The following is a 130,578-nucleotide window of genomic DNA, read 5'->3' as shown; positions in this document are numbered from 1 at the left end:
TATTACTGCAATATGTTATATAAATAATATTGTTAAAATATTAAAATAAAAAATAAATCATTACATAACCTTACCGTTTGTTTTAAGTTCGCATTTATAGACTGGGAGAAAAAAAAGACAGATGTATATCACGGCCTGCTGGAGTATAGTAAACACAGAAAACATTTTATAGCAACAATGTTGAAGAAAGATATTTTGGTTTTCCGAAGTTGCCGTCATTAAACAGAAACCAAGATGGAGATTTCATTGCAACTAATTAGAAATTCGTCTTTCAGGTATGTAATAAATGATCTTCGCAGAAAATAATGTACGATACATGAGCGGTATGTTTGTTTTCATGTTCTCGGAAATTAAAAAAGCTCAACTACGTTTCACTTTTTCAATCTTTTCCTCGAACATGAAAACGTCAACATACCGCTCTTGTAACGTATATTACTATTTATTACCACACAGGCTCCCTTAATGTTTTCTGGAAAGTAACCATTGACAGTGACTATGACAACTACGACAATGGTGATATGTAGACATCTGATTTATATGCACTAAAAATATATAAAATACGCATGCATCTATGCTGTCAATCTTTAAAATATGCTCTAAATTTCGAAAATAATGAAGGGCTCAGGCATTAATATACCAGGATATTCTTTAATGCTTATACAGTATATTCCTAAGCATATATTTCTATGATTTACAAAGTTAATTTTATGATATACATGACTATAAAAATAATTTTTAATTTGTGCCTCAGTGATGATTATCACAATGTTTTACACATTCAAATTTCTGAGAGGCTGTAACATGGATCTAATTGTTATCGTTTCTAGTTAAGTCAATCTATTAAAGCAGTAGTGTCAGAGTTGTATGCTCCAAAACCGGTTGTGGAGCTAGATCGGAGCGTGAACTTGCTTATGTCTGTGGAAACACCGGAGCACGCAACGAGTCTAGTGGAGCACTCCGCTCCATTTAGTCTCTGTCTGACAACGCTGTATTAAAGTAACATTATGATCAAAACACAATGTACTCTTTATACTTAATGTGAATTAACTTAAAATTTAGTTTTTATATAGTTTTTTCTGTTCCATATATCCTGGCGATGTTAGGTAATTCCATGAAGCATTTTTAATTCGCCATACTTCACAATTATTTAAATGGGCAAATGTTACGAGAACTTCTTTTAAAAATGACTGACTAATTATTGAAAAATGATGGAAAAGGTTCCAAGATTTTAGACTAGTGTAATAAATATAGTGACATAGAAGTGTTTCGTAAACTATGTGTTAATGATATTAATATTGAGAAAAAGATATTTTAAGCGTTGTTTCAATGTGTAAGTTCATTTAAACATCAACAAGCATGTTGTATTGAACTAGAACCTAGGTAACTTCATTTAACATGTGTAAACAAGTCACCTTCAACTTCTGTTATACATAACCAGACTTCTGGATTTTCTTTGCCAACTATTAAATTGTATAGTATAAAAGATAGTGTTACTACTTTAGAATTAATTTGAATTTTGAAAGGCATTGAATGCAACTTTTCTGTTTTGTTTGTAGAATGTATTGGTGGTGTATTTGAAGCTATGTTCCCGGATCTGTTTCTCGTGGGTTTTCTCTCAGACGAACTAAAGTAAATTATGTTTCAACAGAAATTCTTTTCCCATCTCAAACAGGAACTTTGTAATGGTATGAGAAATAATTTTTATACTCTCTGTTACGACGAAATCACAAATTCAAGTGGTCATAAAGAACTTCAGATTACCATATGCGACTGGTCTAATAAATAGAATATCATCACTTACAAACCTACAATATTTCATGGGGAAAACCAGAGATGTCAATATTTTTTTTAGAAAAATAAGAAATGTTATTGATAATTCATATGTTCCACTGTCAAAGTTATTCATATTTGATCCAGATGTTTCCAATGTGAATACCTAAGACTGTTAGGAGGCTAATGAATGAGGAAATGTTGATGTTGCGTAATCAGAAGCTTATTGATCTGGGATTTTTCTAATATTCAAATTTGCACAATAATTTCATGAAAGCTTTTTACAATTAGAATCAGATGCTTATGAATTGGTTGTTGCTTTATGTAATTTCTTTGTTGGTTAGCTTTCAAGGTGGGAGGATTTCACACTTTACAAGGTGAGGTTGGTGTTCCAAACCTTCACTTCCTAAAATATTGTTCATCCAGATGTTTTACAATGAATTTTTTTTAGTAGGTTATTTTACGATGCTTTATCAATATCTTCGGTTATTTAGCGTCTGAATGAGATGAAGGTGATAATGCCGGTGAAATGAATCTGGGGTCCAGCACCAAAAGTTACCCAGCATTTACTCAGTTGGGTTGAGGGAAAACCCCGGAAAAACTTCAACCATGTAACTTGCCCCGACCGGGAATTGAACCCGGGCCACCTGGTTTTGCGGCAGACACGCTGACTGTTACTCCACACGTGTGGACGAAAAATTCTTCCCCAAGAGTACTCGAGCAGTAGAATGCTATTAATAAGTATTCTTCAAAATTGATTCTTTTAAAAGACTCAAAACTAATATCAACTTATACTTAACAACATATTACTAGACTACTAAAAATACCAACTACCGGTTGTTCTGTATGGTTGTGAAACTTGGACTCTCACTCTGAGAGAGGAACATAGGTTCAGGGTGTTTGAGAATAAGGTGCTAAGGAAAATATTTGGGGCTAAGCGGGATGAAGTTACAGGAGAATGGAGAAAGTTACACAACACAGAACTGCATGCATTGTATTCTTCACCTGACATAATTAGGAACATAAAATCGAGACGTTTGAGATGGGCAGGGCATGTAGCACGTATGGGCGAATCCAGAAATGCATATAGAGTGTTAGTTGGGAGACCGGAGGGAAAAAGACCTTTAGGGAGGCCGAGACGTAGATGGGAGGATAATATTAAAATGGATTTGAGGGAGGTGGGGTATGATGATAGAGACTGGATTAATCTTGCACAGGATAGGGACCGCTGGCGGGCTTATGTGAGGGCGGCAATGAACCTTCGGGTTCCTTAAAAGCCATTTGTAAGTAAGTAAGTATGAAAGTGGAACACCTATTTGTTTGCTCAAGTGTACTTTTATTTTATCACTTCACAGATCTCTTTCAGAAAGATGAGTCACTTGTTCATCTGCTGTATGCAGTAGCTGAAAGCATTGTCCAGGCCCTGATTGGAAATGTGTGTACAGCAACAAATTGAAAAAGGTGCAGAGATACACTTTCTGAAAGCAAAACTTCCATTATCAGAGACAGTTATGAGTGATGAGGTAAAAATTACTTTGAAAACAGGATGTGAAGAAGACTCATATTCTTAAAGAGTGCGCAAAACCATTACATTGAAGCATTCTAACATATTATACACAAAGGCCCCATGGCTGACCACTTGGTAACACATTTTAGATTTTTGAAACTAAGTGAGATAATATCAAAAAATTATACAGCAGACGTTTTAGCTATTCCCAGAGTGCTTCCATTCATTGTACCTTCTTATAAGTTAATTGATGAGTGGAAATTTTTTCAACTTGAAGATCATCTTAAAGCTGAGGTTGTTTTCGTGTAGACAGGTATTTGAGCCTTTTTTTTTAAGCAAGATGCAACTGGTTGGATGAAATACCCAAACTTAAGTAAAATTATTAAATGTTAATTGTGTCTTTGTCATGGAAGGACCTACATAGAGTGGGGGGTTCTAACTGAAGAACATTCTAAAATATCAGAACGTATTCTGAATGCTTATTTGGCTAATAAAAATGCTCTCAAGTTGTGTAATAATAAGCCTGAACTTGTACCAATTAACAGACAGCTGGTACCAAAGTACCCACAAAAACTACTTAAACTTTTGGAAGAAAGAAAAACTGGAAGACGACAAAAAAGAAAAGAAAACGAAACAAATAAAAAAACAACACTGAAATTTTAATAGAATTAGAAGAAGGAAAGAAATTGTTACAAGTTCAAGAAAAAGAACTGAAACAAAAAATGAAAGTGGAAGAAGAAAAGCATAAAACTTCTGAAAGAGTATTTGAAGACGTCAACATTAAATTGCAAAAGGTTTCGCAAAGAAAGACTTTGAAGAAATAAACATAGGAACTGCAATGCTTGAACGTTATCCAAAATGCAAAAAGGAGAGACTATAAGGAAAGCTATCAAACACTTCAGCGAAGGTATTTGAAAAAGAGGAAAACTACTATAGGCAAGAGGAAGTCATCACTGGTAATTTAATGTTTTAATGAACCAAAATTGTAATTTTAAATTTTGTGATGTATAGGTGAAATAAAGTTTTGTAAATGCCATACCCCATCCAGGGGCAAACCTCAGTGTCTATAATTAACTATATTTTTATTAACATCTTTCTTGCATTAGAAATTTGAAACCTCTTAAATGTTGTATGTTGAATGCAATTATAATGATTGACTTTTTGTAAGCTGTCAATTAGAAATCATGCTTGAGATTATATGTAATAAAATGAGTAAACATTGAGGTTTGATCTTATCCGGCATTTTGGTAGGGGTTTTTCATATAAAAAGGCAAAGTGTTATTATTTATATAGTTTACTTTTACATGTCGACTGAAAATATATTAAATAGGACAAAATCCCTGTACCATGTACCATCCATGTCATTTTTTATTACCTTTTTGTGTGTCACTTTTCTCACTTTTTTGAAAGTATTATTACAGTTGCATGCATGTTTACTCTATCATGGGTGACAGCAACAATGAAAGTCTTCAAATTTGACCCAATAGCAGAATCACGTGGTACATCATAGAATTAAAATTCCAATTGAAAATAAATATATGAATTTCCAGAAAAAGTGAAAGAAATGATTATGGCAATGTGAGTGCTACTGCTGTTATTGTGGACTTTAGTCTCGTAGTTCAGACTGGCGTTATTAGAATAATTTCGGTATACAATGAGAAATGTTGTTTGTTGCGTTGCATTGTTCTTTCATTTCCATGATCTTGTAAAATGTTAAATAACATGTAGGCATAATATTCCACTGACACAGTTCCACATAATCTATTGTACAATTTTTTGTGAAACTGCTTCTCATTTTTCTGATCGATGTTGAAATGGCAGCTACCTTCATTTTTACACACGTTAATGAACGAATTTAAAAATCTTGGAGTTGCGTTGCACTGCATTGTAAGTTTATTATTTTGGCATAATACTTCTTCCTGATTGAAAAATCTAATTGTTTCCTGACGTACAAGAACGTGATTGCAGAACAGTAGTGTTGGAATTGAAAAAAAAATGTGTGTGTGTGTGGGGGGGGGGAATTTCTGGTTGACATACAAATTTTTATTTCTTTGTTTTTAGTAATTATGTCAATTATAAAATATTCTGCTTTAATATTTATTATACCGGTATATTTAAAGTTATGCATTATTATTTTTATGTATTATTATATATTATTATTCCTTTTAATTACTGTGAGACCTAACATGGTATTTTGACTTTCTGGTAGCATGACAACTTTTTCCATCCTACGATATCTGACGTAATAGGTATCAGATAATTCACAAATCCGTTGCAAAATCATATCTTGAAATCAATAATTGCAGTAAATGTTTATTAGAACAACAAAGAGTTCTTTTATGTGTCGTAACTCTCTAATACGGAACCAACAGCTTTACTTCCTGCCCAGAGCAAGCTATGCTGAGGATTTTAACTTCCTTAAAAGTTCATCACTCTTGATTATTCGCGCAGTTTTTTTTTTTTTTTTTTAACTTCAGTGAAGGTGTTCGAAAGATTGAAGCAAGAAATTTTGAATACATGTGAATTGAGCTCGCACAACTAGCAGCGCGTGTCATAAACAGCAACAATCAACACACATTGTAGTATAAACACAGTACAGTATAGTACGTACCACAGTCTAATACATTAGTCACAAAGCTTGAGGTGATATCTCTCTCTCTTCCCCCCTCCCCCCTCTCGCGATACAGCGCTCCAAGCGGTTAGCAACTGAGCGTATTAGGAACAATAGACTGTGCCGGTAGTGTTTCACATTGTCTGTGATGAGGGGATAGTAGCGATCCTAATGGCTAGCAACTAAAGTTCAACTGTCATTGGATGTATATTCCCTACGTATTGACCTTCGTGACTATATGCACTAGATAAGCGAACCGAGCTGGAAAAAGCTAAATCTAACAGCGTATTATACAGTAATGTAATTTCCGTTACAGTAATATATTTAGTACTGTAATTAGAAGCAATAGAATATACATGGTATCGTATTTTGAGTGTCTAATTTGTTAGCGTTAAAGAAACAAAACACGTTTTGTCTTTGTAATTACGATTTAATTAACTTTTATTGTGTTTTTTTTGTCGAATGTTGGCGACAGTTATTTTAAAAATAAACACGTCGCGATTATTGTAGATCATCGTGTTGATACTTTGCTCTAGTGTATGGGGCAGTGGATTATGATTACATATGTAATTGCCATTCGGAGTAGGAGTATTCGTTCGGTTATAAGAAAAAAAATTAAATGCATCTAAAAGACAGAGAAACATTACTGATTACTTTCATCCAGAAAACAAACCGTGAAAATTCTGCGGCAGCAGTGACAATTCCAGGGGACGACCAGTGCGGTAAGTTCAATGATTAAACTGCAGCCTGATATTATCTTCACATAGTAAAATCTGTGTAATAGCTGTTTTTTTTTTCCAAAACTGGTGGAAAATTAAGTAATAATGTACACTTCACGTCCACACCTGTGGAGTAAGGCTAGCGCGTCTGGCCGCGAAACCAGGTGGCCTGCGTTCGATTCCCGGTCGGCGCAAGTTACCTGGTTGAGATTTTTTCCGTGGTTTTCCCTCAACCCAATATGAGCAGCAAATACTGGGTAACTTTCGGTGCTGGTCCCCGGACTCATTTCACCGACATTATCACCATCTCATTCAGACGCTAAATAACCTAAGATGTTGATAAAGCGTCGTAAACTAACCTACTAAAATAAAAATGTACACTTCACTAGGCACACGTTACTTCTCACAAATATTAAAGCCTTATGCCATGTTTTGTTAAAAATGGTTCTTGGATCATATCGCTTAATTATTAAACTTAGGCGACTGTTACTTATGTCCCGCACCTATAGGAGACATAGGCCAGTTTTACACTAATCCTAAACATTTAGTATGACTTGTTGCTTGTGTAGGCAGTCTTTTACATTAGATTTGCGAAAATTGGTTAATAGCGCAACATTGGCAGTGATAAAAGTGTGAAATATTCGGGTGAAACGAGCGTTGAGCGACTTCCGCCGATTTTTGAATAGACACCGACGCACTTGAACTGCCAACATAGAAAACAAAAAATCACACTCAATCGCTTTCACCTTCATCTTGACGGGATAATAAAAGCCTAAACTAACCTAATCTAAGTGCGTCAATGTTTTTTCCAAAATCAGCGGAAGTCGCTCAACGTTCGTTTAACCAATATTTGTTCAGTGGGCGGTGGATACTCTACATTGACCGCATCACTGGGAATCAAAAATGCAATATAGATATTAGATCTTCAAGCTTCTGTCTACATATGACTTTTCCTTGAGGCCAAAGTGGTTCAAAGAATCCATACAAATTTGAGTTAGAAGACATTCCTCGCTGTTTTTTCTGGAGGTTCCACAGTGACACAGTCCTTTTCATTATGATCTGTTTTTCATGTATAATTTTAATGGACCTTCCTTTTTCAACATTATTTCGCGAATTTGCATCCATTTAATTTTGTTTCCTGTGGTGTCAACCTTATGGTTAACAATTCCATTCTCCATTTTAGAATATCCAACAAAATCACTGGGCTCCAATAGTGTTACAAGAGGATTTTTTTTTCTACACGTCCTCATAACATTAATGTAGTCTTCTTGCAGGTACATGCATTGTTGCATTTTCAAAGCCTGTTCAACATCACTGTTATTGCCATCATTCTGCAGAAATGTTTGCCCTGGAATGAGAAATTCTAAAGAAACTGAAGTAAGAGGTGGGTGGTTTTCCATAATAGCCTTCAGTATCAAGGTTAGTTTGATATTTCGGTTTTGGACACTGCATGAATCTGCCCACAGAACTAGTTCAGTTAATGCCTTCCTTCACATTGTTCTCAATGTACTTCTTGAGGCATGAACTAACTCCTTGGGCATCCCGGCCTGTGGTGCCTCCGACCCAGACAAAGCAAAACCTGCTTTCAGTTGTTCCAGAGTGAATTCCACAGTTATACACACATAACTGCCGTTTATAGAATACATTATTGATCGGGATCCTCAGCAATGGCAATGTTTTCTCAAGGTCAAACATGATCATTTCAAATTCTTCAACTTCTTTTGCTCTTTTCATGTCTTACTTCATCTTTACTTCAGCATCGCTTTATACCTGTAGGTGATTTTCATGTTCTAAACGCAATGCTTCTTTGTTGGTTTCATCATTTTCTGATTGCATTTTTGCATGGAGCGAATCACAATGTTTACAAGTATCCTTTTTCGTAGCTTTTCTTTTGATGTTGCAGTACTTGTAGTTACGTGGCTTTCAAAAAATTCCTTGTCCATTACATTTCGACAATAGTGATATTTGTATCTTGGAATTTTGTGTATTTGGTTTACTCCTTTCCTCTGCAACTGCATTTCTTGCAAGTTCCATAATTCATAATATATTGTTCGAGATTAACACAATGTCCACATACCAAGAGACTACAAAATAATTTAAATTACTGTCAAAGATGTAATTTGGATCACTACCGGTATTGTAAAACAGATGGTGCTTGGATCACATTTGCTAAAATGGAAATGTGAGATATGGACTTTGGTGCTTGGATCACTAATTGTCCAATTGAGATTTTGCTGTATTCCCTCCATTCCATTTTCATAGTCATAAAAAAAATGTGGATCTTCATAATTTTTAGTATCACGTTGGGTTAAGAATGACAAGTAAAAAAGTCTTATTTTTTTAACACTTTAAGCCCAGATGTATTTAAATATCCAGCATACTCCAGTACAGACACCTTTAAATGCTCTGCTACGAAAAATGTTCGTGAGTTGGCAGCATTTAATATAAGGACTTCTATTTTTTTTACCACGAATATTAGATGAAATGGAATATCGAGTGGTTAAGAATCCACATCGATACCACAGTTCAATTTCTCCATATAAATCGTAAATTTGAACAAGCATGTGGAACATAGGCATACTAGTATTACTGCCAGGTTTTTGGCAATTTAAATGCATGGTGTAGTAGTACTACCACCAGGTTTAAAGTGTTAAAAGCGGGATATCAAGTATCCCAAACACGTACGTTATATTATTATTTCATAAACCGTGAATTGTATACCATAATTCAATTTGATTGCCAAGAATGTCAACTTTTAATTCCAATATTTAACCATATTTCACATTTTAAAACTTACATAAAACTTTCCATATAGAGGAAAGACTGATTTAATATTCGCATTGATTTAAATCTATTTTCTCATCTCATTTTACAATAGAATATACAGCCTCCTTAACATAAATAGTAACTCTGTTTACATACTATGGACATTATTTAAATACAACAGTGACACAAAAGTGCACATCAACAGATAAAAATATATTCAAATCATTCACTTTATAACTCAATACTAAGTTACAATTATTATGCACACTTAGGAACAACTTCAATAACTTAAGTATAGTTCTGAAAGTGTTTAAATAACTCTTGAAATATTTGCAGTTTGACTCTAAATGGTAACAATGTTCTCAATGAAATCACAGGAAAATCACTGGAGAATGCATTGAATGCTCAGCAACACTTTCGACAAACGTGTTCTTAGAAACTACACAAATATTTCGTGATCTGATGTATGAATTCCTGAGTCATAAGAATCTTGGCAACCATGTTGAGGACTATAGGCTTTTATTCGCCGTGAACGGTTGCGAGCTATTGGTGGGTATGATACTTGTTGGCGCACAAAACTTGCTGATCGCTGAAAACAGAACAACTTCATTATTTTTATGCTAAAATTCTTGATAGTTTATATGAAGCAAGTAGTTAAAAAAAAATTCGGACAATTTTAGTTGGTTATGAGATAAGCCTCTCACCACATACCATTTTCTACTCTTGATGAATTCATTAAAATTTGTTTCACATTTGATCAGAAAAATAAGCAGCTAAGTCTTAAAACTGATGTCAGTTTCAAAATCCTACATTATCGTCAAATGATTTTACACCATGCTTAATAAAATATTAACTGAAATTGTCCAGGTTTGAGAATACATGTGAATATTATATGAAGAGTCCACTGCAAGAATGATGGATGTCATTTGGAATACATTTTTCAGGAGAAGCAATTGAAAGTTTGAAATGCTTAGCGCTTAAAGCTTAACTGTGATTTTCCGATCATTACTGGACAATGACTATCAGTGTTAATGCCATGTAACTCTCTATGTACATTATATATGTCTTAAGCTATACATTGACAGTCTTGGTTCATTTTCGACAAGAAAGTGACATCCATCATTCTTGCAGTGGACGCCTCATATACATCAGTCTGTGTGTATGCAGATTTAAAAGAAAGGGCAGAAAACAGGATATTTGAGCTTTTATTACCTTTTTTTTAAAGACAGACCTGTTCTTTCCAAGAAACAATAAGATATTTGGTAGATATAGTGTTTCAGTTTAGAGAAAAGACTTGCACAAATTTTATTAAAGGGGAGGGGGTATACACTCCTTCAGTTCTCTCAATATGTCCTTCCATATATGCACATATCTCATTAGGTCATTATGTTAAGTGAATAGTAGTCTCTTGCTATTATATGGAGGATTATCTTGCCAATTGTGGCTGTCTAGATTGCATCCCATTGGTGATTAGGGAGCAGTCTGTGTTATCTGATGTCCGTTAGGGACTTGCCTGTGTTGTCTTTGCAGTCATCTCCAGGGCTAGAAAGCCATTCATAGGGTAACTAATTTCATCCTTACCTTCTGGGGAATGTACCTGTACTCCATAGGCAGAGAGAGAATCTTTTCCTTGGGGGGGCAAAGCAAAACCATAGAATCCCCATATAACGGGGTTATGGGGGAGATCATTTACCTTCTCCCCCCGTTATAGCTTGACTGTGGTACAGTACAATATATCGGAATATGATCATTTAATAAAGGTATTTTCGGGGGGAGGGGCATGTTTCTTACAGTGTTACATCCATATCCACGATATTTCGGACCGAATTGTATAGGGTTTCAACTGTAGATCTACAAATTATAATAGGGCATAATTTAAAACAATCCCTCTCTTTTCCTCTTTTGTACAGACTAGTTTAATAGTTTATATTACATGTCTAAGAACAATATGTATAGACAAGGTCAGATAAGCCAAGAACAATTACAAAGAGACTGTACGTTCAAAAAATTCGTCAGCACATAAATATACTGTACATTAATAAAACTACTTAACAGTGCTAACAGAAACTTTTTTTATATTAAGCTTTCCTGAAGATATCATATGAAATGTAAACAATAATTATTTTATCTAATCTCGTCTTTAAGTTTACACATTACACCAGGATCACTTTTCTTTTTTCTGCATTGTTCTGCAGTATGTTATTCATATTTCTCTAAGTGGTGGCCTGAACACCTGAGACTTCTAACATATGAATACAGGCTGTTACAAAAGAAAAATTACAGTGCTTCCATTCTTCAAATGAGGTATAGAAATTCTTATTCATTCAAAAGTTTAAAATAAATATTGTAGTCCAGACACATGATCTGAAGACATTAATTCGTCAATTTAAGCACAGAAACTTCATAAAAAAAAACTTTTGAATTCAATGTTTTCTAACTTTTATAAAATAAGAGTTCAGATAAGTTTGGGGGGGCAGTGACCCCCCCCCCATAACTCCGCCTATGCTGTACTCTTAATTAACCTGTCTGTATGGTCTTCATGCAGAAAGGATTCATCTGTGCACTCTACACTCACTCAGTCATACAATACTAGGCTACAATAAAATTATTATGGGTGTATGTATATGCGATCTTTTATGGTATGCTTTTTATACTGAAGGAATTATCCTGCCAAGAGTTTTAAACCTGTTGCATTAGCAAGGACAATGACAGGGGTTGCAGGTAGTAGGAGGAAGGACTAGGGTTGCCAGACGTCCTGGATTGGATTCCCAGGATTGTTATGGATTTTAATGGTGTCCTGTGACGAGTTACATTTGTTCCAGAATGTCAAAAGAATTAGAAAAATATAATCTTTTTGCTCAGTTTTGTAAAATTAATTTTACTCTAAAATTCCTTCATTTTTTCAAGACCCTGTCCAACCTATGTTTAACGTTGTCGTCAGTGCTGCCTGGTGCCTCCTATCGAGTTGTATTGAAATAAAAACTATAATTTCAAAGGGATATTGGTTCCGTTAAGTTCAATGTTAATTGAAAAATGAGTTCTATTCAGTCAATGCTTAACATAAACACAATAAAACATGTTATAATAACATTTACACAGATTTTAAAAACAACGTTTTCGCCAATTTTGATTGGCATCTTCAGGTCGTGTAGGTCGAATGGAACATGTTATAAAAAGTGAACACTTGGTATATGACGTTAAAAACCAAAGTTACAACTGTAATATCACTTAAAAGCAGAGAATAGAATATCGTATAGCAAAAAGCCTCCACGATGTGTGTAGAATCACTGTGTTGAAAGAGGCGTGTGTGAACCAAGGAAACAGCAAAACTCTTCTGTCATTGCAGATACAGTTTTCAAGATAGATTTGAAGATGCTACGAACAGGTCGGTCGTGTGGCCGTTATGGAGAGCAGGAAAAATCCTGTAAATTGTAAGGTTAGAATGAAAGAATATTTAGAACCATTTTTTCCAATTTTTGTAAGTATTGTTTTAGAAGATTTAAATAATACTTAAATGCTTCTAAATATTCTTTCATTCTAACCTTACAATTTACAGGATTTTTCCTGCTCTCCATAACGGCCACACGACCAACCTGTTCGTAGCATCTTCAAATCTATTTTGAAAACTGTATCTGCAATGACAGAAGAGTTTTGCTGTTTCCTTGGTTCACACACGCCTCTTTCAACACAATGATTCTACACACATCGTGGAGGCTTTTTGCTATATTCTATTCCCTGTTTTTAAGTGATATTACAGTTGTAACTTTGGTTTTTAACGTCATATACCAAGTGTTCACTTTTTATAACATGTTCCATTCGACCTACACGACCTGAAGATGCCAATCAAAATTGGCGAAAACGTTTGTTTTTAAAATCTGTGTAAATGTTATTATAACATGTTTTATTGTGTTTATGTTAAGTATTGACTGAATAGAACTCATTTTTCAAAAACTATAATGCTATGGTATGTACTAGATAGTATACAGTACCGGTATCTTTATTCTTCATTCTCTTTCAAAGTTCATTTATTACTAATAAGATTTCAACACCATATCATGTATTTTTTATGTATTGATCAGGCTGTAATATGACATTATTTTTCCAGGCTTCATCATAATTCAAAGGAAATTTCATAATCTAGCAAAAACGTAACAAAATTAAAAGTTTAGGCCTTATATAATTAGTTGAAACACATGAAACGAATAAAATCAATTATATAGCTAACTGAATTAATTTAATTCACAGTAAGGTAGGAATGCAGTATCATCACCTGTCCTGGATTCCTGATGAGAGAATCTGGCAACCCTGGGAAGGACACAAGCACCCCTTAATGTCATTGGTCTGCTATTCCGATAGGTTTAAAACTCTTGGCAGGATGGTTCCTTCTGTATAGAAATATACTGTGGTACATTATTACACATCATTTTCATGAATCTCAGCAACTGAGTTTTTTTTAAGTTTACCGTATGTTACAAAAATAATGTTGTATTGTTTGTAAGAGAGACATTGTTAATGTAAATTTAGTTTTTAATATAGGTTGAACTCTGTGTTTGTTTGGTATTTAGACTTACTTGAAAATAATTTAGTCACGTAAGTAAAATAATAATTAAGTACGGTCCTTCCAAATTTAAACTGTTGTGCTGTGCAGAAATTGTATGGGAACCTGCATTTTTGTAATGGGTACTAACCTTAGTGCACTTGCTTACACTTTCACTTGAGCTCAGGCTTGATAGAGTGGAACACGGTGAATCATATGGTGATGATTCATTAGAGCTTGGACAATATTCAAGCTGCTCTTTCAGTTCCAAGATAGCCTCCTGAAGAGCAAATAGTTGTTGAAAAAGGGCCATGTCTTGAGCAATAAGGCTTACCTGAAATAAAGTAGTATTATCATTATTTCACACAAGGTAATATAATTACTGCTGGAAACAGAGTAGGTAGGGGAGACTGTTGTACCTTTAGCATAGTGTACCTTTGAACATTTTTTGTTTTTTAATTTTTGCTGCTACCTAGATGACTCAAAATGAAGTAGATTGTAGAGAAAGCCGCTAAGTAGCTCTGGTCATAGTTTCAGTTTGATTTATTGCAAAGTGTGAGTTCCGTGGACAAAAGAAGTTTTTTTAGTACCAAAAGTAATCATTTCGTTCATTGATGTATGTTTTCTAACACAGAACCAGATTGCATTTGTTAATATCTTTCAAGTACGGTGTGTTCCCTGTCATCTGATGAGTAATAACATATTTTAATTTCCATGATTTATTTGACTCTCTTATTTTTCGGAGCCATATTTGTTTAAACGTGCACCCTCTTGTACCTTTGAACACAAAACATCTTGTACCATGGAACATGTTCCAAATTACACGATACTATCGGTTTTTGTTTTTCTTTAATTTTAAGGTCATGTCACGAAGTAAGTCTGGAATTAAAGAGGTCGCCAATTGATTCGGATGCCTTGAAGAAAGCTGTTGAAGCAGTTATTGCTTCTCCAGGAAATAAAATCTAAATCAGAGAAGTCTGCTCTGGTTTATGATTATAAATACATTTTAAATATGATGGTCAGTTTTTACAGCTATATTCCATGTGTTCCAACTTACAAGAGTGTATGTTCCAAGGTACATGATCCTGTTGTACCTTTGAACACATTACATATCCCTTCATTTTATTTTTTCCATCCATAATAGATCTGTAAAACAGGAAAATACATACAGGAAGTTGTAAAGGAATCTTCAATAATTATTTCAAGCATTTTTTCATTTAAAAAATTTCATCTCCCAAAGTTAAAAAAAAAAAAAAATAAAGTATGAAAAGTGTTTAAAGGTACAACACTCTCCCCTACTTTCAGGTTACCGATACACTAATGATATTCTATTTAAATGCTGTGTTGAGGCGAAATCTGCAGTGACTTGAGTTATTAGTGCCCCTTCTGGTGTATGAATTCGTAAAATTGTTAGTAAATATGTAATTTCTTTAAGTTTAAATTCGCTTTTAACAATCTGCATTAGTCCTACCTAATCCGTCTGATGTTGACAATATACCGATAGTCTACAGTATATAAAGTTTAAAATGTTTTTCTAATGTTTCCTGAGAAGAAAGACGCTTCTTTGCTAAATGTTCTGCGGGATTGCACAGAAACAACTACGGTACTGTATCTTCTTTTTGTATCTGGAACCTGTAATGTTTAGTTCAGTGTTGTTACGAAGTGGAAAATGCTCAAGGCTGAGAAATCAATTGTGGCGTTGGGCCTAAAATGCCTAAAGCCTTGGTTTTTCTGAACCGACGCATGCGAGTTGCGAGGTGCAAGGCCCGCCTCGCACAAATCCGGACTATGCGAGAGACTGTGAGTGGTTTCTATAACTGCGAGGTACGCAGATCTCGCACGTCGCAGTTATAGAAACCACTCCTCTCTCTCGTGTAGTCCGGATTTGTGCGAGGCGGGCCTCGCACCTCGCATGCGTCGGTTCAGAAAAACCAAGGCTTAAAGGAATTTTGTTCATTTTGTTAGCCAATGCATTGAAAGCAAAGTGACACAAAAGACAACAGGGAATTTGTGGTATTTCCGTTCGTGTGTTTTGTTGCCCATGGTGGCCGATTAGCTACCTTCATTCATAAAAAGGAACATATTGGTTCAATTTCGGCTATGATACGAAGTAAGAAAATGAAAATGTTACTAGCAAAGTATTTTCAGGTGGGATACGTGAAACTAGCGTCCGAGGAAAGTAGGTTTAATTATCATGCTATGTTACAGTTTAATATCATATAACAAAAAGTGAACACCAAATTAATACTTACAAATGGCTTTTAAGGAACCCGAAGGCTCATTGCCGCCCTCACATAAGCCCGCCATCGGTCCCTATCCTGTGCAAGATTAATCCAGTCTCTATCATCACACCCCACCTCCCTCAAATTCATTTTAATATTATCCTCCCATCTACGTCTCGGCCTCCCTAAAGGTATTTTTCCCTCCGGTCTCGCAACTAACACTCTATATGCATTTCTGGATTCGCCCATACGTGCTACATGCCCTGCCCATCTCAAACGTCTGGATTTTAAGTTCCTAATTATGTTAGGTGAAGAATACAATGCGTGCAGTTCTGTGTTGTGTAACTTTCTCCATTCTCCTGTAACTTCATCCCGCTTAGCCCCAAATATTTTCCTAAGCACCTTATTCTCAAACACCCTTAACCTATGTTCCTCTCTCAGAGTGAGAGTCCAAGTTTCACAACCATACAGAACAACCGGTAATATAACTGTTTTATAAATTCTAACTTTCAGATTTTTGGACAGCAGACTGGATGATAAGAGCTTCTCAACCGAATAATAACACGCATTTCCCATGTTTATTCTGCGTTTAATTTCCTCCCAAGTGTCATTTATATTTGTTACTGTTGCTCCAAGATATTTGAATTTTTCCACCTCTTCGAAGGATAAATCTCCAATTTTTATGTTTCCATTTCGTACAATATTCTGGTCACGAGACATAACATATACTTCGTCTTTTCGGGATTTACTTCCAAACCGATCGCTTTACTTGCTTCAAGTAAAATTTCCGTGTTTTCCCTAATCGTTTGTGTATTTTCTCCTAACATATTCACGTCATCTGCATAGACAAGAAGCTGATGTAACCCGTTCAATTCCAAACCCTGCCTGTTATCCTGAACTTTCCTAATGGCATATTCTAGAGCGAAGTTAAAAAGTAAAGGTGATAGTGCATCTCCCTGCTTTAGCCCGCAGTGAATTGGAAAAGCATCAGATAGAAACTGACCTATACGGACTCTGCTGTATGTTTCACTGAGACACATTTTAATTAATCGAACTAGTTTCTTGGGAATACCAAATTCAATAAGAATATCATATAATACTTCCCTTTTAACCGAGTCATATGCCTTTTTAAAATCTATGAATAACTGATGTACTGTACCCTTATACTCCCATTTTTTCTCCATTATCTGTCGAATACAAAAAATCTTATCAATAGTATGGAAAGTAAAATAATAAAGTAAGTGAATACCGGCAAAATTGTATTGATCACATGTTTAGAAAGGGTAAATTAGATGTATTCAAAGACAACCCTCAACTGTAGGCCGAATGGAAGAAAAGGGCAAAGAACGACCCAGAAAATGCTAGAGGGATCTGTGAAACCGGAACAGGCAAAATGTGCGTAAACTTGAAGTGGAGAAGATGATAATAATAATAATAATAATAATAATAATAATAATAATAATAATAATAATAATAATAATAATAATATTTTAAAGTAACTGGTTTTTACGCAAGCTTGCATCCTGGCCACAAACTGCCTCTGTCATCGTCAGTAGAGGTTTTCATTACCTCATAAGGCTAAGAGAGAAAATGTACTTTACAATTAGAACAGCATGATAAATGCTCCACACTCGAGCAGGGCTGCTACATTCACACCCAATAATATTTTTAATGAGAAAATAGAATCACACAATGGGTAAGGGATTTGCGTGTCTACGTAAGTCATTCCATTTAATGAAATGCGAGTTAAATGAAATTTTTTCTGTTGTAAACGTAGATCTCAACGGTATCCACACAATTCGTGCTACACGAATTTGTACCGGGTCATCATTTTGTTTTACTAACATTTCTAATATTAACCTGGCTATACCTTTGGATTAAGGTTGAGAACCGCAAACACTATGTTACTCCCTTCCACGACCGGAGTTTGATGATAGGCCTACTAGTGTAAAATACAAACAAATCACTTTACTAGGTATAGGAGGGAAGAAAAGTATTGCATCCATTTACGTAAACTAGGAACTATTACGATTTTCAGTTTGATAATTTTCGTTGGGTTTTTATTTACTCAAAATACAGTACAGTATTAACAATAAGTGTTTTTACTCACTAATTGAACTATCCAGGTGGACGTATTCATTATGCACATTAGCATACAATATGGATAGTGCATTTAAATAGAAAAATAATCAAAATCTGGATATTTAAACAAATTGTTGAAAATGATGGCCGTTCATTTCTATATGGGCTTCAGTTCTTTTGTGTGCATATTATCGAAAAAAGTTTTAAGCATATCTTCTGAAATTGAATGTATTGTTTCTGGATTGAAATTCTTTAATTGAAGCGTCGGCTGGAACAACGTAAGTTACAAAATTTTCATTCGGCGTGTTTCCGTGTAATAATGTTGTATGTCATGTTACTTTGCTATACTCCTTGGCTTGCAACTGTCCATCAATGCAGTACGTGAAATTTGTCCACTCAAAAGTTTGCTACCCTCATAAGAACAACGTTGTACGCGTACACATTTTTGCAGCTCCTGTAAATTTTACCAAATGTAACTTATAACGTTGTTCCAGCCGACGCTTCAATTATTCTGTTGTACGATGTTTAACAAACACAACTGTTTTACAGTAACACCAAAAGAAATAGTGCAAAGCATCAGTCGACATGGGAGGCCATAATCCTGTGCCTCTTGAAATAATAATTCTGTACCTACTCCATAACAGAGTAGGCCTACCATACTTACGTATTGTAATCACTTTACTTCTACCCGATTCGCACAGATAAATTTACTCAGATTGCTTCTACTGTCTGTCCAAGAAGTCATGTCGCAGGGTCGTAGAAAGGGGGAAATCACGTGACAGTTAACGAGGCTCTTTTATTTAAATCATTTTGTATAATATTACGTAGACATCCAATTCCTGACAGCAAATGTTTCCAGAAAAGAGCTAAGACAGCCCAGCCACTAGCCTTTACAGAGGGGCCAATAGAAACGGATGTTGGAAACAGGGAAGCGACGTAACCAAACGGATATAGAACCTGTGCGAAAATATGATTCAATAATGAAGGCACTTTATTCACTGGAAAATACGACCATATTTTTTAAACGTTCTATACTCACTTACTTAATACTATATACCGTGACCGTAAGACGACTTTAACTGCATATGCGGCCTTGGGTGGAACTTCACTAGTAGAAGGGGTGGGAGTGAAGTACATTAAAAAAAGTCAGGTACAATAAAAATTGAAATAAAAATAAAATGATGTCCCTGTATAACAGATCTATACATTCAACTATTTCTAGGTAAATACAAAGATGAAGTATGTGCAGTTAAATTTGTTGAACTTTCACTGAGAGTGGTAGGAAATTACAGTTATAGTTTTCATGAAACGTACATTTTTTAAATTATCTTTTAATATTAAAATATAAGACTTTAGACATATAGAAATATAATATGTCGAAATAACTGATCGTTTTAACCAAAAATTGGCTGACGTTATGTAAAATAACTTCGTCAAAATATGTTCAATGGGAATTAAGGTACTTCATGGGTATACGCATACACACGAATAAAATTAATGAGCACTCGAACGGACAAACTAAACCGACATGTACATGAGTGAACTCAACTCAGAAGCCAATAGAAATGAAGCACAGTGAATTTTGAGTTCATAAAAGTTGGTGTACCTATACCTAGTTGTAAGTCTCGAATGTTTTTCACTTATGAAACAGGTTGACAGCGGTGATAAAATCCCTCAAGTGTAACGCAAGATTTTATGAACATTAAATTATCAGGTTTCATGAAGAACCGCTGATCTTAATAACCTGGATACCCTTGGACTGCGCAACATCGTCATGTCATATGTAGGCCTACAAGTAGACAACAATGTAATGAGATGGGAAAGTGTAGTCTGCGCCTAATAAAATGAAGCAGTAACACGCAATATAATGATGTCAAAATGTAATATTAGTTCCTTAAATGTCTGGTAATACCTTTAGAACAGCACATGTATTAGGTAGAATATTATTCATGATATTGAAGCATTATTATTATTATTATTATTATTATTATTATTATTATTATTATTATTATTATTATTATTATTTTTGTTTTTTTTTTGTTTTTAATGGTTTATAAATTAAAAAAAAAGTAAACTTTAACTTCTATGTAAAGAAGATATTTTATTTTGCGTAGTTTTCAATACCACAGTTATAAGCAACCTTTAGTAATAGTGTTGGTAATCAAATCATTATCGGTCGTGATATGAACATCATTAAAGCACGTCAGCCCAAGTAGGCTGTCTCTGCTCCCTTTATGGAATAAATAGCGTGCTGATAATACTGCACGTTTCAGCCAGTCAGAGAGATATACGTACACATTTTGATGTCGGTCTCATCCATATTTCTAAAGTTCCCTTTGCAAAATTTTTCCTAATGCAATCGATGATTAGTTATTTCGTTAATGCAGAATGAGGTAACATGTCTGAGTACGTTATTCTTCTCTGTACGTGATTTTTTATCAACAGTAATTTCACTAGACGTTTTGATTTATCTAGAGAAAATCAAAACTCGAGTAGGATTTAATTGACTATTACACGATTAGAAAAAAGTATACAAAGATTAGAAGTAACGAAGTACTCCAATACAATAAAATATTAATTGACTTACGAAAATACAACTGTCTTCAAATGTATTATTGTACCATCTCAACATTACAAATATTACGCTAGATGACAGTAGTGAGTTACAGTTGCATTCCACTTCAATTATCCGAATCCCAGTAATCAACGTCACTTGACAGATGATTTTCAATAAATCTTAATATTAAACAATCTCTGATACGTGACTATCCATAATATCATATAGAAGAAGCTATAACATAACCTAACTAATATACACAAGTGTTAGAAAAGTTTTAATTAACGACGATGACATAAAAAATGAACATGAATAATTTTAAAAGGAATAATTATTGAATGTACAATTTTCAAATTTGAATGTGGTTGGTGGTTCAATTGATGTTATATTGGACGTGTACGTAATAGAAGTGGAACTTGTTGATTTAGGCCTACATGGTGTATTCAACTTATTCAGGATTTCCGAATGGTGCTCTTCATTTATTTGTAAATCGGATTTCAGAAGATGCATAGGTATGATCAGTGATTTTTATTAATTCTTGTTCTTGAATGCCAATGCGAGTCATATTTGAAACTGCTGTGCATCGACTGGAGTGGTTTTTAATTATATAGTGTATAAATATATATATATATATATTTTGACGTCCAGACCAGCGCAGTTTCAAATGTTGGCAAACAAAGAAACAAATGCTAGGGACGCGATAAAATTAAACAAATGCTAGGGACGCGATAAAATTGTGCGATAAGCAGCCATGATTGGTTGAAATACGTTCTTTCATACCGTTTTATTGGTCAAACGTAGTATGACGTAGTAAGAGTGTAATAGTCTGGAGAAAAATATAGTGTAGTTTATTATAACGGAGACAAAGGAACTATTCTGAATCAATTTTGCTCCACTTCATACTGACTTTATGTTTGGAAGGTTCTAGGTTCGATATTCGAATTCTGCTATCACGACCGATGCCTTTCATAGCTTTCGCAGACCCTTAGTAGTGAACAATAATACAAAATTATCTCTGCAGAATTATTGTTTCGTGCAGTCGCCGGAATAAAAGTATGATCTGTAGGCCTACATCGTGTTGAGAAACAAGTGGTATTTTATATTGATGTAATCTCTTTTGTAATAAAAACTTTTAATTAACTGTATGTCACAATTGAGAGCACATCAATTTATATAACTGATGAGAATTTTGAAAATATTACGTAAAAGTAACTTTAACTGAAAGCAATACTGCTGAAACTCTCGAAATAAAGTTTTAATTAACTACGTATTTCATCACCTTCCATTGAATATGGTTTGTGCTTTGATGTGAAAGATATAAGGTGGTATCACACATTTAAATTGAAATTGAGTCGTAATTCCTTGTTTGTGAGCAGTCGCACTGAAAACTAGAGGATTATTATTACAATATTTTGAACGAAATTTCTCAGGCACCTGTACGATTAAAAATCACATTTTTTCTTTACTATTGCCCGGAAATATAAATTTATAACACTAAATGATCTTTGGATTTAACATTCAAGACTAATCTTAGATACAGACGTGGAAAAATTATTAGCAAAATTTAAGATTTTTATTATATATTTTTACAAAATATGATTCTTCAATTTAGACTACAGTTGACATTTTTGTGTATTTCCAAATTATTAGCAAAATTGAAGATTTGTATTGTATATTTTTCAAAATTTAACTCCTCAATTTGGACTACAGTTGATATTTTTGCATATTTACAAATTATTAGCAAAACTGAAGGTTTTTGTTGTATATTTTTACAAAATTCGAATCTTCAATTTGTACTACAGTTGACATTTTGGGTATTTCGAAATTATTAGCAAAACTGAAGATTTTTGTTTTATAATTTTACAAAATTTGACTCTTCAATGCAGTTGACAATTTTGCTAATTTACAAATTATTATCAAAATTGAAGACTTTTATTACATATTTTTATAAAAATTGACTCTTCAATTTAAACTACAGTTGACAGTTTTGCATATTTCTGTCTACTGTAATGGTGGAAATATCCAAAATTGTCAAATGTAGTCTAAATTGAAAAGTCAAATTTTGTAAACAGAATTATCATAAAAATCGTCCATTTTGTTAATAATTTGTCCACGTCTGTATATCTCGATGAGCAAATATGTTATATGGAGAAAATGTGAAGCTGATTTTGAGCAAATATGCATTTAGTGTTAATTTTGTCCAACGAATTAAAATGGAATACTCCTATTACACAAGAAAAAATTACGTATCATATAAAAACCAAGAAATAAAAATTGACCGATGTTTATAGGTTGAAACAGGCCGTCAAATGATTAAGTTTTCATTAGAATTTTACCATTATAAGTACCTACATTTATTTCTCACCATTCCAGCTTCCTTCAAATAGGTTACAAAATTAAAAAAAAAATATATGTTTATATATATGGACATTACGACGAAGTGAAGAAAAGCGAATAGAAGTATTTGGAATGTTGATATGGAGAAGAATGAAACGTGTGAAGTGGACGGATAGAATAAGAAATGAAGCTGTGTTGGATAGAGTGGGTGAAGAAAGAATGATGCTGAAACTGATCAGGAAGAGGAAAAGGAATTGATTGGGTCACTGGCTGAGAAGAAACTGCCTACTGAAGGATGCACTGGAAGGAATGGTGAACGAGAGAAGAGTTCGGAGCAGAAGAAGATGCCAAATGATACACGACATTAAGATATATGGATCATATGAGACAAAGAGGAATGCAGAAAATAGGAAAGATTGGAGAATATATATAATGTAACGTATTCTGCGTTATTCTTGCTATATACTTACAGTGCAGTAATTTACCTTTGTTTGTTCTCAATATGTAAGGTGTAACGAAATATGTGAGATGCACTTCAATAAAATCAATATGTATACCATGGTGAACCAAAAAACCAAAAAGATCGCCCGCGTTGAAATTTATGACGTCTTAACGCACGGTTCACAAGATTTACGGCAAATTACATGTCAAATAACGGTAGCTTAACCTTTCTTAGTTTCTAACTACAATATTTCATCAACAATGAAGAGTGTACTACGTATTAATTCCGTGGTAGAGAGGTGAAATGTCAAACAATACATTAACAGCTGCATTTAGTTTTCTGTGTAGTCCTTACTTTTTTCTAGCGACGAGCTACTGAGTTTTGTAATTCCTACAGTTTTCATTATATTCTCTTGAGACTTTTACGACAGTTAGATATTGCTAAAATGCACGTGCACAATTGTTTTTTCTCAAAGTTTTATTTTTAAATATGCCCAGAATTTGTTTTTATTTGTTTATCTAAAAATAATTCATCTGGACCTCACATAAAGATAATCAATTTCATAGAAGTTTAAAATGAAGCTACGACTCCCTATAATGAAGTGAATTAGTTCTACTTCAGTAGTAAAACATGTTATTCTGAACATTAGATTTTTTTTTTACTTTTCAACTTCTCCGTCCGACATAAAAATTCACAGCTTAATAATAATCATCATATGAAGAGCACGGGAAAGTGTGATAAGTCCAAAATGATCGATTTTCTGTTCTAGATGTCATGTAATAGTTCAGATAATGTAGATTTATGTAGTTTAACTGTAAAGAATAACAACCTCATTAGTCCAAAAAAATTTGAAGAACGACAAACCAAAGACAATAGAATATAATGGGTCTTGAAACTTTTACATTGCTCTCCTGTAAAAACAGTAAAACGTTACTCATTAGGTTTTCCCCTGTACTCTTCATGTGTAAATGAATGCCGCATTTAATTCACAGACTTGTTCTAATATGCGTGCAAATTTTCATTAATCTAGGTGTAGCCATTTAGGGGATATTTTATTTCTAATAAGTTAAAATGCAAAAATTCCGATTTGCGGTAAAGTTTACAATATGCAGTCTGAATATAGTAACCACTTGTATGGAACAAAATGCATTTCTAACTTAGAATAAAGATATCGCGATGAAATCTTCACTGCAGTATTCCTCAAGAAGCCGTAGAATTTTTGGCACAATATTTAAAAAGTGAAGGAAATAACCAAAATTTACCAAAAGTCAGTAGTTCGTCCCGTTAAATCATGTATTTATTGATCATTTTAATGTATTATTTTAGCTATGCATTTTTTTTATCTTCGATAACAAAGTTTATCTATCTTTCCTGTAACTTATGTAGGAGTAAATATTAAATTCGGGAGCCGGATGAATGTTTTTGCCTACCTTGAAATAAATAAATAAATAAATAAATAAATAAATAAATAAATAAATAAATAAATAAATAAATAAATAAATAAATAAATAAATAAATAAATACGTAGATAGATAGATAGATAGATAGATAGATAGATAGATAGATAGATAGATAGATAGATAGATAGATAGATAGATAGATAGATAGATAGATAGATAGATAGATAGATAGATAAGTAAATAAGTACATAATGAAAAATAAGGAAATGATAAATAAATAAATAGATAATGAATAATTAATTAAAAATTGGTGGTATGGCATCAGTACATCGTCCTCACGCTATTCGCTCATTACATTGACATCTGTCAGACAACCTTGTCCTAGGAGGGGTTCAAATCCACGAGTGTCTAACGTAATATTAAAACTGAACGGTTTGCCCCTTGGATACACTGAAGTTGGGGCACACAGAATAGTGCTGTTGAATGAAGGTTCAACATAGATAATTCGACAGGCAGCTGCTCTCTTTTAAATGAAATAATGGTGACGAATGACCAACTTAGCAACTTGGTGAAGGGTACTTTTAGTGTGGAACACCTTCCTTTATGTTGCTCACGAGGTAATATTAGTTCTTGAGTCAGAGTATCCGTCAAGGCCGTAATTAATAACTATGGATTGACTCTTAACTGCACATACCTTGACATATCCTTGAAACATATATATGCACGAATGGAATACTCAACATAAATGTCACTGATACAGGGAAACAGCGAGCTAGCGGCTGGCGAGCGGCGGAACTGCGTCTGACGCAAGATACAGTTTCATCATTCAGATGAGAGTTCCTCAACAATATTTCTCTTGCTGGGTCACTTATTCTCGGACGATAATTTGTTGTACTCATTATTCGCTTATTTCCTCAGAGTCTTCGCGGGACAAATGAATAATACACGGGTTTGTTTGCTTGCTTCTTATTCAGGAAGTGCGAAGTTCGATCTCCAAGTTGGATTACCAAGCCTGTTATTTTTCACTTTTATTTGTTCCTTCAGAGAAAATGGACCTCTGCATATAACAGCCCACTTCATCTTCTGACTCCTGTGAGTTCAACAGATTCGAAACACAGAGGCAGAGATTCATATTATATCTGGATAGATATTCAGGCATGTCAATTGATGCCCACAGGAGCAAGCGCGCGATTTAGAGCCCAGGAGAGCCTGAGCGCTTCACAGCGGAAAGCAAAGAGACAGACGAAAGAGGTGGTATATGCCGCTTGGTCGAGCTATATTCAAGGATGGCCAGCACTGATTCAATAGATAAAGGGAAGAGAACTTATTAAAACTGTATCCGTGTTAATTTTTAGATTTGCCTGAGAAGTATAAGTGCATTATAAGAATGTAAGTTTTAATTTTAATGCTCATTTTTCACAAGTTTGATTTTTTTATTCAAAAGAAATATTTTCTCACTTTTCTTATAGAAAAGTGAAATTTTCAGGTATAGGCCTATTTATTTAGTAGCCTTACAGAATGTTTTCGTAAATCTAATATACCGTATATACGTATTACTGAAGACAGTGTATTGAAAATTTTGAAAAAATTCGCATGGAAATTGTTTGTAAGGAAATGAATTAACAAAGCAACTACTGTTACATCATAAGCAAAAGATACGTGCCTATGTGTTGTTAAATGTCAGCTCTACAGCTTCAGCAGATTTCGAGAAAATAATTTAATATTCTGATGATAGGAAGTTGCTCACAAATGTCACCTTAAAAGCATAATGCGATAAGAGTTTTGTTATGTAATATTTGTTACACTTAAAACAGATACAGTACCTAGGTAACATTGCTTTGTACTGTAATATTGTTTAGATTAGTTTATTGATTACTTTTGTAAGGCTAAAGATACTATCAATATAAATTCCAACTTATCATGTCATACTCAATCTCTTTCTTTGGAATATCACTTTCTTTATGAATGATGTGTTTCATCCACTTAATACAGTATAATATTATACTACTATGGAATTTAAGTGAATATTCCTTCTTAACTCTCTATTATGTTATTAAGATTTAAAACACAAGTGCAATATTAAGAAATCAGTGTTAGTACTTTTGTTTTACAGACAATATAGATAATATTAAACAGAAAGAAGCCATATAAAATAACGACATAAAATTTCACGTTCCGTTTGAAGTTTGTGCACCACTGTTTTCTGAATCCAACAGGTTGCTTATTCACATACACAACCCTTCCTCTTTCCATACTTAGCGCTTGCTGCCCGCGCACGACGTCATGGTCAGAAAAATGCGCTTGCTTTGACATCACTGGGATAGATAGACACACAGGTAGACAGATGGATATATACACAGACAGGGACAGATAGGTAGGTGGGTGAGCGAGTACGTAGGTGAGTAGGTAAGTAGGTGCTTGGGTGGATAGGTAGTAGGCATGTTATAGGTAGATAGGTGAATGAATAGGTTGTGGATAGATAACTTATTAGCCGGATGGATAGGTAGGTAGGTACTAAGTAGGAAGATGAGTAGACGGTAAATGGGTGGCAGATAGATGATGATTAGGAAGGTAGGTGGTATACAGGGTGGAAGTGAAATAACCCTGCAGAATTTCAGAGTGAATAGCTCATGTTGTATGTACCATATCGGTGGAAAGTTCATAGTTTTCCCCCAAATGTTTAACGCCCTCTTATTCGGTAACTGTTGCGAGTAGGATCGTGATTCTTGCCCATATCGATAGAAAATCTAATAAAGAATGATTAATCCCTCTGGCGTATTTCAATAGCGTGGACGGTTTTCATGTAAATTTAATTAAGGAAAAACTACTAATTTCAAGCCAATGAACGATGTGAGCAGATTGAAACGTCGTAGCGAGAAGGGAGGTTCGCTTAGAGAAACATTGACCTCTTATACTGCGTGTTCAGTTCAAAGTGTGTCATGGCTCGCTGTATGGCGTCATGTGGCTAGCCGATGAGGCTAGAGAATTCAATCTTCCTACACTTCCGCAAAGGCGTATTACCTATGTGCCAGAGAAGTTGCCTAGCAAATACGGCGTTCATTCTGAAGAGTACGTACCGATACGTACGGTAACGCCGGTATTGGCAGGAATGTGAACTGTTTGGAAACACGTACTGAGGTGAGTTTTTTTCTTACTGTCGGGATATGTGGAGAGGGTTAAGACGATTACTTACGTATTTGTTGACATTAACTTGGACGGTCAACATGGACACGGAGCATTTGATTTGTGCTTTGGAATGTTGCCGTACGCAACCTATGATAAATACCCTGCGTACGACTTGCCCGCGCAAAACACAGCTCGAAAGAGGTTATGGTAGCACACAGACCGTACAGACCGCCATCTGTTGCTACAACGCCCAAGTTATACCGTACACGTTCTCAAGTTCAGATTGAACGCCTCGAATAATAGGCAGCTTCTCTGACATAAAAGCTGAAACTAGCTTCAGATCGCTGACTCATAGCAGTGACGTCATGACACACTTTGAAATGAACACCCAGTATATCTGTAATATCAGAAGAAAGAAGACTGTTAGCGGCGATGTTGCCAGGCTGCTGAAACTTCCGACTTAATTTTCTAATTAACCGTGCATTTAATCACGAAACGTAATATAAGTTTTCTATTCCTTTAAGTGTACCCTATTGTCCCTTTCAATTTGCAGGATTATTTAACTTTCACTCAGTATATATAAATGGATGGATAGATAGGTACGTAAATAGATGTATGGGTAGTTAACTAGGTATCGGAACGTAAGAAAATGAGTGCATAGGTAGGTAGTAGATATGTAGGAGGTAGGTAGGTGCATGGATAGTTAGATATTTTTTAAGTAGATTTATGGATAAGTGGATAGGTGAATGTGTGGATAGAGACCTATTATGGATTGAAGAGGTACACTACCATTTCCACAGCATATACAGAGTGGAAGTAATATAACTGTGCAGATTTGAACAGCTTATTCCTCGGATAGAGTACAATAAACATTTTGATACCATATATCTGCATAGTGAATATGCAGACGTGCTTTCTGTTTATGGGTTTTGTGATGATAATGCATTGACTGCTGTTAAGGAATAGAGAACGTTTTCACAATCCATCTAGCTATGTGATTTCCCGTGTTTTCCGGATGTTATCTGAAACTGGCAGTAGGCCTATTCCAAGTGTTTCATTGAGATCTGTAAGAGAACCGGTATCTGTACCTGATATGAACTTATAGTTCATGGAATCCATAAGAAGGGCAACCTTAGTAATTTGTCTTGTATAATTATTTTATTTTCTTACTGAGTTTGTATTAATTATGAAGTAAACTTATTGGAACAGCACAAGGTGCAGCATTTTCAATAATGTATCATACAGTAGCGTGCAAATTAATCCGAACATGACATATTTTTACATTTTCTGTCATTGTTGGCCTCACAGCTGCTTATACCGCTTTAATTGACATCTGTAGTACGTGTAATTCCATTGTTGAAGATCTGTCATTATTTTTTTATAATATGTGACATTTTGCCTGTCGTTTTGTACTTATAAGCATTTCAGTTGTGTTGAAGACTTAATACTGCAATCCTGTGTACATTCTGTCGTCTTCACAAATGGATACAACTCCACGAAAACGGTCTAAAATTATAACATTAGCAGAGCATTCTTCTATGACACAGAGGCAAATTGCTGCAGAATGTCACATCGGTTTGGCTACTGTTAATTCGATCATAAAACGATACAGGGAGACTGGATCCATCACACCCCAGAAAAAAGGAAACTGTGGCCGGAAAAGGAAGACTTCACCTGCAGAAGATCGTTTAATTGTCAGGAAAAGTAAATTAAATCCTAGACTAACTGCTGTCGACTTAACCCGCGAGTTAATGGCTACCACTGGGGCGAATATTCACGTCACAACAGTGCGGCGTAGGCTTTTGGAAGCTGGACGAAGGGCTCGTAAGCCTATTAAGAAGCAACTGCTAACCCCTGTTATGTGCAAAAAAACGCTTAATGTGGGCAAAATTACATCAATACTGGACAGTGAATGACTGGAAGAATGTACTTTTTTCCGATGAGTCTCATTTCGAGGTCCACGGTCACCGTGTTTCTTACGTATGGAAAGGATCCGAAAAAGTAACAGCAGCTCATCTCCAACAAGCACCCAAATACCCCCCTAAAGTAATGTTTTGGATTTGTTTTACACATGAAGGGCCTGGAGCATTAATACCTATGAAGGGAATGATGAATTCTGACAAATATATTCACTTATTGGAAACCAGAATCGTAACCCAGCTGCAAATATCATTTCCGGATGGCAGATGTTTATTCCAACAAGACCTGGCACCATGCCATACGTCTCGAAAAACTACAGAATTCTTCAACAAGAAGAATATTCAGGTACTCCCCTGGCCAGGAAACTCACCCAACATCAACCCCATTGAGAACTTGTGGTCAATTTGCAAAAGAAGAATGCAAAAAATGGATTGTTCTACAAAGGAGAAGATGATTTCTGCCCTCATTGGTGTATGGTTTCGTGATGAAGAAATGAAGAATATTTGTGGGAAATTAGTGGAATCCATGCCAAATCGTCTCAGAGCTGTTATTAGGAACAAGGGAGGCCACATAGATTACTGAGGTATGTCTTAGATCCTTTTTTTTATCCCGTTTGATTGTTTTTGCATAAGTAATTACGTTGTTCGGATTAATTTGCACGCTACTGTACATATCACAATGTTCTAAAACATAATGCCTCTCTTCATTTAGAAGTTCGCTCATCAATAACTTCCGAGCTTTTACATTTTGAATACAGATATATTTGGTTAAATCGATGTAGATTAACCTAAACTACATTATCTTGAAGTATTTCGCATTCCTCCTGAGACATCCTGTATATATTTTTTTGCGAACATGATCACTTTTCAAGAGTATGGATCTTTACATCTATACATATAGCTTTAATTTGATTTCTTAAAAGCAAAATGTGTAGAGTAGCAAGAGTAATATATCTTGCAGCTGTCACGTTGTGCTCTTACTCTTCCACATGCAGTAGACTAGCATCTACTGTACTTGGCCTCTTCTAAGCTAGCTATGTGAAGGAAAGGTCTGAAAGAAAGAATTAATACTCTCAGTGATAACATGGCAGGAAATTGAGCGTTTTCTCTACGCTAAATTTACTTCCAAACGTCACTCGTGTTTGAAGTCTACTTAAAAGTAAGCGTGACGAACCTGGCGCATATTTTTCATTATGTTTCACGTATTATGTATTTCCTTCACAATGTGATATTACTTTTTATTTTTATCTTTTTACACTATTGCTTGGACATTTACTGCTCTATATTTATCCCTCACGTAATCTGATATTTTAGATGCTTTAGTTGCTTGTATCCTTAATATCGTTATTTTTGTTTCTATTCGCAGTAATATTTGCTACTAACTAATTGAACAGCATTATTGTTGTATTTATATTTTAGTATTAATTTGCATCTTAAGGGGTATCTACATACTGTAAATGATTTCACATTTCCAGTTGAGTTCTTCATATTAGGCTAGCAAGCAAACATCATGGGGCCAGATAAAAGAGTTATTTTTTTCTTCCACCATGTTAATAATGTCCAAACAAATGCTTATACACATTTTGGCCAATCGAGCGCAATTATGAGGGCCGTCCAGAAAGTAAGTTTCTCTGACGCCGTTTACAGGAAGAAAACAATTTCATTGAAAGTTTTATTGGAATAGATACAGATATTGTTGAAATATTTTTCAATATATTCTTCACCGGAAATGAGACATTTGTCATACCGTGGGATCAACTTTTATATCCCTGTGTCGTAGAAGTCTGCCGTCTGGAATCGGAACCAGTGTGACAGCCGTCTGCACTTCTCTGTTGAGTTAAAGTTATGTTTTATTTAACGACGCTCGCAACTGCAGAGGTTATATCAGCGTCGCCGGATGTGCCGGAATTTTGTCCCGCAGGAGTTCTTTTACATGCCAGTAAATCTACTGACATGAGCCTGTCGCATTTAAGCACACTTAAATGCCATCGACCTGGCCCGGGATCGAACCCGCAACCTTGGGCATAGAAGGCCAGCGCTATACTAACTTGCCAACCAGGTCGACCGGTCTCTGTTGATCCCACGATGTGAGAAGTGTCTCAATTCGGGTGGGAATTATGTTGAAAAATAGCTCAACAATTGCTGTATCTGTTCCAATAAATCTTTCCATGAAGTCCACACCTGTGGAGTAACGGTCAGCGCGTCTGGCTGCGAAACCAGGTGGCCCGGGTTCGATTCCCGGTCGGGGCAAGTTACCTGGTTGAGGTTTTTTCCGGGGTTTTCTCTCAACCCAATATGAACAAATGCTGGGTAACTTTCGGTGCTGGACCCCGGACCCATTTCACCGGCATTATCATCTTCATCTCATTCAGACGCTAAATAACCTAAGATGTTGATAAAGCGTCGTAAAATAACCTACTTTCCATGAAACTGTGTTTTCATCCTGTAAACGGCCCCAGGGAAACTTACTTTCTGAGGGGTCCTCGTGTGGCCAACATTTTTATAAACACTTGTTTTGACATTTTAATATGGCAGAAGAAAAAAAAAATAAATTTTTTATCAGCCCTCATGAGAATGTTTGCTTGTACCTAAGTTGTTTGGCAGTTAATTCAAATGTGCATGTCAGACAATGGAGATAATTCACGTTCACCTAAAAATCGCTATACCATTTGTATATACAAATAGTTTGATTTCTAGTTTCCCTAATTTATATCTCTTATCTGCCTTTTTATTCAATTTGTTGTCCTACCCATGGCGACATTGAAGAGAATAGGACTGTGGAATATTATACTTCTGTCGTATTCTCATCTCTACTGGTATATTCTCAGAAAATGATTATCAATTGTATTCTGTTTGTATTGTTTATATTAAGCGTTTTACAACTCTTATTTTACGAGGATCAATATGTCTCGCCTCCAGTATTCTCTGACGTCATTAATTTCATTTCTATCAGATGCTTCTATTTATTCAGTAAAACATATTAGCCTATATCAAAGTATTAAGAGTAAAGTTCGCAAATATGTATAAAACATGCATATGGACAGTAAACACATATGCGGCTGGAAGAAAAAATACTTAGAACAATATGGCAACAACTACACTGAAAATACGAGCCATTACAGGGTATACATCATCATCATCATCATCATCATCATCATCATCATCATCATCATCATCGTCATATAGAAAATCTTTGGACGTATTAATACGTTGTGATCTCAATAGATTCATGCCATCTCTTCAGAGATCTTCCCAGTGATCTCTTTCCTGTTCCGTAATTAAGGACTTGTTTTTGCCATCTGGAGTCAGACATTCTATCAATGTGGATCCTCAATTTTCTGTATAATATTCTTCTATAAAAGTGTGTATTGGACTTACTCTTAATTCCGCTGAAAAAAATTAACTTCATTTCTCGTCCAAAAGTGTTAATTTGCATCTTTGCGCAAGAATCTCATGATGTGTGTGCGTGCGTGCGTGCGTGCGGAGGAGGAGAAGGTCTGCTAACTTTATCTCTGCCAGAATAAATACAATTTATTACTATTATTAATATTACGGTACTATTAAATACGTACGTACGTATACTTACGCACGCACGCACGCACGTATGTATGTATGTATGTATGTATGTATGTATGTATGTATGTATGTATGTATGTATGTATGTATGTATGTATATATGTATGTATGTATGTATGTATGTGTATGTATGTATGTAATGATTTTCCTCTGCGTCTTTTCATCAGTTCATTCTTATGCGATTTTCCCAACTTTAGGATCATCAGTCAATCCCTGACAGATCTTCAACTATAGCAAGTACAGCACCATACGCGAAGGTCTTTTATTTATTCGTAACCCGTGGACGCGCCTTCTACTGGCAACGAAAATCGCCAGACCGAATAGAAAGGTACTTCAGCTTAAAATAATCGGCATATTGGATACGGATTAAGCCAAGTATCGAAGCGCATGTCAAGAGCACAGACGCTGCATATGGATCACAAGTATCTATATGTGCTGGGCATTGCCGAAATCCGATGAACTCTTCAGTTGAAACAAAATGATTGGCGTTCAAAAGTTGACCGTTTGGAGCGCGCGGGACAGTTAATTCTTAATAATCCATTGAAATCGGGTTATGATAGCCTGTAAAGGGATTGAATTGGCAATTGTTGACCTGTGTTTTATCTACGAGGACGAGACTTTTCTGTTCTCTGCCATACTGGAACAGAGATGGTGTCCACAAATTCACCATGTCTTCGAAATTAATTCCTCTGGGATAGCACTGAGATAGGGAGCACCACTATGTAAATTGTCTAGTCCAGAAAGAGTGGCTAACAGTTTGCATTGCAACATCTACACATTTGAACCAAAACGGAAATTATTGCTCAACTTGGACAAATTTTTTTAAGCCTGGGATCTTAGTTGTGGTAGGTAGCATAGTAATGTTGATGATGGTGCTGATGGTGGTGAAAATAATAATTCATGAATATTTTGAAGGAATTTTTATATTTCATTGTAGTCTTGACTCTGTGGTTAGCGTATTCATTTTTCATCCAAGCGGTCCGTGGTTGTATTTCCGGTGTACGTAAATTGTCCTTTGTCTATAGGAATGGGTTTTTGTCCCTCGTCATGATTCTATTATTTGTCTCCCGCCTGTATAACAATTCAGTCCTCTTAATTTTTAATTTTCAATATCACATTATTTTAAGTTTTAGTTTTGGCTAAGAATCTATTTTTAAAATTCAATGATTTGATTGATATAGTTTTAGAAATAACATCAAAAACACAATATCAGTAATTCACACCTCATTAAAAATAATTACATGTCTATCTAATTGGGAGACAATATAATATAGCACTACCTATGGTAAGATAAGATCGTACATCAGCGTCCCAGTTAAGATAGGCCTATTTAAAAGCCGGAAGATTGCGGATACTATTGCCGATGAGGTCATGGATTTTCTCCAATGATCTACTCCAAACCATGGCCCTGGTGTTTATTCATTCTCGAAGAAGTGAGTACCAGGGACATTTTCTTGGAAGGTAAAGGCGACCATCATGTAAGACTGATCCCTACTGCTTTTCAGTGCCAAATTTTTTAGACTATGCTAAAGTCGCGTATCCACGAAGCGAGGCATCCACGCGCAGCCACCTTTCGCGGTAGCCTCCCGTGTTATTTACTTCGCAGTTTTGTTCTTTTGGTAGCGAGGCAAGAACACGAGGCAACGTGAACAACAATTTAGTGCGCGGCAATTGAGGCAGTTAACGTCAGGTTGCGTGTCGACATCTTAACCAACGAACAGTCCACACGGAGCGAGTTAATCACTGCGAGGCACCTTTGATCGCATCCGAAAACGGACTGGAAATAACTCACGGATGAGGTCGTCGAGCACTACTGCGAGGCAAGGTATTCACTGAGCGAAGCAAGCTTCATGAGGCAGCTCCGCCAAGGTGCCTCGTTCTTTGGATAGGCTGCTTAAAGTCTTACAGAGCCTGCAATATGATAGCTCTGCTCCAGGTATGTTCATTCTCTGACTCCCGATTACGTTCTGTAATCGCAACCTTCGAATGTAGAGCGAGCTGTTCCTCGTTCGAAGCTCGACGGATGACTGCGGAAGGCAATTCAAGTACTTAGTAAACGCACGAACAGTGCGGGACAATGACAGTCAAAAGCTTCTGTAAGCAAACGATCATTCCGTACAGTGTGGGAGGAAGACTGTTTTTGTTGTGAAAACGTAATGTGTTTACTATGTTGTAAAGTATTGTCAGGAATACTACTGAGCAACATAAAACATACGCTCTGCCATCCAGAACATGCCGAAATGACAGGCAAGCTGTTTTCTGTAATATGTATTCATATATCAACTTTATTATGATGATGATGATGATGATGATGATTATTATTATTATTATTATTATTATTAGTACAATTATTGTTATTGTGGTGATTTTATTCGAACAAAAATACATGTTATGATAAAATAATTTTTCAGGAGTGCAACGTGCACTACAGTTTCAAGAATTGAAAGCAGTTCATGAAAGGCCAAACATTGAAGACAGTCGAACAATTCAGAGTCTACGTTTAGGAGCAAGTTGTGTAGTATGTTGGGAATTAGCTAAGGCACTAAAAACCCTTCACGGATGGTGAACTTATAAAGAAATCTACGGTGCCTGAACAAAATATAGTTAATTACATCTCCGTACTAGAACAGCTCAAATGTGAATTCACAGAACATAGATTTAAAGATTTTAGACGTATGGAAAGTGATATTAATCTTTTTGTTAATCATTTCATAGAAAATTTAGTACAATCCGTGAGAGTGCAGTTCCAGGACGAGTTAATTGATTTACAAAGTCATGTAGAATTTAGAACTAAATGCGGAGAATATGACTTGCCAGGCATAGAAGTATTAAAAAATGAACAAAACGCAATATCCCAAGATGAGCTTATTCGTTGTCACTCGAAATATGTGTGCAAACAATTAGTTTCGAGAATGAAGATTGCTAAATTCATAAATCCAAACATAGATCCCGATTAAGAGATGAGAATATTCTGTGCATTGCAGTAAATTCGTTGGAAATAGATTTCCGATTACTTGCAGAAAAGAATAGGCCTATACATGTTGAATGTGGAATATGAAAATAACATTATCTATGATATAATAGTATCATAACTGTATAAAATATAACAAATAATGTAATAAATGAATATTTCCTTTTTCAAATTCAGTTAATTATCCGTATTTAAGACAGTGAGAGCGATGCCACGGGCGGTGCTCTAATGTAGTTGCGGAGCCCAGTTCCAATACTGTTTGTGTTATGCAGTGCAGTATCATCCGTGTAATCGGCGCTTTTACAATTTTGAGCATACCTGCTCTGCTCTTTCAAGATAATAAGATAATATCAACCCGGACACGTAACAAGATTAACAGAACAGCCCGTGATGTGTTAAAGTAATTGTGGTAAACAAATAAAGAATAATGAATATTATTGCTATTGGCGGGGGAATATTTTGAATTGTTGCCCCGACCACATCACAGTATGTTGGATGATCATTTTATTGAGCTGACTGGCGGTCGAGTACCTCATGGAGTGATGTAAATGCGGCAATAGGGAAGAATCTTTGGAAATTAGGAATCGGAAATAATCTATACCGACATTGTGTTTGTTCATCAGAAATTGCAATTGGACTTGCCGGGAATTGAACGTCGTTCTTCGACATGGACAACACTTGTTATAGTTATTTGAATTTTGAAAAATAAATAAATTAAATAATGAAAAATGATGATTATAGAATATGGAAGATTACTATTGTTAGTACATCGAATGCAACTATTGATATAAATTAGTATTCTGGCTATTGCAGGACCAACAAAAGAAAATCATATCAAGCCCATTCATAACCAGATGTAAATGAAGCTACCAAGTTCCAATGTCGTCTTTTACTCGGTAGAACTTCATGTAATAAAAATAGAAACCCATAAGAAATGAATATTACTATTATTTGTGGTTCAGTTTTCACAGAATTTAAGAACTATCACGTGTCCTGATGGATCTGAATTTCGCAAACAGTTAGATTTGATCTATGATACAGTTCTAAATATTACTTTTACTAATATTAAATTCAGGTCTTGAGAGTTTTTGCTGGGAGGGATTATCGTGCTAACCACACGATACCTCCATTCTAGTTGGATGGTCGTTCACCTCTGTTTCGGCATGTGGACGTGAGGTCAGCAGCCGACTGGTCGGTCTTGGCCCTTCATGTGCTGTAGCGCCATGGATTTACTTTACTTTGCTCTTGATAGTTTGGTCTAATGAAAAACATACTTACTTACTTACTTACTGGCTTTTAAGGAACCCGGAGGTTCATTGCCGCCCTCACATAAGCCCGCCATTGGTCCCTATCCTGAGCAAAATTCATCCATTCTCTATCATCATATCCCACCTCCCTTAAATCCATTTTAATATTATCTTCCCATCTACGTCTCGGCCTCCCTAAAGGTCTTTTTCCCTCCGGCCTCCCAACTAACACTCTATATGCATTTCTGGATTCGCCCATACGTACTACATGCCCTGCCCATCTCAAACTTCTGGATTTAATGTTCTTAATTATGTCAGGTGAAGAATACAATGCGTGCAGTTCTGTGTTGTGTAACTTTCTCCATTCTCCTGTAACTTCATCCCTCTTAGCCCCAGATATTTTCCTAAGCACCTTATTCTCAAACACCCTTAACCTATGTTCCTCTCTCAAAGTGAGAGTCCAAGTTTCACAACCATACAGAACAACCGGTAATATAACTGTTTTATAAATTCTGACTTTCAGATTTTTCGACAGCAGACTGGATGATAAAATTTTCTCAACCGAATAATAACAGGCATTTCCCATATTTATTCTGTGTTTAATTTCCTCCCGAGTATCATTTATATTTGTTACTGTTGCTCCCACATATTTGAACTTCTCCACCTCTTCAAAAGATAAATCTCCAATTTTTATATTTCCATTTCGTACAATATTCTCGTCACGAGACATAATCATATACTTTGTAATGAAAAACATACAGTAGTAATTTACGTATGTAGTTAAAGCGTTGTTTATATAAACATTTAAATAAATAAATGAAAAACATACATTATTTATTTATTTAAATGTTTATATAAACAACGCTTTAACTACATACGTAAATTACTACTCGTGGCATGTTAATGTGGCAGTAATGTAGATGGTGGTGATGAAAAGGACTGGAATGAGGATGAGGGCGAGGACAACGATGGCGATGATAAAGGGGAAATTACCTTAATAATAATATATTTAAAACAAGAGAGTCTGTGGTACAACAGCCCATGAATATTAAAAACTACCATCCGATCAGGCGACTGCTGACCTCGCATGCACATGCTTCAGCAGAGGTGAACGATCATCCAAACAGTGCACGGATAAAGTGTAATCAGGAAGATGATTTCCCTCAGCCGTTGTAACTGGTTTTCGAAACCGGATTACCTAGCTAGTGTGACTTGGCCGCTCAAATTCATCATAATGCTGGGTCCCATACACTGGCCGAAATTTCATGAGAAAATTCCTTCCCCGTGAGAGCCTGAATCAGCGCGCATTCCGTAACGCGAGTTCAGGCATGATGCCTTAGATTAAGTATTAGACCACGACGCTACAGTGCGGGAGAAGACAATAGAGTCGCGAGTTATTTTATGGTCATATATCGTACTGTTTGGAAATGAAATGAAGCAACAGAATTTCGTAATATATGTATAGGTCTATGTAATTTAAGACGCAGAAAGTATGCATTCTTGATGACATGGAAGAAAATAAATAAAGATTCGGTCTTGTTCTATTCCTCACAGAATGTTCATAAAGGAAAGTAACGAGAAACTTAGGTACCGTGTAGTTTAAATTAATTATATATTTAATGTCTCTTTTCACTGTGAAAGTCCTGGAGAGAAGTGAAGAGGCTGGCCAGAAACCGTACAAAGTGGAAGCGTTTCATCAAAGCACTATGCTCCAGAGCAGTGGTTCCCAAAGTGGGGGTCGCTACCCTCTGTGGGGTCGTGTAAAGATCTGAGGGGGTCACGAGATGATTTACAAAATAAAAAAAAAGTATAGAAGTGTAGGTGAATGAAATCTGGACCCAAAGGATATGCTGGAGAGAAAGGAAGAGGAATTAGAAGGCAGAATAGGATAGATTAAGTCTGTTGTAACAGGACGTGTCGGGAAAGAAGAGGAATTCAGACGAAGAGCGAGAAGAAAGAAAAGGAGAACAAAAATTACACCTCAGTTCTCACAGAATCTGGCATAAAAGAAGAAGAGAATGTAGATGTCTAATTGCATTATAATTTCAATATTAGGGAATCAAGATGCAAATTGTGAATCCTCAAACGTAAATGAAGTAACCATTTTACATACCAGTTGTACACGGAAGAAATAGAAGTTTTTTAAAGCCATTACCGCCAGGCTTCCGTCCTGCATAACCACGTACCGGTTATAAAGGAGGAAATGATGCATTGCTGAACCCTCGCTTAGATGAAGGAACGTCAGAAAAAGTGGAGTAATTACATGATCAAATGCGGTCTGTTTCTTCACGAAGTTAGCTGATTACAAGGGAATGATGCCTAGGAGTGCAAACGTATTGGGGTTACAATCTCAACTTCCTGTCGGAGTGAATATGACAAACAAGGTGTCACTTCCGGTAACTGACCTCGTTTACTTTTACTTTCTTATTCAACAGTATATTCCGTCGCTGTGGATCAAGTGGTGGCGTTGCTGGATATAAGATCTTTATTCTGTTAGCGAGAGAGAATTGGTGTTTTATGTCCTTCACATGGACTAAGTAGTCGCATCTTTGTCTCAGACTAGGACGCTGGTCTTTCATTCAGAGATTCCCAGACTGATTATCCAGTGAAATTTTGTTCACAATATTTACGTCCACTAGTCTATAAATTTTCGTCCAGTTGAGATTTTAGTCCACACTAATTTTATATTCATAGCAATTTTGTCCACCTATTTATATTACTGCGATGTACCGAAGTATATTATGATATTTCCGTGCATGAATTTTTCTCTACTCCACCGATCCTGCACCACCTATTGATGTCAGCTTATGTCGTTCGTTGTTCGTTCGCTACATATGTACGCACCTTAATAGAGAAGGTGGTTTAAGACATATGTTAATATACTGGGTGTTCATTTCAAAGTGTATCATGACGTCACTGTTGTTGGGTCACCGATTTGAAGCGAGTTTCAGCTTATATGTCAGAGAAGTTGCCTATTATTTAAGGCGTTCTTCAATCTGAACTTGAGAACGTGTACGGTATAACTTGAATGTTGTATTTATTTTTTTTATTGGGTTATTTTACGACGCTGTATCAACATCTAGGTTATTTAACGTCTGAATGATATGAAGGTGATAATGCCGGTGAAATGAGTCCGGGGTCCAGCACCGAAAGTTATCTAGCATTTGCTCGTATTGGGTTGAGGGAAAATCCCGGAAAAAACCTCAACCAGGTAACTTTCCCCGACCGGGATTCGAACCCGGGCCACCTGGTTTCGCAGCCAGACGCGCTGACCGTTACTCCACAGGTGTGGACTTGAATGTTGTAGCAACAGATGGCGGTCTGTACGGTCTGTGTGCTACCATAACCTCTTTCGAACTGTGTTTTGCGCCGGCAAGTCGTACGCAGGGTATTTGTTATCATCGGTTGCGTACGGTAACATTCCACAACACATATCAAATGCTCCGTGTCCATGTTGACCGTCGAAGTTAATGTCAACAAATACGTAAGTAATCGTCTTAACCCTCTCCCCATATCCCGACAGTACGTATTTCCAAACAGTTCACATTCCTTCCACTACCGGCGTTACAGTACGTATCGGTACGTACTTTTCAGAATGAACGCCGTACTTGCTAGGCAACTTCTCTGACTCATAGGTTATACACCTCTGCGGAAGTGTAGGAAGATTGAATTCTCTAGGCTCATCGGCTAGCCACATGACTGCATACAGCGAGCCATGACTCACTTTGAACTGAACACCCAGTGCGGTCGTCCTTGCACTGCGCTAAATGAAAGTGGACAGTCCTTGCGGCTATGTTTGTTGAGATGTTTAAGAAGGATTGCAAATATTCGAACACATTATTTAACATGAAACTGCAAGAATCCATAACTTAATTGTCAAGAGAATGAAGTGTAAAATGACGACGGACTGTCTTGACACGAAGTAGGAGAATAAAAGCCTGAACTACGGTATGAATTATGCTAATTTTCACCGCTAGATTTTATTTCTGATTACTCTCGTACGGTTGTGATGAACATACTTACGATCTCCGACTTGAGGTGCTGGATCTTGCTGTGCAGAGAATCGAAGTGGAGTTGTGACGGTGTGGGGGCGAGGACCGGGGCAGATTCCTGGCTCCAGCGGGCCTGGCGGGATGCGTTGCGGAGTTGCCACTCGACGAAGAAGTGACGTGACTGAGGGACCGAGGAGCTTGCCATCGGCAGTGGCCATTCTATTCTACAAGCGCCGCCGCACCTGTTTGGACATAGAAGCACAAGCGCATTGCTTAGCGTAGGAGACGACGAGCTTTTGGTATCACCGATTTTGCTGATACTTGCTGGGATGCAAGTTAATGACGTAAAACAAAATACAGCAAAGCCAAATTATACAAAATTCATCCCCTTGCCCCCCCGGAGTAAACCCAAATCTTAATTCAACAAATCTTGATGTCCTTTCTGATATTTGGCAAGGCAATTTCCGCCAAAAACAGCAATGAATCCAGGGTTTTCTAGTCCTTAGAGCTGCAGACAGTTGCTCTACTGTACTAACTGAGCTTCCTGCTGTTATTGAGCTGTTATTTCACAAGTGTTCTTGGCTTATGGCATGAATATAATCTGAAACTCCGACATTTCCCCTAATTAACAAATTGACTAGGAGTCTTCTCACTATTAATCAATACCTACATCTAATCAGCTAATTGGTCTATTTACTATTCTGTTATCAGTACGACTTGAATTGTGGTCGGTGCGAGTTGGATCCAAACCGATATATCTTACAAGAAAAAACCTGCCACATCAAAGCGAAATACCACTTCAAAGTTCTTATGCGGTTAAATACTGCAAAATACAAGCGATTTGCATAAATTCATCTGACGCTACAAAATAGTTATTTTACGGTGCAAGTAGGCCTATTAAAAGTTACATCTTATTTTGTGAGTAAAGGAACGAGGTCGTGGGCCGGGTGTAGCAATCCTGTGAGAAAAATAAAACCATTTATAACATGTGTATTGTACACTGTTTTTTAGACAGCAGTTGGTCCGCCGTGGTATAGGGACAATATCACCGACCCCTCCGCTGCTGTATTGGCCCTCATTGTAACAGTAAATCATTATCGCAAGCAGTTTTATTAGTCAGTGGTAGAGATTGCACAGATTGAAATCCGAGTGATCCTAAAGGCTGGTCCACAATAAACCAGGAACGGAAACTACAACGAGAACGAGAACGGAAATAATGTTAAAATAAATGTATTTAAATGTGAGCATTCACAATAGTTCATTGTGAATGTTCAGATTTAAATATATGTATTTTAACAATTTTTCCGTTCTCGTTCTCGTTGTCGTTTCCGTTCCCGGTTTATTGTGAACCAGCCTTAATGCTTTATAGTTACATTTATTTCTTAATTGCTTCATATACTTACCAATGACTGTTATTTAAGAAATTTATTCAATTTGTGTACGTTTCTTAACCAAAAACAATATATTTTTTAAAAGTAGACCTGACATTGTTTCAGCCGCGTTATTGATCGGTTGCGATCGTTGTCATGGGAAGATACAGTAGTATTAACAAAATTTGAGACCGAATGAGCAGCGCTCGTGCTCGGTCGCAGTTCAGATATAATATTAAAATAAAAAATAATAATATAAATAAATAAGTAAAATAAAATAGGAACTAAAATATAATTACAGCGGCAATGGAATTATATAATATAATATTAACACTACAGAAGAATAATATCGCACGTGAAAAGTAGGACTAATATATATTTCAAAATTATAGAATACAAATATAATATAGGTTGATTAATTCATACACATGGGCTATACATTTATTTAATCAAATTGAAGATATTAACACATTTCTAATTTTCTTGTTATATGTTAGTGGGTTACATGTTAGAAGTTCTGGGTGTAATTTAGTTAAAGCATTGTACAACCGAGGGCCAAAATTTATGCTATGCTTTAGACCAGCAGATGTGAGACATTTAGGTTCTACTAATGTTGAATTAATATTTCGTCTTGTGTCATAATTGTGTGTCTGTAATACAAACTTATTACGATTTTTATGATAAAATTTTAACAGCGTATACTTATAAATTTGTTCAATATTAAATACATTAAATTCAGAATAAATTAATTTAGTTGGATAATCGAAACAATTAACATTCCGCGCAAACACTTCAAGGTCAGCGTTACAAATTCTTTTCGGACTAGTGCTAAAAACACTTTTCGCACGTTAATCTAAAGTTGTTATGTTTTAACACGGTTGTCTAGCGTTAAAAAATCTAGTTTTAAGAATGATTCTCTAAAAATGAATTATAAATGTTGAGTAAAATTGACCGATTTTCTGAGCACTTGAGTAGAATATTTATACTTGTATCAAATGCAAGTCTAATAATAATAATAATAATAATAATAATAATAATAATAATAATAATAGGTTGGCAAATTATAAAATACATTTTTCCTAGATTATTTTTCGACAAGAAATAGGACTGTTGGCCTGTGCCATCAACATGTGAACACGTCTTGCTATTTTGCTCCGGGTGTGCTGTATTTCTGTGGTCTCTAGTTTACATTTAATAGTGGTCTTCATCCATTCTTAGTGTAATATAATTTCATTACTCTTTACGGACATCTATACTGTACTTCTCTTCGTTCTCCGTATCTAAGAAGTTATATTCAACTTCTAATATTAAGGGGGGAGGGTGGCAACTTTGTTCATTTTTGATCAAAATCGCATTTTCGTTTTTATTTCCTGACAAGTGAATCAGCATTCTCTTATTTACATGCTGCTCTGCGGCGCTTGGAAGCACATAAAGTAGGCCTATGTCATAATTAAATGGCTGCATACTTGAATTTGAATTCCATGCAAACTTAGAAGCTGAGAAGCTGTTTTCTCATACTTTTTTTTAGCACATTTTGTTATGTTCAAAGTGTAAAGACTCTTACAATTTTGGTGCTCTTTTACTTGGTTATTTTATGACGCTGTATCAACTACTGGGTTATTTAGCGTCATGGAATTGGTGATAGCGAGATGATATTTGGCGAGATGAGCCCGAGGATTCGTCACACATTACCTGACATTCGCCTAACGGTTGGGGAAAACCTCGGAAAAATCCAACCAGGTAATGAGCCCAAGCGAGAATCGAACCCGCGCCCAAGCGCAGCTCCGGATCAGGAGGCAAGCGCCTCTGCCGACTGAGCTACGCCGGTGGCTCTGTGATCATGTGTAACGCAAGCAAAAAATGTAACTGCTAACATGAGAAACTAAATTGTTCGAAAGACAGATAATGTATAATAAGGAAGTGTGTGTCACCTTTGATGACACTGTGTATTGTATTTTGCTTTGTTGGACTGATGATAGACAGACATGCGACGAACTCCCGTGACGTTGCATCAGCCATGCTGATGAATTGCCCAATTCATTGTTGTTGTCGTATGTAATAGAAATTATTCTCAAGGTTTGGTCTGTGAAAGAGAGTATGTTCCTAAATTTACGTAATACCAAAGTTGTAACATTATTACTATTTTTTTTCCTACTAGCCACTGTCATAAATCTTATATTACTTTCTTAATCAACCTGAAATTAGGGAGGTTAAACAATATGTAATTGTTTGTAAGGAGAATAAAATAAGCATGCACGCATATTGGTGTTTCACAAAGGACAAATGTAGGATATATTTTTTTTCTGTTAATATAAATTACTTATTGAAATTTAAATTAGAAAACAACTTCTGGAGCTATTTATTCATATGCTGTTGATACAGTTCTGATTCTTTTTGTAGTTCAAATTGGAATGACACGTACGAAAAAGCCGTTAATTGTATGAAAATTGTTAAAGAAATAGTTAGACTCCAAGTTACTGTCTTTAAATATCTCTAAAACATCCCTAATAAATTTTTCATTGACCATAACTGGTATTCAAAATTTAAATTCTTAAGGTAATAACTCAATTGAAGTGCAAAACCCAGGTTGTTCACATATTTAGCAACGTTCATATCCCTCTTTGAATGTTTTTACAGAGGCGAAATAGTTAGGAACAATTACTTACTAGCATTTAAAATGGGATAAACACACTACATATTTGTGTAATAGATTACGATTCGTTCTTATTTGCCAATAAATGCATTGCATTCTGTTTATTTAGCTCTGATACAATCTGTAATTGAGTAAGGCATAATTATTTGGGGAGGCATTTCAAAGTCTAATTTCATTCCATTGTTTTAGTTCAAAAATGTATTATTAAGATTTGCTTAAATAAACATATGAATTCTCCAACTAAACATTTTTTTTTATTTTATGCTCGACCATGCCGAAATGTAATAATTATACACCTGGTAGTAGCCCTTTAATGCACCTCATTAAAGTACACCTATTCATTATAATTCAGTTGTTCAGCCAATGAGAAATCATCATTGTACCATTATAAAACCGCAAGTATCGATTATTCTCGGATATGCAATCGAAAGACAATTAGCGAAAAGTCACGGAGGCTGGAAATCCAATACTGTCGCAGAAGGTTATGTTCTGTTACTATAATAATTAGCGTTAATTGTAAATAATATTGAAATAAATTCAATTTGTCATCTCGTTTTTCAATGTCTAAATCAATTTCAAGGTTATATCAATAGACTATTAATGTTTATTTTACTCTCTAGATTATATCAAGGTCAATGGCATTTGTTCATCGGAAAAAATCAATACTTTCGCGTCTGCGCACATCTCACAATTCAGGTCAGTTCCGCTCCTCACTTACATAACCATAACATGAATACTTATGAATAATTTCAAGTTAGAAATATGGTCGAGCATAAAAAGTCGTATGATACATGCCTATAATGGTAATTAAGACGCTCGCATGAAAATTATGAAACTCGCTTGCGCTCTTTTCATAAACAAACATACTCGCGTCTTAATTACTACCATTAGGCTCGTTGCATAATGTACTATTAATGTATTAGAACTTGTGGAATTATATAAATGAATTTATTAGCTATTTTCTTTCACAAACATCAATTTATTTATGTGGCTCGTCCTTACCCTTATAAGCTACTCCCCTTTACAAGAAACAAAGTGTTACACAACGTCTGGTTGCAATCAGTTTTTGTTATGGTTGAAGCCTGTACCATATTTTATTTAAAATATTCCCTGCCACTTGTGAACTGAATATAGGCCTACGAGTGCTTAGGTTTAAGAAAGAAGCAATATATTTTATAGAAGATTTGACTAATTTATTTTTATTGTTATTCTTTACTAATTATAAAGTCCACCGCTTTGGAGTAACGGTTAGCATGTCTAAATATGATACGTGCGGGCCTGAGTTCAAATCCTGGTTGGGACATGTTACCTTGTTGAGGTTTTCTCCGAGTTTTTCCCTTAGCCCATAAAGAGCAAATGCTGGATAATTTTCGGCGCTGGACCCTCGATTCATTTCTCTGGCATTATCACCTTCATCTCACCCATACGCTAGATAAACATTGCACTCGAAAAAGCATCGTAAATTAAACCAATCAAAATTACAAATTATAACTAATAATTACTAAATTGTTCTACTGCATTTTACTGCATTTTGTTCATTATTTTATCCTTTACTAAGTAATTATAATTAATAATTAATCAAATGGTTCTACATTTTGTCTTTACAACTTTATCTTCAAGACAAATATTTATTTATGTTTTTGCTTTCGTAAATGTTTGCATCTATAGAACGGACTCCAGAGCACTAGCAATGTTTTTTCGGGATCCACTGTATTTTAAGGGAACGCACAGGTGAAATTACTAAATCTTACAGTTTTCATTTTTTTTCTCAAAAACCAAGGACACCAGAATAAAATTATGTGACACGTTTCCTTATTAAGATGCAATAAAGGGCAGGAATTTTTTTCAACGTGATTTTCTTTAATTTTCGACGTGTGGAACTATTTATATATAAATTAATTAAATTAATATATAAATGGTTCCACACGTCGAAAATTAAAGAAAATCACGTTGAAAAAAATTCCTGCCATTTATTTCATCTTTATAAGGAAACGTGTCACATAATTTTATTCTAGTGTCCTTGGTCTTTGAGAAAAAAAAAAATGAAAACTGTAAGATTTAGTAATTTCACCTGTGCGTTCCCTTAATGTGTGCATTTCTATGTGAACAAATTGTTATTATATAATTTTCAGTTTAAGCATTCAGTTGTATGAATTGTCAAATTTGTGTAAATTCGTCGACCGACATAATATTATATTATAATTTTCAAGATCATTCAATTTTGCATATAAATCCTATTAAAATGATGACACTTCAAACGAATATCTTCAAAGATATAATGGATGGGAAAGTATCACACAAGCAATAATTTCATACAGACTTACAGAATACAAATCAGTGCACAGTGGCTCGAAACGCAAATCTAACGGGATAAAACTAAATTTGATCACGCTCCTGAAAGTGCATTTTATTGATGAGATAGTATTGTAACTATACTAAACCTTCATAAACCATAATCTAAATTACAATATACAGCGTTATATCAGCACAACGTTATCTTGAAGTTGAACCTGCAGGCAGCTGACCTTGCATGTGTTGAGACAGTGTGAAAGAAAGAGGGGGGGGGGTGTTCCCAGAATGTGAAGAGCTAAATATTAAATTTCTATTGCAAGTTTTAGCTTGAGGTATGTGGCACGTTTTAACGTAACAGAAACTCGTGTGTGCATGTTGATGACCGACAATCATTAAAGAAAATGTAATAATTTTGTGTTTATTATGAATATTGATGCAGACATTAAAAAAAAACGGATCGGAACAAATCGACGAAACTTTTTTATGCCTTATAAGAACCCTTGAACTTCAAAACATTTAAGATGCGGTAACCAGCTGGTTTAAAAATGATAGTTTATTTAACGACGCTCGCAACTGCAGAGGTTATATCAGCGTCTGCATTGTGCCGGAATTTTGTACTTCACCAGTTCTGATAAGAAAAACACTAAAGTTTGCAGTAATATACTGAATTAGATGATGATATCACCCTTAAGAGAATGGTGACTTTGATTGATTTTCCCGTGAACTCTTCATATGTATTCATTTTGAATGGGACTTGTACACATAGCCTGAGATGCGAGTATGCATTTTTCTTAACGAATAATAACTATAAATCTTTTATATAGAACTCAAAAGAATTGTTACACATTAATAGAACATTCCTTGAAATTTCTTTTGGTATATAAATTGTTATTACTTGGTTGTTTTAAACAAAATGGAAATAAAATTTACATTTTTTTAATCCCGTAATCTTAGAAAAAAATACTATTTCTCACAAACCATAAATCTAATTGTTATAAACTTTAATTTTATTTGGAGATAACATTATAACACATTGTGTGCCACTATGAAGTTCACAGAATCAGTAAATATATTTGCATTTTTTTTCAAATGTTAGTAGGCCTACTAAAATAAAAATTCTTATTAAATGATATTTCTCAAGAATAACGGTTATTTGTCATATTCTAATCATTGTGGTTTAATCTGTACAAACTAGAGAGAACAATTTCATACAAATTGAACAAATGGTTTTTGAGAAATTATGTTTTCTGAAAATGCTTAGACAAATATGCAGATTTATTTAATTTTTTACTCACAATGAATGTTTAATTTACATTAAAAAAGAAACCCCATGGAACGCTCTATTAATGTAAAAGAGTTCCATGGATATTGTTAATTAAGGAAAACGCAGGCTAGGTGTATGAGTCCACTTGAATTAGGGACGCACGCAAGTCGGGGGCTATCGGGTTTGAACCACCCTCCTCCTTGAACTTAGAAAATGACATACATATGTTTAGAAATTAGTATTTTTTTATCCATAATCATTTTCCCATACCTAATTTTTCACTGTCAGAGTAACAAAATCTACATCAACATAAGCCATAGTCCCCCTAACCCTCCTTCGACACAATCCCTGTGCTTGGTGCTGCAGCAATTTCGAATTGTATCAATGCTATCTTTATTATAGGGAGACGTACCGCCTAGTACCGACCTTGTAATACAATTAAGCCGACACAATATGAAATATATCTTGTTCGTTAAAAGTGGATGGATGTGAAAAAAATACTTTTCAAAGATTTTATAAGGATATTAATAAATATACCGTAATAATAATAATAATAATAATAATAATAATAATAATAATAGTAATAATAATTATAATAATACACAATGTTTAAAATACCGATAATGTAAATTGTTAACAATTTTAATGATAACGCCCTTGACAAATTTCTGCGTACGCCACTGACTTGAATAATGCATAAAAATACCAATGCAGTGGAGCACACACCGAGAAGTTGACCGTTTTAAATGGTGGAGAATATAACGGTGGTTTATCCGTACAAGCTTGGATTGTTCTTTACGCACTTGCGATGAAGTATGGCTGTCTGAGGGGTTTAGCAGTTTTAATAACTCTAAGAGTAGGATACTTGAATATTAAATTAAGTACGAAACCTGAAACGTCGTATATTCTAACATTTCATCACCAATTGAAAACTTGTATACTAATTTCTCTCAAAGAGGCGGTGACATAACAGCGATGTAGTAACAGTGTAATGTTAGTAAGAGAGAAAGTTGAAATATTCTGACATATTCTGCTCAACAGTAATTTAGTTAATCATTAATCATGTAGAATTTGCTGAGTTTTGAATCGCAATATTTTTGTTGAGAAGCCATAGGTCAAGAGAGCAGCGGCAGGACTTTTTAATTAATGACGGTAAGAATCCAAGATTTGAAGTCGATAGACAGATGCAACTATAATGGGTGTCTGTACCGTCCCAAATGAGGAGAAGGGAATAAGTGGCAGATATCCAGAAGTTGAACACCGGCCTCTTTAGTTGACAGAACACCTTCGCGTCGGAAGGGCTAACCAAGAATCGAAGAGGACTTACGCTAGTCTGTGTGTGAAGCGCAGCTGTCCGGCTCATATCTGGGACGCACTCACTCGCAACACCAACACCGCACACAACTTGAACCGCACTGGCCCGAGACAAGTGAAAGCTGTAGCGACTCGTATAAAATTGCATCTTATTCAAGGATTTTTATTAAACCTACTGACGCTGCGGGCGAAGGCGGGGCGGTGAAAGGCAGAGTCCAGAGCGAGCCGGAGTGCAGGTGCCTCGCTCGCACCGCATTTTCTGGCTTTTGACGGGTTTCAGAAACTCCCGCACTTGATGGGTCTCCCTGTGCACCGAGTTCCTCCACACTTGCGGAATATCCCGTGTGACCTAGTTTCCTTTTTCGGGAACCTGCACCAAATGCCAGGCCGGTGCTTTGTTCTCATTCCAGCTCGCATACCACAAGCAGGCTGCATGCATGCATGCATGCATGCGTGCGTGCGTGTGTATGTACAATTGGTTTCCGTTTCTAGCACTTTCAGCCGCAGCTGTCGACTGATAAATTTCTACGAAAAGGACATGGCTTCGATTTCCGAAGGTCGACACTTCTACATTAGTATTCTTATTTTCATGTTTTAGAGATTGTATGAATCACTGTAATTGAAGCGTCCTCAGGTTGCGGATCGAGGAGACGGCCTCCAGATATGGAGGGTAGCTGCGAATATATTGAATAAGCAGTCGCGGACAGCCGATGAGGGGTGATCCTCCAGCTTGGGGGTTGGGCGAAGGGCTAACAACCCATCACCGTAAAAAACAGCTTGTTACGAATCGTTCAAATAAGCCTCGGAATGGGACTGATTCTCTGGCACGACCACAGCAAAGGAATACGGTTTTGAGATTTGGTACTTGGAATGTTACAAGTCTATATAGAACAGGAGGGGTATATTACCGGTTGTTCTTTATAGTTGTGAAACTTGGACTCTCACTTTGAGAGAGGAACATAGGTTAAGGGTGTTTGAGAATAAGGTGCTTAGGAAAATATTTGGGGCTAAGAGGGATGAAGTTACAGGAGAATGGAGAAAGTTACACAACGCAGAACTGCACGCATTGTATTCTTCACCTGACATAATTAGGAACATTAAATCCAGACGTTTGAGATGGGCAGGGCATGTAGCACGTATGGGCGAATCCAGAAATGCATATAGGGTGTTAGTTGGGAGGCCGGAGGGAAAAAGACCTTTAGGGAGGCCGAGACGTAGATGGGAAGATAATATTAAAATGGATTTGAGGGAGGTGAGATATGATGATAGAGACTGGATTAATCTTACTCAGGATAGGGACCAATGGCGGGCTTATGTGAGGGCGGCAATGAACCTCCGGGTTCCTTAAAAGCCAGTAAGTAAGTAAGTAAGTAAGTAACTACGTAAAGATGATTTTTTTTGGTCCTACAGAATTATTTGTTATGGTTATCAGTTAGCATTGGTTATTAATGGAGAAAAATTCGCTCCGGTGCCGGAGATCGAATCCGGGACCCCCAGTTCTGCACACTGGGCTCTCTAACCACTAAGTTACGCCGAGGCTCAATCCACAGCACCGGATCGAAAAAAAATCTTTACGTAGTTGGTTACTGAAGCTTGTGTCAATACATATGTCGAACATCGAGTAAAGGCTCACTCACAATGAAAATTAAACATAACGTAAGCGTACTTACTTACTGGCTTTTAAGGAACCCGGAGGTTCATTGCCGCCTTGACACAAGCCCGCCATTGGTCCCTATCCTGAGTAAGATTAATGCATTCTCTATCATCATATCCCACCTCCCTCAAATCCATTTTAATATTATCTTCCCATCTACGTCTCGGCCTCCCTAAAGGTCTTTTTCCCTCCGGCCTCCCAACTAACAGTCTATATGCATTTCTGGATTCGACCATACGTGCTACATGCCCTGCTCATCTCAAACGTCTGGATTTAATGTTCCTAATTATGTCAAGTGAAGAATACAATGCGTGCAGTTCTGTGTTGTGTAACTTTCTCCATTCTCCTGTAACTTCATCCCTCTTAGCCACAAATATTTTCCTAAGCAACTTATTCTCAAACACCCTTAACCTATCATAACGTAAGCGTTAACTTAAGAATATAAACGTTACGATAAAATCAAGATGTCATACCAAAATTCACGATGGGAACATAAACATAACAGCAAACATACTTGGTAACCACGGAAAGATAACAACGACGCCATTTCCTCATATTCTGTCGTATACTTCAGCGCCCCACAATTGTGTTCTGTTTGCAAATCACGTAAGCATAAGCATGGAAGTTTGGAGTTTGCAAACTTTCATGTTTACGTCTTACGGTAATTTTTATGTCAATGCTTATATGAATAATTGTGAATGATCCCATTTGGTAGCCTGGGCGCAAACTTCTGTGTTTATGTTACGGTTATGTTTAATTTTCATTGTGAATGGGCCTTTAGGCCACTAAGGGAAAATACCAAAGGAGAATGATTCGATCCGGTGCTGTGGATTGAGCCTTGGCGTAGCTCAGTGGTTAGAGCGCCTAGTACGTAGAACTGGAGGTCCGGGTTTGATCCCCGGCGCCAAATCGAATTTTTCTTCATGAATAAACATTCAGCAATTAAGCTCTCGCCTTGGCTTACACTCTTTGAAGATCACCACGATTAAAACACGATGAATTTTTAACACGATTGATAAAAGTACCGGTAATTCCATCACCAATATCCATATTGATAGGCGAAAAATATCAACTAATCCGTTATTTAACGACGCCTTTCCAACTATGAGGTTGTTGTGTTGGAACGACTATAGAATACATGCAAGTAGCTAATGTCCGTGCCGTAATGTAACTTCAAAGGAGTTGAAATTCATTGTAAATATAGCGACATTTCTGTCAGTTAATATTGTTTCCTTAGGTGAAGAAGATCGCTCCACATCACAGGAAGTAAAGGGAAGATATATCTGTCGTAATACATTTGGTAGTTTAATATTTGTTGGCATTTCACAGCTCCTCTTACATTGAAGTACTTTACTAACTTGATAAGGTAAAATGGATGGCTTGGGTTTTTCAAGTGTTACCTGAAAGACATCTCTAATGTCTCTCTATAATATCTGGAAGCTCAGTTCAGTGGTAGTTATAGAAATATATGTATTAACGGTGGTGGGAAATCGTACAAAATATGAAATATATGACGATTTTTAAGAGATGAAAGTGATACCAAAACAGGCATGGTTTAGGGAACGATATTTCATATTTTGCCTGCCTTGAACCACCCAGTGCTCTCTCCATTTAATCAGTGGCGGTTCCTCGGGGGAGGGAAGGGAGGAACGTCCTCCTCACATTTTTCTTCTTTTGAAAGTAAATACCAAATAAAATATGTGCCTTGATATTCAAGGAAGATTCGATAATTTTTAAGTTCACAGCTATAAGAAAACCTCGGTTGGTCGAGTTTTAAACGATGCGCGCTCATGTGCTGCTAGAAAACTGTGAGAAAGATGCGAGATTGTTTGTGTGGAGGAAAGTCAATCCATTCCTCCTTTACTGCAGTAAGCACACATAGACAACTGCGCACTAGCGGCCAGAGAAAGAAGCAGAGTTTTAAAGCGAGTAAATGAACAGAGAGGGAGGAGATCCTCCTCTGAATCAGCGCATAGGCGGGAAATAGAAACCGACTGGTCGTCCAGCAAACTCGCTACCGCTGCCATCTAACGATCTTGCATTCAACTAGACTTAACACATCTTGGAGGAGGCACAATAAAAACAGTTTTAACGCAACAGTATGAAAGACACCATATAAACTTTTTTTAAAATTATAAATCAAAAATATTATTCATTGCACTTTATATAAGCTACTATTCATGGTTTGAAACTTTCAAGGATATTTGAAAGTTAAAGTCGGGTTTATATAAAACAAAGAGGAAGTAGTTCTACGTTAGTATCGCAGATCTTTTTGGCCCCTGAAATTCACTTCCATTCATTGTGTACTAGACAGGGCAACAGCCAAGTTGTCAGTTTTGTATATTTTTAAAAAACTGAAATTGAAAGTAGTACTCCAAACTACAAATTATTTTTTAACATAAAAAAATGTATTGGCCACCAGCAACTTTGAACAATAATGGTAGTATGACTTTACAAGAACTGATAGTCTTCAAAAGCATATGATACTAAACTTTTAAAATGTACATGTGGCAACACAGACCACCCTCAACCTAAAATAAAAAAAGAAGGGTTGGAATAAGACTACCTTCAAAAAATAAATAAAATGAAAATATTCTTAATCTCCCAAAAGTACAATAGAGCATAATTGTTAAAATATTGGGTGGGTGGGTGCAGTGTTCTCGCTTTCCTCAGATTATTTTCCATTCCCATTTCCGCGGTTCCGATTACGTGTTAGTAGCTATAGTCTCTTCCATCACGTGTGATGCTGTAGTGTGCTCGAGAAATGCTGCGAGGTGAATTTCCTTGTAATTGTTAATTTGTGCAATTATTTAACAATGAATGGAAGTGAAAACATGATATATTTTGGAAAATTTAGGAAACTCAGCTTACAAGAACAGATTATTGCTATACAGAAGGGAAGACCAACCCCAACACTACCTGGTCTTACATGTATGCATGTTGGCTAATTTGTAGCACGTTTCATTCAAGAAGGTGTCATTTCGTCCTGTTACCTTCTTTCTTCCTCTTAAGAAATACGCAGGAGCCGCCACTGCATTTAATAGCTTTAAATGCGTCCAAATTCAAACGATCACTTCAAGCGTGTATTTCTTGTGATTGAAGGTGCCTTGACATTGGTGGAAAGAACTATAAGTCACGGTTCGAGTCCCGAGTCCCGAGTCGTGACGGACGGAACACACTTTGGTCTCGGATTCCGAACCTCGATGGCTATCTGAGATGTTGCTGTCGACATATGATCAAGGCGTGGCCTTGGGGCCGAGAGAGCATGCTTTATGGCTTTGTGCACCGGTGCTTTGCAATAAACATGCTCCATTTGTGAGTTCTGCTGTGTTACAATCTCTCTTTTGTTTCTAATAGAACCTAACCTTAATTTTACAACGTTATTCAACGTAGACGGGATTGGCTGACAATTTTGCTTATAGCTCTCTATCAAAGGCTGATATTACACTATCAAAGTACTTTGACAAAGGTACGATTTTGAGTATATTACACTACATAAAACATTTTGTCAAATATAACCTAAAATTAAGGAACGAGAGTCACCAGTCTCCAATTACAGATGAATAAACTAATATATAATTTTTTTAATCACAGATATTTAAAAATGAATGATGAACAGTAATGTGCATGTTTGTCTACAGTTATTTCAAAATATTACAATATCCATATTGCTAAACAAGAAACAGAAAAGGAAACACCTGTGGGTTAAACCATGTATTGCAAGACGTGACAAGAAAAGTATCCCTCAAAATTCATTAAAAAAAAGGTACAAAGCGAACACTTAAAAAGTTATATAAATTATTTGAGAATGAATTAAAATAATTTTCAGTTTTTTTAGACTTGTGCATCACTTCTGTACAGCAGTTATAACAGGCCTGCACAAGGTTTGCTCTCTCCGAGCCGGCTCAGCTCATGAGCGGAATGCAGGTATTAGCTGCGCTCTGTATAAGGGTGGACTGGAAGAAGGGGTGATCTCGTACAAAATGTTCACAAGGTGTTCATGAAATGAATTCCCGTTCAGTGTTTACAAAACTATCTTGCACTATTATTAATTAATAAAGAAATATTTATTTTACAGAAATAATAGAAATTCTATAGCTACTTAAATGTACAATATCATTTTGCTATATTTTTATTTATCAGTACATGAAAATGAGGTTTTATGCTGTTGTCAGCTGAAAGGAACTGTAGCCTACTGATCGTAATGTCTGCCTTTATGAAAGTTGATTATAGAAAACAGTTGCTCGCAAATATAAATGTTGAGCCAAACATAGCAATCGTTTTCACAGCCAGCCTGTGTAGTCGTGGATATTATTGCTAATGTTTAGTCTTGTAAAACTCAGCCAGGCTAGTAGTATTATTCAAACGATCTTTAGCCCTTAGGTCACATTGAAGATCAATAATTTCGAGCTGTAAATCGTTAAATGTTAAATGTTATGTCCCGTCTTTTAGATTCCTCCATACTGTACTGTAGCAGTAGATAAGCAACGTGAAACAGTTACTGAGAATAGGCCTACACACTGCACTCCACTAGATAACTGAGTGGTCGTTTCCCTCTCCTCTACCTATATCAAGTCTATGTCATTCTGATGTATCTTCCTCTACGTTTCGGCGAGCGGTAAACACCGCTCTCCCGCTCCGAAGGAGCGCGCGCGCTCGTTGAGCGCTGTTTGTGCAGGCCTGGGTTATAGTCTCTGCTACTTTTATATACACGTTTCGTGTTTTATTTATGTTTTTTTTGTAGTCCATGTTGTATGTTTTATAACATTTTACTTGCTTCATATTCTCATTATCAGCATTTTGGTCGTAGTAAACTTCGAACGGTCTGTAGTTCTTTATTTGAATCCAAGATAACATAATGATACTTATTCTAAAATAAATGTAAACTTTTTCATCATGACTTTGACTATTACACAGAATAACCTGACAAATGGAACGGATCAGTTCGCATCCAACCAATGTTGATTTCGTAAAGGTATTACGCACCTTGTGTGCTCACAAGTGGCTTTCGCATCAGTTCCGTAACGGCACTGCAGCTATTTCGCTACAAACGTACAGTAGCTGTTTCCTGTTTTTCCACTCGATTGTGAAACACGTTTTATGCAACAATTGTAAGCCTACACGTGTCAAGACACTTGAAACAACAGAAAGAGCTATGTGCTAGCTTCGTACCGGGTGTTTCACAATTATAGGTACAAATTTCAGAGGTGAATAGAGGACAATGAAACAAGGCAAAATCCTAATGAACATAGTTCCAAAAACCATTTGCCTCAGCGCATGGATCCTAAACCCTTAAATCATCATCATCATCATCATCATCATCATCGGAGTTCTGTTCTATTCCCGAGACTTCAACCAAGCCTATTTTCAATTTTTGGATATGATAGATGAAATGAGGTGAAGATGGAGAATGTTGGAGGAGTAAAACAGAACAAGAGAACACTACTGCTTAATACAACTTTACAGAAATTATTAATTTTTACCATGACAAAAATAAAAATTATACTGATAATATTATGAAACATACATTATTTCTCGCATTGAATATTGTGATTTACGAGTACATTGAGTAACAAAAAGATCGAAGAATTGTCTGATTGGTGCTAATTTATCTATCTCTGATCTTGCTGCTCTTGTTGACTTGTCATCGAACCGAAGACACTGAATCAGGCATCTAAAATGCTGCAAATTCTTTGTAGGTCTAAATATTTCATTTTGAATCTTGCGTACACTACTTTTAACACTTGAATATATCTAAGTAATTGATTAACTAGTGGACTTACTCGTGTTCACTATGTAAGTCTGTGCGGCTTACAGCTGTTTCGGTGCATCATCACACCATCTTCAGAGCCTACTAAATCTCGGCCAAGATCTAGTAGGCTCTGAAGATGGTGTGATGATGCACCGAAACAGCTGTAAGCCGCACAGACTTACATAATTAACACTAGTAAGTCTACTAGTTAATCAATTAAATATTTCAATTCCAGTTCTGTCATAGACCCATAAATCATCTAGATTAGTAGCCTTTTTGATTTCATTACACTAGCCATGAATAATATACTGTACCAATACAAGCTTTTATTTCTGATAATGTTGTTCTTTTGACTTTATATTTCTCATGGTCGCTGTAGTTCTGAGATACAGATCGTTATAGACCTATTTGTTAGTGTTTTCAACCAAAATCTGTAACATATCATCAGTAAAATAGAGCAGGAAACAATGTATAGGGCTTTTGCAGTTCTTCGACTCTTTCTCGCATATGGAAGATGTGTTCGTATATTAAATGCACTCACTCTTCTATTTTTAGGTGGCACTGCTGTGATCCATTTAGTTATTCCAGCCTTTCCCATCAAATGAATCATATCTTAATTCTCTTCATCAGAAGTACTATCAGTTTCAGCATCGTCCTCAGAATCTGTATTATGTTCACTGTCGCGCTGATGGTCTGACCACAAGTCACTCTTAATCAGGGTTGCCAGATAAAGGAATCGAAACCGTCGTACTAACTTATGAAAATTGTCGTACTTCAGCATAAAATTGTCGTATATTTCTCAACTTTCTAATATGTCCACCGCTATGTAGTAATGGTTAGCACGTCTGACTGTGAAACGAGCGGGCCAGCGTTCAAGTCCCAGATGAGACTAGTTATCTGGTTGACGTTGTTTCCGGGTTTTCCCTCAACCCATTAAGAGCAAATGTTGGTTAACTTTCGGCGCTGCAGTCATTTCGCTGACATCATCTTCATGTCATTAGGCAGTTGGTAAAGAATCACAAAATAAATATATCTTCCAGTAAATTTTAGTTGCAATTAAAATACTACTAATTATAGTTCACATCCACAATGACATTCAGCATTGAAACAAATCACCACCCATTTCTTCTTCATCAACACTGTCATCGCAGTAAAGCGTGCACGATGACGCTTGGTTAGAATCAATTTTCTTATATTTAAAGTCAGCAGAATTTGATCTTTGGCGGGCGCGGCGGCAGATAGGCTTATTTTAGTATCAATAAATGCGGCGGCTGAAAATTAATTCACAGTCGAATCAAACCCGACACCTCTATAATGTCGGCGTGTTTAGACTTCTTAATGCTACTGCTGTACTACTTGGTTGATAAAAGATTTTCTTTATCGAACAAACAAGGAAGTTAATAAAATTAAACTCGTATTATTTGATATAACTGCGCCGTCTACGTGAAATCTAAAGTTCAAGGTGACGACTTGCATAGCAAGCATAGTTACCAGATCGATTTTCAAAGCATTTCCGCCCCCCCCCCTTAAAAGCATGTTACTTTCATATTAGTCAAGAACATATTAAATGAAGAAAACTTTCTAAAAGGGACGAATTAACAATCAATTTTATTTTAATTATAGACCAACATTATAAGTTCCCAATTATTTTTTCCCTTTAGTGAAATAGTCGTACAAAATTGCGTACGACATAGAGTGCGGTCGTACCTCGTACAATTAGTCAAAATAGTCGTATGCGTACGACTATAGTCTTACGTATGGCAACCCTGCTCTTAATATTAGGTTCTTCCTCATCTTCAGTACCTTGAAGAAAAGGAGTTGTATGATCTGCTTCAGACACAACTAGCACACAATATCTCACTAGTACTGAAGGATTAAAAACTGTTACGTTGTTAGTCTAGTGGGGTGTACAACACTCAAGAATCGATATACTTCTCAAATTATCCATTGTTGTAGCAACCAGGCTGATTGAATGTCCATTGTTGTGACTTATGTTCTATAACAAGGACTGATGGCTATGTTAAAAAATACTAACCTTTTAAAAAATATGAGGAAGGGGCTTGTTAAATTTTCGTAGTAAAAATGTGTAGAAAACTTGAAAAATGGCAAAATAGTTGATTATATGCAATATTAATATCAAATATGCATTTTTCACCAAAACTGTTGAAATATGCACAATATGCAAATAAAATTGATCTTATTCCATCATTTTTCATTCGAAACGCGATATGAGTATTCTTTAAATATGATACAGGTATCGATGTAGGCATGCAATAGGGATATCTTATGCGAAATTTCACCGTTAGGTGGCAGGAGCGTTCCATGCGGGGTAACATGTTGTAGGGCTATATTATGCCATATGCTATAGTTGATTACGTTTCCCGCTTGTTGGTTTCCTGTGCGTGTCAAAATTATATTTACAATTATTTTGCAGAACCTAGTATAATTTAATATAATTCAGTATTTTCTTACCTCATAATTTAATTTAATTTACAATAAATAATAGCATAGGCCTAAACCTGTATCATATTGAGCGATTCCCCGAGATGGGTGGGGAAATCTGCAGTATGCAGAATATAGATACGAGTAAATTGAATGTTCATGAACCTAAACGAGAACTTTGAGAACGAGGTGCACGAATAAAAAAAAATAAGAACTATGTCGTAGGTGAATATAGCCCATTTAATCATTGATATTTAAGTACCGTAGGTACTCTAAAAACAAGATATGCAGCCACCAATGTGTTTCTTTATAGGGAAGGGATTATCGAGATTGAATTCCTCGTATTTTTTCTATGTTGCAGTAAGATGAAGTATAATGTTCGATAGGTTGATGTAATATGATCGCAGTAGTATCATGATTATTCATGTATTTTGTAGGTTCAGGACATGCAGTTTTGAATACTATGTTGGATGATTTTGAAAATTTGAAGTTAAAACACGGTTTTAATAATTAGTCTACAGTACATTAAAATCATTATTCACGAAATGGATTTCATTACGAATCGTCCTGGACAATGAACATCCCACTTTATAGAGAGTTTACTGCAGGCGTAACTTCGGAGACTTCTGCAACCACTCATATAAATTGAGGGAAAGAAGACAGAGGACGGACACTGGAAAGTTTCCTTTTCTCAATCGTACTATCAGGGACTGGAATGCTTTACCTGCAGACTTACTAAAGGCTTTACCAACAACCAAAAACGTATTTAAAAATAGGCTTAAGGACTTTACTAATAGACGATAATTATACACAGTATGTAAAGGATGTAAATTATATTTTGTTATTGAAGTGTTGTATCAGTGAAGAATTATGTTGTGTCAGTGAAGTGTGTTCTGCCAGTGAAACGTGTTCCTGTCAGGGAAGCTTTATAGTTTATAGTGGCAGTGCAAAGTATTTGAACAGTGAAATGTTTTTGAAATGTTAGTGAAATCAGGATAGAATCAGTGAAATGTGTCGTAGTTCCAGTGCAGTGAGTGAGTTGACAGCGAAATGAGTGTAATGTGGAAAGGTACTTGTGCAGATATGAACATATCATACTCGTGGGTTTTAGTTCGAACTTAGATTTAAGATACAAATTAGATTTATTTTAAATGTTAATTTAAGTGATAGTGCTTCATTTAATTTAGGATATTCCCTATTATTATTATTATTATTATTATTATTATTATTATTATTATTATTATTATTATTATTGTTAATTATTGGTATTATTATTAAGTGTATTTTTAATTAACAAGTTTATTATTGTCATTATTGAGTGTAATTAGTTACCACTGCCACCGGGTATATACCCATTGCAGTGTGAATAAATACATACATAGACTACATGCATACATACATACATACATACTGCATATAATCTAAGCTAACGTAGCTCGCTGTCGAGGTTGCATATATGTTTTTATTAATTTTTATTTTCCTTTCTCCAAAATGAAACTGTAGCCAGCAATTCATTACTTGAAGTAGTTACTTTTGTTTAATAACTAGCACTTTCGAGGCGCAATTTAATTAGTTGTTTTTTAAGGTTTAAAGCATATATTCAGAATATTTTGGGACCTGAATGAAGACAAAAAGGTTTTCCCTGGTTTTTACATGTAGGAACATAACAAAAATTTGGCATTTTGAGTTGTTTTAAAGAATGTTTAATATACTAATACACTACGTATATCCTAAATGTTTATATACCGAAAAACAAATGCACACGCAAAGCGCATCCCACAAAGTACACGTGCGCTATCTGTTGGTACTAGTTCAGGATATCCCTATTTGAGTAGTTGCTCACGCCACTGACATCGCGGGACTGCGTGCGTGCTTGCGTAGTCCGCGTCAACGCTCCTGCTGGCGGAGGTGATGCGTGCAGATCGGCGAGCTCCGCACTCGACAGCTGTCCTGAGCCAACCAAAACATACTATCCTAAGGCGATTAACTATTGATTCAGTGACTCAGTCGTCCGTATCAATATCGAGATTATATCGACTACCAAGCTGTGCGAGTTAAAACACCGTCCTCTTCCTTGCCCAGTCGCGCTTCAGTTTCCAATTTGTTGATCCTCCCACGAACCTCCTCGTTCCAAGAACTCCACTTTCCCTCCTCCCCTGCTACTTCGCTTCCCTTGTTCTCTTTCTACCTCTTTATGCCGTCATTTTCCTTACATAGTAGTAGCTGTTACTATATTGGACCTTGATATTATTATTATTATTATTATTATTATTATTATTATTATTATTATTATTATTATTATTCCATGTATTGTGGGTCCCTATCACCACGGCATGGCGCGTCCTCAGGTTGCGGATAGAGGAGACGGCCTCCAGATATGGAGGGTAGCTGCGAATATATTGAATAAGCAGTCGTGGACAGCCGATATGGGGTGGTCCTCCAGCTTGGGGGTTGGGCGAAGGGCTAACAACCCATCACCGTAAAAAAACAGCTTGTTACGTATCCCTATAATAAGCCTCGGAATAGGACTGATTCTCTGGCACGACCACAGCAAAGGAATAAATTCTTACAGGATCCAGTTGAGGAGAAGAGAGATAATTATTTCAATGAAAGACGGGAAGCAAGTCGTACACTTAGGAATAAAAAGAGAGGTTACTTGAAGGAAAAACTGAATGAGGTAGAAACAAATAGTAAGAATAAAAACATTCGAGATTTATATAAGGGTATAAAGGAATTTAAGAACGGATATCAGCCAAGGGTAAACGTGATCAAGGATGAGAATGGTGACTTGCTTGCAGACTCTCCATCAATCCTAAACAGATGGAAAAACTATTTTGCGCAACTACTAAATGTACATAGGCCAAATAGAAATGATCGGGACGAAATTGAAATACAAACTGCTGAGCCATTTATACCCGAACCCACGCTTTCAGAAGTCGAAATTGCTATAGAAAATCTGAAAAAGTACAAGTCTCCAGGTATCGATCAAATTCCAGCAGAATTAATACAAGAGGGTGGGAGTGCATTATATAACGAAATTTATAAACTTGTACTTGCTATTTGGGAAAAGGAAATTGTACCAGAACAATGGAAGGAGTCCATAATTGTACCTATTTTTAAAAAGGGGTACAAAACCAACTGTGGTAACTTTCGAGGAATATCACTTTTGTTGACGTCGTACAAAATTTTGTCCAATATTCTTTTGAGAAGATTAACTCCGTACGTAGATGAAATTATTGGGGATCATCAGTGCGGTTTTCGGCGTAATAGATCGACTATTGATCAGATTTTTTGTATTCGACAGATAATGGAGAAAAAATGGGAGTATAAGGGTACAGTACATCAGTTATTCATAGATTTCAAAAAGGCTTATGACTCTGTTAAGAGGGAAGCATTATATGATATTCTTATTGAATTTGGTATTCCCAAGAAACTAGTTCGATTAATTAAAATGTGTCTCAGTGAAACATACAGCAGAGTCCGTATAGGTCATTTTCTATCTGATGCTTTTCCAATTCACTGCGGGCTAAAGCAGGGAGATGCACTATCACCTTTACTTTTTAACTTCGCTCTAGAATATGCCATTAGGAAAGTTCAGGATAACAGGCAGGGTTTGGAATTGAACGGGTTACATCAGCTTCTTGTCTATGCGGATGACGTGAATATGTTAGGAGAAAATGCACAAACGATTAGGGAAAACACGGAAATTTTACTTGAAGCAAGTAGAGCGATCGGTTTGGAAGTAAATCCCGAAAAGACAAAGTATATGATTATGTCTCGTGACCAGAATATTGTACGAAATGGAAATATAAAAATTGGAGATTTATCCTTCGAAGAGGTGGAAAAATTCAAATATCTTGGAGCAACAGTAACAAATATAAATGACACTCGGGAGGAAATTAAACGCAGAATAAATATGGGAAATGCGTGTTATTATTCGGTTGAGAAGCTCTTATCATCCAGTCTGCTGTCGAAAAACCTGAAAGTTAGAATTTATAAAACAGTTATATTACCGGTTGTTCTTTATGGTTGTGAAACTTGGACTCTCACTCTGAGAGAGGAACATAGGTTAAGGGTGTTTGAGAATAAGGTGCTAAGGAAAATATTTGGGGCTACGCGGGATGAAGTTACAGGAGAATGGAGAAATTTACACAACACAGAACTGCACGCATTGTATTCTTCACCTGACATAATTAGGAACATTAAATCCAGACGTTTGAGATGGGCAGGGCATGTAGCACGTATGGGCGAATCCAGAAATGCATATAGAGTGTTAGTTGGGAGACCGGAGGGAAAAAGACCTTTAGGGAGGCCGAGACGTAGATGGGAGGATAATATTAAAATGGATTTGAGGGAGGTGGGGTGTGATGATAGAGACTGGATTAATCTTGCACAGGATAGGGACCGCTGGCGGGCTTATGTGAGGGCGGCAATGAACCTTCGGGTTCCTTAAAAGCCATTTGTAAGTAAGTAAGTATTATTATTATTATTATTATTATTATTATTATTTTCTCCATGTGGTGATACGTATATCTTTAGGGATATAATGGAGAAATTAATAATTTCTTTGTGTTCTTACAGTCTACCAATACTTTTATGTCGTGATATTAATATTTTTATGCTCGACCGTACCGAAATGTAGTAATTATACACCTGGTAGCAGTCCTTTAATGCATGTCATTAAAGTACACCTACTCATTAAAGTACAGGTGTTTTCAGCCAATGACAACTCAGTTTACAGGTGTTCAGCCAATAACAAGTCAGCTTTGTACCGTTATAAAACCGCAAGTATCGATTATTCTCGGATATGCAATCGAAAGGGAATTAGAGAAAAGTCACGGAGGCTGGAAATCCAATACTGCCGCAGAAGGTTATGTTCTGTTACTCTAATAATTAGCGTTAATTGTAAATAATATTCAAATAAATTCAATTTGTCATCTCGTTTTTCAATGTCGAATTCAATAATCAAGGTTATACCAAGTTTAACGGGATTACACAAGGTCAATGGCACTATTGTTCCTCGGAAAAAATCAATACTTTCGCGTCTGCGCACATCTCACAATTCACGACCTAGAACAAGGTCACTTCCGATCTTGTCAGATACAAATAAAATGTATACATCTGAATAATTAAATAAGTTAGAAATATGGTCGAGCATAAAAGTCGTATGAAACTCGCCTATAATGGTAATTAAGAAGCTCGTATGAATATTATGAAACTCGCTTGCGCTCGTTTCATAAACATCCATACTCGCTTCTTAATTACTATCATTATAGGCTCGTTGCATAATGTACTCATATAAATCGTTGAGATCTGTTAATTGCTTACGTTTACACAGAAAGCTTACTAGTGGTGAATCCTGTTTGGACAATGTTATTACTAAGGAGTGGATGTTGATGAAGTGTCATTGTTTTTCTTTGAACTATAAAACGATGGCCTTAAATGAAATAATTCATTGCATGCTATAACAAAACAAAATATGAAATTGTTATATATATTTATATTCCATTTGTTGCCACTTTTACCTTATAGGTATTTTTTTTTTTGGGGAGATGGGGTTTTTAAAAACCGTTTTCTCCTATTCTTATTGATATTTTTAGCATATTTAAAACTTTCGTATTATTTTCTAGCAATATTATATGCAAATCACAATTCCTAACTTTCCACTGCTCAATATTTTTCTTCACTAAAAAAACTGACCTTCAATCGGTGCTCATAGTGATTCAACAACGTGACAAAAAATGTGACTAGGACATACTTTATGACGAGAGTGAGGAACAGGGTGGTAATAATAATAATAATAATAATAATAATAATAATAATAATAATGATAGTAGTAGTAATAATATCAATAATAATAATAATAATAATAATAATAATAATAATAATAATAATACGTAAATAAGAACAATATATTTTGTAGTTTAGCATTGCTAATTATTTATCGAGTATGAGCCTGTAGAAAATCATTAGAAATACTTGTAGTTTTACAGACACTAGGTCACTGCAATAATAATAATAATAATAATAATAATAATAATAATAATAATAATAATAATAACAACATAAATAAGTACAATATATTTTGTAGTTTAGCATTGCTAATTATTTATCGAGTAGGAGCTTGTAGAAAATCATTAGAAATACTTGCAGTTTTACAGACACTAGGTCACTGCAATAATAATAATAATAATAATAATAATAATAATAATAATAATGATAATAATAATAACAACAACATAAATAAGTACAATATATTTTGTAGTTTAGCATTGCTAATTATTTATCGAGTAGGAGCTTGTAGAAAATCATTAGAAATACTTGTAGTTTTACAGACACTAGGTCACTGCAATAATAATAATAATAATAATAATAATAATAATAATAATAATAATAATAATATTAATGATGATAATAATAATAACAGTAATAATACATAAATAAGAACAATATATTTTTTAGTTTAACATTGCTAATTATTTATCGAGTATGAGCCTGTAGAAAATCATTAGAAAACTAGGTCACTGCAGTAATAATAATAATAATAATAATAATAATAATAATAATTTCAGAGACGTGTTCGGGCAAATCGCAACATAGCGAACGTAGAAGCTCCGCCCACGACCCCTTCCACTTTTTCCCTACTAGCTCATCAGACAATCTACGTGATAGGCGAGTGTTGTGTCGAATACACATTTCATGTGGGTGGGGATAACTTCCCCTACTGGCGTTCGCTATATTGCGATTTATCCACATGTTCTTTTGCACTACGATGTTTAACATAATAGGGAATTAATTTTATTTAATTGATTTTTTGACAATTTAATTTTTATCGTTAACATTCCACAAATAAATACATTTGCTTCCACTCAAAGCTGAAATACGCTGCAGCAGATAATGATCACGTCAAAGAGTAAGCAGTGTTTAACTTCTTATTTAGCCATCATGAGCCATCACGTAGCTCTACTTTGGAATAACTCGTAGCAGAAACGCTTGTTGACATTTATGAGGTCGTCAATTATAATTATACTGTATAGGCGTGGACTTGGCGACTACAGTTTACAACGAATCTCTCCACTTACATTTCACATTTCATTAATCAGTAAGACACGTCTGATTTGGAAGAACCTGTTCCGTAATTGAAGGGTTGATAGGAAAAACAACCCATGTCAGTTTTAGCCGAAAATGAGATATTGGTACTAATGGAAAGCTAAAATCATGTGGCGTCTGTGTATGCTTAAAATACAAGCAATATATTTATAAAGCATTGGGGTATTTATACCTATACTTTAAGTTTCTTATCCTTTTACATAACGAGATATAATGTTTTTTCGCTCCCCTGAAAAAAGTGTTTTTTTTTTGACATGGGTTGTTTTTCCTATCAACCCTTCAATTGTCACTGCAAGATTTGAAATGAATTGAATTTCGGGAGGGGGCACTACGACTCAGCATTGCGACCTTTCCAAAGTCTACTGGCGCATTTCCAAACCCACAGTAAAATTCCCTGTGTACCCAGGTTTTGAACAAGCAACCTACTCTGATCATGAAACGAGCGAGCCCGGGTTCAAATACTGGTTGGGACAAGTTACCTGGTTGGGATTTTTCCGGAGTTTTCCCTCTACCAATTGAAGCAGAATTGCTGGATAACTTTCGGTGTTGGACCTCGGACTCATTTCACCTTCATTAATTCGCATATCATCATCCATACCATAGCCCGGGAAGTTCACGGTGCAGCGTGCTGTACTTGTACAAGAGCGCGGCCGTTCGGCTACCCAGTCATTCACAGAATAGGAATGGTAAGCACAATAAGCCTCAGGTTGTCGCGCAAGCCTTCGGGTCCTCCTCCGTACAGGAGAGTGAGAGAGGAAAAGAGCCAGTCCCCTCCGTGCGTCGCTAGCCAGCGTTCGGGAAATGCTATGGAATGATGATAAAATGATGTAGATCCCTAATGCGGAGAAACGGGAGAACCTCGAGAAAACCCCAACCGCGACATTTCTCGTCAGGCCTGACAGAGACTCAAATCCGGAACTCCTGCGTGACAAGTTGAAGGTATGACCACTCAACCACCGCAGGCGATTTAGTAAGTCTTATTCATGTAGCCGCCTTTATTTTGATGGTAATGAATTTATTTACTTGCTGTTAAAGAAAGCATTCAATATTTTGTGAGTTGGTGGTATTCATCAAAACAATAATAATAAAACGAAGTCTAATAAATATGGGGACTAAAATTAATATATTTCGATATAAGAAGAGTACTTGTTCATCATCATCATCATCATCATCATCATCATCATCGGAGATGCTCAATGTGAATTCCATTCAAAAAAGATATCTAAATTTTCATATATATATATATATATATAATTTAATGTACCGAAGTACATATGATATTTCCATGCAGACATTCTGCGTCATCATACGACGAAATAGTAATGGAACAGAGAAAAATTCTCTCCGGCCCCGGGATTTGAACCCGGATTTTCAGCTCTACGTGCTGATGCTTTATCCACTAAGCCACACCGGATACCCACCCCGGCGTCGGACAGAATCGTCTCAGATTAAGTTCCAACTCTTGGGTTCCCTCTAGTGGCCGCCCTCTGCACTACGTCATAGATGTCTATGAAAGTAGGACTGAAGTCCACATATGTGCTGAGGTGCACTCGTTATGAGTGACTAGTTGGCCGGGATCAGACGGAATAAGCGCCGTCTTAAATCACGAAGTGATTTACGCATATCATATAATTTATTTAATGTACCGAAGTACATATGATATTTCCATGCAGATTTTCTGCGTCATCATACGATGAAAGAGTAATAGAACAGAGAAAATTTTTCTCCGGCGCCGGGATTTGAACCCGGGTTTTCAGCTCTACGTGCTTTATCCACTAAGCCACACCGGATACTCACCGGATCCCGGCCAACTAGTCACTCATAACGAGTGCACCTCAGCACATATGTGGACTTCAGTCCTACGTTCATAGACATCTGCTGTATGACGTAATGCAGAGGGCGGCCACTAGAGGGAACCCAAGAGTTGGAACTTAATCTGAGACGATTCTGTCCGACGCCGGGGTGGGTATCCGGTGTGGCTTAGTGGATAAAGCATCAGCACGTAGAGCTGAAAGCCCGGGTTCAAACCCCGGCGCCGGAGAGAATTTTTCTCTGTTCCATTACTCTTTCATCGTAAATTTTCAGAGGTGGTGGTACTCATGAAAGCAATAAAAAAGTCGAATAAACATGGGTCCTGAAATTAATATGTTCCAAGATCCCATCAACATCATAGTGGTAGCTCAATGTAATATCCATTAAAAATGAATATTCTGAAAAGTGCTAGTATTCTTCAGAATAAAAAAAATGTCTACTATGCATGGGTCCCAAAAATGAATTTTGTACGGAACAAGGGCTTTGAATTTGGTATAGTAAGACTAGAATACATTTTAATGTCAGCTCTTTGCTTATTTGTTATAGCAACATATTGGAAATGCAGTAAACAAATGGTAACAAGGTGTGAGTACCTATGACGTAGGTCGGAAGGATGTCTTACTATGAATGGAAATCGAATTGAACATATCCTACTTCGGAAGATAATAATTTTGGGATCAATGTTTATTAAATTTTTTCTCGTTTTTTTAATACTACCACCTCTCAGAATATTGAATGGAAATCACAATGAGCATCTCCTATTATGTTGATAAACAAGTAGGCTACTCATATGTCGGAAGATATTAATTTTGTCGACCATGTTTATTACATTTTGTTTTATTATTTTAGTGAATGTTACCGCCTCTCATAATATTGTAGGTTTTTAACACTGTATAGTTTGGATTCCGAAAAGTATTTCACTTGTTTCTTTCTTTAATTCTATTTCTCGGAGGACACGCTTAATATCAAGAGCCGGGTGTAATACAACCTATTGATTTATTGCGCTCGCCCTTATCTGGAAGTCAACCTACACTAAAATAGCCGGAAATGAGAAAGCCAATTTCCTTGAGAAGAAGTGAACAAATATATTAGAGATAGAAACAACGAGACTGGATTTTCTTACAAGGAACCGAATCAAGTAAAGATTTAGATCAGAAACAGTGGAGTGTACTAAACAGAGACGTAAACGCATGCAAAGGGCTCTACTTTAGAAGACAATAACATCGTACACTCATGGACAAAGTATGCGGTGCTCTAGGACCCTGATAGCTCAGTTCAAATCTCGGCAATGGAAGAGTTGTAAGTGTGGTGGGAAAATTCAAGGCTGAGAGTATTTGCTCAGGGTTTTTCCTCGTCATTTCACGAACATACTCCACAACTTCCCTTTCATTATGGTCTCCGTTTCATAAAAATATGGCGTCTTCTCCTATGTTTGCCTGAAGTCAGAACTCCCGTCCTCCGCAGTAGATGTTCCTTGCTGTTTGCACAGAGATTGGTAGATGGTAGTGGCTGTAAGTTTTAGACCAGCGGTCCTCAGCGCAGAGCACCCTGGGGCTAGCGTCTCTAATCCTCGGAAAACACAGTACACCATGGTGCATTCGTAGCTGCTAGCGGGTATGCTGTCTACCTCTTCCTGTTGCACACGGGACGGCACCGCTTACCCTTTGCACATTTCAGTGAGTGCTCACGACCACTGTTTTAGACGGCTATTAGTTCTGTATAAAGGGGCTCCGAAGGCTCAAGTTTGTTGATCTGCCTGGGATATGAAGACTGATAAATATACATATCTAAGTTACAGGATGACCAGAAATTACGTTCATTAAAGTGGTACATAGCATTCTACACTTCATATATTTAACATAAACATATGCCCAGAAACGCTGCGTTACCGTGCTAATAACAGTGAAAGAATCAGAACAAATACAACTTGGTATTTCACACAGTATATTTGTTATTTACACGGATAGTGGCACATTGCATTTCACAGTGGATGTTGGAAGTGCTCACCAGCACATTCAAAGCATAATCGAACTCTCTTGCATCATGATAATTGTATGTGTTCGAATGTGTTTAGCTCAATCCTGATCCCGATTTTCGCATCTACAATTTTCAGTCAGTAGGTGTTTCCGGGTTGCGTGACGTTGGGAGTACACAGTACCCTTCATGTGATCCCACACCTAGAAGTCACAGGGTGTCAGTCAGGCGAACGCACCGACCATGGGACATATCCATTTCGTCCAATCCGTCTGCCGGGATATGGTTTCATATTGTTTCAGACGACTGTCTCTCACACCAGTTGCTTGAGCAGCGTGTAGCGTGTCTCGTGTGTGCCCAACGCTGCTTGACGATTATTGCAGGTCCCCACTACGACCATCATTATAAATATATATATATATATATATATATATATATATATATATATATATATATATATATTTGTAAAACCATAAGAAATACAGAAAGAGGATCAATAGATTTTTATTCTTTATCTTCTTGTGTTTTATTACCAAATTTTCGTCGGCCTGGGTAGCGTAGTCGGTTAGCGCTGACCTTCTGTGCTCGAGGTGTGGGTTCGATCCCGGCCCAGGTCTTTAAGTGTGCTTAAATGCGACATGCTCATGTCAGTAGGTTTACTGGCATGTAAAAGAATTTCTGCGGGACAAAATTCCGGCACACCGGCGACGGTGATATAATCTCGGCAGTTGTGAGCGTCGTTAAGTAAACCATAATTTAAATACTTAACAAGAATAATGAATGTAGGAGAATAACAGGAAGAATGTGTTTCATCTATAGATATATGAAATTTATTTGAAGAAGAAACAACTCGTAGCTACAAGAAAATAAACATGAAACAATAATAAACAGGAGAACATAAGGATGAGAAAAATATGAGATAAAAAGGACAAAGTGAAATACAAAATTGATATTACACATAAGTAGCAGGAAAGATGAGCGTAGTTATGACATTCAAAGTTGGTAACAATTGAAGACCTCCCCGGAATAAGGATGTAACCAACAAAACTGTAATTCATGTTTCAGGAGAAAGGAAAATAATTTCAGGGCCATGTTTCATTAGGCCTATATTTGCTATCACAACTATTTGACTACCATTGAACTCAACCATTTATTGTTAAAAATGAATGCATTAACATTACTTTTCCACCTACAAAACATATTTAAAAAATCCGATATTACATCCTTTTTCCGGGGAGGTCTTCAGTTGTGAATATAGCATTATATTTTAAACGTTTCGCTAAAAATTGGGAGAAAAGAGTGCACTATATTTTAAAGCAGTTACGGAAATACACAAGAATATCTGTTATTTTACGTATTAATTTACTCGTATAAATTAATGTTATTCCTTCATTTTCTCATTATGTGAATTCATTTGATTTTAAAATGGCACGTTGAAATGTTGATTTTTAGTTATAGTCTTGATACAATTATTCGAGGATTAGCATTAAATAGTGGCTTAATTACAATAACGATCCAATAAATCGCTGCAATAATAAATGTCGGATAATACTAAATAATATAAATATATTCATACCAAGATTAATTATTATTCATTTTATTTTGTTAGTATTAAATTTACTATATCCGGCTGCGTTGAACGTAGAGTGGGGGTAATACTTTCTGTTCCAATGTCATTTACCGGGAGACCAGCAGGGTTCGAACACTTGGTCTTGGAGCAGCGAGTTATTCTTAGTAGCGCTGTTGAGGTAGAAGCATAGAGGGAAAGAGGCAAGAGCTAACCAGGTGGTGAGTAAACTGTATTAACTTAGTTCTTGTATAAAGCTTTGGTCCTAACTACTAAATTTATAAGTTTTCTGGAAATATTTTAATTTAGAAGCTAAAATAGTATGTAAAACCACCTCGCAATTATAACATATTGAAATGGACATCAAATTTGTGCAGTATGTTTGTCTTTTCATAGTCTGACCAATTCACTTTTTATTTAAGAAATTACAATTTTAAAATTTCACAATACATACGTTCTAAGTTAAAATTTTAATTTAAGCACCACATTAACATAAGCATATTTCTTTCACTTAATGATAAAATTGTGAATTGCATTGATTTATTTATGTCACTCAAATATGTGTCGTGCAAGAATATCTCCAATAGTTAATTCGATTTTAGTAATTTAAGGTAATTTTATTACAGTTCACAAATCGTCGGTTTACAAACAAAACACGTGAAGTCAAAAATATTACTTCTGAGAAAAAAGTGTATATAATGTAGGCGTACATAATGTATGTGTATAAATTTAGAATTGAAAAATTAAATACACATAAAGAGAAACAACTTACTAAATATAATATTTTGAGCAATCATTTTTGTCAAGACGCCTTTATCTCAGAGGTAATTTTTTTTTACTTAATGCGTTTTGCTTGTAAGCCGACGATATTCGTTACAAAACAACCTCCTTAATTTACAGAAGATGAGGCAGCAATGACCATAAAACATGCCTAATAACGAAATATGATTACATTATAACATTACAGTTTCAAACAACTGTTACATTTAGTGATTTTATAATTTTAATTTAAATCCAGACGTTTGAGACGGACATGGCATGTAGCATTTATGGATGAATCCAGAAATGCATATAGTATTAGCCGAAAGACCTGAGGAGGAAAAGATCTTTGGGGAGGCCGAGACGTAGATGGAAAGATAAAATTGAAATGGATTTGAGGGAGGTGTGATAGGGTGCTAGGGACTGGATTAATCTCGCTTAGGATAGGGGCCCGACTGCTGGCTTATGTGAGAACGTCAATGAACCTCCGGGTTCTTTAAAAATATTTGTGCGTAATTAAATCACCACCTTCTAATTTGCCTTGTAATTTGCAGTTTTTCTGTTTCATGGTATGAATCGTTGAGAAATTTTGAAAAGGAACGTGCTTCATTTCATATACAGTGGCTCCCACTAATATTCGGTTTGACTGGCATGTAAGATTAAAATAAATACACTAATTATTTTCAAAAAATTAATGAAAATAAAAATGTGCACTATAATAAACTTAAAAGTATATTCTCCGTTAAATTACATAGAATTACAACAAAATGAAAAAAATCTTCTCTGTTACATAAATAAAAAATTATAAACATTAATACATTATTTGTGATAGAACATAGTGCCTCATTAATATTCGGTTTGTTCAATTCAATATTTTGTTGAATACCCCTTTTGCCTCAAAACTATATTTAATCCATAGACTCTCTGCACTTCGTTTCAAGTTATTTCTCATAATGTCCAAATACAGATGCTGATCCATCTTTTTCTATGAAAACAAGTTCACCAAATCCAACTGCAGCCATACAATTCCATACCATGATGTTGCCCCCACCGTGTTTCACTGTTGACAACATATTTTTTTTTTCGAGATCTTCATTTTTCATACGCCACACATACTGTTGCCCATTCGACCCGAAGACGTTAAATTTGTTTTCATCAGCAAATATCAAATCGTCCCACCAGTTTTCCTCTTTATGGACATGTTCCCTTGCGATCTGAAGCCGCCTCCTTTTATTTATTTCATTTATGTAAGGTTTTCTCCTGCATACACTCCCATTAAACCCCTCTTTCCTCAAAACTCTTCGAATTGTTTCGGTAGCTACCTGCTTGCCAAACTCTTCACGAACACATGCTGCAAGTTTCGTTGCACTAAGTCGAGGATTTTCTTATATTTTCTTCAGGATGAAGCGTTCTTCACGTTCAGTTAATTTTTTTGGCTGCCCTTTTTTATTTTTTATTTTATTGGGTTATTTTACGACGCTGTTTCAACATCTAGGTTATTTAGCGTCTGAATGAAATGAAGGTGATAATGCCGGTGAAATGAGTCCGGGGTCCAGCACCCAAAGTTACCCAGCATTTGCTCGTATTGGGTTGAGGGAAAACCCCGGGAAAAACCTCAACCAGGTAACTTTCCCCGACCGGGATTCGAACCCGGGCCACCTGGTTTCGCGGCCAGACGCGCTGACCGTTACTCCACAGGTGTGGACGCCCTTTTTTTTTGGTATGGACTCGATTCCGCCTTCGTTTCTGTATCTTCTCACTATATCCCCAACTGTACTCTTACTCACACTAATATTTTGGCTATTTTTGCGTATTTTAACCCCTCTTCGTCATGATAGATCACAAAAGTTGTGTTGTTTCCTTTGCGACCCATTTGACGACCTGTAGGCCTAGACCAATCCAACCTCGCCTGGGTTGTGCACAACGTGTAGACAGAATGATTGCGCGTTCGCTATTGAAACCTACAATGATGTCAACAGAAAACGTGCATTAGATTGAAAGCAAATAAATCAAAACCGAATATTAAAGAGAGTGAACTTTGACGTTACTTACCGATTATTTGTTATTACATCGTAAATATTAAACTTTCGACGTAAATTCTTTAACGTTATGTACAAAGTGTTTAAATGATCTATCTGCAACGAAATGCAGGTTCGCTTGAACACAGAACAAAACAACAATAGCAAAATACTGTAAAATCAACCACGAACCGAATATTTATGGGAGCCACTGTATATAATCCAAATATTTAGTGACTCTTAAGATTTGATTCCTAAATGTTTCTAAAATATGATTGGTTTTAAAGTATGTTTGCGGATCTGTATAGAACATTTATACTCATTATTTAGAATCGACATTAGGCCAGCGCATCTCACAGTCGCCTTGTTTGACTCGACACAGTATTTAGACCAGCGGTGACCAAAGCTCGAGCTGCAGTGATTACATGCGACAGAGAGCCTATGAAGTGAGGAGACGGAGGAAAGTTACTTGGCATGAAAACTACAACCAGTGATGGTTCATGTACTAACATCGTGATCAATCCCGCGGATAAAAATCTCAAGTTTTGCTGTATCAGTAATGTCACTGCTGTCATAAAGAGCCAGTGAATAATATACGATTTTTCTTGCTTCTTTTTTTAACCTTCCTCGTGAATATAATCAGGAATATTTCTAAATTCTTCTCTCGTTACTTGGTTGAGAAATTCGTAGTTTTCAAAATTAAAAACTTCTTATGGACAAGTTATTTAAGGTATTTTAATCATTACTCTTTTGAGAAATTCTGTTCTATTAAAAGGCTTTAGACACGAGATATTTCAAACTCCATTAGGTGCTGACTTCCTTACATTTATTTATCTCATCTTTCTCTTCCAGGCGTTTAACAGTTCGTTGACACATAATATTGGATCAGTTTTTCTACAATATTATTATTAAATGAATAACTAGTAAATAGTTACCCTCTTCTAAAGATCAAGAAGATTAAAATATAGATAAAAACCTAATAATTTTATCCTTCTATGGAGAAGATCTAAAATATTAATATTCATGCACGTACAGAAGAATTATAGAAACACATACTTAGTAGTATTAGTAGTATTTATTTATTTAACCTGGTAGAGATAAGGCCGTCAGGCCTTCTCTGCCCCTCTACCAGGAGATTCCAACTACAATATCAACAATAAAATTACAATTAGTATTAAATTTACAATTACAATTACAAACAATATTACAATTAGTATTAAATTTACAATTACAATAAAATCAAAGTACGAAAAGATTACCTGAATAATTAAAGCTAGATAATTTATCATAGAGAAACAAAGAATATTTTATATTTACTGAATTACAAATTAAATCTAGAATAATACTAGAATACTTCGTGGTTAGTAATAATAATAATAATAATAATAATAATAATACATTATTCAGCGTGGCAATTAATGTTTCTATATACTCCTAATTGAACCGTTGAGCAACAGAATAACAAAAAGTTTTCCTTCTCATTCTTTACCAAACCACCTCTTACTGCTTGTAGAGACAGAGTTTGTAGAGCGACATGATACCGCCACTGCTTGTCTTCAGTACGTGAATGAAACACACAGAAATGCACAGGAAACTCCTCGTACCCGTTTGAATGTCTGCGATTGCACCATGTAATCACGACACCCGCTTTGGTCACCGCTGATTTAGACGCTCTTTGGTGGGGATTTAACATGGTGAAATGACATCGAGATTTACGTAGATTTTAGTTCGCAAATGTTATTCGCATTGAATAATCTAGCCAGAGTTGAGCCATTACGCGTAGAAATTTTTCTACCTACAGTACATATAGGAAATATTGTAGAATAGTGTAACACGCGTAACTAAAGTTTGTGTAATGTGTTATAAGAAGTTAATATAAATAAATACAAATACCAGCTAATCGGTCCAAGAGGGAATCTAATACACATCAGAGCGCAACTTCGGATCTGCAAGCAAAATATTTCGTTGTAGGCTAGATTTCGAAAGTTATTTTTCGACGCTTATATTTCTAACATATTTAATATATTAGAGCATGACGTATGAATAGGAAAATGTTCAGTTTCTGCTTTATATCTAAGAAAGACTATGGGGGACATAATTATTATTGTTGAGCGACTCGAGTGTTTGAACCCTACGTTTTTTTGGAGTGCTTTGTTTAGAATGGTGTGCATTTTTAGTGTAGACCAGGGCCGGGCATGAGAGCGGCTCCATTTAGTCTGCCAGAGCTGCTCTCGCTCCGCAAGGCACTTCAATTCCAAGCCAGAGCAGAACGCTCACGCAGTGGCGGACTCGCATTACAGCTACCTTCCCTGCATTAATATAACAAGAGCCACGGTTGTTCTAGTCATTCAGTTTGTCAGTACATAATAGATTATAAGGATATTACATCAATCCATTGCACATTACAGAATTTATAACACTGTTATTAATTTGATGAAATAAACTTCGCCCTATGCACACACACAAATCATTAGGCTTATTTACATAACCCATACGCACATACTGCAATCTCCTCACCACAGTTCTACGAGACAGGCGTATGGCTTCCATTTCCCCTACTTGCTGTGGACAGAGTTCATCTACCAATATAATTAAACATCGCTTGATGAAGTTGCCTTCGTTGAATGTTTTCAATTCCTTTCCAATTTCGTGGCAAATTTTGTAGCTAATTCTCATAGCCGATTCACTAAGTGCATTATTGTCATTCTGTTAATATATAATATAATATAATATAATATAATATAATATAATATAATATAATATAATATAATATAATATAATATAATATAATATAATATAATATAATATAATATGTGATGTGATATGACCATAAATTAACACAACTTAAAGAAAATGTTTCTCAGGTACATTATATTAGAGTATTTATTCGATATTTATATTGCATTATAAGTAATTATAGTACATTTAGTAATATATAATTTTAAATTATACAAATATTGTGATATATCATAGTATAGTATATTACAGTTCATGATATATAATGATATATGATATATCATGAACTGTAATATACTATAGTATGACATATCATAATACTTGTATAATTTAAAATTATATATTACTAAATGTATAATAACCTATAATGCAATGTAAATATCAAATAGATACTCTAATATAATGTGCCTGAGAAACATTTTCTTTAAGTTGTATTAATTTATGGCGTTCATTACCAACATATTTGTCTGTATGATTTGAGGCTTTCTCGGCGTTGGTTCGCTAATATGTTTTCGCGGGATATCAGCCGAGTTAAGATTTTGGAATGCTCCAAGCTTTCGACTGCTATCTCTGCAGCCATCTTCAGGGAAGTGATGTCCGAACGAAAATCGAAAAATCGAAGGAGAATTGGGAGGAAAATTTAAAAGGTACGCAAAACGCGTCCTTGCAAGGGGTTGGGGGCTGTACAAAACTAAATATGTGAGCTCCAAGCCTGTTGGCCACTAGTCTCACTCCGGGTTACGCTGCTCCCCTGAAGGAGCTCTAGAAAATTTTGAAGGGGAAGCCGAAATTGGACGTAACCTCTTAGGTACCACATACGCGAGGGGGGCTGAGATTGATCAATTGATCACGGAACGGGGCGAGGAGGAGTTGGCTGGTGTTTGCCGTTAGGATGGCAAGACGCCGTCATCTGTTGTTCGATGACAAAGCAGGTGAAGGCCGTCGGAAGAAGCGCCGTGAAATCTAAGCTGCAATTTGAGAGGTCCCTGTCCTTTCAATTTGCGACTTATTGAGTGACCTCGTATGTTTAATAGACTATTAATATTATCTGAACTAGGGCATACATAATTTATAATAAAGGTGGAATATATATGGGGAAGGGCATATAGGTCCGTGGCCCATTTCTTATAGGGCTCATCCCGACATTTGTCTTACGCCTGAGGAAAACCACGGAATACCTTAGGCAGGATGAGTTGTCTCATATAAGAGACTAGCCAATTTGGCTATTATGTAGGAGGTCATGAGCCTTGTTGATTTGTCTCAATTTCGAGACCAGCCATTTGGCTATATGATGGCTCAATTGCGAAGAGGGGGGAGAGATGTAATTGTTAATTTGGGAGATTCATGGGGATATGAGTGCAGGTCCGTGGCCCATTTCTTTTAGGGCTCATCCCGACATTTGTCTTAGCGCCTTAGGAAAACCACGGAAAAACCTTAGGCAGGATGAGTTGTCTCAATATCAGAGACTAGCCAGTTGGCTCTTAGGTTGAATGACTCTATGAATCGATGGATATATACTAGCCAATTGGCTCTATTAGATTTCCATCGATCAACAAAAGTAGATAATGTTATGGAGGGATTTTGTTTAGCCCAGTTAAGACAAGGCCATTTTACAGCGGTTGCACTATCCAAGGAGTCTCATGGAGTTGAGTCGTGGCTACCAAAACCTGGGAGTAACGATGTCCGAACAGAAAGTCGAAAGGTTATATAGATGTTAGGCTGTCTCAGGTGAAACGGGATTGGTTGGCGGATCGGCCAATCCGGGGCCGGGAATTGTCATCGCTCGTAAGCTCCGCCCCTCCCGGGATTCCTGCGTGAAGTTTGGCGGGCGGCGAGCCCTGTTCCGCCGGTTGGAATCGGTTGCCGTCCTCGGTCCGTGATCTTCATGACCTTGATTGTAAGAGGGCCTGAGTTGGTCTAAGGCCGGTGTCCGTGCCTGACTGAGCTGGAGTCCACTGTCTCTGTTAAAGTTGTTTTTCTCCAGCTTGATCTCTATGGCCTCCTTGATTGTACGATCCCAGTAGTGGCTTGATTTGTTAATGACCTTGGTGTGGTCAAACAGTATTTTATGCTCCTTTTCTATGCTGTGTTGCGCCACTGCAGATTTTTCCGGGTAATACAGCCTCAGGTTCCTCTTATGTTCTTTGATTCTGTCTTCTATTGTGCGGCCAGTCTGCCCTATGTATACTTCGCCACACTTGCATGGAATCTTGTAAATCCCTGGAGTCCTTAAGCCCTGACTGTCTTTAACCTGACGTAGATGACTCCGGATTTTGCTCTGTGGTTTATGGATGGTTTTGATATTTACCTTCTGGAGGATTCTGCTTATTTTGTGTGACATGCTCCCGCAGAATGGAATGAAAGCTTTCTTTGTCGGTTCTTGCTTGCTGTCTAAGTCTATTGTGTTACATCTCGTGGTAACTTGTTTGAGGGCTTTGTTGATGTCTCTCCGGCTGTAGTTGTTTTGTTGTAGTGTTCTACGAAGATGGTCCATTTCTGCAGGCAAGTTGTTGATATCGGAAATGACTATGACGCGATGTAGTAGACTAGTCAGGACGGACTTCTTCTGCGAAGGGTGGTGGAGGCTGAGTGCATTCAGGTACAGATCTGTGTGCGTCGGCTTTCTATACACGCCATGTCCGAGAGTATCATCTGCTTTCCTGTGTATGTGGATATCCAGGAACGGCAGTGAGCCCTCTGACTCCACCTCCATGGTGAACTGGATATTCGCGTGGATGCTGTTGAGATGTTGTAGGAACTCTTGTAGCTTGTCTTGTCCGTGCGGCCAGACCACGAAGGTGTCGTCTACGTAGACTCTTAGTACTTCGTGAACTTTGACATTTTTCTGCATGCAATTTATTAAAAGAAGCACTTACAAAATGGAATCACAAAATGAGGTAAGTTGGTTTTCGATTTGTTGAATAGTTTTATAATTTTAAACTTAATTTCCTTTTCATGTTAGTAACTTTTCTTTTTTTCTCTTTCAGGTCCTCGTCCACTGTCCCGTGCCTCATCGTGCGGGCGGAAATAACGAAGGATGGAAGTCGCATGTGTTAAGAGTAATTAATACTTGCCTATAGCGGTTTGTATCCTCCCACTGTTAAACGGACATGCTTGCAAATTTAAGATTTACATCGAGGAAATTTTTCACAACTGATCTATTGCAGAGAAAACAACATTGTTGGAATCTTGCAGTTTGGATTGCAAATTCGTAAGCGTAGATTTGATGGATTTTACATTAAGCACAAGAAATTTGTTTTGTTGTGGATCACTGGATTTTAATTTGCAAGCCACTGGTTGTAATAGGATAAAATATCAGCACTAAACTAAGTCTCTGGTCTCCTGGAACACATACCGGCGGCACAAAATTGATTTACTTATTCCTTAGGACTCGAATTTGAAATGTCACCATCGGCGTAGATCAGTCGGTAGCGCGTTTGCCTGCACTCGGTCGTGAGTTTGCCTGGATTCTTTCCGAGGTATTCCTCAGTGTATAGTGAGTATCATGTAAAGACGGGGAGAAACCTCGGCATCATTTTACAAATTCAATTGACGATAAATAACTTGCTAGTTGATACAGCGTCGTTAAGTAACCAATTTAAAATACCACTGCTTAATGCTGCTGCCTTGGTAGTAATTTGCTCTATTTTGACTAAGTGGGGCCCCTTGATAATTTTGGAATTCAGTTTTCACTTTCCACAAACTGTTGCCTAACATAAATGAGATACATTTTGAAATTTCAATTATCAGTGTCCGTAAGTGAACTTGACGAGAGTAATTTAAGTGCTGTATGTTTTAAATGTTGCAGGTTTTACTTGTGGTTACTGCTCGTCTGCGGGGAATTCGTACAACGCAGCCTCAAATAATATCAACACGCCACTGAAGTCTCGGACGACGCATGTAAATCCGCGCCGTCAAACTGCAGGTGTACAGTCCCACACAACGTGTGAAATATCATTGATTTTCAGGTTCATTCGACAACTAAAATATCAGCACGCCAGTGATATAATTACAGAAGTGTTTCAACGTCAGCTAACTCTGAACAAGAATTTAACTACATCTGATTGGTGAATGAAAATATCGACGGCTAAGAATCGATACCTCGCATCTACAAAAGTGGACATTTAGTTGAACTACATTATTATTTAGGTTAACTACATTATGTTCGTCTATTTTGGGAAAAATAATTTTAAAAATACTTTTTATTAATTTTGCAAATTTACAGATGTGAAGTATTATTTCTTAGCCATCGATATATTTGTTGTAGTTTAACGTATCTATTAAGATTACATTCCCTTGGCCTGGTTTGAAGGTGAACAAATGTAGGATGACAGGACATAGCATTATATCGAACAAAGGTTCGTCACCTGAAACAGTGAGACAAATATTTTTTAAAAGTGCATTATACTGATGTATATAATCTCTGGCATAGAAATTGAACTATTTTGAACACCAAAAATTAATTCTCAAGAATTCAACGTTACAATAATTGAGTTGCAAGTAGGATGTTGGTTTTTGCTGAAATTGCCTTCAAAACCAGTGCGGAAGTTTCAAGACCCCATAGTACTACCTACATGCTTAAGGCTCTAACAGTAAAAATTGCGCTTTTTTTAGATTTAAAAATTGTTTAAAAATGTTACAAAGTTTGCTAGTACTCCTCAATGATTAGGGAAATGATATTTTTCTAATTCCTGCTTTATACTTCGTTCTGTCTAGTTAATAATCGTATTTTTCGACTACATTAAGTTCAGATTTCTTTTATTGCGGTGAATATGAAGGCTACACGGAAAGAACGTGTTAAATTATTTTTCCTAAAATTTTCAGGAGAGCATTTCTGAACTTTAATGCACTCATGAGTAGACTTCGAAGTTCAGGCACATTTACTCCGAAGTACACACAGAATAATACAGGGTTTACAAAGCACCTGGCAAGGTACTCCCTCCCGTCACACACATTGTCAGTTAGATGGGGCTTTTGCAATACAGGCCCGAAAAAAATTAAAACTTCGCGTGAAGGACAAACGTAAATACAGGGACATCATTCTATTTTTACTCGCATTTTTATTGTACCTGCATTTCTGAATGTACTTCACTCTCACCCCTTCACTAATGTCCTTGCTCCCGTCACACACAAACTTACGGCCGCTATTGCATTCAAAGTCTTCAAGCAGTGAAGTAAACACTGCAGTGTATAGTGTGTTTCAGAAATATGGTTGCGTTTTCTATAGAAGAAACAACCTATATTAATAATATCGTACTAAAAATTATATTCAAGAAACGATAAATTCAATTTCAGAGAATATGCTTCAAAATGTTTTTAATAATATGCGTACTGAATTGAAGCCTGCATTGTAATGAACGGGAACCATTTTCAGCAACTTGTTTAAAAATTCAGATTAGCTTATTTTGAATTGAGGTGGCTAGAAGCAAAGGAATGCTAGTGACATTTGTAATAACATGAGTTAAGTGCATCCAGTGTAAGCAAAAGTATCTAAAATTTTAGTGGCAAAGGGATATTTTAATCGCATCACACATTAAAATTTAAATAAAAATTTCACCGATTTTACGAAAGCTTAAATATTTAAACACCATTTTCTCAAAAGTAACTTAACTGCACTTACAGCCCTTTACTTATGACCCCCTCAATTTAAATGCACTCTCTATATTGTATGTTAACATCAATAATTAATATGCTAAATAAAGTAGACATTACATAACGAACATAGCCGCCTGAAAAGTTGAGTTTTTGAAAAAAAAATGTTACTATACTGTATTTTGATGAATTCCGTAAAAGTGATGATCAAACTGAAAATCGTAATATCGTATTTCCCTACAACATAAATGGATACACTACTTTTCTGTCCTCCTATACCTAGTAAAATGATTTGTTTACATATTGCACTAGTGACATCAAACTCCTGTAATGGAAGGGGGCAACAGTGTTTCCGAGTATAGCCAGGTTAATGTTAAAAATGTTGGTAAAAATAAAGTGATGTCCCTGTATTATTAGAATACATTGCATTATCGTCTCTTTGGTGTAGAGACCTAATATTTCTCTTAGGTTTATAAAAAGTCATACAAGAAAATACTATTTTACAAACATTATTATTAATACAAATGATTATTATTATTACAAAATTAATAATAATAATAATAATAATAATAATAATAATAATGTATTATTAGAATATCAGAACACATATGTAAGTGTACATAAGTTAGGAAGGAAACGAAGTGACCTAATTAGAGCAATTATTATAAAATATGTCACAGAAATAGACTTGTCTGAGAATATTACTATAAAAGAAGCATTTACACAAAACATTTTAAAAATATGTTCCGTTTAATATAAATCTAACCCCCTTATAAGTAAAAGTCTTGTTCGGTGGGAGCATAGGGTACGAAAGACGAATATATTATACTTGAAATGAAAATAATTCAATCATTGTATTTAGTAAGAATCTATTGGTAAGAAGTCAAAATGTAAGTTTTGTAGATAAGAAAATCGAGTAAACTGAGAATCAAATGAATTAAAATTAATTGCCGGTATACTTACACAAGACACTTAAAATATACAGTAGGGCTATGCTAATTTAAATTACGTACGTCGAAATATCTCGTATTTCTAATTTGGATTTACACATTGATTTTTGAAATATATACCGGTACCTCAAAATCATGTGATTATAAACGTTTAATCCATAATTCCGTATTATTTTCCCAGAAATTGTGGCGCCTTTAGCCTTTTCAAATAAAATATACTTATTTCTACTTGTAAGGTTTTGCCTTGTAGAAGGAATTTAATAATTTATATTTTGAAATTGGTTCCAATTGAATTGTTATAGACATTGCAATGACTTCACGTTGTTCAAACTGTTCCAGCTTCAGTGCTAGTACGTACGAAACTTCAAACCAGTCGGTCGTAGACAGACAGCGCAGTGGATAGTTCCGATAAATGGAAAAAGTTAACAAAACCTAGCCTGTCCCCCCCCACCTACGCCAATACTCTATCAGTTAACCTAAACTCGAAGTCTACTCATAAGCATTATGAATTTACATCTGATTTATTTTAAGTTGCTACGTTAAAATGCAGGTCTTTTGCCATTCTGATTTACTAGAAAGATAGTTTACTTTGAGTTGGCAGATGGGACCAAAAAACAAAAATAAATAAAAGACTTTGCATGTTCTTTTCGTGGACCCTTCATATGTCTTGTTAGTCTAAAACATGTTTGTCATTTAATGGTAAACTTAATATCTGAATTGCGATCTAAAAACTAGAACATTTTCTTCCGTAATTCATTTCAATCCTCTTCAGAAATTTGCATTTATGTTGACTTAATGTTACATCTGTTTTTAGCACCAAGATTTTGTTCAACGTGTAACATTTATGCTGTAGTCAAATGAATGTCAGCTGTCATCAACACAGTGCACCCCCGGGCTAGCGTCTCTTACCCGCGGATAAGACATTCTACTGGTTTATATCCGTGGCTGTTGGCGGGTATGCTCTCTCCCTCTTCCTGCTGCACGACGGGGCATATTGCGATACATCGCTTACCCGTTACTCCTTTCAGCGAGTGCTGACTACCACTTGAATATGTCGACGAAAAATTAAAATTGTGATGTCAGTTTCTTAGTAAAGGCAGTGAGTTAAGTCACCCTATTGTGACGTTTGTTGCTTAGAAACGAATCATTCAAATGAAACACAGTATCCTATTGTAAATAATTGTACGAATTCTTTAAAAGCTAAATATCGCAATAACGCCCAACGTTTCACTACAAAAAAGAGTAATGAGAATAATAGGAGTCAAATCTAGGGAATCGTGTAGGACTATTTAAAAAAAACTACAAATAATGCCCATGGCTTGTCAGTATATTTTTTCATTAATAATCTTCCTCGTATGTAATCGTGAAAACTTTGTAAGTAGTTCAACAGTTCATAGCAGAAATACGAGTTAAAAAAATGACTTTCATACCCCATCGGCAAGTCTATCGTACTCTCAAAAATGGAGTGCGTTATATGGCAGTAAAAACTTCTAATAGCCTCCCTGTTGATATAAAAAAATGAAACTCAAACCATAAGATTATTTAGGGCCAAATTAAAGAAGTACCTAATTTCTCACGCCTTCTATTCTGTAGGTGAATTCATGACATTCAATAACGCTTCATGAAATTGATACTAAAACTATTTTTGTACTAGTAGTCTATATTGTAAACCTCTTCTGTATATATTTCAACTAGATTGTGACTATAAATTAAGACTTTATAGTAGTATTAAGTTTTTTGACTTGTTCTATTTTCTAGCAGTGAAGCAATGTATGAATACTATGGAATGTTAATAAATACAATACAATACGAAGTAAATATTTTATGTAGAGCAAACCCATTATCTATTTTAGAGGTGTGCTTATACATACGGAAGCCAGATAGCTATATTTGTTTCCACAATGAGTAAAATATATATCGGTAAGTTATAATACTCAATTTGATATTTGTCTACACACAACTACAATATGAAGAGGAAAGCAATTGCTTATGGCTTTATCTAGTAAGATAAAAAAATAATACACACACACGTTCATATTCTCATTAATAGTTGTCAGCACTGCTACATAGCTACTTAAATGAGCCAATATTTCAAAGCCAAGAGCAATCCCGTGAAATGATGGAAAATTCAGTGTAGTCATTTCCCCATATCGATGACTAAGAAGAAGTGATGCCTTATATCTACTTCGGATTGGAAAACTGTTGTGTGGCAGATCTAGAACAGCCTATATCAGTCTAAAGCCCTTGAATGGATCATAATCGTAAACATGAAGATGAGCAACTGCATAGTTAGAAATGAGATAGCCTATAACATTGAAATTAGTAAATAGAAAAGCATACAGAAAATTAGGTAATTGTCAAGTGGGTTTGTATGGAAGGTAATGTTTAAAATGAAAAAAAAAATAGAAAAAGCTGCACTCATAATAGGATGTAATTCCTACAGCGTTATTATGGATCCTCTTACAAATATTTAAATGGTTTAATTCCGTAGTTATTAATGTTTAATAAATTGCCTTAGAAGATCGATATTGTTGGTTATAATAGATTTAAAGATACACTACATAAATGGCTGGTAAATCAATTTTGTTCTGTAAGTAATATTTTTTATTCATATTAGTATATCAGTATATTATCTTTATATTGTTTATTGGTAATCACTTTTGTGTGTTCATGGTATACCTCTTATTTGTACATAAGTTTTGATGTTACTTGTTGCTGTATTTTGTAATTTTTATGTGACTGTCCATAGCGTTTATTTTGACGGTCGTGACTGTAATAAATAATCCGAATAATAATAAAGTATTTTGTAAATGTTCAGTTACTTATTATGATACTAGCGAGCGGTGTAAGGGGACTAACTGAGATCCTTCTGAGAAATTAATCCGGGAGAGGAATTAAACGTAATAATATAACATCATTTTGGTCGTTTGTGAGATATTCGTACAAATAAAAGTGAGCAGATGACAAATTTGCAATACGTGTCCACGTGACAGTAGCAATTGAACCGCGAAATTATGTACGTAACTGCACGAAATTTTCAGTAGTCTAACGCGCCAGAGGTGCATTGGTGGCTATGCATTTCTTCGACACTTTAGTCCAACCTCCGTCTTGCTTCTGCCGTCACAGAATGCATAGTTGCCACGTCTTCCTGTCACAAACTTTGTTACTGATCGTCAATGAAATTGCAGCCAAGCTCTCAATGTTACTCTGCAAACAAAGGACACATTTGTTAGTATTTTGTTCTAGAATATCACCAACATCACCTCTTCAACGTCTCCCATTTTTCAGGAATACGCATTTCAAAACTCAGTTAAAAATGCAACTTACCTTAAAAAAAGGACCACATTGATATTATACTTTTATGTTAAACTCTGTATTCTCATTCACCTCTCAAAAGGACCTTATTTAGTCCCTTTTCACATGCATATTTTCAACTATTACGTTACAAACCATTCTCAGCCGACTGAGCTACGCCGGTGGTATTATAGAATTGGGGTATGAGTGAAATTGTGTCATATTTTGTTCAAAAATCAATTTTTATTTAAAGTTTAAAAATACTACAATACAGAATTTTTCGAGAAATGCCATAGTTTTTATCTCGACGCCATTTTAAGCACATTGCGGCCATATTTAACTTTCTAAATTGTAGCGTTTAAATGAAAAGTATACACCCCATTTCTCGCAGTCCTCGCATACTATTTTCAGTGTGTTTGCATGTACAAAAAATTCCCCCGCAATGCAATTCTTCTTTGAGTTTAATGAAACGTTCAGGAATGTTGTTCAAAGTGTTAAGGTTTGGCGTCAGTCTGGATTTTATGTCTGGTTCTGTAATTTCTTTGCCAAGCCCAAGTAGAACATTTCTCCTTGCCCTTTCCTTTCTAGTTTTCTCATTGGGTAACAATTCAATATAAACGCATTCATAGAAGGCATTTCTACCATGTCAAAAATATGGTGAGAGCTATTACACGATATAGCTCTTTTTGCTGAGTACTCTCGAAGTGTCTGCTCCTGATTTCGTTTCATTACAAAATAAAATAAATTCTGGTTTCTTCTTGCCATAGGAGCTGATGTTGAATCCAATTCCTGATGCTCTGTAGAAGATAAGAGAATAACATCCTTATTTTTTTACGCAGGATACTACGAGGGCGTTATTCACAGAGACAAAATACCATAAACCCATAATTTTTACTTATAACTTTGAAAACAGGTCTGACAACTCCTGGATTGAAATGTCCGTTGGTTCTTGTTTTAAAAGAACACCATAAATTACTGAACTTTAAAAATATCGATTATAAAATTATAACTCGCAATCTGTATGGAATTATTTTTGATTCGAACTAATAAAAACAGTAATATTAGATTAATCCATAAAACTTAATAAAATATATCAAATTATATAATAATAGCATATCTACAATAAGAAGCTCTTATGTATAGTATATTTTTCTAACTGATTTTAATAAATGTTTAAAGCCTGAGGTCTCAGATGATCTCAAGGACTTAAACAAGACTTAAACAAGCAAAGGAGCTCAATACGGAACAGAATCTGGAAAGGAGCTAAAAAATCATTGGGCTTTCCAGAAAACATTAAACTAATTATATTTGTTTCCTAACAGAACTGTCAATCGAAGAGGCACCTTCATCTCTCGGGCATCATTGAGGACTCCACATACGGAGGCTGTGATGTGGCAGATAAACCGTCTATTCGCATCATGGGTAAGTGTGAGAATTATTCTGCAATAATATTTAAACATCTCGGCCAATAAAACTGAGTGAGTATTCTGAGATCTCTGAAAAGCATAATTTCTTTATCACAGCCACGTGCCTGATGGATTAGGAGCACTGGATAGTTATAGGTTTGATAAGAACGCTTGTAAAAAGCAATATTTCAAACCTTCTTATTTTTAATGTTACTGAAGATAATTAAATGAAACTTTAACAAAATATAAAGCAAGTTAAGAATCATTGAATGGATATAGCAAGCAATACATTTGTTCACCAGGTTTATTTATGAACAAAAAGAAAAAAAAAAAAAATATATATATATATATTTTTTTTTTCCAGACGCCGAATTTTGATTCCTTTCGTTTTGCACATTTATGTGCACTTTTCTCAGACACTTTTGATATGTACACTTTTCTCGGACTCATTTGACTTACGACTGCCAAATATATATATTTTGCGGTAAAAAATTTGTGACAATTTAAACCTGAAGTTTGATCAAATAGATACATATTAGTTGAAGGAAGAAATAATTATACGATGAAAAAGTAATGGAACGGAGAAAAATTCTCTCCGGCGCCGGGATTTGAACCCGGGTTTTCAGCTCTACGTGCTGATGCTTTATCCATTAAGCCACACCGGATACCACCCCGGCGTCGGACAGAATCGTCTCAGATTAAGTTCCAACTCTTGGGTTCCCTCTAGTGGCCGCCCTCTGCACTACATCATAGATGTCTATGAACGTAGGACCGAAGTCCACACATGTGCTGAGGTGCACTCGTTATGAGTGACTAGTTCCGGCGCCGGAGAGAATTTTTCTCCGTTCCATTACTCTTTCATCGTATGATGACGCAGAATATCTGCATGGAAATATCATATGTACTTCGGTACATTAAAATAATATATATGATATGCGTAAATCACTTCGTGATTTAAGACGGCGCTTATTCCGTCGGATCCCGGCCAAACTAGTCACTCATAACGAGTGCACCTCAGCAGATGTGTGGACTTCGGTCCTACGTTCATAGACATCTATGACGTAGTGCAGAGGGCGGCCACTAGAGGGTACCCAAGAGTTGGAACTTAATCTGAGACGATTCTGTCCGACGCCGGGGTGGTATCCGGTGTGGCTTAGTGGATAAAGCATCAGCACGTAGAGCTGAAAACCCGGGTTCAAATCCCGGCGCCGGAGAGAATTTTTCTCTGTTCCATTACTCTTTCATCGTATGATGACGCAGAATATCTGCATGGAAATATCATATGTACTTCGGTACATTAAAATAATATATAGAAATAATTATATCATGTTCAGGAATCGTTAGCTATTTGTAATAAAGTAATAATGTTTTTCTTGAAAATTTACAGTAGAGTTTTATCAAGTTATGTCAAATAGTTCTTGAAGAATTTGCACCTAAATGTGTGTGTGCAAAAAGTTAGATTTCCTATGAGAAAAAAAGATTATTTTTTATAACTAAACCCGTTAAAATTATTGCTTGCTATATACATTAAATTATTATTCAATTTATTTATGTTGTGGTAAAATTTCATTGATTTATTTTTAGTGATAGGCTATTAAAAATATAAAATTTTTAAAATATTGTAATTGACAATTGCTCGAAATAAGCTAATGTCCTTAAGGGGAGGCAGAGGTGAAATTTTCGAACAAAACTGAAGAAAAAATGAAAATTTGTTTTTTTCCAATTTTATTATCTTTATTTTGATATTCCGATGTTAGTTTTTGATTTTGTGCCCTTAAAAGTATGAAATTAAAACCAAGATAACTGTATTACTATATTATTCCCATAATAAACTAATACTTATCATTATTTATATACCTTCTCTGAACATATAAATAAAAAGAAATATTGAAAATTTCTTACAATATGGCGCATGGAGCATTTTATATCAAACGATATAAAGTTTTATAAAATAATTAATATTTACAGAACTATTGTACTTAGAAAGTTGAAACTTGGTATGTCCATTACTAATAGCATACTTAGTATCCATGATCAATTTCAAACAAATCGGATACATTTTGTGGATTTTGAAATATTTACCTCTGCCTCCCCTTAAGTAGGAATTAACACATTACACGTCAGGTCGCAGTGCTCGGTCGGTTGTACAACTCTTTTCCACAAATATAAATACAAAACATAATAAACACATTTGAGGCTGCGATACTATCCTTCTGCCATCGTTTGTGGATCTTCTAACATTCACGTCATCCGCATAGACAAGAAGCTGATGTAACCCGTTCAATTCCAAACCCTCTCTGTTATCCTGAACTTTCCTAATGGCATATTCTAGAGCGAAAAAAAGTACAGTACTTATATAAAATACATTTCTTCACAATTCAATGCACCGAATTACAAAGTACATTTCCAGCGTATCAAAGAAAAGTATCTCCTATTTTTACTCAAAATAACTTTTTTCAAGAAACGCTTTGAAATATTGTTGAAAGGGATGTTGGCATCTACTAAGATTATACACAAATCTCGATGAAATTCTTTTTGAATTTCTATGTCTGATTTTGATATTGAAGGCCAGTTTTGACTGTATAATTAAATACAGTATTTTTCATGTACCTTTTGCTATTACATTGCTTTTGAAAGAATCGAGTTCTATCTGTCCTTGTACTTTTTTAACAGTTTGGAAAATTCAGTGTTTTTTTTTTTCTTTAATAAGAAAATATTCCTTTCCGAACTTCTCTATAAGTTCGTTCTGAAGAGAACGTTGGTGCTCTTAATTTTCGAACCCATAGCCTTTGTCCCTTTTGACGAATTCAGCTGCTCTTTCCTGCACCCATTTTAGGGCGTCTATTTGATAGTTTCCCGGTAAATTGCTCCATATTCCTTAGTAGTGTGAATGATAAAAACAGCGAAATTAAGACTAACACAATAGTAATATGCGTTACAAGAGCGGTATGTTGAAGTTTTCATGTTCGAGGAAAAGTTTGAAAAAGCGAAACGTAGTTGAGTACATTATTTTGTGCGAAGATCGTTTATTACATACCTGAAAGAGGAATTTCTAATTAGTTGCAATGAAATCTCCATCTTGGTTTCTGTTCAATGACGGCAAATTTGCAAAACAAAAATATCTATCTTCAACATTGTTGCTTTAAAATGTTTTCTGTGTTTACTATACTCCAGCAGGCCGTGATATACGTCTGTCTTTCTTTTCCCCCAGTCTATGATGAGTCTGGAATTTTGTTGATTTTTTCACGGCTTCCTTAATGTTACTTGCGTCACGAATTCAGTAACTTTAGTGGAGTTGTAGAGTTTACTTAATTTTTGCAAATATTTAAAAACAATAATTAACAGTGCAATTTAGGTGAAATTGCAGTGGTAAGTTTCCAATTTATAATTATTACTGTATTGAACGTCTCTAAAAATAATAAGTTAAAAGCCTAAAGCAGTAAAATCAATATGTCACTTAAGCGGTAAGAAGAGAGAAATTGTTATGTGTGTTAGGTTGGGAATACTGAATGTGGAATTTTAGACTTTCCGCGGATTGGTTTTGTGCGGAAACCAAGCAAATACGCATGATCTCGCACAAAATACATTTCTTCACAATTCAATGCACCGAATTACAAAGTACATTTCCAACGTATCAAAGAAAAGTATCTCCTACTTTTACTGAAAATAACTTTTTTCAAGAAACTCTTTGAAATATTGTTGAAAGGGATGTTGGCATCTACTAGCATTATACACAAATCTCGATGAAATTCTTTTTGATGTTCTATGTCTGATTTTGATATTGAAGGCCAGTTTTGACTGTATAATTAAATACAGTATTTTTCATGTACCTTTTGCTATTACACTGCTTTTGAAAGAATCGAGTTCTATCTGTCCTTGTACTTTTTTAACAGTTTGCAAAATTCAGTGTTTTTTTTTTCTTTAATGAGAAAATATTCCTTTCCGAACGTCTCTATATGTTCGTTCTGAAGAGAACTTTGGTGCTCTTAATTTTCGAACCCATAGCCTTTGTCCCTTTTGACGAATTCTGCTGCTTTTTTCTGCACCCATTTTAGGGTGTCCATTTGATAGTTTCCCGGTAAGCTGCTCTATATTCCTGAGTAGTGTCAATGACTAAAACAGCGAAATTAAGACTAACACAAAATATTTATGTATAAGTAATCAAATAGATAATAATGGACGTACGAGTGATCTATGCTATATCTTTGGACCTGTCGCTTCTCTTGTTAGTTGTCACTTAATAACACGTTATCTGACATGTAAAACTGCATGCTTGTGTAAGGGCGGTGCATTTACATAAGGAAAGCAAGGACTGTCGCGCTCAGAACTGGTTTTCGTTATTCATTTTGTATATAAGCGACTTGCTGTGTAAGAAATGCCAGCTGGAAACCGTGTCAAGATCCAAGCGACGAAATGCCGTGCATACATACTCTTATGAACTAGAGATGCAGGCAAAATATCTGTTTTATTACGTTAAAAGTAATGCAGTGAAATATGGGGGACTCAATATAGCGTCGTGTTCTGCTCATTCCTAGGATTGACTTAATATTCATTTAATAATGAACAACCTATAACTTATCCCACATGTAAAGCAATTATATTTGGTATGGCAGGAATTTGGTTTTAAAATATTCATGCATTCACAGTCGGTCCAGACAATTTTGTAATTTGTGTGACGTAATCCACAGAGCCATTCTGATGGATTACTAATGGGATCAGGCATTACGTGTTGCATAGCCATTTCTGTATTCGAATTGCCGAATTATTATGAGTTTTTAAGGCTGTGACATCTGCATTTCTAGGAAACGGTCCAGTATACAGGGACATCATTTTATTTTTACTAACATTTTTAATATTAACCTGTCTATACTTTTAGAGAACCGGAAACACCGCTTGCTCCCCCCTCCAAGACTGGAGTTCGATGATACTGGCGTAAAACACAAATCACTCTACTAGGTATAGGAAGGAAGAAAAGTAGATAATCCATTTACGTAAACTAGGAAATATCGCGATTTTGAGTTTGATAATTTTCATTAGGTTTTTCTTTAATCAAAGTACAGTACTGTATTAAGAATAAGTGTTTTTACTCACGAAGTGAGTTATCCATGCGAACGTATTCATTATGCAGTGTATATTATACTGTCTACAGCACATTAGCGTACAATATAGTGAAAGAAGTTAAATTTAAAAATAATCATAATATGAATATTTAAACACAATTTTGAAAATGGTGGCCGTTCATTTCGATACAGGCTTCAGTTCTTTTGTGCATATTATCGCACTATAGACTGTTGCATCTAATTCCAATTGCCAGTTTCGTCTTTCGTACTAGTAACTGATGTTGAAATAGTTCTGTACCTACTCTACGTACTGTGAATTCAATCTTCACTTCTGCCCGACCCGAAAATATAAAATTACTCAGACATGCTATCTACTGTCCGTCCAAGTGGTTATGCCGCAGGATTGTAGAAAGGGAGGAAATCACGTGACAGTTAATTACTTAACGAGACCCTTTTATTTAAGTTAAATTAAACAGCTGTATAATATTACGTAAACGTCCAATTCCTAAGAGAAATTAATGTTTTCAGAAAAGAGCTAAGACAGCCCAGCTTTTACAGAGGGGCGAGCAGAAGCAGGTGGGGGAAATCGGGATGCGACGTAGGCAAACGGACAGTACCTGTGCGAAAATATGATTCAATATTGAAAGCTCTTTCGTCACTGGAAAATGCGAACATATTTCTGGAACGTATTATACTCAGTAACTCAGTACTGCTTACTATCTGCGGTCTTGGTTCTGTGTGGAGTTGGAACTTCCTTAGTAGAAGGAGTGGGAGTGAAGTACATTCAAAAACTCAGGTACAATAAAAATTGAAGTAAAAATAAATTGATGTCCCTGTACAAATATCTACTACATAATTATTGTTTTCCTGATAAATAATTTTCTACAATACTTAGATGACCGGTCCTTAATAACTAGAAACAACTCCTTTGATGTTACGATGATGATGATGATAATTCTTATTATAATTATTATCTTTATAATAATAATAATAATACGGTAATATTTTATTATTATTATTATTATTATTATTATTATTATTATTAAAAGTAAATCCGTGGCGCTACAGCTCATGAAGGGTAAGACCGACAAGCCGGTTTCTGGCCTCACGTCCACATGCCGAAGCAGAGGTGGACGATCATCCAACCAGAATGGTATTGTGTGGTTAGCACGATGATTCCCCCAGCAGTTTTAGCTGGTTTTCGAAACCGAATTTTCGCTGCCTATCATAGTTCCCAAAGTGCATCACGATGCTGGATGGGCACCGGCCCCATACAACTGGCCGAAATTTCGTGAGAAAATTTCTTCCCCCATGAGGAGTCGAACCAGCGCGCATTCCGTAACGCGATTCCAAGGCAGGATGTCTCAGGCCACGATGCCACGGTGCGGGACAATTATTATTATTATTATAACTATAATTATAATGGTAATAATTAGTATAATAATTATTATTTCTATAATTTTATTTATTATAATTATAATTATTATAATAAATATATAATAATAATTATTATAATTACAATTATCATTATTATTGAATTTAAATTTATTAATTTATAATTATAAAATTTCATTATTTGAGCATGAATCTTGGAGCTTCATGAATGTATTGGGGATAACGTCGTCGTTCGTTGTATTAGTGATCGTGTGTCATAAGATTTTGCTATGTAAATTACGTACTTATAATAATGAAAGTAATAACTTAATCAGAGAAATGAACTACTGAAGTTGTTTAAAGTTCAATGAACGAATGAAGAACTGCAACGACTGATTAAAGAGTAATGTACGTATTAAGAAATGAATGGCTTTAAGTAATGCACCAATTTCACAGCCAGCATTCTTCGTGCTACTTTTCAGGCCAGGAAGCACTTTCACAGTGGTCAATTTTCTGTATTTTTAACCAATGTGCGTAATCCGTTTCAAGCCATTAAGTAGACTTGTTCATATCGAGAAGTAATGACCTCGTCCTGGAAGGTTTCTCGTTTGAAATGGCTTTTTCAGATTAAATTCTAAAACCACTCTTTCCTTTGCCAAATATGCTATCATTATTACCGTCCAACTAGAATTCGTATATTATTTTTCATTGTCAGGTGAATATTACTATTCATCGGTTATTTCAATGCCGCTCAATAATGTAGGCCTACTAGAATATTTAAGGTGAAGCGATTAGGTGATAGATGGTATTTGATGGGATGAGGCAGAGGATTTACTATGGCTTACCTAATAATTCGCCATATGGAGTAAAATTTGGTTATAACGAACTCCAATATAACTAAATATTCAGTATTACGGAATTATGCTCTGTCTCCTGCCTTTTCTCCATATAATTTAATGTTAAAATATTTAAATTTAACAAATTTTTTTATGGGAAAAAAAAATCATTTTAACGAAATAAACATTTCGTTCCATTGCTGAAAAATCTATTTTTAACGAAACATATTTTGAATATAGGGTATAATTCGTCGACAAGCAGGGGAATATTTTATATAATAATAATAATAATAATAATAATAATAATAATAATAATAATAATAATAATAATGCAACTGCGTAGTGGTCATGTGGCTATTAAATAGGCTGTCTAGCTAATATAGTAGGCTGTCTACTATGAAGCAGATGTCTCTGAATTTTGTGTTAGTTTCTTCATGCAATTGTTCCCTTATCGTTTTTGTTTCCTTGTTACGGCCGTCGACTGTTTCCATCGTACAGTACCACGCACTACTACCCTTCAAGTGATTGGCTCATTGCACACACTCCGTACTCACTTAACTTCAAAGATTAGGGACTAAAGGCTGGTTCACAATAAACCGGGAACGAGAACCAGAATGAAAAGGAGAAGCAGAGGACGTGAATATGAAAATTTTTGATTCATAATAAACCGAGAACATAGACGACTATGCATATCGATATGCATGTCAATAACGATATGTAAAGTCGATATTACGCATTCTCATGTTATTTGTGTATAATTGACCAATGGGGTTCTCTCATGAGTGCAAGGCAGCCAACATAAACACAGGTTAACCAACTTCGAAATTTCAACTGAAACATTTTATTAGGTATGGTACTATAAATATGCCCATGCATCTTATTATCACAACCTATTTTAAGTCTACCATAACGTTAAATAATTGCAGAAGAAACATTTGTAATATAACAAAAATGAACACAAGAATAGTTATGAATTGAAGCGTGAATATGTAGTGTGTAATACAACCAATACATTAATAAAATATGATTCACTTACGATCGGTGTTCAAAGATGCAGCTATTGAAAGCCACGCATTCTCCTTCATTTTCTCATTTTTATACGACTCCCGCCGCTTAACGTAAACGTGAGGATTTTCCTCAACACTCAATATTAGAATCTCATCAAATAAAACTTGCTACATGATGCACAGCACAGAACAAAATAATGCATAGGTTATGTCACGGTCTTCTTGCTACAAAATATATGATGACAAAATAGCTTTTAGATGGCAATAGAATGAATCTAGTGGGCTGTGATCGGAAACGTGAACGTCAAAGTTGAAACTTGGCCAACTCTCCGTTCCCGATCCTGGGCTCCGGCAAGCTTTTCGTTAATGGTGAATGCTCACATTTAAATGAACAGATTTTAACAATTTTACCGTTTTCGTTTTCGTTCCGATTCTTGTTTCCGGTTTATTGTGAACCAGCCTTAAGATTCCGGTCTCTAGATATAACGAAATTTCACTATAACGGGACCAGCAGACAAACACATCTACCGCCTGAGCTACGCCGGAGGATTTCCTATCCGTGGGGAAAAGTACGAGAGTCAATGGTAGTACTTCTTTTCTAGCAAATTGTACGATGATACAATTCACATACTCTTCATTTGATGAAACTTTTAACAATTTGCCAAGTAGGCCTATTAAGGAGACACTATACTGAAATTTCCAATTCCATATTTCCACATATTTAATCAGTAACTACCATACTTACGAAGCTAGATTTACCAAATTTTGATCGCTAGTATATCTGGTTAATAATGAAAAATATACAAAATTTCATTCGCCTATGTTGAATCGCTTTATATAAAATGTCCCTTGCACCACAATTTACATTATTTTTAACTTCTATTCACTTTATATGGATTCTTATAATATACATGGGATCAAAACTTATTATAGGGTTTTGCTGTAAAATTAATCTGTAAATAACTAGAATTTTTTATTATAAAAAATAAAAAATAAAAAATACAGATATTAATAATCATAAAAGAATTCCTAGTAATTTACCGATTCACTGTGCAGAAAAAGCCAAAATTAATGTTCGTTTCAATGCATATAAAGAATCGTGTAAATGAATATAAGTTAACAATAATGTAAATTGTGGCACAAGGGACTTCTCATATAAAGGCGATAGAATATTTTATTAAGATATTAATAAAATGCAAATCACTTACTATAGAGAGATGAAATTTTATACATATGAAGAGTCCACTGCAAGAATGATGGATGTCATTTGGAATACATTTTGCAGGAGAAGCAATTGAAAGTTTGAAATGCTTAGCGCTCAAAGCTTAACTGTGATTTTCCGATCATTACTGGACAATGACTATCAGTGTTAATGCCATATAGGCTAACTCTCTATGTACATTCTATATGTCTTAAGCTATGCATTGACAGTATTGGTTCATTTTCGACAAGAAAATGACATCCATCATTCTTGCAGTGGACTCTTCATATGTTGTTAACCAAATACAGTACACCAATGATAAATGTTTCGCGAATTTAGCTTTAAAACATGGAATTTAGTAATTTCAGTACAGTGTTCTCTTAACTTTACGTTATTTCTTTAAGACTTCATTTCTTTACTTCAGAGAATGAAAAGTAAATTCTGGTTAATATATTATTAAATTGAGTGGCAATTGAGTTGCGTGTTTAAAGGAGATGCATTTTAGACAGCTCATACAGTTATTAGATACTGCAAATAAAAGTTTCAATAGTAAAATTCCCGGATGTAGACTTCGCTGGAAATCGGGTAATCTGGTCTCGAAATGTTTTATGTGTACGTAACTCGTTGGTGGTATGAGAACGCATATAAAAACTGCGAATTAATCTGACGCAACGTGGAACGAAATAAAATGGAGGCGTGGACATGGCCCATATGTGGTGTTTCCATAGAGGCAGCACAAGCGCTTCGAAATAGTCGTTCTGTTTTCCCGTGGACGGACGGATGTCACCTGGTACAATTCACAGGTTCCGTACACAGTGAACGCAAAAAATATTTGTGTTGCATACAGTTCGAAGATATAAACATTACTGAAAGTATAAAAGCCAAGCAGAGCAAAATTGTGAAAAACAATATGAAATTAGCACACTACCATTTTCATTGGGTTGCCTTACAAGAGTAGGACTTCAGACGTATAGTACGTTCACGAGCCCGTTTTGCTCCCTATATAGAGCGTAAAAAAGCATTCAATATTCTGAGGAGTGGTAGTATTCGTCAGAACAAGAAAATGGGTCTAATAAACATGAGTCCTAAAATTAATTATTATCTTTCGAGACATGAGTACTTGTTCATCAACATTTTAGGAAATGCTCAATATAATTTCCAATTAAGAGTAATTCATCCTTCTGCCCTACGTCTTAGGAACTCATACCTTGTTATAATAATAATAATAATAATAATAATAATAATAATAATAATAATCCGTGGCGCTACAACCTTTTAAGGGCCCAGACCGACTAGCCGGGTGCTGGCCTCACGTTCACATGCCGAAGCAGAGGTGAACGATCATCCAACTAGTATGGAGATATATATGCTTGACTTTCAGCCTAAACTAATAAATAAGGACAACAAACTCAACTACACAAAATTTCTGGGACTTTTTATAGACGCCAGTTTAACATGGGATAAGCACATCGAGTACATATGCACAAAGCTATCAAGAGTTTTATATTTGCTAAAGAAATTAACGACTTGCGTTCCTCAAAATTATTTAAGATGTGCCTACTTTTCTTTCTTTCAGTCGATAATTCGATATGCCCTAATTTTCTGGGGAAATGGGACCAAAATTGGAAGCGTCTTGATTTTACAAAAAAGGCCATTAGAATTTTATGTAAATCAAATTATCTGGAACATTGTCGGCCACTTTTCAGACAATCACGGATTTTAACAATCATAAATTTGTATATATATGATATAGTACTTTACACTAGACTAAATATCGACAATTACTCATTAGTGGCCAATATACATGATCATGAAATTAGAAATAGTGAACAAATTAATATTCCATATTGTAGATTACACAAGAGCAATACAAACTTTTTAATTATGGGGATGAAATTATATAATAAGCTCCCCAGTTAATATTATAAATTACCAATCAATAGTTTCAAAACTAGATTTTACAATTGGTTATTAAATAATCCTTTTTATTCTGTTGCTGAGTTTTTCAACACAAATTTGTATGAAATTGTATTTTAATAAATAAGTTTTAATTGCAATTTAGTTAGTTATCTTCAATTTAAAAGTTTCAAATTATTTCGTGTTTTGATTGTATTACTTAAGTTTCACTGTTTCTGTTATTAGTGTTTTTAAATGTATTTATATGTTTTTTTTAATGTATTCTGACGAAGCCTAAAACTGTATGTCTAATGGCCAAATAAATTGAATTGAATTGGATATAGTAGCACGATGAACCCTGCAGCCGTTATAGCTGGCTTTCGTAACAGAATTTCGCTACCTATCATCACGCATCAAGCTGCTGAGTGAGTACCGGTCCAATACACTGGTCGAAATTTCATGACGAAATGTTTTCCTTTATGAGGATTCGAACCAGAGCGCGTTCCGTAACGCGAGTACTAGACAGGATGCCTTAGACCACAATGATACGGCTCCTTATATGATGACATAATATATGTCGAACATGGAGTAAGGTCACATAGGGAAAAATCAAAAGAGAAAGATCCGATTCTCTGCTGTGGATTTAACCTCAGCGTAGCTCGGTGGTAGAACACCCAGTGCGTAAAACTGGGGATCGTAGGTTCGATCCCCGTCGCCGGAGCGAAATTTTCTCCGTTATTTACAAATAAAATTAAACTTAGTTAAATACCGTTTGAAAAATACATCTTGGTTCCGCTGCCCCTTCAAATCACTCTCTGACCTTCAAAGGACCGCGGACCACAGGTTGGGAACTGCGGTCGCCTGTACTCGCATTGAGGAATGAGCGCTTGTTTTGTCCTTATGGGGAACGAATTTTCTCATGAAATTTCGGCCACTGTATGGAACCGGTGATCATCCATCATCCGATGAATTTGGGAAGCTACGATAGGTAGCGAAATTCCGTTTTGAAAACCAGTTATAACTGAGGAGGTTTTTAATCGTGCTTACCACACGTAACCCCCAATCGGTTGCATGATCTGTCACCTCTGCCTAGGCATGTGACGTGAGGTCAGCATTCGGCTGGTCGACATTGGTCCTTCATGGTCTGTCCAGCCACATGTTATGCATAGCAAGAGTTCTCCAACCCAGTGAAGTTCAGGAGTACTGCATGTAATGTAACTGTAATTGTAAAGATATGCAGTATAGCTTTTCAATAATAGTAATATACGTTACAAGAGTGGTATGTTGACGTTTTCATGGTCGAGGAAAAGGTTGAAAAAGCGAAACGTAGTTGAGAACATGAAATCAAACATACCGCTCGTGTATCGTACATTATTTTGTGCGAAGATCGTTTATTACATACCTGAAAGACGAATTTCTAATTAGTTGCAATGAAATATCCATCTTGGTTTCTGTTTAATGACGGCAACTTCGAAAAACCAAAATATCTTTCTTCAACATTGTTGCTATAAAATGTTTTCTGTGTTTACTATAGGCCTACTCCAGCAGGCCGTGATATACGTCTGTCTTTTTTTTCCCCCCAGTCTATAAATGCGAACTTAAAACAAACGGTAAGGTTATGTAATGATTTATTTTTCATTATAGTATTTTAACAATATTATTTATATAACATATTGCAGTAATAACATCGGCATCTGGAATCTTGTTGATTTTTTTCACGGCTTCCTTAATGTTACTTTTATCAGGAATGCAATAAGTTTCGTGGAGTAGTAGACTTTACTTGATTTTTGCAAATATTTAAAAACAATAATTAACATTGCAATTTAGGTGAAATTGCAGTGGTAAGTTTCCAATTTATAATTATTACTATGTTAAACGTCTCTAAAAATAATATGTTAAAAGCCTAAAGCAGTAAAATGAATGTCGCGCTTAAGCGGTAAGAAGAGGGAAATTGTTATGTGTGTTACGTTGGGAATACTGAATGTGGTATTTCACACTAACCGCGTATTGGTTCTGTGCTGAAAACAAGCAAATACGCACGATCTCGCACAAAGATATTTTACTTATTCTTCTCTTTTACATTTTAATCTAAAAACTATGGCTGGGGACGGAGCGGTTCGGTTCGGAGCAGTTACAATGACGTCATTACTCGGTTGAACCGAGTACAGTACAGAGTACAAATTTGTGGCGGCAGATTTAAAATTTAGATAGATTGAGTCGATTTTAGAACGTGCTTTGAAAGTGAAACCAAGCTTGTTTTAAAAGCGTTGTAGTAAAGCGCTTTCGCTTTGCCGATTGACGAGAAAAAAGTGCTTCTCTTCGTTGCAAAATGGCGGTTGCAAATTTTATTTGCGTGGTTACAACTATTTGCGGAGTTATTTTGTATGAAAGGCCTATTTAACTTTCAGTATTGTTATATATGACAGACGAAATAAAATTGATAAAACAATTTATAATACTAACAGCTAATAAATTAACATGTGAGGTAAACGTTAAACGATGTAGCTAATTAAAAAAGAAGATAGAAAGAAACGGGCTCCATGAAGCGCTGCCTAAAACGCTTAAAAATAACACACAGAATTATTTACTATTACGGAAATTGGATAAAATAATCAATAAAACGTGGAATCTTAATCTGAAGAACATAATGCTTATTTATTTTATAACATTACTAGCCTTCAATACAACCATGTTCTCTTTGGTGAAGAGTAATATTATTGACTATTACACTCTTACTACGTCATACTACTTTTGACCAATAAAACGGTACGAAAGGACGTATTTCAACCAATCATGGCTGCTTATCGCACAATTTTATCGCGTCCCTAGCATTTGTTTCTTTGTTTGCCAACATTTGAAACTGCGCTGGTCTGGACGTAAAAAAAAATATATAGGCCTATATATATAATTACAAACCACTCCAATCGATGCACAGCAGTTTCAAATATCACTCGCATTGGCATTCAAGAACAAGAATTAATCAAAATCACTGATCATACCTATGCATCTTCTGAAATCCGATTTACAAATAAATGAAGAGCACCATTCGGAAATCCTGAATAAGTTGAATACACCATGTAGGCCTAAATCAACGAGTTCCACTTCTATTACGCACACGTCCAATATAACATCAATTGAACCACCAACCACATTCAAATTTGAAAATTGTACATTCAATAATTATTCCTTTTAAAATTATTCATTCGGAAATCCTGAATAAGTTGAATACACCATGTAGGCCTAAATCAACGAGTTCCACTTCTATTACGCACACGTCCAATATAACATCAATTGAACCACCAACCACATTCAAATTTGAAAATTGTACATTCAATAATTATTCCTTTTAAAATTATTCATTCGGAAATCCTGAATAAGTTGAATACACCATGTAGGCCTAAATCAACGAGTTCCACTTCTATTACGCACACGTCCAATATAACATCAATTGAACCACCAACCACATTCAAATTTGAAAATTGTACATTCAATAATTATTCCTTTTAAAATTATTCATGTTTATTTTTTATATCATCGTCGTTAAATAAAACTTTTCTAACACTTGTGATATATTAGTTAGGTTATGTTATAGCTTCTGCTATAGGCCTATGATATTATGGATAGTCACGTATCAGAGATTGTTTAATATTAAGATTTATTGAAAATCATCTATCAAGTGACGTTGATTACTGGGATTCGGATAATTGAAGTGGAATGCAACTGTCTTAATAAAAATGAAACAATCAACAAAGCCTTCTTGACTAGCAACAGTCCACAGAGTTCAATGATGATTCCATAGTTGGCACAACTGATACCGGTAACAAGAAATATCATCATAAAACACTACTGCCATCTAGCGTAATGTTGAGATGGTACAATAATACATTTGAAGACAGTTGTATTTTCGTAAGCCAATTAATATTTTATTGTACACTTTGTTACTTCTAATCTTTATATAGCCTACTTTCTTCTAATCGTGTAATAGTCAATTAAATCCCACTCGAGTTTTGATTTTCTCTAGATAAATCAAAACCTCTAGTGAGATTACTGTTGATAAATTAAAGTAATTAGGTAACATAATTCGTAGAAATAAATACAAATAAAATGATGACTGTTGAGGTAACACAAATCCAATAAACACAAATAGAAGAAAAACATAATGCACTTCTTTCTTTAACATATTTTAATATTGATCAAACACTCTTATATGATGATAATAATAATTAATATTATTATTATTATTAGTATTATTATTATTATTATTATTTACAGTAATATGTTCAGATTCAGTGTTCATTAGGCCCACTTGACGGATAAGGAAATAATTTGTCCTGCAGCAGATAATATTTAAGTACAACAGTACCTACGTTGTTGTCTGCTACAATTAAATAAAACACGAGAACTCTGTTTGAACGTTTGAACTGGCCGGTAACGGCTACGGTTAACCGAGTAACTTCGGCGCTCAGCTGTCAAGCACATAAACCGATAGAACCGAGTAACTCAACGGATCTACTCGCTCCGTCCCAGCTCTACTAAAAACATTATTCAACGTTAACCTGGGGACGTGGCACCCCTGTCAATTCTTTCTCTTCAGTTTTCATTTGTTTGTTGCGAGATTTATAATTTATAGAGATCATAATTCATGTCTTAGTGTGAAGCACTCCGAAACGGGGCGAGTGTGTCTTTTGTTGCCTATTGCACTTGCTAGTCAATATTCTGTGATCCAAACCATTCCTCATTGCTATACAGGCAGCATAATATAACCTGAGTTATGAACTGCCAAGTTCTGGACAGATTGATTGATTGTTTGGCGTGATTTTTATGTCATTTTGTGGTTAATGGAATGTCTAGATAAGGGTGAAAATCAACTCATTCATGTCATCAGGACGCGATTTTGTGATCATTCAAGTGTCAAAATAATTGTAAAGGGACAATCATTATGAGATTCATTCTAACTCCTTTCCGGTAATGTGTGACCACATTTGATATACTTTCATGACATTTTGGGAACGGAAACAACTCTGCTGGAATATCACGCGTATGTAAATACTAGCTGTGGCCCTTAGATTGATGTTCGATGCCCAGTGAAATGTATGAGAATTCTAAGTCTCATTGAGCTTGTAACTCGTATTAGATTTTTTATTATTTTATTTTATGTCATCAATAAGATTGTAAAAGTATAGCAGCGGCGTAGCTTAGGCGGCAACGATTTGGACTCGTAACCAGAGACTGCGCTTCGTCATGGGTTCGAATACCGCGTGGGAAGATTACCTGGGTAGTTTCTTTTCGAAGTTTTTCACTAGAGATGGGTTTTGGTGGGAATAGGAAGGGCGCATGTGCAATCAGTTACGGCGCGACTGGGAAAGGAGTGAATGATTTCGTTGTATTACAAAGAGAAAAAAACAGACAGGATTTGGGGTAGTAAGGTGACGTCACAGCGTAACAAACTCAAAATCTTTGTGTACATAACTTCGTAGCAGAAACAAAAACACGGAATATTAAGTTAGTCTTGAAACAGTAATGTTTTAGATTAATTTTTATATCGAAAATGATTAAAAGCAAGAAAACTACATCCAGATAGATGACGGAGTAGGCACATCCGACTGGCTACCGCAGACGAACGGCATCCTCCAAAGAGACCCGCTCAGCCCGATACTGTTTAATGTCCTAACACATGATATCATGAAAGGAATGGAAGGAGTAAGTACGTACATCTACGCCGACGACATGGCCATCGCAGCGACAGACTTAGACAATATACAATCAGCACTAGACACGCTAAGCAAATGGGCGGAACGAAACGACATCAAGATAAACGAAGAGAAGACGGAACTGGTAGTGTTCAGGAAAGGAGGAAGACTCGCCGAAGAAGAAAATGTAAAATGCAATGGCAAACAACTCAAAAGGACAAGCGATTTTAAATATCTAGGAATCACAATTCAGACGACTGGGAAAAGTTTCAGGCTACACATAAGATCGAGAGTAATGGCGGCCACAAGAGCCATGAATGAAATTAGGAACATCACACAATTATCGATCAGCACAGCTATGGACCTGTTCCGGATAAAGATATTACCCGTCCTGACGTATGGCCTAGAATCAGTGGGAGAATACCTCACATACAAACAGATGGAAGAACTAGAGCGGGTGAAAGCTAGGTATTTGAAGAGAGCTCTAGGACTACCACAGAGCGCAAGATCGAGACTAGTGTACGAACTAACCAGAGAGACCTTTTTGATAGAGGACCTAAGGTGCGAAATAATGCTCCCAGCGAACGACGCCTACAAACGACTCCTACAAGATCTGCAAGAGAAGAAAACCAGCATACCGGAGGAATTCTACGCAACGTGTGCGATGCAAGATAGGACATGGACGGAAGCTAATCATGAAATGAGACACTTGACGACAAGATTGGCAACCCATGGCTTCCACCACTAGGTGTGCGGCAACAAGATTTACTACGAACCAAATGATAAGTGTGTGTGTGTGTTTTATGCTTAGAACTATGTGACAGATATCATATTTGAATAATTTCAAGGGAAAAATTGTTCCGGGGGCGGGTATCGATCCCGGAACAATTTTTCCCTTGAAATTATTCAAATCTGCTTTACAGGAAGCTTTACCTGAAAGATTAAATTTGCAGATATCATATTATCAAGTGTAAGAAGAGACAGCTTATAGTAAAGACAAGTAACGTTTCTTACCCCATGCACGGTGTGTGCGCATTTCAACTTATTATTATTAAAAGCAAGATTTTATGAATATACAAATATAAACACAAAGCTAAACATTTTCTTCGGCTGTACTTGAGGTATGCTATTAAGGTTCTCTGAATTACATTTTAAATAACAATGAAACAGCACAAACTGATCCTTCGTTACTTCATAGTGTTGTCTATAAATTTCTGTTTTTTCTTGTTTATTTTTGCTGTGTGATGGTCATATCGCTCAATTTATGCATTTGCATAATATATTCGTTAATTTTATATGATATTGAGTTCACAAAATTAAAAGAAATATATATTCTTTGAACTTCATTGTAGTGATTATTTTTTGTCAATGAGAAAGAAGAAAAGTGCTCCTACTGCAGTGAAATGAAACCCTATCAGCTTACTTCCATACCATACCTAGATTAGTTTTTGGGGGTTGCTTGCTGGACGTTGAGGAGGTAGGACGTGTTTGGTCAGTGTCTACGACAGTGTTCAGTGCAGTGGTTAGGGGTATACGAAGTAATGGAGGAGCGCAGGAAGTTGGTAGAAGAACTTACGAAAGATGTGAAGCAAGGGTTTGAAAAGTGTAACGCTATTGGAAAAATTCAAGACATTGAGACATTTTTGCACTTTGTGGTTAGGGGGCTGGAGTGTCTGGAGAGGAAGATGGACTATTTGGAGAATCAGAGTCGTAGAAACAATATCGTAATATACGGTGGGGATGAAGAGAACAGAGAAAGATGGGAGGAAACGAAAGATTTGGTTCGGCGTGTCGTGGCACAAATCGGCATCGATCTCGTGTACAGTGACATTGATTAGGACAAGCGCTATATTCGTAGCAGAACACTTAAATGACATTGACATTTGGGGCATTTAAAGAACTCAGGTTGCTTATTAAATTCTTTGTACTATATTTCATGGATAATATAATTTCCAAACTTCTACATCTAAGTTATATTAAAATTAACGGCTGTCATTCTTGATATTAATAGTAATATACGTCACAAGAGCGGTATGTTGACGTTTTCATGGTCGAGGAAAAGATTGAAAAAGCGAAACATATTTGAGCTTTTTTAATTTCCGAGAACATGAAAACAAACATACCGCTCGTGTATCGTACATTATTTTGTGCGAAGATCGTTTATTACATACCTGAAAGACGAATTTCTAATTAGTTGCAATGAAATCTCCATGTTGGTTTCTGTTTAATGACGGCAACTTCGGAAAACCAAAATATCCTTCTTCAACATTGTTGCTATAAAATGTTTTCTGTGTGATATACGTCTGTCTTTCCCCCCCCCAGCCTATAAATGCGAACTTAAAACAAACGGTAAGGTTATGTAATGATTTATTTTTCATTTTAATATTTTAACAATATTATTTATATAACATATTGCAGTAATAACATCGGCATCTGGAATCTTCTTGATTTTTTCACGGCTTCCTTAATGTTACTTGTATCAGGAATGCAATAAGTTTCGTGGAGTAGAAGACTTTACTTATTTTTTGCAAATATTTAAAAACAATAATTAACATTGCAATTTAGGTGAAATTGCAGTGGTAAGTTTCCAATTTATAATTATTACTAAGTTAAACGTCTCTAAAAATAATATGTTAAAAGCCTAAAGCAGTAAAATGAATGTCGCGCTTAAGCGGTAAGAAGAGGGAAATTGTTATGTGTGTTACGTTGGGAATACTGAATGTGGTATTTCACACTTACCGCGTATTGGTTCTGTGCGGAAAACAAGCAAATACGCACGATCTCGCACAAAAGATATTACATATAAACTAAGCCACTGTCTTTCCTGTACGGTACTTAAATTCATACATCAAACATTTTCGGAAATAGGTCCAAATTAAACTTGACACATTTTACATACGTACTATAGCCTACCCTTTCACATATTAGGCCCATTTTTATTATTAATATAATTTTTAATTAACTGTTATGCATTACTTTTGAAGTGACCCTCGTATAATCTGAGTACTGAGTCTTGTATGTAATGTTTATTGAATTATATAAATAAATAACATTTGTAATCTCAGCTGAAGAAATCACACAGGTCGCAGGACGAAGGAATGAGACGGAGGTATGGAGATCGCTGAAGAAATTGCACATGGGCCCTTATGTGGGAAACAACATCTCGCCAGAGGCATGGAAGAGCCACTTCCAGGGGGTATACGAGGGGGTGGGGAATTACGTGGTGTAGACTTCAATTTTCATTCAGTGCTGCAAGTACCAGAAATTGATACACAGTATTAGATGCCGAACTTACGACTGACGAGGTGACGATGTATAAAGATGTATAAAAAATAAGTTCAACGAAGGTAACACATTCTTTCTCATATGTTTAAAGTGCTTCGATACAATCCAGTTCTTTCGTTATGTTAAGAATAATATTACCATTTACAGTTTATTTTCTTGAATTATTATTCACAAAACATACTTACAAATCTGACTTCAGATCCTTCAACAGAAGCCAACAATCAAAATCAACCTTCGATATTAAATGTCTTGAACCAAAATTTAATTTCGGAACCCTGTGTTATTTAACACTTAAATGGATCAGATTCAAATGAATTATATAGCACAATAAGATTTCTTTTTATAAAGTAGATAGTGTTAGCTTAAGAATAAAGTAAGTTGTATAAAATCATAAAATAACATCGATTCAACAGTATTAATCCCCTTAAGTGAAAAAATACAATCCAATCGGACACACAAGCCGACCGAATAAAAAGATTTCCTATCGTTCGTTTCGCTCAACTCAGTGCACCAGGCATTGTGTCTCCCGGAAAATTCAATCAGTTTGTCGATAATAGAACACTACATGTGATTTCCCTGTCCGTCCAGTAGTTTGTGACGGATAATTATAGTGAATGTTGTGAAGCTGGCGGCATTGCCAATATTGTTGCATTTAAACACCCCTGAGACTCGGCTGGGCAGCAACGCATTGTTCTTTCCAACCGGTCTGTCCCCGCGGCTCGTTCCGATTATTGCATTTGCAGTTTGCTACATTACAACAAAACAACTCCAAAAAATTTGCACGAAAATGTCAATAATTTAAACGTAGAATTTATTTGGAGTAATTTTTATTTAGTGAGAAATACCTAAATTATTGGAATTATGTACACACAGTACACTGGAGCCTCAATTTTAGGCAGGGAAAATGTCTGGTTTATCCTTATAAGGCAGTAGGAGGTGGGGAGTAAGATGAGGTATTCGTATATAGTTGTCTTTTGTCGGGTGTTTCGTATTGAGCGCAACCACGCTTAAAAGAAAAAATAAATTCGTACTCGATGAAAACTAAGTTCTCTGTGATAGAGAGTGCTATTCATAGACATTTCGCTAGCCCGCGCTACGAGCGTGCTAAACTAGCCTCGGCTATCGACTGATTACTTGTACAGGATTCATATCATATCATATCGCTAACACTAGTTTATGAATACGAAAGACGTTAGTTCGCTGATCATGCGCCGGAAGCCCGCGCTAAGAATGTCTATGAATACGGCCCAGAGAGACTAAAGAAAGGTGAAAGTGTGGCTAGTTTAGCTACAGAACTATCCATACCAGAAAGTACATTAGCGAAGTAGAAGAGGAGTATTACTGGCAACAGTGATTTTGATGTTATTTCCAGTTCAATTCTTGAAAATAAAAGAACAGTAAAGAGACCAACTATAAACAATGGACAGATTATGCTCTTTCTTTGCTGTCTCTGAAAATAATAAGCGTGCTATGTTACGTCATGCTGCAGGAAACATAATTTCGCCTGACATAAGAAGGTTGGTGTTGGCAAAATCTAGAAAAAACGCTTCTGTATTATACAAGAAGTCAGGAATAATTTAAATTTGTTTCTAGAAATGTTCTGTTAATATAATAACTACATTATTAAGTGTGTAAGTTACATAGCAATTAATTAGATAGGCCTCATTATCTAAAACCTCTAAGATAAAAAATATACTATGTTTATTATTTGTTGCAATCCTATTATTTCATTTTTCCGAATGCACAATGTAATTTCTCTCACTTTTGTATTGAGTTTAAAACAGGAAAACAGTGTTTTTATAATAGTTGGATTATTACATAATTATATAAAAATTAATTATATTCTAGCTATAATCTGAACCTATATAAGTTAAGGAGAAGCTATGTTTATTATTTATTGTAGCCTACCATTTTATAATTCATTGCATTTATTAGAGAGGTACGCTCTGCAAAACGGATTCTGATTTCTTGTTGTCTTGTATGAATGTAACACGTTGTCTATTATTTAAAAACAGTTTAATTCATCTTGCAGGCCACTTAACTTTGCTCAACCCTGCTTATTCTCTGCTGCTGCCTGCAGAATGGATTCATTGCAACCGTCTGCGTGCTCTTGATCTTGACATGGCTGTCTTAAGATCATCGGTGAATCCGTCTTTTTTCTCATCTATCAAAATATATAACGTCATTGGTCTTTGTTTTGATAAGTTTCTGATGGCAGTTTAATTTATAAAGCATACGATCACTAATGAGCTTTTCGAACATAAATTCGTCATTTTACTAAAGTATTTATTGTGATAGCTTCATTGTGTTAGTTGGTAATATTACGAACGCGTGGATATCAATTTGATGCATATATTTCTAGTGGCTTCTGAACAGTGACGTGCGGTGGCCCAAATGATTACCCAAGCAGCCGCGTAGTCAAATTTCTTTTCCTTCTTACTATTTATAATTGATTAAAATATTTATAATATTACTAATTATAAAAATACATTGGTATTTAGTACCATTTTTTTTACAAAATCTATAACATTAGGCCTACTGCAACTACTGCCTAAAATTAAAAAAAAAATACTGTTATAAAATACTACTCTAAGTATTAGTAAGTCGTGACGAGTTATTGCATCTTGTTGGGAAAACATGTGGTAATCGTCGACCCAGAAATTCATCAAGAAATTTTGTGCGCTTTGATGACTCGGAAGAAAACGCTGCAAGCCCAGAAAGAGTAGCAAAAAATGTACGGCATTCAGGAATACTTGAAGCATCTTGGGACAGTGCTAAATATAAACAGTGTGCATAGCGGTGAACAAAGAGAGCTTGTGGAAAAGGAGCCTTAATATTAGCTTGACACCGTGTAATTAAGAGGCCATCACTGCACTTCCATCGTAGCTCTGTGCGACAAGATTCTTACTGCAGTTTGAAAAGTCTTGAATATGTCTTAAAAATAATATCAGAATGTGCTGCCTCTGTTTTGTCCTCACTCACATCACGGAGGCTCACAAACCGCTCTACCACCCTTCCTTCAATCGTATATCGATAAACGAGAGAAAAATGTGATTTATTCGAGACGTCAGTTGTCTCATCAGCTAATATGGCAAAAAAATCATATTTCTGTAATTGCTGTTTAATTTCCTTATTAAGTGCACTGGCAACAGATTCAATTAAATCATTTTGAATACGATTTGATACATCTTTGAATACTGTAGATGTCTCCAAATGTTTTTTTAGAAGAGGGTCGTACTGGGCGGTATAGTCCAAAAGTTCTAAATAATTACCGCAGTTGTTGGACATTTTCGACTTACCGTTTCCTCTAAATGAAAGTTCCAGTTTTGCAAGTAAACAAATGGCGTTTATAAGCCTTTTCAGAATGTCTCTATTGCGTGTTACCTTTTTAATATGTAGAATAATACTTTGTTGTGTTTGGTCACTTAGCTGAGTTTCAATATGCACAGTTCCAAAAGTCGTGAGTGCGTTAGAAGCACGAATATGTGCAATAGCAACATCATGATCCTGTATTGCTTTAGTTAAATTACTGTATTTAGCTTTTGTTTCTGAATTAAATTATTATTATTATTATTATTATTATTATTATTATTATTATTATTATTATTATTATTATTATCACCAGGCATAATCAAAACTTTTTATTGCACTTATATGCACGTACACAATGTAACTAAAAAGTACTGGTACAAACAAACGCGAGAGAAACAGTACGTTTTACACTCTTCTTCTTCTTCTTCGTTCTCTTTCTTGGCCTCGGGTTCAATTCAATGATCCCATGTAGCCAGCTAAATTCTCTAATGTAAAATTGTATTCTCTTATGTACTGAATAAATAGCACCGAAGTACCGCACCGACCGGTGACTAACTATTTAAAAAAAACATGAATGAGTTGTGGATGATAAACGATGACAGTGAACACGTCTGCACTTCACGGAGACAGACCGATGACTCCTTTTACACTCATTCGACTTCGCGCACACAGCCAGCCCAGGCAGGCTACCGGCTGCTTGGGGTATTACGCATTTACTACTGTCTCGTGAGGCGTCCCTCATTGATTAGAAGTTATGATGACGTGGGTTGTCATGGCAATGTCCATGCTAACCTGCATTCTGCACTGGTGGCACGCACTCTGCCACCTCGGGACAGCAGTATGTGCATTGTACATGCCCCATCGCGCGACTTACAATTAACAAAACCTATTCAGAAACATTTCAGGACTTTATGATTAAATAAACAGAAAGTTTGGCTAAACGAGCGTTGAGCGGATTCCGCCGATTTTGGAATAGGTTAGGTTAGTTTAGGCTTTTATGATCCCGTCAAGATGAAGGTGAAAGCGATTGAGTGTGACTTTTTGTTTTTTATGTTGGCAGTTCAAGTACGTCGGTGTCTATTCCAAAATCGGCGGAATCCGCTTAACGCTCGTTTCGCCGAAAGTTTAATCATGGATTTACGTAGATATCGTGATTCTTATAATCAATCAGTGCTGCCCAAGCCGTGCTTGGGTTGCTTGGGTGGACTGCACGTCACTGCAGCGAATAGGGATTATATAGAATGGACACTTCGTGTCGGTACCTTTGATGTAGCCGGACTGATTTCAATGACCTTCAAGCCAGCTAAAGCGTGAGATTCTGCTTTCTCCCTAGAGTTGGCGCTCACATCACACCAGCTAGCAGTCGACACAGCAGAAATATAACACACATAATTGATATATCTAGGCACATTATGTACTCAAATAAAATAAATTGGATCCATAAAATAATTAATCCGTCATTAACTGTAATGTTTAGACTCTAGAGTACCTTTATAATGAGAGTTGAGGCGTTGAACCCAACAACAATTAAAATATGTAATGATTTGATAGCGCTGAAAATGGAAAAACAAAACTCTTACGAGAAGTAAAACCATATACCTATATTATATTATATACAAATATTAAACGAATTCGATACTTAATTTTATAATGTATTATATTATTTTATAATATAATTTATGATATCTGAAATATAAAATATTATTATTACAACTAGTTTGTCACTGAGAAATAAGGAAAAGCTGTTAACTTGAATTTATTTGAAGCAAAGCGTTACTGCATTATGCAATAAGGTAGGCGATGTTTGGATCCCGTGTCTCAACTCTATTCTCAATTATTATCTTAGCGTATGCTCGATTACACTAACCTCTAGCGCTTGAAAGTGGAACTATACGCTGGCGCACAGAGAAACAAAACACAGGAAAATTCGCTCAGTGTCCATTCTTTATAATCCCTATTCGCTGGTCACTGCTTCTGAATGTGGTTACTTAAGTTATCTGTGTCTGAACGCGGGCTTTAAGTGGAGCGAGTGAACTTCTCGTTGTGATGTGTAACAGCTCTTACATATTTGTCTTATTTAATATAATTTCCTATATTAGAATCTGAACGAGAACCAGTGAAAAATATAATTTAAAGTATTACAAGAAATGTAGATAAGAAATTCAAGAAATACTCAAAGGTATGTAACAACATTTCTTTTTATAATTGTGAGGTTATTTGTTGACCATTTTGAACGGCACATTTCTAAGTTATTCTGTTGATGAATTAATCAACATGAGTGACATGATTATGTGGATTTTCATTATTCTGATTTATACATTAAAATGAGCTACTGGTATAGAATACTTCACTGATAATATTATTTTGTACTTCCTAATATTAATTAACAAAAGAGAAACGATGTTACTTTGTACAATTTTATTATTTCCGTGATTTTTTACACTTCGCCACAACCGGTATATAGGTACAGGTACTCCCAGACATACGTGTACACTAGGAGTTGAGCTTGTCTCCATTAAAAATAATAGAGCTGGATGAGATTGTGTGTGTTATATTTTCTTGAGAGTTTTATCTACTTGTCTTACTACATGCACCATGGAGCAATGACAAGTCGTGTTATTTCTGTAATTATCAACCGATTACTGTTAAATTATCGCGATATCCTAAACTGTGAATAGCTTTGCAATAGTCATTGTACCGTAATTGGGAAGAATCCTTCAATACCAGTTGATAGTACTACCCATTTATTTGCATCAAAAAAAGAAAAATAATAAAATATTAAATATTTTTCATGATTTAGGTCATTCCAGTTTAGTTTTCTAAATTCAGTAGTCCAGTATTAAAAACGGATATGCAGTAGGCCTAAGCTTTCAGCGTAATCTTTCAGTATAGCCATTTGTAATCATAAAGCATTTTTTGTTAGTTTATAAACTTAATTTTTGGTACAGTGGACATCCTCTCAAAAAGGATTCTTAATTTATGTTCAGCTTATTTAGTTACCAAAAATAATACCAATATGATGCATATAAAAAGTAATGGCAACTATGAGAAACTATTTTTTTTAATTTTATTGACATAAAGTGAAAATGAATAAGTTGAAAAACAGACCATTGTGTTTATGAATTTATCCATAAAGGAATATGACGATTGATTTGACGAGAAGTGGATAAGTTATAAATTTAAAATGCTAGTTCTTAAACAATAAAATAAAATTTGGTAAAACAGCAAGGAAATACAGCAGTTAAGTATGTTTAGAAAATTTATATTTTGATTTTAATACAAGAAATAAATCAGAACTCCATGTACCCTTTTGGTCTCAGCTGTTATAAGAAAGAAGTTAATTGTCTTAAAGCTTTGAAGGGCCAAATGAAAATGTTTAGAACAGGATTAACAAAGATTTTCATTGTCGTACTTTTTACTCAGCTGATGAACTCTTACGCTTAAATTAAAGTAATTTACTTGTTTAATATTTATGTAGTATATATTTTTAATATATTTTTTTATTGTTCAACATCTCTAAGCTTCAATGCTGATGTAAGATGTAGAGTACAGTACATGGAAAAGAAGAAGAGATCATCCACACGATCACGATTCACACTTCAGACTGTGTTTACTGAAGACTTTAATATTTTTCTGCACCAAACATAGAAATAAATAAATATCGTATCATTGACGTCCAAAGTGTTTACTCAATAACATCTCACTTCTTAATTCATAGGAATAAATTCAAAGTTCAGGTCTTGTGCTATTTGTTTTCTTTTCTTTGTGACTGGATCAATTCCTATGATAAGTATGCAGTGCAGGCAATTTCCTGCAATTATATATCTCCTTTTATTGTAGGCCTACTTGTAAACCTGAGCATAATTGTTTTGCGCGTCCTAATTTTGAAATGTAATTGATCTGTATATTTTGAATTCCCTTTCGTTTCCTCCTCCCTAATCATAATAAATCAGTCTTTCCCAGCCATTTTAACTTTCCTTGCTTCCTAAAAACTTCATGATGCTCATGTCTCTGAAGAATATTGCCAATACTACGCTGTCTTTCTCAATCAAATCGAATGTCCACTTGAAGGAAAACGTTAAATTATTTTCCTGGTGTTTGAAGAATAACTCAAATGTGATTTTTTTTTCCACAAAATGCCAAAGTATAAACTTTTTTGTTTGGTTCTTCATATCCAAGTACTAATAAACAGAGAATTCAAAGATCTTTGTTATTGAATCCAGTAAAACAATTCAATTCTTTTCTTGAGCGATTTTCTACCTTCAATTTAGCCTAGCTGTAAATGTATACAGACGTGGACAAATTATTAGACTAAATTAATTATATGTGCAACGAAGCTATATTTATCGGTAGAAATAATGAACAAAAATGTATTTTACACAGATATAATGAACAGAAAATTGAGTCTTGAGGTTACTAATATTTTGTGAACATTCCCTTATTCTTTATTAACACGTTGATTTTGTCAGGGATGCTGGAAACCAAAGTTTGACACTTTCTTTGAATATCAGCATCATTTAGCCAGCTTATCAGACAGTGCTTAAATGAGTCCATGTTTTGTTGTAAGCCTCTTTTTGTTCACTTTCTTCTTCGGTATAGATCAGAGATTTTCAACTTCGTTCATGTCCGGTCTTCTTGCAGGCCATGGGAGAATATCTTCTGCAGTATATAATTAAAACACCATTAGTACCAACATAGTCAGAAAAAATATACTTAACCATTGGAAAAATATACCAGAAGATGTAAACAATCATATTTACAACAATAGAGACTGTGGGAATTATACTGATAGTTGATATGACAAATTATATTATGTTTCCAAGAAAACGTTTTGGTCTAATAATTTTTCCACGTCTGTATATAACGTCAGGGGTCAGGACTCAGTTTATTGCTTGAAATTCATGTAACTATTGTCAAATAATTATAACAGTTAAGTTCCCTTGCATAATAAGTAGCTTGATAACTCAGACCAGATAGTCTACCATTCATTTGACAGTTAAATGACAACAACAAAATGCCACTTTCTTTATTCCAAGTCTCCAAAAAAATATCTGACAAGATTTTTTTTTATGATTTCATAATTCAGTAATTGACCTGTATCATTTTAATTCTTTTTTATTTCAAGCCATCGCTAATTGAAGAGTCCACTGCAAGAATGATGGTTGTCATTTGGAATACATTTTGCAGGAGAAGCAATTGAAAGTTTGAAATGCTTAGCGCTCAAAGCTTAACTGTGATTTTCCGATCATTACTGGACAATGACTATCAGTGTTAATGCCACATAACTCTATGTACATTCTATATGTCTTAAGCTATGCATTGACAGTCTTGGTTCATTTTCGACAAGAAAGGACATCCATCATTCTTACAGGGGACTCTTCAATTATAAAGAAGTCTTATTCATCTGTACTAGAGCAAGAAAATTTGTATTGACATTAAAGTACCACTTTCACTCCAAGACTTTCGGAAACACAACCGTTATACATCGAACAGATGTTGACAATATTGAACTGATATGGTTAGTACGTTCTTCCACTTCTCCTGCCTTAGAAATGGGACTGTATAGCCTTTAGAATTTATCGACCAGTGATTTAATCTTGTATTTCAAAAGCTTCTCTTTTGTAAATCTACCTCCGTTTTGAATAGGACATCATTTCTCATCAATATGGAAAGGTTAAACACAACCATTAGACCTACTCCATGTTTTGCAATGAAAACAGAAAGAAAATATCTGCAAATTTTCAAGCTGTTCCCTGCCATTTCCTGAACAGTGCATTGAAATGTTATCAATTGAGGGGTTCAGAAGCAAAGAGGTATAGGTACAGTTTATCTACTTTTAAATAAATGCGATTGACAGTTTTTATGCTTTCGTAAATTCCGTAAAGTTTTAATTTAAATTTTAAATTGTGATGTTGTTAAAATAAATGTTAAGTAACTTTATGCTCGACCATGCCGAAATGTACTAATTATACACCTGGTAGCAGTCCTTTAATGCATGTCATTAAAGTACACCTACTCATTAAAGTACAGGTCTTCAGCCAATGATAACTCAGCTTACATGTGTTCAGCCAATGACAAGTCAGCTTTGTACCGTTATAAAACCACAAGTATCGATTATTCTCGGATATGCAATCGAAAGAGAATTAGCGAAAAGTCACGGAGGCTGGAAATCCAATACTGTCGCAGAAGGTTATGTTCTGTTACTATAATAATAAGCGTTAATTGTAAATAATATTCAAATAAATTCACTTTGTCATCTCGTTTTTCAATGTCGAATTCAATAATCAAGGTTATAATATTATAATATTATCAAGTTTAACGGGACTACGTCAAGGTCAATGACATTATTGTTCCTCGGAAAAAATCAATACTTTCGCGTCTGCGCACATCTCACAATTCACGACCTAGAACAAGGTCACTTCCGATCTTGTCAGTTACAAATAAAATGTATACATCTGAATACCGGTAATTTCAAGTTAGAAATATGGTCGAGCATAAAAAGTCGTATGAAACTCGCCTATAATGGTAATTAAGAAGCTCGTATGAAAATTATGAAACTCGCTTGCGCTCGTTTCATAAATATCCATACTCGATTCTTAATTACTATCATTATAGGCTCGTTGCATAATGTACTATTATAGAACTGTCTGTTACCCTTCACAAGTGAAGACATTATTTATATTAAGAAAAAATACCACTAATTACTGTGCACTTGTACCCGTTTCCTTCTAAATATTCAGAGGTGGCAAGGATTTGCTTTAATAATTAATTACAATAGAATTCAGACCGTTATGGTTATATTAGTCTTCTGAGGAAGACATCGTTTTAATAGTTATATTCCATTATTTCGATTTAAATCTTTGCAACATTTGTATCGCTTGAGCTAATTTTAATCAGTTTGCGAACGATTGGATCAAATCTAATTTGAAGGTTTCACAATGGCAAATAGAACTGAGACACAGTATACAGAGAGATATATTCCTAATTTGCATAGAGTCTTCCATTTAGCTCGATTTCATTTATGCCGTACATTTAGGTGGACACATCACTTACACAACATTAAATCCATAATTCTGTTAGTAAACGATAATAATCCGATACACATGGGCTGCACCAATATGTACCTTTCGCATAAATATTACTGAAACACAATTGAGTGTCAGATGCAGCGATGTGAAATGGGAGTAATTGACAGTAATTTACACATTTTGAAACATGAATTTCTATGACTTGCTTTTATCTTCAATGATTTTATTGACATAATGATTCCTGCCTATTGACCGTGCTGTATAAAATTCAGTGGATTTCACTTGTGATTCTCATAACACACAGTTAAATTCAACACCGATGCAATCAAAATTAATTGGATCGTGATAGTGAAGATACTAGTGTTAGACCACTAACACTAATTTAACCTTCTCTTTAAACATTTCGAGGAAGCAAACTGTTTTGTAAAACATAAAATCCGTTGCATATTTCATTTAGTGAGTTTGTGTTGTATAATTCATACACCGAGAATGTAGTGATTAATTAGCGTTCCGTATGTAATTGTAGCCATCACGGAACAGCAGAAGGTATTCATTAATTTTGAATGTGTTTCCTATTCTATTTTAAACGCATGAATACTGTACATGTTTGAAAGTAAACCTACTTACTACTATGTCTAGAATTTAGTGATCGTCGACCTGGTTAGTGAGTTGGCATAGCGCTGGCCTTCTATGCCCAAGGTTGCGGGTTCGATCCCGGGCCAGGTCGATGGTATTTATGTGTGCTTAAATGCGACAGGCTCATGTCAGTAGATTTACTGGCATGTAAAAGAACTCCTGCGGGACAAAATTCCGGCACATCCGGCGACGCTGATATAACCTCTGCAGTTGAATTGTTTACGCCTTAAATTTAATTAACTTACTTGTTTTGTATTATACATATAGCTCAACTGATGAATGATCGTTTGCGTTTGTAAATTTAATAATTTGATTGGCTATGTATTGTATACTTTTAGTAGAGCCATCGATGTAGCTCAGTCGGCAGACTCGCTGGGCTGCTGATCCGGAGCTGGGGTTCGGGCTTGGGTTGGATACCCCTTTGGTCTTTGGTTTCTTCCGAGGTTTTCCACAGCCGTGGGACTGAACCGGATGGTCTATGACGAGTCCTTGGCATCAACCCCTTTGATTTGATTACCTGGTTGGGTTTTTCCGAGGTTTTCCCCAACCAAAAGGCAAATGCCGGGTAATATTTTGGCGAATCCTCGGACCTCACCTCATCTCACTACATCTCGCCAAAATATTGTAAAAAAAATTGCACAAAATTGTAAAAATTGTAGAAAATTACTAAATTGTAAAACTATAAAAATTTGTAAAAATTGTAATTGTAATATTGTAAACTTTTGACTTGTTCCACATCTTAAAGCTTCATTGCTCATGTAAGATCTATGGAATAAAATAAATGAATGAATGCGAGCGTCGTTAAATAAAACATATTTATTTATTTATTTATTTATTTATTTATTTATTAGTGATCTGTATACTTTTGTACTAGTTTTTCACATTTTGTGTCATAGAATATGGCTCAATTGGACCACTGTTTTAGTTATTATCTGCTTAAACATAAATAATTTTAATTTATTTGAATAAATTAAGATATTTTCTTAGGTTTCTCGCCATCATTCTGCGTTATTTTGTATTTAGTATTTATATCCATGAATTTCGTTTTTTATAAGTAGGTTTTGTGCCGATTTCCTTTCTCTCTTCATATTATGCGAAGTACGAAATAAAGGTGTATATATAACTTCTAATAAAAGTATTATGCTTCATGTTCGTCATTTTCAAACAAAATGACTCTTACATATCCAATACGAAAAAAATAAAAACAGATCAAATAGTTCAGAATAAATCGTGGTAGTCAAGCAAAGACGCCATATCCATGACGAAAACTGCTTTATTCAGTATAAATGATGCCGAAAACGGGTGTCACCGGGAAAAATCTAGATTTTTTTTGCAGTATCACTATACTTTCTATTCTACTTCGTTTAATTGTTATTTCGATTAAGTGAAACGCATTTTCTCTTTATGTAGGATTTAAGATTATAAAATTTGTTCTGGACCATCAGATTGCAAGGTCAAAGTCGAGTAATAGCGAGTGAGATTAATGCGTAAAATTGCAGACTACACACTTTTGGACAGAAAAAGAAATGCATTTATTTTAGCAGAATTATGAGTGAATCCAACACACATTTTTCTAGGAGAATATGAAAAATGGAGGAACCCCCGAGACAGAATTCCCGAATCTAGGTGGCCAAGACACGTTCTTGGTTACCGAGGATCATCAGATCCAACACTTGCCTGGATGAGGAGGATCATTATGATATTGCCTAAGTTTTTAGAATTTTCCGGAGTTTTACCACGACTGTGATTCACAATCACATCCATCGGGCACACTTTTGCCGAGTGTGCTATTCTGTCGGAAGGTGACAGATCTGTCGTGGGGAGATGATAGGGTGATTGATGTGTGAAAAGTAATTATGAAGGGAAAATGAATGGCAGAGAGTAGGTTCGTGACCCTTGAAATTGGTACTACCTCAGCATCCGCCTGGAAGGATTTGGGAAATCTTGAGAAACCCAAGTAAGGATAGCTGCCCCTAGGATCGAGCCCCGGACTTTCCGAATGAAAGTTGAGAATTATAAATAGTACGCCAACATGCTCGGTTATTTTTAAATTACTTTTTTATTTATTACAGAGCACTACCACATCTAATCTCCACGAGTAGTATTGAAGACAACTTACAGAAGTTCCTCTATCCGAAAAAGGTAATAATAATATGAATTTCACTCTGGATATTTAAAACAATGTTTTCTGAATTAAAAATGTTTTTCTTCGCAATGTAATGATAGTAGTGGTAGTTAATTTAACGATGATTACATCTATAAGTAGAGTTTATCTAGCGTCGAAATAAAACGTGGGCAACAAATAAAATAATGAAAATTGTCAAAAAGTGGCTTCATGCAAATTTAATTTCCTTAAATGTCACGAAATCAAAGTTAATTCCCTTTTTATTAAACGTAACCGATATTCGAGAAGTACATTCGAATTTCAGTCTCAACATTAATAAACATCCCTCTTATTCGCCATGATTTACAAATTGTAATTGTCCATAAATATTTATAGGTAATATTCTTTATCAATATAGAAGATGGCATAAACATATAGCTTACTTATGTAATAGGTTCCATAAAATCTTATAAATGTCATTCTCTGAAATTATGCGCAACTGAGTGCGCTCCTAGTATAATGGCAGTTGACACTAGACATATACGTCAACATATATGCCTAACTTGGAGTAAGGCCAAAAAGGGAAACACTGAAGGAGGAATGTTCGATCCTGTGCTGTGGATTGAATTCGGCGTAGCTCAGTGGTCAGAGCGCTTGGTACGTAGAACCAAGGACCCGGGTTCGATCCCCGGCGCCGGAGCGAATTTTTCTCCTCAAATATTAATTATCTAACGGTTTACTTTTGTACTTTATTATTTTTTAACGTTTCAAGCAGGACATGGAGTTATTAGTTCGGAATCAAGCTGCAGTTCTAGTTAGCTACAAAGTCGCATACTTAATTACAATAGAATGCAGACCGTTCTCTGAAGGACCATCCGTGAAACAGTTCTTGCGAATAACTGCTGAAACAGGAGAAGCTGCCAAATTTAACATGACCAACCTCTCAGCTCGAACTGTGACTCTCCATATAGAACAACTTAGTTCAGATGTTTAACGGCAATTATCATTAACTTATGGATGAAAGAATTCATACCAATTTCTAACGACAATTGTCATTAAGAATGAAGGAATTCATTGTATTTTCTAACGGCAATTACCACTAAAGACGAAAGAATTCATAGCAACTTCTAACGGCAATTGAGGGCTTTTCCGGAAGAAAGGCGGATAGACCTATACGCCCTTCTTCGCGAAAACGGTTTAAAATGTAGTGAATAATATAGTAGCGAAAATTTGTTTTGATTGTACTGTACATACCTGCAGGACAGGGCTGCGTGCGTGTATAACATTTTAATCAGGTGCGTTTTAAAATCTTAGATTGCATGTATCTCAATTCGCCATATTGACGTATACGCCCTTTTTCCGGCAAACCCCTCAATTATCATAACACTTTTTATATCCTTCGACGAAAGTACGGATATTTCATTTTCATTCGAGGCTTGTATCAATTCTTTGTGTGACGGAAAAATTTTTAGATATCAACATTATTATTAGTAACTTATGATTTCGTTATTGCATAATACTTTATATATGGTTGGAAAATTGAAATAAAATGATTGCGTAACGTGCTCTTCACTGCATCTTCTGTTACTGCACGTTCTGCAAAACATAGGCCTATCGCTTCATCAAAACTTTTTAAGATCACAGGCCCACCACTGCTAGTCTTCAGGTGACGTAAAGAGCTCACTTGGTCCTCACAAAACCCGCTGCTTCCCGCGACTATCCACTTTACATACCCGCGTGCATGTTAGCCTTTATGAAACCCGACAGAGGGCTTTAAAGGGCGACGTAGTTGCCATGGTTTCCTCTGGGAGGGAAGTAAAACTGAGAAGCCCGTGTCATAGGTTTATGGCACGAAAATATCCCTCTCTCTCATAGGGAGTTTCTGAAAAATTTCATGGGTCGTATACCTCTCAATAGTAATATACGTTACAAGAGCGGTGTGTTGACGTTTCCATATTCGAGGAAAAGATTGAAAAAGCGAAACGTAGTTGAGCTTTTTTAATTTCCGAGAACATGAAAACAAACATACCGCTCGTGTATCGTACATTATTTTGTGCGAAGATCGTTTATTACATACCTGAAAGACGAATTTCTAATTAGTTGCAATGAAATATCCATCTTGGTTTCTGTTTAATGACAACTTCGGAAAATCAAAATATCTTTCTTCAACATTGTTGCTATAAAATGTTTTCTGTGTTTACTATACTCCAGCAGGCCGTGATATACGTCTGTCTTTTTTTTTCCCCCAGTCTATAAATGCGAACTTAAAACAAACGGTAAGGTTATGTAATGATTTATTTTTCATTTTAATATTTTAACAATAATATATATATAACATATTGCAGTAATAATATCCGCATCTGGAATCTTGTTGATTTTTTCACGGTTTCCTTAATGTTACTTGTATCAGGAATGCAATAAGTTTCGTGGAGTAATAGACTTTACTTCATTTTTGCAAATATTAAAAAACAATAATTAACATTGCAATTTAGGTGAAATTGCAGTGGTAAGTTTCCAATTTATAATTATTACTATGTTAAACGTCTCTATAAATAATATGTTAAAAGTCTAAAGCAGTAAAATGAATGTCGCGCTTAAGCGGTAAGAAGAGGGAAATTGTTATGTGTGTTACGTTGGGAATACTGAATGTGGTATTTCACACTTACCGCGTATTGGTTCTGTGAGGAAAACAAGCAAATACGCACGATCTCGCACAAAATAATTTTTACGCTTACTCTGTAGTTGAAAGCGTAATTAAATATACTATTCCTGCTGCTGCACTTGGCTCGCGGCCCACGGAGTACAGCCACGCCGAGATTGAATGTCCTCTGTGGTTGATAGCGTGCAAAGCTTGAGAATCCTTGGGCAAACTAATTTCTAGTCTTACAGAGCAGTCGCTCTTCTAGAATCTCACATCAGGAGTGTCGAGTGTCTCGCCCATAGCAGTTGTTCTGCGCAAATACTTGCTCCGTGTCCACAATGGTAATTCAACAGACCACGAAAATATTCTTTATATAACGGCAATAAAAAGTGGTTTCTAAGGCCCAAGTGGTTTTGTTTGTGCTTTTTTGCAGATGTAAAACACTATTTCCGTAATATAATCTGTCATCATCAGTTATGGAGGAAGGTACATTTCTCGACAAGATATTTGGAATTAGAAAATATACGTCATATGACTTATGTAATTAAATTTAAGCATAGAACCTTCTGTCCTGATTAACTATGTTAATCTATTTTGTTACTTTTCGCAATTCATATCAGAATTCTATATTCAATTTTAGTTATGTAATTGCAGTACTGAAATGAATACTCTCAGAGACAAAAAATAAATAGCTCATTTTAAAATTAAGAGATTTTTATTTAAATACAATATACTATTGATGCTGAGACTGAACAGGAAGCGAAGAAGGAACTGGTTGGGTCATTGGCTGAGAAGAAACTGCCTACTGAAGGATGCACTGGAAGGAATGGTGAACGGGAGAACAGTTCGGAGCAGAAGAAGATATCAGATGATAGACGGCGTTATGATATATGGATCATATGCGAAAACTAAGAGAAAGGCAGAAAATAGAAAATATTGGAGAATGCTGGATTTCCAGTGAAAGACCTGCCCTTGATCAGAAAACTATGAATGATTGACACAATCCGTTCGACTTTATATAGTTATGAGTGATGAAGTTTTTTTTTTCGGTCATCTAATTATGACTGGATGTGTAATTCCTTTCTTATCTTAACTTCCTTTCAAAATTATGGGTAAAAATATTAATTGTCATTGCGGCTCAAAACGTAGCCTATGAGTTTCGTGATCATAATTTTTTCCATCGTTGTACTGCTTCTCTTCTGCTTTGTTGGTGGTGAATATTGATTTTGTCATTTTAACATCAAATTCGTTTGTAAAAATGCTGTTGAGAGCAGAAGAATTTTTGGAAGCAGTTGTCCTTATTGATGACCACAGTTTGCGCTGTGCTGCTGCCGTAGGTTCACCGCAAGTGTAAGAAGGTTCATAGAAACATAAACGTGGATCTGGCCGAAAACGGAAAACTACAGCCAGTAATGACCGACCGATTTATAGTGCTGCATATTTTAAGAAAAAGTCGCACAACCGCGGAGGAAGCTCGAAATCGACTCCAAAGTTGTGATAGTTGTCAACATAAGCGTAAGGACAGTTCAAAGTTTCTAGGTGAACTAGCTTTAAAATCATGCAGACAGATCCAGCATTGACCCCAGACCATCGAGAAGCCCGTCTTGGACTTGCCAGTGAACATGCGGAATGGACAAAGAAGTGGAACAAAGTACTGTTCTCCGATGAATCCAGGTTCTCCCGATGATCGCCAGACGACAGTGAGAGAAGAGTTTGGGAGCGTTACGCAGCGTGTGCTTTTTCCGACAGGCATTGAACTGTTATCATTTTCATTTTATCAATTTTTAAGTGAGCGATTTGTTTTGCATCTCTGTGTAGAATCTATATAGAATTTAGCTATTAGAATCACTCAAACATCTCAGATTTGAATTGGATAGTGCAGGCCTGCAGAACTGTAGCTCTTGAGAGCGACCGCTTTCCTCCCCTCTTTTACTCCACCCATCTTTTCTACCTGTGCGGTCACGGCGTTCTAGTTACTCTCGGCTGCATCAACATTCATTCTCGGGGCGGAAGTCGATCATCCCCAATAGAAATGGAGTGAGGCTGACGTCATAGTTCCCCTACTTTGCGAGTTTTGCAGGCCTGGGATAGTGCAAGAAAGCAGGTGCTTAGGAGGATGAGGAGGAGAAGAAGAAGAAGAGAAAATATGTATTAAATTCAATTTAGCTTAAATAACACCATAGGAGAGAATTGCAGGGTGGGAACGACATCGTAGGGGAGGTGTGGAATTTCTAGTGTAACATCTACTGTCCATAAAAACGACGAAAATATTGCAATATAAATTGGAGTCTGAATATGTCCAGAAATGTACCTACTAGTTTGGTAGGTTCTCCGTTGTTTTCCCCTCGTCATTTCACCAAGATTGTCCACAGTTCTCCTTTCACTATAATCTCAGTGTCGGAAAATAGGGCAGCACTTGTGTTGTTTGTGTGTGTGCTTGCGTCCCCCAAGATGGTGTTTCGCAGTTTGCTCAGTGAGTGTTTTGTGTGAATTATTTCATTGTATGCGATAGAAACGTGGACATTATGCAGAAGTGGAGAGAAACGTCTACTCGCAATTGAAATGTGGATATGGAGAACAATGGAGCGTTTGAAATGGATAGACAAAATAAGAAATACAACTATGCTACAGAGTGGGAGAAAAAATAACAATGCTGAAACTGATCAGGAAGAGAAAAAGAAATTGGCTTGATCATTGGCTAAAAAGAAACTTCCTACTGAAAGATGCACTGGAAGGAATGGTGAGCGAGAAAGAAGTTCGGCGCAGAAGATATCAGATGACAAAGAACATAAATGTACCGGTATGGATCGTATGAGGAGATTAAAGGCTGGTTCACAGTAAACCGGAAACGAGAATCGGAACGAAAACGAAAACGGTAAAATTGTTAAAATGTATACATTTAAATGTGAGCATTCACAATTAACGAAAAGCTTGCCGGAGCCCAGGATCGGGAACGGAGAGTTGGCCAAGTTTCAACTTTGGCCTTCACATTTCCGATCACAGGCCACTAGATTCATTCTATTGCCATCTAAAAGCTATTTTGTCGTCGTATATTTTGTAGCATGAAGACCGTGACATAACCTATGCATTATTATGTTCTGTGCTCTGCATCATGGAGCAAGTTTTATTTGCTGAGATTCTAATATTGAAATCTTCACATTTACGATAAGCGGCGCGCCTCGTATAAAGATGAGAAAATGGAGTATACGTGGCTTTCAATAGCTGCATCTTTGAACACCGATCGGAAGCAAATCATATTTTATTACTGTATTGGTTGTATTACACACTACATATTCACGCTTCAATTCAATAACTACTGTTGTGTTCATTTTTGTTCTATTACAAGTGTTTCTTCTGTAATTATTTTACGTTATGGTAGACTTAAAATAGGTTGTGATAATAAAGATGCATGGGCATATTTATAGTACCTTACCTAATGAAATGTTTCAGTTGAAATTTCGAAGTTGGTTAACCTGTGTTTATCTTGGCTGCCTTGTACTCATGAGAGAACGCCATTGGTCAATTATACACAAATAACATGAGAATGCGTAATATCGACTTTACATATCGTTATTGACATGCATATCGATATGCATAGTCGTCTACGTTCTCGGTTTATTGTGAATCAAAAATTTTCATATTCACGTCCTCTGCTTCTCGTTTTCATTCTGGTTCTCGTTCCCGGTTTATTGTGAACCAGTCTTAAGAGGAGGTGAACAATAAGGACGATTGGGGAATGCTAAGTTTGCAGTGAAGGACCTTCCCCTTGGGGACAAAAAGCTATGAACTACTTCACCATACCGTTTAAGTCCTGCTGTGAAAATTGAATTAATGTGATCTCTTATTTCTAATGTGAGGAACTGAATTAATATGGAATGTTTCTGCTGTTAATTGAACTAGCACTGTTTTTATTTGTGCTGCGAAAAATTGGAATAATGTGATCTCTCAGTTCTGTAAACAACTGGATCGTTTTGGTATTTGTTATGCTGTCAAGAATTGAAATAACATAGGCTTTCATTTCTGCTGTAAAGAATAATTTAATTAGTGTTGACTTTGAATTGTGTGAAAAATTGTATCACCTAAGTATTTGTTCTGCTGCTAAGAATTGAATTAACATAAGTGTTTCAGGTGTGCTGTGAAGAATTGAATTGAATTATGTGACTTTCAGATCTGCTTAGAGAACTGAATTCGCGTTGGCTTTCAATTCTGCTGTGAAGAATTGAATCAATGTGGTTTCAGTGCGTTCTGCTATGAATACCCATAATTAGTACAATCTTTCAGTTCAACCACGAAGATTTTGTTAATGTGGCCTTTTTGTTCTGCTCATACAGTGGCTCCCATAAATATTCGGTTCGTGATTGATTTTACAGTATTTTGCTATTGTTGTTTTATTCTGTGTTCAAGCGAACCTGCATTTCCTTGCAAATACATTATTTAAACACTTTGTACATAACGTTAAATAATTTACATCGAAAGTTTAATATTCACGATGTAATAACAAATAATCGGCAAGTACCATCAAAGTTCACTCTCTTTAATATTCGGTTTTGATTTCTATGCTTTCAATCTAATGCACGTTTTCCGTTGACATCATTGTAGAGTTCAGTAGCGAACGTGCAATCATTCTGTCTACACGTTGTGCACAACCCTGGCGAGGATGGATTAGTATACAGGTCGTCAAATCGGTCGCAAAGGAAACAACACAACTTTTGTGATCTATCATGACGAAGAGGGGCTAAAATACACAAAAATAGCCAAAATATTAGTG

At 35.7% G+C, this 130,578-nt stretch overlaps 1 protein-coding gene across 2 annotated transcripts; it reads right to left on the bottom strand.

Moving 5' to 3' along the window:
* Nucleotides 1-9,333: 9,333 nt before the first annotated feature.
* LOC138707453 (uncharacterized) lies at nucleotides 9,334-50,848 on the bottom strand. 2 transcript variants are annotated; one of them, XM_069836925.1, is made up of 4 exons: nucleotides 50,688-50,841; nucleotides 41,813-42,023; nucleotides 14,062-14,244; nucleotides 9,334-9,962 (listed from the first exon to the last, which is right to left on the bottom strand). In XM_069836925.1, exons 2-4 carry the CDS (start codon nucleotides 41,984-41,986, stop codon nucleotides 9,813-9,815), a joined length of 507 nt encoding a protein of 168 aa, XP_069693026.1. In that variant the 5' UTR covers nucleotides 41,987-42,023; nucleotides 50,688-50,841; the 3' UTR covers nucleotides 9,334-9,812. The 2 variants fall into 2 exon arrangements, with proteins under 2 accessions (XP_069693026.1, XP_069693027.1); XM_069836926.1 differs by lacking the exon at nucleotides 41,813-42,023 and having other exon boundaries at nucleotides 50,688-50,848.
* Nucleotides 50,849-130,578: the final 79,730 nt, after the last annotated feature.

This window comes from Periplaneta americana, chromosome 10 (genome assembly GCF_040183065.1).
Source record: "Periplaneta americana isolate PAMFEO1 chromosome 10, P.americana_PAMFEO1_priV1, whole genome shotgun sequence".
Classification (NCBI taxonomy): Eukaryota; Metazoa; Arthropoda; class Insecta; order Blattodea; family Blattidae; genus Periplaneta; species Periplaneta americana.
Note: the sequence above shows the minus strand (reverse complement) of the source record. Positions and strands in the feature narration are given on the sequence as shown.

Excerpts from the sequence above, each read along its gene's own strand:
- LOC138707453 (XM_069836925.1), bottom strand. The coding sequence starts at position 41,986 with ATGGCAAGCTCCTCGGTCCCTCAGTCACGTCACTTCTTCGTCGAGTGG. Across the intron at positions 14,245-41,812 it reads AGCACCTCAAGTCGGAGATC|GTAAGCCTTATTGCTCAAGA; the intron begins GTAAGTATGTTC and ends ACTTTATTTCAG. Across the intron at positions 9,963-14,061 it reads GTGTAAGCAAGTGCACTAAG|CGATCAGCAAGTTTTGTGCG; the intron begins GTTAGTACCCAT and ends TTCTGTTTTCAG.